The sequence below is a fragment of the Molothrus ater genome, chromosome Z, assembly GCF_012460135.2.
Source record: "Molothrus ater isolate BHLD 08-10-18 breed brown headed cowbird chromosome Z, BPBGC_Mater_1.1, whole genome shotgun sequence".
Lineage (NCBI taxonomy): Eukaryota > Metazoa > Chordata > Aves > Passeriformes > Icteridae > Molothrus > Molothrus ater.
In genome coordinates this window covers 33,372,938-33,517,116 of record NC_050511.2, presented here as the reverse complement: position 1 = coordinate 33,517,116, position 144,179 = coordinate 33,372,938, and the positions used below count along the sequence as shown (strand labels likewise).

The 144,179-nt window shown below is 39.2% G+C and overlaps 4 protein-coding genes across 5 annotated transcripts in view; 2 read left to right on the top strand and 2 right to left on the bottom strand.

Annotated features, from left to right (window-relative positions):
- SLC24A2 (solute carrier family 24 member 2) overlaps window positions 1-12,219 on the top strand; it is a 160,139-nt gene extending 147,920 nt beyond the window's left edge. The window contains exons 10-12 of the mRNA XM_054517895.1: window positions 2,499-2,588; window positions 3,007-3,173; window positions 5,222-12,219. Of these exons, the coding sequence (XP_054373870.1) occupies window positions 2,499-2,588; window positions 3,007-3,173; window positions 5,222-5,471 (507 nt within the window). The 3' untranslated portion in view covers window positions 5,472-12,219. The remainder of the gene's footprint in view (window positions 1-2,498; window positions 2,589-3,006; window positions 3,174-5,221) is intronic.
- A 25,549-nt stretch (window positions 12,220-37,768) lies between these two features.
- On the bottom strand, window positions 37,769-56,909 carry ACER2 (alkaline ceramidase 2). 2 transcript variants are annotated; one of them, XM_036403590.1, is made up of 6 exons: window positions 56,737-56,909; window positions 50,910-51,024; window positions 49,902-50,043; window positions 46,008-46,145; window positions 42,010-42,147; window positions 37,769-41,311 (listed from the first exon to the last, which is right to left on the bottom strand). In XM_036403590.1, the coding sequence occupies exons 1-6, from the start codon at window positions 56,842-56,844 to the stop codon at window positions 41,125-41,127; spliced, it is 828 nt and encodes a 275-aa protein (XP_036259483.1). In that variant the 5' UTR covers window positions 56,845-56,909; the 3' UTR covers window positions 37,769-41,124. The 2 variants fall into 2 exon arrangements, with proteins under 2 accessions (XP_036259483.1, XP_054373922.1); XM_054517947.1 differs by lacking the exon at window positions 56,737-56,909 and adding an exon at window positions 56,454-56,473.
- Window positions 56,910-57,922: 1,013 nt separating this feature from the next.
- RPS6 (ribosomal protein S6) lies at window positions 57,923-62,880 on the top strand (the record flags this gene model as incomplete). Its single annotated transcript, XM_036403755.2, has 6 exons — window positions 57,923-58,186; window positions 58,956-59,087; window positions 59,957-60,167; window positions 60,542-60,688; window positions 61,759-61,916; window positions 62,737-62,880. Coding segments are annotated over 6 exons (1,008 nt in total), but the record flags the coding sequence as incomplete, so codon positions are not given.
- A 4,386-nt stretch (window positions 62,881-67,266) lies between these two features.
- Window positions 67,267-139,843, bottom strand: DENND4C (DENN domain containing 4C). Its single transcript, XM_054517854.1, has 33 exons — window positions 139,763-139,843; window positions 119,637-119,964; window positions 113,654-113,906; window positions 112,606-112,675; window positions 111,644-111,813; window positions 109,920-110,161; window positions 109,003-109,069; window positions 108,316-108,374; window positions 106,793-106,937; window positions 106,278-106,453; window positions 102,532-102,632; window positions 99,253-99,471; window positions 98,110-98,255; window positions 96,963-96,998; window positions 96,601-96,731; window positions 95,637-95,769; window positions 95,005-95,211; window positions 94,222-94,350; window positions 93,358-93,502; window positions 92,878-93,024; window positions 90,539-90,664; window positions 89,444-89,584; window positions 87,007-88,142; window positions 85,957-86,134; window positions 84,217-84,326; window positions 81,396-81,571; window positions 80,204-80,386; window positions 78,514-78,697; window positions 77,283-77,528; window positions 75,830-75,947; window positions 73,942-74,095; window positions 72,773-72,837; window positions 67,267-72,064 (listed from the first exon to the last, which is right to left on the bottom strand). The coding sequence occupies exons 2-33, from the start codon at window positions 119,945-119,947 to the stop codon at window positions 71,928-71,930; spliced, it is 5,841 nt and encodes a 1,946-aa protein (XP_054373829.1). The 5' UTR covers window positions 119,948-119,964; window positions 139,763-139,843; the 3' UTR covers window positions 67,267-71,927.
- Window positions 139,844-144,179: the final 4,336 nt, after the last annotated feature.

The window sequence follows — 144,179 nt, the reverse complement described above, 5'->3', positions numbered from 1 at the left end:
TTATGACAGTAGTGGAATTTATATGAAAAGAATGTTTCCAGGTGCTGTGGTGGTTATTTAAGGGTAATCTATTTAAAACACCTACTGGACCACTTTTACTCCAACAGGTGTTCAGTTATTTATATTATGAGGGAGTTTAGAATCACAGATTCATAAAATGGTTTGGGTTGGATGGGAACCTTAGAGATCATCTAGTTCCAACCCCCATAACATGAGCAGGGACATATTTCACTAGGCCAGGTTGCTCAAAGCCTGGTCCAACCTGGCCTTGAACACTGCCAGGGATGGGGCGTTCGCAACTTCTCTGGGCAGCCTGTTCCAGTGTCTCACCATGCTCATACTAAATGCTTCTTCCTAATGTCCAATCTAAACCTTCTATTTTTCTACTTTTCTAGTCCTCTAGTCCTGTCATTACATGCTCTTTTGAAAAGTCTCTCTCTTTCTCAGAGGCTTTCTTTAGGTACTGGAAGACTGCAATTAGATCACCCCAAAGCCTTCTCTTCTCCAGGCTGTACAGTCCAAGTTCTCTTAGCCTTTCCTCACAGAAGAGGTGTTCTATCCCTTTGGTAGTGTTGTTAAATCTATACAATTTTTAATGTGTATTTCTGTGTATATTCAGTTGTGAAATTGTATAGGTTGTGTTAGTCAACATGCTCAGTTTTCAGGAGGACATTTAGCATTATGCAAAGTACACACAGGGAATGAGTTAGTGCTCTGTAGCACAGCCAGCAGCTGCATCTGCTGCTGGAACAGATATGGACCTTCTATTTGTCCCATGCTGTAGATGAGTGTGCACAATTGTCATTGCTGACTTTACCCTTTTTACATCTGTTAACATCCCAAGCTCGTTCTAGTTCCATCAGCAGAAAGTCTACACAGTCTCACTGAGCTACAGACCAGCCTCATTGTTTCCAGGTTCAGCTGGCAAAACGCAGTGACGTTCCTGCTTGACCAGCTCTAATGGCCAGCCCAATACACTGATCATCTTTTGGTCTACAGCCACCCTCTGATTCTGTGCTAATCAGTTCCAAAATGTGAAACTGTTTCATACAAATGTCTGTTGAGTTTGTTATATAAGGAAAGCTGACTGTGCAGCTCTGTAAACTCCCTAAAAAAAGAAGTGTTTATTATGGCTTGAAGAATCTGAATCAGAATGAATGGTATTTTGGACACACTGAGGGAAAGCCCTGCAATCCCATATACTTCCACAACACCTAGGAATGATCCACAGTCTTAGTGAGCCTCCTGGTGCAGCAGGGGCATGACCTGCATTGAAAGGGGGCACAAAAATTCTGGAGTGGAAGTGGATTTAGTGAGGACTAAATGGGAAGAAGTACTGCAGGACTGAGCAGCAGCTGCAAGAGGCATTCAGAGTGGTATAACTTACTTCCATAGGCAGTCTTACTGGTTATTCATTTAAATTTGTAGGACTCTGCTAGTCGCATGTCAGAAATCATCTAGGGTAAGATCTGCATTCAGAAGGTCAATGACCATAAAGAAAGACTGTTAGAATTCATTCACAGGAAAAATTTGATTTTTAAGTACTAATTTGATTAGATAGTGTTTTCCTGGTGCAGTATTGCAATTTTGTTCCCTTCCTTTAGTAGTTAGCTTCTTTTTGTTACATAGATTCAGTTAGTCAATAGGTAATATGGAAAATGCATAAGATTGAAAAGAACAGAAACCAAAATAAATCATTAATCTGAATATAACCCATTCGTTGGCTGCAAGAACACAAAAATTCTGTGTTCTTCACAAAAATTCTGTCTGTTCAAAATCTGACACAAGTAAGGGAAACAGTGAAAATGAAAATTAAGTTTCTTCGGTCTTAAAGAAAGTTTTTAGTTCATTGAAGGGCCTGGCAGTATGTTTTGCATGCTTTTATAACATCACAACATTAAATTTCTCTACAAAATGAAGCATGGAAAATATGTGTTTAACATATCTTCTATTGAGAAAGTATGTAGTTTTCACAAGCAGAGTAAATGCTGTAATAAATTTTAGGTGTATGTGTTTTTACCTCTGCCATATGGCAGTCTTTTTTATACTGACTGAAATTTGTCGCAAAAAGTTACTAATGTAGGACAGAAAGATATGGGCACCTTTTGAAGCAATTTGAAAACATTCATTCTGAAGAAACACGAAACTATTAATAAATTTAGAAGTCAAACCACTATTGAGCTAAACACATGCATATGCAAACTGCATCATAACAAATAATGATAAAAATGACAACCCAGAACTTGGCAGTCATCACACAAGTTTTTAGGAAATCTTATTTTGTGACTGAAGCAATTGGAAGAATGAGGTAATGTCAGGGCATCTGTTTCTTACTTTTCTTGACAGGTATTTTGATCATCTGATGATGATCAGAACAGTTGCTTAGAACAGGCCATCAGAAAAAATGAAAAGCCACTCTCATATTGAGAAGGAATTAAGAGTATGTCATATCACCCTTCAATATAGGTTTTCACTGTTCCTCCTTCTTTCTGTTTCAGACTTCAAGAAAATTTTTTCCTATCACGTTTTTTGGTTCTATCAGCTGGATTGCCTTCTTTTCTTACTTGATGGTCTGGTGGGCACACCAGGTAAGGAGGTGATACTCTTACAAAATAAAAGCCCCACATTATGTTTTGCACTATAAAAGATCATTTCTAATCAGAGTCCATCTATCTCATGCTGGGTGCTGCTTTATTTCAGGAGCTGTAGCCATGGGTAAAGTAAATCAGTACTCACTAAATGATAAGTAGCTCAGAGAGCTGTGGTTGGCCTGACCACAGGACTTGATCATTCTTGTAACATCAGAACTATCAGCAACTGCCTGTCAATACCTTTTGCTTCTATTTGAAAGCCTTACCTTTCTCCTGATACATGGGAAAATCCATGAAAACTAGAATTTCGGTGATCTTGCCTGGTGTTCTCCAAGCTAGTGGGAAAGTCCAGGACAGTTGAAAACATTTCTTCACTGCAGGAAACTTTTTTCTGGTTTTATTTAAACTCTTCTAGGTTGGAGAGACCATTGGTATTACTGAAGAAATCATGGGACTGACTATTCTAGCTGCTGGCACATCCATACCTGACCTTATTACCAGTGTTATTGTAGCACGCAAAGGTCTGGGGGACATGGCTGTATCCAGTTCTGTTGGAAGCAACATATTTGACATCACAGTGGGGTAAGCTCTACACCAAGAAAATTGTGTCTATTTTAAACAACTCTTTTGTTCTTAGCACATTGCTGTGGTATTGCCCACAAGCAGCAATCTTTAAAAACCAGAGTAATGCAAATATGAAGCGAATGTTACTGTGGCAAGTGCTCTGAAGTTTATAGATGTCTGCATGAAAAAATGTTATAAATTTGTTGCCTAATCCTTGCTTTGATATGTCACAGAGAGGCTTAGGCAAGTGAATTGCACTTTAAAATTGTGCAAGGGCATCGTTCCGAAATGGAATTTCAAAGCTTTTCATACTTTTGTGTGGTTGCTGTTTGCTTTCTGCTACCACTCATTGGGCTTATACTAGAGCTTTCTTTATAAATGATGATCAGGAATAATTCATTGCCTCTGCAGTATTCAACATGTTTTCTGTAATAACAGCAGAAAGTTGTTGTCTTGTGTAACTGATTTAGGCTGCTGTTGCCATGTGATTAATTTTTTTTCTATACCTGACAAGTCCAAAATTACAAACCAACTCTCTGTTAACAAAAAGGACCTTTTTTATAGCTCTGACAATGTGAAGGTACATGAGATTGTGCAAAAGTTTTATATTTACACTTCACTGCTTCATGGCAGCTCTAGGGTAATGATTTGTGGCATAATGTTGTAATTCAAATTCTTTTCTGATCTTTGAAGACCAAGGTAGATCAGATTCAGAAACAGTGTAATCCATGCCTCAGTGTTTCAAAAGTGTGCAGGAAATACACAGATAAATTCTGTCTTTGTTCCCACATTACCATCTTCAACACAGAATGGAGGTACTGAGAATCATGTCCATACTTTCAATTTCTCCATCTTTGGTTGCTTCTTGCTATCACACGCAAACAGAAGAACAGGTCTAGTCATAGTTACAGTGCCAGACAGCCTGGTTGTAGAAGAGATCCTGGTTTTCACAGCTGGAAATATACCAGCATCTGCAAAAAGGTACAAAAAAGGATCCTGAAGTTTGAATGTATAGTAAATATATTTTTTACTTTATCTGTTAGCTAATGGCAGTACTTTATACATAGCAGGAAAACTTAGCCAATTTTGTATTAATGCAGAAGCATTCAGTCTTTGAAATATCTATATGCAGCAAACCTGTAAAATGCATGAAAACCATGTCCTCCAACTTGGAGTACAGAGCATGCATTACAAAATTATTTCTCTTTTGCAGTGCTTTCTTACTTTAAAAAAAAATGTTTAATCTTCCTGCCAAAGGAAATGGTTTTGTCCTGCACCAGTCTGCTACATTTACAACAGAAATGGCACAGCTGAGCTGTAGACTGGTGTAGTTAGTACTGCAGCTGTAATAAATTATTCTCTCCTGAGCTGCTTATTCAAAGTTTTAATGTTGTGAGCTTCTGACAACTCACTTCATGCTTTCTAAGCCTGCTAAGCTCCAGTCAGTTCTTAAATATTTATTTCAGCTTGACATCTTGCAGAGGGATATTGTCTCCTTCTGTGGCGTGAGAGATGAGAAATGCAATGACAGCAAACACAGAAATAGAAGTTAAGCTGAAGTTCAATTGAAGTTCACAGTTTAACAGAGGTTTATGCAGTAAATGTGGACAAAGATATTTAAGGGCGAAATTTTGCAGGCAGTGCCTTGCAGAGTGCTGGTTCTTCATGGCAAGGTCATGTTTCTTTCCAAGCCACCCTCCTGTCAGGCAGGCTCTTGGAAAGAGTGTGCAAATAGCTTCAGCAGATAGTGTGAAATCTAGAAACAAATGAAAGGGCTTTTCCTCTTCACAGACAGGATGCCAGGTGATTTGCCAGCCAAGGGAAATATAATTCACTACTATAATTGGTGGAAGAGTGGGGGGGCAAAAAATCCCGTGTTTTCTCTCCAAGAACCATGAGAAAGCTTACAATTTATATTTATGCAATTATTAGAAGAGTTGAACCTCTTCCTGCCTCACTTTATGCAGGAGGCCTTTGGTTGTGTTTTGATTTGTCACCAGAAACCTTCTAGTGCTCCCTTCTGGACTTCTGCAATGTTTTAAATTAATTTTTCTGTTTCTTAACAGCCTTCCTCTTCCATGGCTCCTGTATGCTGTGGTTAACAGCTTTGCCCCGGTGACAGTCAGCAGCAATGGTCTGTTCTGTGCGATTGTCCTCCTCTTCATCATGCTGCTCTTCGTCATCCTCTCCATTGCTTCCTGCAAGTGGAAGATGAATAAAATCCTGGGTTTCTTCATGTTTGGGCTTTATTTTGTGTTCCTGATTGTCAGTGTCCTTCTGGAGGACAAAGTGATCCAGTGTCCTGTCTCCATCTAGCGGGAAGTGGAGAGTGGAAAGTTATTTTTTTCTCAACAGAAAAAAAAAAAAAAAAAAAAGAAAAACCAAAACAGATCTATTTATTAAAGAAAAGATACATATGTCAAAACAAAACAGCAGAAAAAAAAACACAGTGGAAAATTGCAGCAGGAATAACCCATGGATCTGTAAATTTTCTCTTCCTCGATTTCGAAAGAATTAAAGAAAGAAAAGGACATAAAGGGTCAGTCTCAGAGCTGAAGAATGGCTGCTGCTGGACATTGCAGTAACGCCTGAAGGGCTGAGTCTGGGAGCACCAAGGGTTCCTCTGCTGCAGAACATCCTCGCTGCTCAGCACTGGACACGCACCGTGCCCACGGCAGCAGTGAAAGTTACTGCTTCTCCTCTGCCTACAGTACCTACCTGCAGACTTCTCCTTCTCTGTAGTAGCATACACAGACACACTGTGTGCTCAGTTCTTAAAGCTCTCCTCTTCCATGGGGAATGCTAATATTAACTTTGTGGAGGCACCACCCCCCACACACCCTGGTACAGGATTTTTCCAATAACCTGCTGAAACTCCTCAGTGGAAAGCATACACCAAGCGATGAGTCACAAACAGGGAAGGGCTTGTATGTCTCTTCACGTAAGTGGATTTATGTGATGTGATTTCAGCTAAGCCAGGGAATTCATCAGTGTTTTGATCATCTGCATCACAGGTCCGTAAAGGCAATCAGCAGGATGTTAATGGTGGTTTCTTACATCTTGCAAAACTCTTCAGGTTCCAGAAACTCTGGCACTGAAGCAGTCATGATGCCTGACCATTTTGTAACTGGTGCAGATTTTCATTGCATTCTCATGCAAAGACCAGAATGGGGATAATCTTTCTTCTCTAATAGCAACGCAGCATGCAGTGACATCATACAGCTATGTGAACACACCATTTTTTCTAATGCAGCAATATCAACAGTACCAATGGCTTTCAGATGCTGTTATGAGTTTGCCTTTTCATGCCAGAATAAAAAGGCTAATTTGCTTATGCATAGTATTTCATAAAGAAAATAGAAGTAGTTATAAAGTGGCAGCCTAATTGCTAAGTGAATATATACTTTATAGGCTTTCACTATTACTTGGAGTGTAAGGACCTTCACAGCTACATATAGTTATTTGCTGGAAGAGATCTCCAGCTGTTGTATAAAGCTGGGGAAGTTCACATTTGCTGTTATAAATCTTGAAACTAGGTAGGAGAAACACAATTTAAATACAGTGGAGCTGCAGGAAACTTACATGAAAATTCTTCAGTATTGCTGGAAGTGTACATGTCTAAAGAAAGGAAGGAGTGAATATGCAACAACCTTTTTCTGAGATACTGAGAGAATGAGAAAGTCCAAACCTAGAGCAGAAAAAACCAAGAAGGAAGAAAGCAACTAACTTTCTGTAGTTTGGCTGATTTTTTTAAAAATTAGAGGACTGGAATGAATGTTAAAAAATTGTTTCACACAATCATCATTTGTTTATTCAAGTCTTTTGTGCAATTAAGAGTTCGTGAAGTTTCAGTGCATTTCTGTGACCTGTTTCATCATTGTTTTATATGTGTATTGTGCTCTCAATGGCAATGACATTCTCACATCTGTGTAACAGAAGTCTCAGCACATTTTGTCTTGGCTGTTTTTCTCTGCTCCACACTGTTTGTTTCTCATTCATCCCCTTTGTCCTTTACTGTTTTCCTGTTATATGTGTTTTTATGTAACAGTGTATGATTAGAAAATAAGGACTTGACAGAAAACAATGGTAGAGAAATCATTACAAAATTCATATTAGGAATATTAATATTATGTGATATCATTAAGAAAAAAGTGAGATGTTCATGAAATAAAGGAAGGATACTAGGAGTTGCAATGTCTGCTACTCATATATTGTCCTAAGTTCTAGCTACATGCAGAATCAGTATTTGATCTTAACCATACAACAAGCAACATCTGTTACTTCTTAGTGCTGTTTAGAGTGAGCTTCTCACATTGAGAGCAAAAACTTGTCTTTGTAGTCAAGATCCTTCACTGGTGCAGAATTGTTACCTGTCTTAACGATAGGGCTGCCCATCTTTAACATTTGCTCCTAGGGGTGTACGCCATGGAAAGGTGGGTGGATATACATACCTGTGGTGCCCTCTGCTGACAGAACAGCAGCCTAAAGCGATTTGTAACCCAAATTCTGACCTCAACCAAAACGTGTGTCCCAAAATACAGAGCTGACTCCGCAGTACAATCTATTCCAGAGGAGTCACCAAATGCTTTTGTTTCTGATGACAGTGCTCAAAACTGGTAATCCTTTCCCAAGTAAGCAGAATCATACATAGGAGTGATCCAAAGTAAGGGCTGTGTATGTGGGCACTTACAACATACTGCAATGCCCAGATTTCACTGATCTGACATTTCAAATCGAGAAACCAGACCAGAGTCCAATCTCTATTTAGTACACTACTTTTTTTTTTACTTTTTTTTTTTTTAACTTCATACCATCATGGTGTAACAACTTCCATACTGGAAACAGAAAACTCCTACCTGACCTTCAGAGCTCTAAGAGCTCTTTGGTGCACTCAGGGCATCTGCAGTAGAGACTGCTGGCCCACTGAGGGCAGGTAGGGAGTAGAGAGTAACTGGCATCAACAGCTTATAGGAAGACCTTTATGTACACCATTAAGGACTGATATCCTGTAATGGCATTTCTATACTGTCTTAAAATGTGTCTCATTTCTTTCCCATGTCTGTTTGTCCCTATCACATCTTTATCTAAGGTATTATAAACAACTTCTCCTCCAGAATAAGACACATCATGTCTCCCACTGCCTTGTATCTGTTGGGCAGATAATTTTTCAAATGGTTGAATAACTGTGCCAGTGGTACCTCAGATCCAGAGGTAATAGGACAGATTTCAATTGTGTGGTGCTTTCTGTGAACAATATTTATACTTGCCAAGGCACCTTTCTACTGCTGGGGTAAACTGTTTGTGGATACTTGAATGCTGATGTGCTTTTTGATTACAAGACAACAGCTCTGCTGGCTAGTAAAGAGGAGTAGGATGGAGGGAGAAGCTTAGTCCTTTATCCTGTACAGAAGGAATTAAATCTTAAACTAGAATGCTGAGAAAACAGTCAAAAGCTGCTCCAACCCAGTGACTGGATGTCACTGAGTGTTCCAGACTCAATGCTGCCAGAAACACACACAGTTGTTGCAACATTCCTGTTTTACAATTTCAACAAATTTCCCAGCATAAAGTGTTTCTCATTGTTCATAATTATTTCAGTGTAGGATCACGAACTCTTCTCAACATTGCACACCTAGAAATCAAGCATACCTAAAAATCAAAGTTCTATTTTGTTCAGCCAAAGTTCTGTATAACTTCACTACGGATCCGGTCCTTCACACTGCCCAAATTCTATAGTGAACTAACTGGTGTTGAAGCCTTTTCCCCCTGCCTGTATGCCCGTGCTCACTAACTCAATCACTACTGCTGTCTGCGTAATCCTTATGAAGTATAAATGAATAATTAATAGAAAAATTGGCATTGATAAAGGTCCTGTTCTAGCTTAGCACTTTCAGGACACCAGCTTGGAAACATAGAAGTAAGAAAAGAATGCAACTTCAGATTAAAAAACCAACCCTCTGTGGTACCATCATCTCTGAATAGAATCAGTATTGAACACAATTTTTGGAAGGGATTTCTGGTAGTATTTGAAGAGGATCATGGCTCAGATTGTAGCCAGTTTTAAAGGTCTTCTGCACTAACTTTACTGGAATTAAATATGAGAATGGGCCCCATTGGTACGAAATACCACTTGAATCTTAACAACTATTCTTTTTTCCCTCTGCATAAGCCACCCTGGTCACAACTTGGTAAAAGCTATAGAAGTGTGATTAAAAGTGTGGTGTGAAGATTCTCTCCTTAAGAACTACACGTAGACATGGAAAAATCTTTCAGCAAAGCTCTATGTATTTTAAATTAACTATTTTACTGAAAGCTAGTGCTTTCTTATAGTGCAGACAGGCTCTTGTGTCTGTATGCTTCTGCTTATGTATCCAGTTGATGTGGCTGACTGCATAAACTTCATGAAGCATAAAGCACAGTGGGTGACAAACAACCTTATCTAGGTGTCATTTGTTTGTAATGGCAATGAACCTACCATATAATTTCAACATACACTTCTCTGAAGTAGTTGACATGGTCACTGTCACTCATGGTACTGTTGTGTGTGGATATGAAGGTCCACAAAGTGGTAAGTTAAACATGTAGTTAATCCAAGTACAGTGAAAAAATAGATGCTTATAAATATTATTAATGTTTGGGTGTTTTTTAAGGGATTATTTCTCTGGTTGTCTTTTACTTCATTACATATTTTGCAAAAAAGGGGATATTCAATGTTTTTTAATTATTATTCTTTCAGCAGTAATTCCTTAAAATAGCATCTTGTGGTCCATATAACTTATGTTCTGAGTCAAGTATGAGTCTGTATCAGATGGTTTTCTTTATTTATAACAAGGAAATAATCCCTTCTCTAAGAACTGGCCCAATGAAATACAGAAGAATTCTGCCATTAACCTGGACAAGATACTTTTATCTTAAGTTCCTGTGTTTCATAAATGCTGTTATATAACAAACCTAATTGTCCTGGGAGCTATGTACAAAGAGATAAATTACACTCACTTGTATTCTTGGAAACAATTTTACCTCTTGTAAATAACAATGACACAACTAACTGAGGCATGGTTTGAGCAGGTGATTCTTTTTTTTTTTCTGCTATTCCTGGAAAGTTAAATTGAAGAAAAATACTTGCAGAAAGAGAATTTGAGATTATCAAATGGGATAGTTTGCAACAGTGTGGAGAAGAATCCTGCTCCAATCCTCCAAAAGCCATGGGTTTCATGCCTGGTTGATGGCAACTGATCTTCTGGGTCTGTTGCCATCAGCTACAGGAATATTGGTATTGAGATGCCCATCATTTCCATTGGAACTGTTGAGAGTCACCTCCAAATGGAAGTTCTGCAGTTCAGTGCACCCATCCAATGCAGCAGTCACACGTGGCTCAGAGCCCCGTAGCTCAGACAGGCCATCCTGTAGGTCTGCAGTGTGTTGCTGGGTGTCAGTTCAGCATCCCAGGACTTGTCTGCCTGGATGGGTGCAGGTAGTTTGAGCCTTCCCCTGCCTGTGTTCCTGCTTGACTGGATGCAAGCCGTGTCTGCTCCAGAAGTCATGTTGTCACATTAACATGGCACTGAGCCCGTGCTCCAGCCAGCCAGACACAGGTCAGCCCCAGCCTAGAAGCCATGTAATCCCTTGGAGTGTGGGTAGACCAGGCACATAATTGGCCATATCGTTCCTACACGAGCCATAAGTGAAATAGCCCAGGACAAGAATGAGTAATTCAAGACTGGTAAATGAACTGTACATTCATGTAGATTTATTGTAAATTCTCCACTCGTGAAACACAAAACCAATCCCAACAATGAAACTTGTACACATTTTTAAAGATTGTGCACTTTACTATTTTATTTTTATTTTTATTTTATGTCACATAGTTGTCTTAATGCAAAAAGAAGCCATAAAGAACCCAGAAGACTAGTATGGGGTTTCTAAGTAAGGGGATCATTAATTTTAAAGTAAAGAATCAATTCCATGTCTCTGTTTAAGGTGTAATGTCAAACACTGACAAATAAATGTACAGTAAAGCAGGATCTGGTTTCACCTTAGTGATGCTGTGAGTAAGTCGGGGGAGTTTGCTCCTCATCTTCTTGAGTTTTCCTATGGGGCTGTACAAAATGCTGCACACTACCTTTGCAGTAGGGACTCAATCCTGCTACCCTTGTTCACCCCAGGAGAAGGAATAAAATGCTTGCAGAGTCAGGCCAAATAAAGCAATTAAATCATTCTGCTCCTTTGATGTTTTCTCCCACTGAGATCACAGTAAAGGAAGTTCCTTATGTTTTAGTAAGTTTGTAAGAGATGAGTTGCTTCTGTCAATTTTTCAAAAAGTTTTCAGGGTCAGGTTATCCAATAGAAATAAATCATTTATTTTAATCCCTCATCAAAATTAAGTAATGCCAAAGGATTTCACTTGGTTTTGTGTTCATTTCCATTATCAAGATCTCTGTTGCAGTTTTAGTTTTGCAATCCTGACTCTGGGGAATTGACTTACATGAATTAAAATTATTTCTGTCACTTAAGATGGCAAGATCAGGAGATGGTATTGTGATGTGAAAATAGTGTGTTATAACTGACAATCAGAGGCTATTTTTGTAATAAAGTGTTTCTAGCATGTTTGTTTCACTTTGTAGTTTTCATACTCTTATCATCCATAATTTTCAGCCTATTGTAAGAAAAATCTGAAGTCCCCCATCTTCACTCATTTCAAACTTTAAAAGTAAAAATACATTTCCTTTTGCAAGTCCAGGCAACCTCCTGAAAATTCCAATTTTTCTCATGTGTTTAAGTGTATGGATCATTATTCACTAGATTATACTCTTGTATCTCTGAATCAGTATATGCTCTGTGAATATGTTTGTATATAGTATGAAAGTTACCTTTATTTGTATATAGGCTCTTGGAAATAATCCCTTCTATCAAGGTCCTACTTCACTATCTACAGAATGTTTCACTGTGGCGTGTACACTTTCTCACCTTATCATATTAATACAGAGTTCTTCATATAAATCACTTAATGTAACTGAGTTGTCTAAGTGTGAATAACAATAACAATAAATACTAATAAAAAGAATGAAGAGTGTGTCAATTTGCTCAGTATCTTTTGTCTTGGGTCTTGGGTTTGCTGTTGCTCTGAAAATAGTATTTTAACTCCCTTCTCCAGTTTCAGTGATGAGCTGCAGTGCTGCTCATCATTACTGGTGTTCAAGCCGTGCTGCTTGCCTCTTGCCGTGTCCCAGTGCTACCTTCTGTATATACACAGAGTAAGGAAATTGCCTGTCTTTCAGTGAGCTTAAAATTTTGTTAGACAAGGATTTTTCACTTACTGCTCAATGTAAATCCAAACTACCTGGAGGGGTGTATGTCTGGAGCCCTGTCGTTCTGTTCAGGATCAAGTTCCCTTACATTTCTTTACTGATACATTTGATCACAAGATGTTTTGAGTTCCATTCTTTACTTTAACATTTTGTTTAATCTCCAGGCTGCACAGTCTATTGTCCTTGCCAGCTAGGTGGTGTTTTTTTGGGTTTTTTTTTTTGGTTGGTTGGTTGGTTGGTTGGTTGGTTGGTTGGTTGGGTTTTTTTTTGGTTTTTTGTTTTTTTGGTTTTTTTAGTCTGCCCTTGGGTGAATTATGCATTTAAATAAAAGAATGATCTTCATTAAATTACAGTAAAAGAAAGTCAACAATACTAGCATTTTCTCATAATCAACCAAAATTTCCATCTTCACAAGTTACAAAACATTGCACATGGACATTATTACTTAATATTTCTCCCATAGTAGCCCAGGAAGTTATCCTCCCCAGTGAATTAAGGTGGTTTTTGTGAGGCATCATGCCAATGCTGAAGGTGTGAGCTCAGGAGAGTGGTTTTTCTTTCATCTTTAACTTTACTAGAGCCTTAAAATTTTAGATTGAAAAACAAAGAAATTTGCAGATAGCTTAGGAGCTGAGAATGATGATTGTCCTGAGACATCCATGCCTGCCAAGCAACAAAAAACAAGGTAAAACACATCCTACAAAAACTAAAATTGGCTCCAAGTCATGGAGGCACATGTGGGATGTTTCAAAATTTAGATTGGAGATGGAGAGTTTGTAAAAAGACATTTAGTCTTTCTCTGAGGAGTGAACGTGCATACATACACAGGTGTTCACAGCTTTGCTCTATGGGTGTGTGTTTTCTTACCCTACTGCTTGCTAACATTTGATCCCTTTCTCAACTGCAGTGACTTTTATAAAATGGAGGATTTTAAATCCTTCAGTGCCTTGATGCTATATGACTGGGTTGAGCAGGAAGAAAAGAAAAACAAATTATATATCCACCACAATCCTGCCTGGGGGAATGAAGGCAAGTTGACTTACTATGTGTCCACAAGCAAGTACTTCACTGTCCTACCTGTAGTGCTGAAAAAAACATTTACTATTACTTTTCTCCTTTACAAGTAGTTGCATTTGGAGTGTTAATTGACAAGAAGAAAAGCAATGTGCCTGTTAAAACTGAGTTCAAGCTTTCCTTCCCTGGAAACACTTCAGAATTTCCCTTTAAAACAAAGAATTTCTTTTCTGCCAACACATACCTCAGAGAAATAAACATTTGTGCAGAAACTTGCAAAGAGTACAGATTTTAGCCCTGAAGAGATGTTCATCCCTTCATCTCTTATTTATGCAAATTTTCACATCACGGTTTGAACTACACATCTATTTTATGGACAATGGGGTGTTTTTTGGCAGGATGAAACCTACAGTATTGCTTCTGAGGCATCAAACCCAAACCAAACCATTTCTTTTTAGCTAAATATGAAGATAGTCAGAGAAGTTATCGGCATCCTGTAAGTTTAAAGCACTCCAAATAGGATGTTTGAACAACAGTTTTACAATGAATGAAACTTAAAAGAAGAGGTGTCCCACAAACCCTTGAGTTGCTTGCAATCACTTTTTGCCTGTCCACCAGCAATGATGAGCAAATACTGGTCCTCAGCTACAACCTTCCACTATCTGCTGCTAAAAATGTGAAACTGCATGTGCTAGCTCTGCTGTGTTGGAGGATTTCCTGTAGTGGGGTTGTGTCAGAGCAAAGAGCAGGTCTGGGCTTGCTGAGTGGGGCAGAGGGGGTAGAGGAGGAGGTGGGTGGGAGGGTGGGCACTGTCTGGCATGGGAAAACAGGCCACTTCATTGGACCTTGAATTGACACTGTGATCCAGAGAGCAGGAGGGAAGACTATGAGAAAAACTGACATAAAATTCAGTTTTTATGAGGATTTTCCCTCCTGGCTCCCTTCAGCCCTGTTTAATTTTGCTGTAAAATTAAGGAGTACAACCCTGAGTAACATTCTCTAGGGCACACTGTGTAAGCAGGGAGGTTGGACTCGATGAGCCCAGTGGTGATGCCTTCCAACCAAATTCAGTGATTCTGTGAATGGTTTAGTGAAAAAAATGCTCCCACTGCCCACTCCCCACCCCCACTTATTTCCTATTCTTTGTCACCAACTAGTATGAGGGAAAAGGGAAACTACTCCCAGAATTGTCTAATTCCTTGTGAAGATCTGGACCTGCTCTTGCACTGCTTGCCTGCCTACCTTGATATCATGCCATAATGATGGTCAGAATTTGCCTCTCACAGCAGCGACCAACTCCTGCCAGTTTGGTAGCTGGATTTTCAAGACTAAGAGATAGTAGTCTGATCCTCTGGAACCAGGACGTACTGCTGGCCAAAACTATCTCGGAAGAGTTTCACTGAAGTTCACAAAACACAGGACTGTTGAAGAAAAATCAGTTTGAGTGTTGGAAAAATTAGCTTGTTCCAGCCTAATGTGCTGTAGGATTCAGCATTTGTGCCTCAGTCAAAAGTATTAGTAAACCCATTTTCTGTTATATTATATAATGAATTTTTGAAAAATTATTCCCTAAAATTCACTTTACTTTCCACTCAGAAGAATAACTTTCAGCAAAAATTTTACCAGAAACTGACTGGAAACAGAAATTGCTAAAGATTCATGATTATTAATATACAATTTTTCCAAAAAGACATTTCCTGGACAGCTTTTCCCCACCACCTGTCCTGCTAAAAACCTATTTAAAACATGCCAGGGTGTTGTTCTGAGAAGAGCCAGGACAAGCATGGTGAAGCCAAATCTTCCCTGTCCTAAGGCCTGTTTTTACTGCTCTAGCTCCCTCTACACTCCTATCCTCTCTGTTCCTCACACTACTCAGCATCCAAAAGAATTCCTGTTACAAATGGTGCCCCAGCAAGTGGAGGCAGGTGATGCTCAGAGTGAGAAGGTCTCAGGCCAGGCAAGGCCAGTTTTTCCCAGCTGGCACCACAGCTGACACCACTTCTAGCTGTCTGTGGTGTCACTTGGCAGCTAAACATAGAGTGGCAAGGTCAGCTCTGCAGGCGCCACCAGGCGCTGTGGAAGGCCCAGAGAGCAACTGGCAGAAGCAGGGCGCCCTCAGTTGTTTCACAGAGGGTTTGTGCAAAGTCTGGGTGCCAACAGAAAGGTGATGCCAAGTACGTGCACCCACTGCCTCACCTGCCCTGGTGGGCTCTACCATTCCTGCCCTCCAGAAAGAAGTTTACTGGCATGAAGGTACTTTGGCACCTGTACCAACCTGTCTAGAGCGGCTAAAGTAACAGACCCCAATATGCATTCCTTGTGAGTGGACACTTCTGGAAAAGGCCAAAAAAACCCATCTCTTAGTCACTAAGTCTGCCACAAAATCAGGAATAGGTGAGCACAGTGATCTCCCAGAGAAACATTAATCTTGTAGAATGTCAGGGGAAGTAGATGGACTGAAACACTAACAGGTCATGTCCTCAGTGCATGAAAGGCGGCTTATCTGGATTAATAACTTGTGCTGGCATGGTTGCTGAAGCTTTTATTTTCTTGGAATTACCTTAATAACAAAGTGTCTGGTAGCAGGTGTGCTTGCGGACATTTGCAGGCAATTATCTCTGCTGACAAGGAGATATAATAAAACCCTTAATGCAGGAAGAGAGCAAGGCACAGACAGGCCAAGGACATTAAGCAGGGCAGTACATCTCATCATGTCCTTGTTCCAAATATATATTTAGCATTACAGCAGCTGTTCTCCAGTCAAAACCCCTGCTGGCCTTCATTGCAACAAAAGCATCCTCCTCTGGGCTGATCTCAATACTGAATGTTAAAGCATAAGGGCAGTGATAGAGATCATAAAGAGTGCAGTAAATTGTTATTACATTTGCCAACACAGGGCTGGTACCTAAACAAATCTCTAGGTTTCTCTAGACTCCTGCACTAGCCCAAGATATGATAAAGAGCAGCTGGGCGTGGACGGAACTTTGCTTTTTGTTGTAGGGACCCATGTAGGGAATGTCTTCCCACTTAACTCTCACATGGGGTGAATTTCCTCAGCCCCACCAATTGCCTCTGAAGAGCTGTGGATTGTATTTTCCTTCTAGACTGAGGTTCAACAGATTTCCTTCTGTTCACTATGTGTTCTGGTTGCCATGCCAAGTAATGGAGTGAATCACATCATTTCCTGGGGAAGGGATGGTGAAGGTCTCTGCACCTCCAGGAGGGTTCTGGGTGAAAGCACACATCTGCTCAACATTCCAAGCTACACAAACCCACTGTGCAACATGCAGCCTGCCAGCAGGCTCCAGGGAACAACTTGTCCAGACTGGTTGCATCTGAAGGCCTTACTGATTTTGATCTGTATTCTGAACAATGAGTCAGCAGCAGAGTAAAAAACTGATGTCTTTGAGAAGCTTGTCAAACTACACAGAGCTAGAAACTTCCAATGAAGTAGGTTCAATGAAGCTCTCTCTTTCTTCTACAGCGCTGTCTGGTTTTAATGTAAGTTAATATGCAGCTAATTTGAAAGAAATAAAAACCAGGAAAGTCAAATTCATATAGGAAAATTAATTTTTCTACCCTAAACTATACATCTTCCTCAATTCCTTATTTATTGGGTACAGAGTTAGTCTGAGAAGATAACACCTTTCTTTGGCACCAGAAAAAGCAGTCTAACCACAACCAGGAGAAATCAAGTGAGTGTATTTAAACTGGCCTTTCTGTAGAATTGGGAGAAAATATCTGGTCATGAATTTCTTGCTTGGAAGTTCGGCTTTGCATGCTAATATGGAGATATTGTCACCAAAACTGAAACTCTTCAACAACATATTTTCAGTATTAGAGAATCAAGGTGTTACCTTATTCTGGCCAGGATGTGCGACTGAAATCATTCCATGCTTCTTTACCAGACTTGTCACATACCTATACTGACAAAACCCAAAGAAATTCTCATACATGCATCTTTAATTACACAGTTCTTAGTATTCAGTCTCCTATTGGCTATTGATCCCTTCAACTCCAATGCTGACTTGGTCCTCACTCTTTGGTTCTCTTATCAATCTTTTCCCAGACCAAGCGTCTCTGACCTCTCCAGAGGGTGACGTTTGGGGTAATGTTCATTAATGTTCATTTCTGTCATGTGCATCTTCTGGCTACTCCCTATCCACAGATCTTAAACTCATCAGGCCTCTCCCTGAGAACAGTCTTTTGTAGAGAAACTTCAATTCCCCTGTCCCTGGGCAAAGGGCAACAAACCCTTTACTAAAGTTACAGTAATTTATTTTTTTTAAGTTGTATAATTTCCAACAGTATCTGCCGTGGAATAAGGTAATTTTTTTTTTTAATATGAAATTGCAAACAAAACCATTCCAGGCATACAGCTATTTAGAATATTGGAAAAAGCGCAAATGTATGTTTGTTTCCACCAGTATTACAAAAGAATTATTAAAAATATATCTGGCCTTTATTGTACATAGTGTCCTTCACCTCGAGTAAGACTTGTCCCCATGTAACAATGTTCCTTAATTTACCCCCTCCCCTGTCCCTGTCTCTCATGAACCAGAAGATGGAGTTACAGGATGTCTGACAATTTGTTCCACATGCACTGCTGGAAAATAGCTTATGCTGCAATTTTCAGGCATTCAGTTGATGCCCTGCTTCTAATAGGAAGGATTGGTGCTAATCTCTTTACAAACAATTTGATGGGTGAGGGTCTTCAGGAGAAATGGGTGTTAATGTCTTTGAAATGGATCTTAATGTCTCTATGACCCTCAAGCCCCACAAGTTTGTTACAGAACCTGGTTAGTTTGACTCCTGCACTTAGGTTAATAGACAAATGTGTCGGCACAAAGTCTATTGCAGAGCCCAGGTAGCCTGAATTTTTAAACATTGGAGGAAAATGACATCTTCAAGGGGGAATATGTGGTAGGTGGTTTGGGAAGGCTGTACCTTCCTGTACCTCAGCCAATGTGGAAAGGAAGGGGGCAACATGTGGCTGAGAGTTGAGGACAAAGGGAGGCTGCATCCTCTGAAAGCTCGAGAGAGGGAAATCCCACAGGACTCCTCTGCGCCAGTGGATGGGCGCTCTACCTTTATACAAATAAAGTTGCTGGACTCCTCTGTCTCCTTTATGGACTGGCTCTTCATAGTGTGATTTTCCACACACTTCTTTTGCATTACCTTCATCAGATTGGTGTGGTAAATGTTTTCGAGGTGTAACTAGTCTTGCCTGCCTATTTTTTGACATGTGGACAGTGGCACAGTGAGTTCCTGAGGTTACAGCTCCTCATCTTCCTCCGGCTTATGAAATGGTTAATCTCCTGTTTTTTTCTATTTAAAGTCATCTTCCAGAGATTCTCATCTTTATGTTTGTGAATATTTGCTTTAAATAAAACGCTATTCTGGCATAAGGTATCTGCTGTCTGTGGACTATGACAGGAAGACATACAGAAATCTAGGGGAGAGAAACACTTGGATCCCTTGCATTGACAGGCCCTATTGACATCTTTCTGCCCTTACACTCCAGCAACTAGGATGAAAATCTAGCAGAACAATCATGTTTTTATTAGGCTGATAGTGTTTTTCAACCATAAAAATCAAATGCTGCTGGAAACCACTATATATTTCATTTTTCAGGGCAACATATGGCAAACAGCAAAGCTTCCTCTGCCAAAACAGGTTTGAGGTAGGTGACTTTGTTGGAAATTATATGACTTTTAATATTCTTTAATGTAACTTTAGCAAAGGGTTCTCCTTTGCCCAGGGGCAGGGGAATTGAAGTTTCTCTACAAAAGACTGTTCTCAGGGAGAGGCCTGATGAGTAAGATCTGTGGATAGGGAGTAGCCAGAAGATGCACATGACAGAAATGAACATTAATGAACATTACCCCAAACGTCACCCTCTGGAGAGGTCAGAGACGCTTGGTCTGGGAAAAGATTGATAAGAGAACCAAAGAGTGAGGACCAAGTCAGCATTGGAGTTGAAGGGATCAATAGCCAATAGGAGACTGAATACTAAGAACTGTGTAATTAAAGATGCATGTATGAGAATTTCTTTGGGTTTTGTCAGTATAGGTATGTGACAAGTCTGGTAAAGAAGCATGGAATGATTTCAGTCGCACATCCTGGCCAGAATAAGGTAACACCTTGATTCTCTAACACTGAAAATATGTTGTTGAAGAGTTTCTGGTTTTCCCAGTTTTGGTGACAACTTGACTGATAGCATTTCTGCAACTGACTTTTTTTTAAGCTGATACCACAAGCTCTAACATGCATTTCAGATTGTTGTCCACAGCAGTATGACTGAGAACCCATGAGGAATGATGATCTCTCCTTCCTGAGACACCTATCTGAAGCAATACATAGTACATTTTTGTAATTGACAATGACTGTCTGAAGGAAGGTATTTCTGCTGTGTATAATCAGTGCTCAGTCCTGGAAGCTGAAGAACTGCTGTGAATTCTCCTAACTTTGGGACGTTATTTGGGTCAAGGGCAATACTGGGAATCATAGGATTAACAGAAAGGAGGGGAAAATGCTCCCTGAGCAGCTGCAAAGAACAATCTATTCATTTTACCTACAGTGCCTTTGTCAGAAGAACAACTGGGGAAAGTTCAGGAGGCAGGAGACTTCAATGACAGAGCACTCTAAAGCCCTCAGATCAAAGCCACAGACAGTACAGCTGTGCTGCCTGCGTGATGATCATCTTCTTGCAAATAGGTCAGGGAGAGAATACAAAAGGGAAAGAATTTTCTTCATGACACGGTCCCTTGTCTTGTTTCTGTCAGGTCTATAGTTCTTTGTTCCTTTAAACTGGTCTGCTTTACTCCTACTGGAGTCTACATTCCCTTAATTTTGTAGTGCAGCCTGAGTTAACCAAGCTAGCTTATTTCACAGTCTGAACAGTGTCTACAGGACTGGCCTTGTCATCAGTCATAGCAAAATCCCCATGAACTTCACAGTGGGAGATGAAGTAGATGCATGAAGAGTGAGCCTAAAAGAGTGACTTTGTGTCTTACTTGCTGGACTGTTGCATTCAGAGATTGCATAAGGAGAACTAAAAGCAAGATAAATCCATTAGAGCCAACAAAAGATTAAAACTGCTCTCAGATGAGTATAATTTGTGCAGTACTTCTTCATGAACAAAAGGGCTAGGGAGACAGTACAGAAGTTTAAATTCATTGTGTTGCTGTAGGGAACAAAAAGACAAAATGCATCCTGTGGAATGGTAATTGCTGATTTTAGAGAATTACCTCAGTCTTCCAAAGTATAATGAAGAAATATCCAGAAGGTATGAAGTCTGTTGCAGTCAAAACAAGAGGGGATCAACAGAAACAGATTTCCCGATATCTCAGTTATCTCTCTTTCCTTTAAAAGTCTAATATGATTTCCTTAGAAAATATGACAGGATGCCCGCCTCTTCAGTGACAACACATTCTTGTATTTTACTCATTGGCTAGTTTCACTCAGATTTGACAGAAGGGTGAAGATCCCAAAGGCAATCCAGTTTCCATGAGCTCCATGGAAGCAGATACCTTAGTGCAGAGCAAATAGTTGCTATCAAGTGCCTCTGTTTCAAAAGAGGTCAATGACCTTCTGCATTTTTAAGCATAGAGAATTCATGGGAGGGAGAGACAGAGACATTATAAATTACATGAAGGCTTTCAATTTGTAAGGCAGAGAACTGTTCTAAGTTCAACTTCCTCAGCTTGTGGAGCTCTCTATGTTTGCTTTTCCTGCCTGGCTAGCTGGCTGGCTTTTGCAGTAACTAAAGCCTTTTCTGTAGCAGCAGTCATGCAAGTGTTGGGGTTAGCAAAACCAGGGAGTGTTGGAGGGTATGGTTCTGAAGACAAAGATTGCCTGCTACAAGTTCCTACCCAGAGACCCCAGGCTGGGGCTGAGGTAGGCACGAGTCCAGTGGCAGTGAAAGCCATAGGCAGGCAGCAGGGGGTGGAGGACTGATGTTATCCCAGGTGATTGTTCCCCAGCAGGGCTAACAGTTTAGCAGTGCTGCATATACAGTCTCCTGAGTGGAAGATCTATATGAATTTTTAAACAACAAGAAAAACCCGAGCTGTGTATCATGCTCCATTGCAATGGGGCAAGTAGATGCCCAAGTCTGCAAGACATGCCCAGAGCCTTGAGAGGATACAGAGGTCAGCAGGAGAGCATCTGAAAGGCAGCTTTAAGGAATTCCAGCCGCATCAGACAGAAAGTCTGCCTCATTGGGGGCCCAATTTAAATGTCTCTATGCTAATGCAGACAACAACATGGGGAATAACCAGGAGGAACAAGAAATGTGTGCCCACCTGCAAGGCTATGGCTTTACTGGCATCACACAAACATGGTGAGATGATCCCTATGACTAGAGTGTTGGAATGGAAGGAACAGGCTCTTTAAGAAGGATGGGCAGGGGAGGCAGGGAGGCAGTCTTGCCCTCTATGTCCGTGACCATCTGGAGTGAATGGAGCTCCACCAGGAGCTGGATAAAGAGCTGAGAGCTTATGGGTCAGCAATAAAGGGAAGGCAAGGACAGGTGACTTTATAGTGGAAGTCTGCTACAGGCCACCTGACCAGGAAGACTGAGCCAATGAGGCCCTCTAAGACAGAGAGGAGCAGCCTCACATTCACAAACCCTGGTCCTCATAGGGAACTTCAACACACTGACATCTGTCAGAAGACTTGGTTGCCCAAGACATGGAGAGGGCCAAGGTACTCAACTGCTTTTTTGCCTCTATCTTCACCAGCAAATGCTCCAGTTGCATAAAGGTGAGATCAGAGACTAGGAGAATGAAGAACCGCCTGCTCTAGAAGACTGGGTTTGAGACCATTTAAGGAAAATGAAGGTTCACAAGTCCATGGAACTTGATGAGATACATCTACAGGTTTTGATGGAACTGGCCGAGGAAATAGCTAAGCCACTATCTATCATATTTGAGAAGTCGTGACAGTCTGGTGAAGTTTCCACTGAATGGAAAAGGGGAAAAAGGTGTAGTATATGGTAGAGATAATTCATGCTATTAATGTATAAAATATTGTAGGATCCAAACTATGTCCTTTGACTATCCTGGCCAGGAGCAGTGTCTTATTCATATACATCTAGTTCCCGGACTTCGTTGAGATAACATCAGGGTCTGTTAACGTAAGAATAGAAGCTTCCAGGATGATAATCACCAGCTTCCCTGGGTCACCAGGACCACTCAGGAGTGATGATCGCCTCTACGATTACATCTACCATCATGATGATCAATGGCACCACCCTGATGCATGTGAATGCTGACTTCCCCCAAGTTCTCTGACATCTACACACCTGGACTGAGTTTTTGTCTACCTCTGCACATGTAAAGCCATAGTTATGCATGTGAAGAGACACAAAGAACATTTGGTCATCTCTGCCTCGGGCAGAATAAACTGTATAAGAACTCGCTGCGTGAAGCAGCATTTGTGAACAGGGGGAGACTCCGCCATTCAGGAGGTCAGATCCAGGTTCACCCAGTGCCAGTCCTGGGCTCGACACTGACCCTTGGCTGTGGTGGTTTTGATGACTGAACTTCGGTCTCATGGACAAATTAATAAATCTTTGCTAAATTTTCTTATAAGTTTGGGTCTCGATGTGATCATTTATAACAAAGGGGAAAAAACACCTCCTCTTTTAAAGGATAAATAATCATGTGTGACATCCTTGTTTCTCAGTCGGAAAGACATGGATTTGACATATCGACTATTCAATGGATAAGGAATTTTCTGGAGTTGCAGTCAATGGTTTGATGTCCAAGTGGAGAGCAGGGATGAGTGGGACTCCTCAAGTGTCAGTATTTGTAGCGGCCCAGTTTAATGTCTTTATCAGTGTCATGGACAGTGGTATTGAGTGCACTCCCAGCAAGGCTGCTGACAACACCAAGCTGTGTGGTGCAGTCAACACACTGGATGGAAGGGATGCCATCCAGAGGGACCTTGACAGGCCTGAGACGTGGGCCTGTGTGAACTTCATGAAGTCCAACAAAGCAAAGTGCAAGATTCCACACCTGGGTCAGTGCCCTATCAAGTACAAACACAGGTGGGGTGGAGAAGGACTTGCGGTTGGTGATGGATGAGAAGCTCAGTATGACCTGGCAATACTGCACACTACACTGCTGTATACTACAGTACTTGCAGCCCAGAGACACATCTGCATCCTGGGCTCCATCCAAAGCAGTGTGGCCAGCAGGGAGAGGGAGAGGATTTGCTTAACATGGTAGGATTTTTCATCTGGGTACTAAGCAACTTCAGATATTAAATAGACTGAGAAATGCCTTACATTTTAGAAATTTTTTCCATAGTCTTTATTAAAAAGGCTATCAGGATTATATCAAGAAGGAAATTTGACATCTGTTTTCTCCTATTGAGGACATATGGAAAGAAACATACAGAAAGACAGCTGACCTTTATATTTGAACTGCAGACTTAATACTGATGGAGGGTAACAGTTTTGTAAAGTCTTCCTTCTCCAGTGGTTGCCTATTGGGTTAACTCCTAGTCTTCTGATTAAAGTTCAACTAAGCAAGGGACAAAATATACAAATTTTCTTTCTCTAGTGAGAAACTTCAACAGAAATGTGTGATTATCTGCTACTTTCCATGGTTTTATCATGGATCTCTACTGGCAGAGAATTACACTGAGAAGACATTTCTAGAGGCCTTTCCCCAATGGTGACTGAAAGCAGGAGAATCCTTGCAACCTGTCTTCCTCCTAGTATCCAATTAGCAATGGCCTGATGAATTTGCATCATAAGCCTCACCCACTGAGGTTTTATTCGCTTTTAAAGCCTTCCTTCTTGAAGCAAGGTGTTGTGATTTGACACTGGCCAAAAGCCAGGCACCTACGAAAAATTTATTCACTCATTCTCCTCTGCTATAGTTGAGCAGAGAAGGGGGAAAGAAAACCCAAAGGGTTCATGAGATGAGATAAAAATGAGGAAGAAACACTCTAAGGGCAAAATAGGCTCAAATTTAAATGGTATAGAAAAATTTATTAATAAAATTAAAAGATGACAGTGACAACTAAATTAAACCTTTAGAACACCTTTTTTTCCCAATCCCTCCCTCTTTTTCACCAACACCATAGAGAGACAAAGCATGGGTTTTTAGTCAGTTTATTTCTACAAATCTTCCCTCCGTTCACTTAGGGAAAGGAGGGTTTTTTTATCTGCTGTGCTGTGGGGTCCTTCCCATGGAAGACAGTTCTCTGTGAGCTTCTCCAGAGTGGTTTTAATTTTCACAAGCAGCAGTCCCACCTGACCTGCTGCAATGTGAGTCCCCCCCATGGGGAAACAGTCTTCCCACAACTGTTTTGCATGGGTATTTAGTCCATGGGGTGTAGTCTTTTAAGGATGAGCTGTTCTGCTTTGGAAGCAAGGGTCCTCTTGCTTCCTTAGTTAAGGTATCTTCTCTCTCAGTTTGAGTTTCCCACTAGATTATAGCTTTTCAGCATCGACTCTTTCTAGTGTAAGTGTGGCCACAGCTCTCCACAGAGAGCAGCATGCACAACTTTCCCAGGAAAAATCCTGGGGAAGGCTGTGAGAAAGCGCAGCAAAAGAAGAAAAAACAATTCTTATCTTCACTTGCTTCATCTGTTGTTTGGCACATGTGGAATGTGTTATGGAGATGGTTTACCAAAGAGGAACTTCTTAATTGGACTCTGGTGATGGTTGCTTGGATTGATTGACCAGTTAGGTAAAAGCTGCGTTGTGACTGTCTGTAAGGGGTTTTTCATTAGTATAGTAGTAGTAGAGTAGTAGTACAGTGTAATATAGTATGGCTTAAAAAAGCATTGAACAGCCTTCTGCAATCATGGAGTCAAGGCTCTTCATTCCCTGACAGAGGGTCACTTTGCAACAATAGATGAGGACCTTTACTCATGGGCTGCAGGTGAATTCTGCATCCCTCCCTGCACTTCCTGAATTACCGGGGAACAGTTTGTTGTACTATAGTCCTCACCACAGTTTGCAGAGGAATCTCACTTCCAGTGTTTGGAGCACCTCCTCTCCCTCCTTCCCCTCATTGACCTTAGTGTTGCCATGTTGTTCTCCTCATGTGTTTCCACTTTTTATTTTCTCTGACGCAGCAGAAAATTGTTGTCCGCAAGTTTGTTTGTTCTCAAGGTCCATCAGTTGAAAAGTTCTCACAGGGTTTTCCAGTGTTGAAAGGTAATCTCCTCTGGGCTGCATACCAGGGAATTGCTCACCATGCTCCTTGCTGTTGGCCACGTGGTCCCTGTCAGCGCCAGATGGGCAGTGCCAGACTGTGCTGCAGCAGTGCCTCCCTCCATGCAGGGCGCTGAAAAGGAGAAGCTGCTGGCATTGCTTCTGCCCTTCTGCTGGCAGCACGGCTGGTTAAAAGTGGCTAAGCAGACAAATTATCTGACGAGCCATGGCGGTGGCCACATGACCCGGGTGCGTGGTACTGGCTGTGACGCCTCGGCTGTGTGGGTCCAGCAGCCATGTGGCTGCTTGTGGTGCCAGGAGGGCTCCAGCCACGACACCTCCCCACCCCTCCCAAGGAGAAGAAGGACTGCTGGTTTTTTCCTTCTTAAATATGTCAGCACAGAGACGTTACCAACTTCTCTAATTGGGCCAGCAAATGTCCATTGTCAGAGTCTTCACATATTGGCTCTGCTGGACATAGTAGAAGCTTTGAGGAGCTTTCTCTCTCAGAAGCTGCTCTGTGGCGTCCTCCACCCACACTAAAAGGCAGCACACAAGGAATGAATATCTGCCTCACAGAGAACCAATCCTGCATGCTATCAACAGGACTTCTCTAATAGCTAGCATGAATTTGGTATTCAGGTACTATGGTGTGTACTGTCTTACCCATTTTTCTTAAAGCTTTGGCATTATAAAAGCAAGGTCCAGGACTGTACAATTTTTTACTTGCACATTTATACAGTCATAAATAATGCCATATATGCTTACATTTACCTATGCTTTACATGTACAGTATATGCTTTACATTTACGGTTTTCTATTGTAGGAGCCATCTTTTTCCTAAAATGAACATTTGGGGTCAGAGAAGGGAGGAGCAATAGGAATAGAGAAAAAAATGAGATGACTGCAGAATATTTCAAAATTTTTTCTGCTAGAATATCCACTTTTTCCTGACAGTGTGGTTATTGCTAGGAACAGTTTAAGGGTCAATCATATATTTCAATATGAATGGAAGAGCAAAGAGCTGGTTTCACACAGAGAGAGCCTGACATGAGGTCTCCTGGAGCACCTAAGCTGTCATTCAGCTGCAAAACATGTCAGTGATTTCAAAGCTGTTCCACAGTCATGGCATTTTTTTCTATGCATTTTCTTCACACTATCAAGATGCTATCACCCACATATTCCAGTTAAATGTTATAAAAAAATGACAGCTCATACTGCAGTTCTGCCCTTTCCATTTCTGATTCCAGCTGAGAGACTAAATGGGCTGAAATTCCCTAAGTTGCAGTTACTTCCTAAATGCTGTTTAGGTTCAAGAAATAACATCACTGATACTGCATACAGGGTCTTTTCTAAAATGTAATACTTTTATCTGCCACAAATGCCACCAGGGGAAAAGACTTCTGTGATTTTCCCTGGTCCATCTTTCACTCTATGTTACATTTGCCAATGTCCTGCCTATGCTATAGGTTTGGTTGCTGCAGTAATCAGCGAGATCACAGAGTGACTTGTATTACTAACACCACATCTAACCTTCCCAAAAGGAAATAGCAGTAACAGCAGATTATACTCTTCTCTACCCTAAATATGTAAATAAAATGTGGTTAATTAAGATAGTAAGAATCATTTGCTTATCTAAATGCTCAGCTTTATTAGAAACAGTCATAGAGCCTTATAGGAAAAACTAACACTTGCATTCAATTGCTGACCAGGATAAAACATGCATTTTTAAGTTATCTTTATTATTATTCATATTGCAGATAATTATCAGCTATAAACCAGCATGCTACAGTCTGAGGACTGGCTGATCTTTATTCCTCAGTTTTCCAAGTTGTCTTGGTTTAGAGGAAATTTGGCAGGAAACTTACAAAGGGAAGTTTTCCTCTAGAAAGCAGATTCAAGCAGCCCCCCCCCCCCCCCCCGCCCCCCCGCCTCACTGGTTCAGGAAAAGATTTCACCTCATGAAACAAGTATAAAAACATTGAATCAAAAAACACTTAGCACTTGTAAAAATGAATAAAATCTCACACTTTACAATTAAATTCTGATATTGATAGTTAAAGGTATATTTGATTTGAGTCAGGTATTCATCACCAGTCCTCAGTGGAGGACTAGCGTTTCATATAATTTACAGCAATGTGCAGCATTAAGATAACATAGTCTTTAGAGAGCAGCTGATCTCCCCCTTTGCAAGTGATGCAACACTTTTCACTTTCGGCAGAGCACTGCTTGTGGAAGGGTCTTTATATTATGAATTACATTAAAACGCTCAGGTCCAATGTATATTATGTATTTAGACATTTCTATGCTGCTGAACACTGCAGCCACAAACAACCACCAGTATCAGCAAGTTAGAAGATATCTAAGAGCTCTGCTGCCTGTATTAATTCTTAGTGTAGCAATCACTGGCAGTGGTTGCACAGACAGAGAATTAAAGATTTAAGAACTCAGTCTAGGACAGGTATGAGTTTGAAAGCCAGGACACAGCAGTTTTATTTGCTGTGGTGACTAAGAGAGAGAGGTAAAGAGGAGAACTACAAAGACACTGACTTGTGAAAGCACACATCAGGTTAACTAGCAAAATAGGTAACTAGCAAGGGAAGATTTGATGAAAAAGTACCAAGCAGTAAGGTCAAAGGACAAGGCTGCTTTGCCACACGGTCTGCAATTGCAAAACACCATGAAAATGCTCACCAACATCACTTATGACACTGTGAAGTATTTTCCTTTCCTATGCATTTTATTCCTTGTGTATTTCTCCCTTTCTGCAGTCAAGCTAAAACTGGTATTGTCAATGCATGTTGCAGCTCTTTTCTGCCACACTAGCTTCTTCCCTCCCCAGGTGATTTATTCCTTTCCTTCAGTGGTAAGACATACTGCTATCTATCATAGTTCAGGGAGTGACACAAAATTAACACAGAGCATGAAGTAAGAAACAAGTGTTTGTTAGACAGACAGCAGATGCAACCTTGCCTTTGGTGGATGCCTCATGTCATGCTCTATGAGGTGCTGCAGTGCCATTAACCCTCTCCTCCTCCCTTGTGCTGTGGAGAAGACATGAGCCACTTACCCAGTTTGCTCCTCACAATCTCAACTGAACAGACTTCCTGTGACAGACACCCAATACAAGGATTTTTGTCTTCAAGAGAAGACCATTTATAAAGACACCTTAGTTTGACATGGGTACAGCACTACAGTGTGAAAATAAACATGTGTTAAGCATGAATTGATGCCATGCTACATTCAGAGACCAGGAGAACCCAAGCAAGAGAAGCTCTGGCTTGTTCATTCATTCTCCTGAATGGGTGAAGGATGGGTCACCCTGACTTCTTGATGGTAGGCCTCAGTTCTGCATACGGATTGTGATGTCTGGCTCCACAGAAGCAACATGAACTCTTGACTTTAGGCTCAAAGATATAGCTTTACTTAAAACAAGGAATGGAAACATTGCATGAGTATGTAAGGTAATACCAGAAAAAAAGTCTTAATTGTCTAAGCTTAAAATAGTGTAGTTTTTGACAGAAACTTCATGATCTTGGGGAAAGACTCACAATAACCTATATAGAGCCTGATTGGCTTGACTTCATACCTGGTCCTCAGATGTCTAAGATACAGGATGTGTCACTGACTTGAAAGGGAATTTACCTAATTACCTGCAAGCAGAGTTGGACCGCAGCATATCAGCAAGTCTCTGCAGGTATGGGATATGGTTACAGTAGCATTTAATAGGATTCACACAAACTCATATTTGAATATGCCAGGGTGGTCCTATTGTGGTAGGTTTTTAAAGATATTGGAAACTGATTATGTACTGCCAGAGGAAGGATATACTTTCAAAGATAAGACAGCACTTTAACACAGACAAGAAAATCAATTCAGCAGCTCTTCAAAACACTGCAGCTTCATGACTACCAGGAAAACCACTAGTTAGGGCATCCAGAGATAGAGAATCCTGCTAACAGGTTTAACATTTCATTCTTCCAGCAGCCCTAATAACTGCCAAGAGTTTACAGTAATCAAGATAAAAAATTCCATTAATAAAACTACTGCAGGCTCTGGAATCAGATTGCTTCAATCCAACTTTCAAATTAAACTTTTCTTCACATCACTGCCTCTTTATTTATTTCAAATAACATAATAGTACTACAAAGATAGTCCAAATTATGTACTCCATTTTTCAGGATCAGGGTTTATTCAGATTACAGAAGTGGATTAGTAAAAGTCCTGTTGTGATTACACCTCTCTATTTCTACAGGAAGATATAATAGGCCTCACTAACATACTGAGTGACTTCTGCCATGGCTTTTTTTTGTTTGTTTTTTTGAGGGTTTTGGTGGTGGTTTTTTTTGTTGTTGTTGTTTTGTTCTTTTTTGCTGTTTTTGTTTTCTTTGTGGTATGTATTTTTTCGTTGGTTGGTTTTAGGGTTTCTTTTACAGTTAAATTCAGAAGGCAAGCCTAAGTCAGCATCTTCTCACCCGTAGCCTGATCCATCCCTTTCACTGCAGTTCACAAAGGTGGCAAACTAGCTAGTATGTTACCCAGGGGACTTCTGCACCATTAAAGCCCTGACTCAGCCAGACATGTGAATGCAGGGCAGCAGGAAGCCTTCCCCTACGAAATCCTTCTTCTTCATACCGCATAAATGTGCTGGTAGTAAGTCTTGCACTCTGTTTGCCCACTGTTCCCTTCTGACTGTGTGACTGCAACAAGGGGAAAATGTAGCTATTACAGCACTGGAATTTTTGAACAGGCTAGGCAAAAACCTTCCTGAGGCTTTTTGAAGAAAAAAACCTTTTGAAGGGCTGAACCTACTTTTGAGCTGCTGTTGATTTACGTGACTTCCTGAGATGATTTCTAGCCCTATTTTGCCATCATTTCACGACAGCAGACTTACACATGGGTTTTGCTGTATTGATCAACTTCTCTCCTTTTAGCAAAGTAGTTTAGCAATTGACAAAAGTGGTCCAGATACTGTGGTTGGTGAGACAGACCACACCACTTTGCTGTGGAGATATTATGTGCAGCTATGACAGCACAATATTGAAACACTGAGTTGTCTGTTTGCCTAGGACACTGCAATCCTTGCTTGGTGCATGGCCTGCAGAGAAGCAGACCACAGTTCTGTAGACAGACTTATAAGGAGTGCATCACTCCAAAATGTGTTCATGTGGAGAATCACGTTGCAGTGCTGTATGGGTTTCTACAAAAAACTAGGTCATCTTCCCTCCTCTGCAGTCCTCTTACAACGCCTACATTTTGTTTTAGGTTTTTCCCTTCATAGTCTCTCCCTAGGCAGCTGTCTGCTTGTGACTTTTCCCCTCCTGCCTACCAGTAAGCCCATCATTCACCATTTCCTTCCCACTTCTCTCACAGAGAACTTAGAAACTGACCTCTTGTCAGCAGAAGATCTTCCCTGAACAGTCACCTCCATCACAGACCTCTTTTCCCCACAGATGTCTAGTAAGGCACTTGTTTTGCATCCCAGCTGTTGAGTAATTTCTCCAAGTAGTCATTATTTTCAATAACAGGTATCACTTCTATACAAACACAATATCCAGCCTTGTGCAGATTTTGCCCTCTGGTGCATTGCACTCTTTTCTTATTTCTCTCAGAAAACAGGTTTTTTCAAGATCATGTCACTCATCACACTGTAAACTAGCATCTGCAAGGGCTTGTAACTTCCTTTTTCATGGAGAAAGTGTACCTGACACAACATGGTCACAAATGATACATTACAAGCAGCGTGAAGTCCCACAGCAAATTCCGTAAATATTGAGTGTATGTAGCGTTTTCAAGTAACTTTTATCTTTTTTCGTTAAATATATGGGGTTTTTTTATCCAAGTGATTTTCCTTCTATTTTGTACCTGTGTGGCTGCTTGAATTGTTCATGCTGTGACCATATTGCATCTTTCTTTCTTGATCAAAATATGTTTTACCTTTCATCCAGTCCCATGAAAGTCATCCAGAGAAAACTTCCAGACCTTTTATATTCTTTGAACTCTCCACAGTCCTCATTGATACCAAGGTTATATGAGAATATGAGGAACAAAACAACTCCCTTAGAATTTTGTTCTTATTTTTGTAGGTTGTTGATATTTTCCTTCTTTAGTATTTATTAAGTGGATCACTTTCTAATTCTAAGAATGTTTCCCATGAGCTACATGAAAAACAGAGTTAACTGACTGTGTTGGTTTGGCACAGCCTGGTTTTTGGTAACAGAAGGGCCACTGTGAGGAGCTGCTAGAATCTTCCACCATGTCTGACAGAGCCATTCTCTGATGGCTCTGAAGATGGACATGCTGCTGGCCCAATTAGAAAGGCGGGTAACGCCTCTGTGATAACATATTTAAGAAGAAAATCTAAACAGTGCAGGCGGAGTTTTTTGCCAGGGGTGGTGAAGCACCATCACTGGGAGCCATCCCCGGCATGGTGCATGGCAATGTGCTGCTGCAGCTGCCACCATCTCGGTGCAGCCCGTGGCTTCTCCCTGCCTGGCTGCCCTAGCCAGCTGTGCTGCAGGTGAAAGGGTGGGGTGGCAGTGGCAGCAGCTTCCCCTTCCTGGCACCCTGCAGGAAGAGAGGTGTTAAATAGCACAGCACCGTGGCAGCCACCGCTGCCTTGCAATGGCAGTGGGGTCATCGGGCCGGTAGTAGAAGCATGACAAGTGATTTCCCAACACAGAACCTAGACAAAATCAACTTCTTGGCACTGCAGGATCTTGCAAGAATCTTTGAATTTGTGGGACTTGTTGAGAATGGTGCCTATAAACAGCAGTTTTTCTTCTAGTCAGAGGAGGAAGTGAGGACATGTGAGGGAAAACAACATGGTGACACCAAGGTCAGTGGAAAAGAAAGAGGAGGAGAAGGTGCTTCAAGTGTCAGGGCCAAGATTTTTCTGCAAGCCATGGTGAGGACCACGGTAAAACAAACTGTCCCCTTGTAATGCACAAAGTCCATGGGTGATGCAGAGATCCACCCGCAGCCCATGAGAAAAGTCCTCACGCTGGAACAGGCGATGTTAGAGAAAGCTGTGGTCTAGTGGGAGACCCAAAGAGAGAGAGAGAGAAAGAGAGAATGAGAAGGCCTTTGCTTCCAAAGTAGAGCAGCTTATTTGAGGACTGCATCCCATGGACAAGTGACCCACGCCACAACAGTTTTGAGAAGACTGCCTGTGGGAGGAACCACACAGCATAGCAGAGAAACTACTTGCTTCCGTGAATGAACAAAAAAAATACCTTCAAATTTGAACCTGTTTTGCTCTTAAGAGTGTTTTTTCTTCCAATCCTTATCTCAACCCATGAACCCTTCATTAATCTTTTTCCCTCTCCTCTGCCCAACTATAGCAGAAGAGGGTGAATGACTATCATGGGTACCTAGTGTTTGGCCAAATATCAAACCACAACACTGACTTAACAGAACCTTTGGAACACAATAGAGTGCTATACTTACTTTGGCATTGAGGTAGGAACCCTGGCATAAAAATACTTAAGAAAATGGGAATAGAGACAGAGCCACACTACTTCTCAACATGTTTTGTAAGAATCTTTAGAGAATGGTACATTCATAGAATGCTAGGGTTGAAGGCATCTTAAAAATCTCCTAGTTCCAACCTCCCTGCCCTGGAGAGGGATGCCTTCCACTGGACCAGGCTGTTTAGAGCCCCATCCAGTCTGGTCTTGAATGCTTCCAGAGATGGGGCATCCACAGCTTCTCTGGGAAACCAGTTCCAGTGTCTAACTGCCCTCACAGTAAAGAATTTCTTGCTAACATCTATGGTAAGTCTCCTTTCTCAGTTCATTCCCCCTTGTCCTGTCACTATGTGCTCTTGTAAATAGTCTCTATCTTTCTTTTACGCTCCCTTCAGATAGGCCACAATTAGGTGACCTCAAAGCCTTCTCTTCTTGAGGCCTACTAATCCAAATTCTCTCAGCCTTTCCTCATACAACAGGTGTCCCATCCCTCTAATCAACTTGATCCTTCTCTGGACATGCTCCAACAGGTTCATGTCCCCTCCTGTGCTGGGGACCCAAGAGCTGGACACAGAACTCCAGGTGGGTCCCAGAGACTGAAATGTTATAATTCATGGCTCAAACATTGTTATAAAGATTTTTGCCCATTATGGCAAAATTGTATAACAAAGCTGAGCACCAAAGCCCACCCTGAACGGGTCTCCTGACTGAAACCCTGAACTGTGAGTTAAACTGCCTAAGGCTATTCAAGATAAGAAAAGTGACACTACTGTTCAAAGCATCTCATGCCTAGGAAGTAATGGATAAGGCTAGGAGAGCTTTCACAGAAGCACCAAGCCCAGCAGCTTCAGGATGGAGGTCACAGCTCCAGGCTTATCTGTTGCTAGGTTTGCACAGACACCCCACCAGGAGAGAAGAAGGGTTTTGGCTGCATGTGAAAACCTCCGGTCAGAGGCAGTGAGCATCCATCCTCTGCTGTGCACATCTACATGACATTCATGTGAGGGGTAACTGAGGGTCTGTCATGGCCCATCAAATGCCCTCCTAAAGGGTTCCCTAGACCTGCACCAGAGCATTGCATGTGATGCAAAATAATACAACTGATCCAAAGTCAAACCTGGCCATGGCTCTTCTTGAGAGACAACTGTCCATACTGGATTGACTTACTGATGCAGAGGGAAATTCCTCCACCACTCCTTCCTCCACTGTACATTCTGAACAGCCTGTAGCCATCCACAGCTGTACTACAGAAAGTTATTTCATGGGATTCATCCCACCAACTTTCAGTAATGGCAACAAGGTCGTAACTTTCTAGAAGCACAGTGGCTTCCAATAAGCTCCAGCTTATTGCCCATGCTGTGAGGATTGGTATAAAGGCACCTCAGCTGGAATGTCAGCAGTGCCACCTTCCTAGAGCTGCACCCCTTAATTCTTTTCAGATACTTCCCTGGTGTTTCTCTGTTGGCTCCTCTTACCTCAGGAGTCTCTGGCTCATCTCTGTAAGACGGCAGGTGCACTCCAGCACAGTTCAGACTCTGAGGGCCCTTGCCAGCACCCTGTCCCTCTAACCTTTGCCTCTCATCCTACAGCTTGCCAGGGACAAGACTGATATTGTCCCCCTCTCCCATCAAGTCTAGTTTAAAGCTCTGCCAGTGAGCCCCGCTAGTTCCCAAGCAGTCTCTCCTCCTTTGCTGAGGAAAGTGAGTCCCATCTCATGTCAGCACATCCAGTGCTGTGTGGGCCTTTCCATTTTTAAAAATTAGCTCAGTTGGTTAGAGCATAGTGCTGATAACACTATGGTCAAGGGTTTGATCCCCATACAGGCCATTTGCCTAAGAGCTGGACTTAATGATACTTTTGAGTACCTTTCTAGTCAGAATATTCTGTGTGATTTTGTGTATTCTGTGCTCTCCAAACAGACTGGGCTTTGTAAACTGTCAGTGTCACAGCAGATTTCCCATAAGCATGATCATGGCTTGATCTTTGTGCTCCTGGGGTCTTCCTAACCTAAGAATCTACACAAATTTCAATGGCAATTACTTTCCAGTAATGCCCACAATTATGCTGTTATGTACAGGTGGCATTGCTCTGCCAGTGCAATCAGGCCAAGTACCCATCTTTACCTCTGCCCACAATCCATTCTGTCCAGCCCATGGGCACAGCAACAAGAGGAAAAAAAATATCAGTGTCTGAGTCTCCAAACTGCCACCTACCGTAGAATCCTTTTAACCCCTCAGGGAAATCCTGAGGGCCTTGCTCTGGAAGAATATACCACAGTCTCCACCTTGGCTGAAAGAAAAGGCTTCCCCATGGAGCCCTGCAACACTGATCCACCCCAGTTTGCCTTCTCCATATGTTCCAAATTCTCGTAGTTTCTCCTTTCTCTGTTTCCTCATTGGTTGTGGTATCCCTAGTGGCCAGCCCTGTCTTCCCTGTAGGCCAATGCCCTTTGCCCTGGCCCTTGTGCTGCCCTGTGCCCTCAGACCACTGACCCCTGCTTAACCTTGTGCACACATGGCCTAGTCTTTTGTGGCTGATTTCTCCTTTGGGATGCTGGAATAAACCTTAGCTGGAATTTATCATACAAAGGCCCTTCTGCCTCTCTTCACTGAGCTAGCCATGGTGAGTGGGGTGTGTGGACTTGACTGCCTTGCCTGAATGTCTACCCAGGCGGCTTTTCCACAGGAGATGCTTATTGGGAAATAGGTAGCAGCATCCACCATCTAAACCCCCACACAGCTACAACCAACTACTCCACATCTCTCTCCCAAGGCCGGATCAGCATTGTCCATGTCCTACACAAATGCCTACAGCTTCTCCAATTGCTCCTTAAATATCTGTCTTCATGAAGAGATAGAGATACTGACCCTCCACAGTCTACTCCTGTTTCCTGCACCTACCCTCTCCTAATGCCCTGACTCTTTGCACACTTCCTTCTACATACTTGCATCACATTCATATCTATTTCACACTGGTTTTTAAGGCTAAGTCTCTTTCTCCATACATGCCTTTTGCTTTTTCCAATTGCTGGTAATCCTCATCGGTACACTCTGAAGGAAAGGGTTTCTTCCTGTCTTAAAGGATTTTTTCAGAATGATTTTGGGTTTTTTCTTTTTAATGAGGTGATGTCTTATTGTATTATATTTGGCTCCTGATCCACACTAGTCCTTCTCTTCTTGTACTAAGAACTCCTTTCCCAGTTATTCTGCATTTGGCACTGTCAATAATAACTATACAGATTCAATACATTCTTCTTGGTTTTGGTTCTTGGACTTTTTTCACAATTCAGCCAACCACCTTTGAATTTCAGACTTCTTTCTCAAGGTATCCACAAATATTCCAAGACTTTATCAGTAACTTTTATGTGTGCACTGCTGAGCAATTAACAGAAGGTGACCCAAGAAGGACTCTGCTGAAGTGCATTTTATACCTTTTTCTTATTTTATAATGGAACATCTAGGACAGCTCAGGAATAGCTATTCAAACAATTTTACACAAATCCACAGACAGAACTTCTATCAAAAACAGATTTTCTAGCATTTTTATAATAATGTCCTGTCAAACCATGCTAAAATGCTTATGTGTCAAAATCTAACAGTTCCGTTTCTTCTATAGCCACATGGACAGAAAATACCCCGTTGTAGAAGAAAACTAAATTAGGTAGACACAACTTGTTTTTAACCAACACCTACTCATCTCCTCACTACATGCTGGAAGTTTACAAACAGGTTTTTATGGTTCCTGAGTTTGTGACATGGAAGTCACCTCCTTCAAACTGCAGTCTTTCTCAGCTTGCACTGTGTTTAACTGACAGCCTGGAGCACAGCAATACAAGCCATTGCCAACCAACCTCATGGGGGAGTTTCTCCCTAATAAGTTTGGAGGAAAATGTTGATCTCTGTGTGTTACACAAGAAAGTAATTCCTCTATCTCTGGAACAGAAGCATGTGAAATTCCTTCCATATATAAGGAGCTCCAGATGCTGTAGCTGGTACAAACCACAGGAAAAGCAAATCCAGAACCTGAGCACTGCTTAGATTTCCTTACTGAGTAAACTGTCTATTATTTTAACAATAGCTTGTCTCAGAGGCCTGGCTTTTTTACCTGACGATCTTTTGCACAGTTAGTAGAAAATTACCTGCAAGGCTCTTGCCTTTGTCAGATTTGGACAAAATAAGCACGGAGCTCTGAAGCTATCAAGGAAGTGTAGTGGTATGATGATGTTCCTCTTGTCTCCATGGGAAACCATGTCCATAAATTCCACATAAGAGCAGACTGAGTGACACAACAATGTATGAACCAACCCACCAGCTGTTTTTGAATTTTTAGCAGCCACAGACATTAATTCTGAGTGAGTAACATTCTTGAATTACAGCTATGCTTTCACACAACAGTTATTTCTATCTTGATTATAATTGCTTATGAGGACCATGAATGTCTCAAAAATGGTCTTTTAAATGATGTGAGAGGAACCATGGTAAAAGGGAAGCAGGAGGGGAAGGGAGGTGCAAGGCTACTATGTAGCCACAATCTCACTCCCTTAAATTCAAAGTGCAATCTTAGGTTACACTAAAGAGCCCCCTTTGTTCTCCCAGATGTACACACTCTGACCCAGTTTTGTCTATTTGTGGAAATACAGGCCACTCAGTTTTAACCATTTATTGCTACTTGTCTTCATTGATTCACAGGCTTGCAGTTTTCAAATATTTGTACTAGCTGCAAAAAACAGTTTGATACACAAACTAATCACTATCTCACTAATTAATGATCTTCAATCTAATGTCGTCTCCCCCTTCCTCACTGAGTCAGAATTGCTGATAACTGTAAGGAAACAATTATCCTTATAGTTCAAGGCATTATACTGGCAGCTGCATTCTTCTCCACAAACATGATGCCTGAAAAAGCAAATAATATTTGCTCCAAATACAGTTTAATGTTGCAAAGTATTACATGTTTTCCACAAACATTTAGTATACAGACTTAAATGGAGACGGGAGAAACCCCCAATCCTACACCAGTCCTTACACAGTACTTCTTGAGTTGTTAATGACTGCGAATTGGGTGTTTGCTACCACTGAAAACTAACATCCTTTTGTAAAAAAACTTAAGTTCAACATTAAAGGAATGATGGATATCACATGTCAATATTTACAATACACTCAACACAGCATTACATCCCACTAAATAGACTAAAATACCAACTGAAGCTAAACACCAGGAACTAACTCACTTCCTGCTGGCATGGAAAGAAAACATTCTGGGCCTTTAAAACCTGCAGGTGCATATAAATCACTTTATACTGCAATGTAATACAGCTCCTTGTGCATTCTCTATCAATCTGTACAATCCAGTGCACAAACCCTTCTGTATGTCAATCATATACTTCTTTGAGTACTAATATTATTGTGTAGGTGCAATCTGTAAAATTGTGAATCTTGTAAAAATTGCATGCTTTTTATTTTTTAAAATAAGTGTAGTTATATAGTTTCAGTTATATATGCTAATACTAATTAAATGTAAAGTGTGATAGCTAAATCTAAAAGTGGTGAGCTGCTGCTACAGAAAAATACTCCAACCAGTTCTACAGTGAAACTTTGAACAACACATAGTGACCTTTGTTCACAAAATCTCCCATAAAGGGTAAAATAACTAGATAATAAAAATACGGACGATTATTCTTGGCCTGTTATCTGCATTTATTTACTTCTTCAATAGCTGAATGCTCTACTGAGATTTTTTTACATTACAAAATTACTTCTTTGTGAGTAGTCAGACTCTGCAGAGTAGAAGACAGCAACTCATAGCAGATTAACTAGAGCCCTTTGAGTCAGAGGTTGCTTTCAAGCAAAATATTAAGTAGAAAGGCTCCAATTTTTTGAATTGTACACTATGTCTGCAGTTATTAGGTACCCAAGCAATACTGAAAATAACTCACTTACCATAACATAATAATTTAGCAAACACTATCAAAAAGCCTTACTCAAAGTAGGACCATGTTAGGCATCAGAAAACTTAGCTGGGTTCCAGCCAGCATCCTACCTGTATAAGGATCTAATAATAGAACTTTTGATACCTGAGAAGTGTTTGAAGCTGAGCATTTCTTAAATGGGGGAGAGGAAGGAAAAGGAAAAAATAGCTGTGTTTCAAAGAGTAACAAACATCACTACATACATTTTTATAAACAGGTTTCATACAAAAATTGTATCACCATATGTCAAAAAAAAGATGTTTCAAATCTACTACCAAGTGGTATAAATATAAACTGTTCCATTAGAAAAATTTTATGCTGCTTTTATGATTTTGCAGTCATCTGACAGTAGTCTACTCATCTATTTTGAAGGTCTCATGAAAAAGTCTTATCTCCCACTAACAATTTGCTTCAAGAGTATCAGCATACACCTTACTTCTATGCTTTCTAAGCATAAATTTTAATACAAAAGTTTTAAAAGTTTCAAAATGCTTGAAAATTAATTCAGCCCAAAGTTCTTGCTAAAAGCAACTTTCATAACGATGACACAGTATAGAGTACATTTTTGCATTGATAAAAAACAAGTACAACGTAAGACGTGTAAACAAAAGAGAAAATCATATTTCATGGTCTAATACTAAAAAAGGAAATAACACATTAATGAAAGTGTACATTCAAAGCCTTAACCCACTTAAGAGTTTTGATATCAGAGTTCTGAGGAATGTGAGTAGACCCTTTTTTCCCCAAAACTGCAGCTATTAGCAGCTACAATTGCTCATACTTGAAAAACATGCCTAACTTTGCACCATTTTTTAAACAGGCCTTGTATTAATTGCTTGCAAGACCTACAGTCTTTCCTACAGTCATTCCTGAACCTCAACACTTAAGATTATTTTAAGTTAATAATCTTAAAACTAAATGGACCTAGACACCCCCTATCTTTACAAAATGGACTGAAAAAACCTGGAAAATCTGGATCTTTTGCAAGAATGCAAGATTCAATATTACATCTCACTGCTCACTGAAATCTAGGTCTTCAGCTTGGTTTTTAAGCAGTTATCTACTTTTTTCCCAAGTATAACTAGCAGAGCTCTGGACTATTTTTGACATCACTTGCAATGCATTGGTGAGAAGTCAGCTCTTAAATTAGATGTGCATCTAGCAATCTAGGAGTTTTTATAGTTTAATCACACTGTCAGTCAATGCTGACCTGAGATCATACTGAAGGTAATGTTCACACTTCTGTGAGCACTTCAATGCCAAATTCAAGACCAAACATGTCTCAAGAGGTAGAGAGGGATTCTGTGACATTTCTGCAAGAAGGAAATATGCAGCATACAAGTATTCACAGGACAGTGGAAAATACAATAAAATCCTCAAACTTCTACATAGTTTTAGGGACTTCTGTTAGCTCCCTCTGCATTTACACTGCCTAATTGCACTTACACAGTAATCCAGCTGCAAACACTCATATCCTGCTGTACTTGAGGAAGCAACCATGTATTCTGTGATCCAAAGTGATGCACAGCCTGGTTTCCACACAGCCTGGGGTACACCAGGCTGGGAATAGCATGGGTTTCGAGCACACTCTTGTGGCCAAGTGTAAGCGCAGCAAAATCAGATCTAAGAAGGACACAGGATGGCATGTAGGCATCTTGGACTGCCTTCTTTCGCAAAGGAAGTTACAAAAGAAGTGGATCAAGCACCAGAGGTGACCTACTACAAAAAGATCATTCTTTGACCCTGGTATTTGAAAATAGCTTTTATCAAGAGAAATGCTACATCAAAAACACAGTGCAAAAAACAAAGAAGCCATTTTGTTACTTTAGTGTTCAAGTGCCCCCGTGCTCCTGGCTTCCTCTCTCTTCTTCAGAGAGGAATGAACACACTTCCCTCCTCTTCCTATGACACTTGCAGTGCTGCCTATCTCAGGAAGAAAAGAAAATACAACACTAGTCATTTATCATTATATAAATATTGTCTGTGCTGGAATATAAGCTGAAAATCCATCTCCATTCCGTGGCCTCCAAGTTCATGTAATCTTCACAGATGTTCTTTTGTGTGCGCAGAGGAGGGTGACGTAGGGAACTCCAATGAATGCCCACCTTTCACTGGGCCAGAACTTTATGACAGGGCCCTGCTCAGGGATCTCAGAGGCAGCATCAAAGTAAGCAAAGCAGACACATCCTAGATATGCCGCAAGGCAAATCAAAATGTGCCTGAGAATAGCCACCCACACACCAAGATAGGACAAAGAAAAGGAAAGAAAAAAAAAATCAGTAACATAAATTCAGTAAAGTAATCAACTGTATCACCATACTTTAAAATCAGTCAGTCCTTCAGCATCTTCTCACAAGCCCCCCATAGGATTGTTGTCTGTCCTTTGCATGGAGGCAAAGAATATTTGGAAAAGAAAACCAAAAAACTGTAGTTTACCCCTGGTCTAAACAGGCTCCAGTTTTTTGGCTTCTCTGCACCTGTCATATTTGTGCAGAAATGCTGAGATATGGCACCTCAAGTAAGTAACCATGATTTGCTGGGTGGTAAAAGAGAAAAAGGATCAAAGCCCTTTACCTCTTCTCCACTTCACCATCATTAATCAATCACTAATCCTCATTCATCATGAGGATTACCATCATTATCAATGGCAGTTTAAGTTTTCATAGTCACAGCTATGGTTTTTAGTAACCAGTATGGCAAGGAATTCAGTTACAATTAACGAACGTAGTGGCTTAAAAATACGACCAGGCCTAAATCTGCCACCCTGAATAGCACAAGACTTGTTCTGGGCTTATAAAATCTTACTATGTATTCTGTCTAGAGCTAACCAGAAATAGCCACAAGCAGCACAAAAGGGTAATGTGGTGAGAATGGATCACATTTGAATCAAATTCTGAACTTTATACACACCACTTACCATACACAGTGCAAATAGGGAAAGTTAAATGAGGACCAGATCTCACAAAACGCTTTGTCACTGATCCAGCAGAAAAGAGCTAGCATCCACCAAAGACCTGAAAAGAGACCCAGTTTGTATACACGCAGGTTTTCACACCTAAGGAGAAAAACATATATAAACATTTATAAAACAATGTCAGACATGCATCATTAAAATGATTCCACCATAAATGTACTTAAAAGATTATCTTCATTTACAGTCTGGCTCTGATGCAAGGTAGAGATGATGTAACAAAACAAACCTTTTTATCAGTAGCTGTGTTTTAAGACACATTATTGTCTTAAATACCAGTGTATCAGTGGTCAGCAAACATCAAACTATTCCTATACCTAAGAAGGGGTGTAACTAGTGATTAGCTACATATGCTGTTCATTAACCACCAGCCATGCAGCAAATGCTCAGATTTGCCCATATTTGTTACTGTATAAAGACTTCTGTTAATGCTAAGGCATTTATATTCTTCAGTGAGAGGTACTACTGTTCCTAACAGCATTAAACCATGAACCTAAGCAGATAGGCACATGAATCAATTTTGTTTATCTGATGGATAAAACTAGACTACTGAGGTGGAGTACTTGTGTGTTCTGACAAAGGAAAGGGTGTGTGTATTGAGAATGAGGGTTTCCTGGACATATCTGAAGGAGATAAACACATGCAACTGCATGTCTTTTAAGAGGGTTTGAGGGTTAAGAGGGATAAGAGGTTTGGCCTCAACCTTAAGGTCTTTTAGTCAGGACCTGACTACCTGAATTCCAAGAGGAAAAGGCAATTAACCTGCGTGGTTCAAAGAATTCAAGGCCACAAAGGAAAACTGGAGACTTACTTACCCAGTACAAGATCAGCCATAGCAAAAGTACAGACTGTAAAGACAGGTTTGCTCAGTACCACCATCACATACTGCAAATTACTTTTATAAACTTAAGACAATATTGTAGAGTGTTCTGCAAAGGACTACCTTAAGGTGGAAAGATCACAATGAGAAGAGCACAGCCTGCTGATCTCTGTAATACTCCTGGGTTTTCTGAGATCACCCATCATGGAGTTTTCAGTTTCTGCAGTAACTGTGCTTCAGATGGGTGAGGACATGCTTGCTGAGGAAGCAGGAGACTGCTTCTACTACAATGAAGAGATGTAATGCAAAGAGCACCTGGACATGTAGCCTTTCTTTTATTTCTCAACAGACATGGACACTGATAAGAACTAAAATAGAACTTGTTAGCTGAGGGTCTAAAAGACACATTCATGCTGCCCTGATCCTATCCTACTCTATTCTGAAAGATAATGGATCCCACAAATCTTCCGCTTCCATTTCCCTTTCATCTACACTGCACAATGTTCTCTGCTTAACAAAACAGTTATTCAAATTTCAATATTTCTGCAAACACTTGTGAGATCCAGTCATTTGCTATTTAAGGGACACCTAAATACACACTTTCAGCAGCATTATCTTCTGATATCTTGAAACCTGCAAAAAAACATTCCAGCTTTTCTTCAAAACAGTGCAATGTTGTTTAATTGAATTTTACACAGATATCTCCCTTTCTATCCTAAGGAATATTTAAACTTTTAACTAGCTTAACCTTTTAGTCAAGGGAATAAAGAAACCAGCAATAATGAAGCAAGGCTCCCCCCAGTGAAAATTTCTAGTAGAAGAATCAAATAATAATGGTCAGACCAGAAACTACAGTAAATTTTCACTACTCAAGGCTCAGAAGTCAGCTGAGCAACAATATTCTAGCCACCATCTGCACATGGAAGACATTATCTCCCTGAATAGTTACTAATTTGATGACATTATAATCTCAATGGCTCGGAGTAGGCAAATCAAAGGATACACAACCACCTTTCCACTGATATCATCTTCTAGTACAGTTTTTTCTTTTTAGATACACAGGAACGAACTTGTTGTGACAGAAATGAGAATAAAGTTTAACAATTTCTTTGTCTTTCAAGGACACTTGACTACCTTTCAGTCTCTTGATCATCTCCTACCCACAATACTTCCCAGCCACACACTCGACCTTACCAGGCCCACATCTAAGAACTTAATGCTCTTTTGCGACAATATTATCTTCTCATCAAAGACAAACATAAAGCAAAAAATTTTCATTTGAAAACTCAGTAGTTTTGATTCCCCAGAATTCTGTAGAAAACTGACACAGCCTAGAAAAAACAACAAGGAGTTTTGGCCTAAAATACCAAAAACTTCAGCATGGAACAGAAGCAACTTTTCTTCCCCAAATACCTATTTCACAGAAAAATTTCCACTGCAGTCCACCAGACTTGGATGTGAAGTCCCCTCCTGGCTATGGTAGCACAGAATGGAAAAATAGCAAATCTTTTAAATAATGGTTAGATTCATTTTCCTCCTGCAGAAGGGGATGAGATGACTCCTTACCTCCCAGTTTGCAAGAATGTAACCCTTTAAATTTCAAAAGGATCAGCATAGCTTAAAAGAAAAGCTTTTTATTTGTCTTTTGCACTTACAAATACATCCACAAATATCAGTGGTATTAAACCATTCCAATGCACAGCCAGAGAAGGCCCTATGTCACTTCTCGTCCCTTTTTATTCACCAATTGGAAAAGAAGGTCTATCTCTGTCCTTAATTTTCTCCCTAAAAAAAACATGACCAGGAAACTCCAGACATTTTAGTAATATATGACTGTCCTGGGGTGGCTTTGTGATGCTGGATTTCCTCCCAAACCAGGACAATGACCCTGCAGAAAGAGTTTAAAAAAACAAATACCTATAGGCATACCAATTCCTAGATGTGAAACAACAGTACTCAAACTTAGGAGACACTAACTTGTCCTTTCAAGTTTCTCAGGAGTTCATGCCTGGAAAACTGATACGGAACTGACAGAGAATTCACAGATTATCCCGTGCCACAACCAGATGTCCCTTTGCCCTGTCAGTAGTTCTTTGTGCCATCATCAAAATGAGACATCACCAATATTGTTCCACTACTGACCTTGTCCACAACTAACCTGTGTGCTGTTTCCAAGTGTCTTTGACCACAGAAATACACAGAAGGATGCCTAAAGAGAAACGACTCATGAACACCTTTACAAAACATTGTTTGGAGAGGCTTCCATCGTATAGCAGTGGCAGATCATAACAGGGTAATGTAGCAAACAGGAAAGTCTCTATTCTAACAGACACAATTAGAATGAAGACATTTTGTTCTAACTCGTTTTGATGGACATATGCAACTGTAAGTTGTAAAATTTTTCTCAGACAGTGGAGAAGAGGTGAAAAAAAACAAGTTCAAATGCTAGTACTCTGGTCCTTTTCACAGTGGAAAAAAATGTCTCTGGACAGCTGCTGGTATCACTGTAACAGAACAACTCTCTAAAATGTGGAAATCAGTCTCAGGTTCTTCTCTATTTGCATTCTGGTTTTATGATTTCTACAGCCTTGACTGACACCTATCCTCCAAAATGCAGTGCTTAACCTTCTCTTTGTAACTCTGACTCCATCACATTATTGATATCAGATGACAAAGTCATGCAAGTCTTACAGTACAACTTTGGGAGTTGAAATATCTTCCACATGTGCTTGGGCCTTGCTCCCACTAGCATCCAGACTGCAACCATGCCATCATCTCACCCTTATGCAGAATACATAGTAAAAATGCTGTTGATAAAACAAAACCCAGGCCCTAATTTCCCAATGAATAAACCAATTTGAGTTAAATTAGGTTATGGCAAGAGGTATGTTGCAAGAACACACAGAAAATATCTGACCTACTATAAAGTCCTAGGGAAAAGAAATCCTTGTCAAAAAAATGTCTAAACTGCCAAGAATATTTATACTAGATTTGCTCTTGCTTGTGGTAGAAGCATTTCTGATCTGCTGTGACATGCACTGAAGCCATATATAGTATATCATCTCACAGTGTCCTAAGGATCTGAGAAGGCAATGCTGCCTGCATTCTGGAGAGTTGCACTTACCTCTTCAACTCAGCAATGAGCAAAGCTGTGCAGGGAACTCCCAGTGTCATTAGCGAGATGTTGTTAATGGCAGGCTTAATGAAGGCCAGGCAGGTGGTAACTCCAGACAGGACACCCACAGCAGCTTTAAATCGGCTCCTGAGTAGAGTTTATATGAGCAGAAAAACTTCTTTTAATTCAAAACTTTAAATTACTAAACTCAGAAATTTCAACATTATTAAAATAAGGTAACAAAACTGAGGTCTACCTCAGTGCATAGCACTGTACTTCTTTGAAAATGTTCTGTCTCATCATTCTTCAGGCTCTTAACATGGATTTTTAGGGTATTTTCTTATTGTTAATGCCTCAACTTCTACAGCTATGTCACAGTACAGTTAACTTTCCTTTATCTCTTTAGAGCCTTCAAAGATACTGAAACTTACATGCTAAATTGGAACATTTCCTTAATCAAATTCAAGAGTAGGTGAGAAACTCCCAGACTTTTTTACAAAACCAAGATTTGGTATATTCTTAGCAAATATGAAATCACTATTGCACCCTACATAGACAGCCTGACAACTTTTAAATTAAATATATGTTAACTGTTGTTTAAACTCCAGGTCTGCACTTCAAACAACCCACTTCCAGTCTATGGCTGAGAAAGAGGATCACCACCCTGCCTTTTAACTATTGGCTCACAGCTCTTTAAAACTGCTGTCCAAGGATGGCCTTCTATGTTTGAAGTAGGGTCTCAATCTGTTTGTACAGTACCATTCCATGGCCACAAGTGCTAGGCTCATTTCATTTGCCTTTTGCTTTAAAGTTTTTCATTCTGCTGGAAAGCAACAAGTTATTTAAGTAGGAAGTTCTGATTTGACATAAATGTCTCAATGAATAAATACATCACAAATTGATCATCATAGATAACATTTTCAGCAGTGAAAATTCAAAGTGTGATGAGGATGATCAAAGTGAACAGTACAGCTGTGAGCACACGATACACATAATACTAGAGGATTAGTCAGGCAAAGCAAAAAACTTGAAAGTATTAACCAAACCTGTTCTAGGTTAGGGCTTTGTCTTGGGTTATAATGTAAAGTATGCATTCTATCACCACCAATAGCACCTTCTGATGAGCTGTTAATGGTTAGTTGTTTCCAACAGCTGCCCAATGCACACTCAGCCTAAAGCAGAGTCATCTCCACTCATGGACCATCAAGGACTCCCCAGAATGAGCCACAGAATTACATCATCCCATTGTAAGATATTCACTCTGGGGGGAGGAACTTAACATTCCTACCTGTATATAATCTGGGACCTGGGACACCACAATACCACCACAGGATTCCCAGTGGACAAGAGCTCTCAATGACCACCACTGGACCTCCAAAGAAGAACCAGACCTTTCTACAGGATCACTGCTTTGACAAGATCACATCCCTCACTCCAATGGGACAGCTATCACCACCCTGACCAACAGGGTCATATTCTGACTTTGTCAGTTTAAGCCAGTGTTTCTGTACTATTGCCTTTATTGCAAATTTTTCCTATTAAATTGTAATTCTTACTTGGAATCCCTCACAACATGTTTGTGTGGAGTTAATTCCTTTGGCTGGTTTGCCTTCAAACTAGCACAGGTTTGTTGCCCAGTGTCTGCATACTTCAGAAAGGAATCAAGACCTTCCCTAAAAAGTAACTGTTTTGACACATTCTCTGAGAAGTGAAAGGATATGATAGGATCTTTCATATCAGTATTTACAATTTTAACACAAAGTTAAACAGAAACAGTATTTTACCCCAAAAGTGTTGTTATTCCTTTACAAACCAATAGTTTACCGTCCTTGTCCATACTGTGAACCCACCCTGCAATATCAGAAGACACTAATTGGCAAAATGTAACCTCTAGGCATCTGAGAGCTCATTTACAGAGTTTACATAAATTACACATAAATTTAGGACTCTGAATTCTTCACTTGGACTGAACATCTAAGAGTCACACCATAAACAAAGATACCACTAAAGCTTGTTAAGTTGATGATGTTCTGTAATAATATTATACTGTAATATGCAGAAGGACTAAATTTACACCAATGCAAAAAAGCCACATAGAATCATAGAAGATGCTGAGTTGGAAGGCACCCAGCAGAATAACACCTCCAGTTCCTAGCCCTGCACAGCACCATCCCCAAGAGTCCCACCATATACCTGAGAGCACTGTCCAAACGCTTCTTGAACTGTCAGGCTGGTGCTGTGACCACTTCCCTCGGGAGCTGTTCCAGTGCCCAACCACCCTCTGGGGTGAAAAACCTTTTCCTGATATTCCACCTAAACCTCCCCTGACTCAGCTTCAGGCCATTCCCTCAGGTCCTGTCACGGGTCACCACAGAAGGCGGACTGGCTCCTGACCCTTCTCTTCCCCTCACTAGGGTGTTGAAGACTACAGTGAAGTCTCCCCTCAATCTTGTCTTCACCAAACTGAACGAACCAAGTGACTTCAGCCACTTCTCACACAGCTTCCCCTCAAGGCCCTTCACCATCCTTGTTACCTTCCTTTGGATGCTCTCTAATATTTTAATGTTTTTCTTATATTGCAGTGCCCAAACCAGCCCCCAGCACTGGAGGTGAGGCTGCCCCAGCTCAGAGCAGAGCAGGACAATCCCCTCCCTTGCCCAGCTGGCCATGCTGTGCCTGATGCACCCCAGGACAGGGTTGGCCCTCCTGGCTGCCAGGGCACTGCTGACCCATGTTCAACTTGCCAGGAACCAGGACCTCCAGGTCCCTTTCCATGGCACTGCTTACAGCATTTCATTCCCAGTCTGTCCATACATCCAGGATTGCCCCATCTCAGAATCCAGCAATTTCTCTTGCTGAACTTCACCTGGTTGGTGATTGCTGTCATTTGTTGAGGCCTCTCTGCCCTCAAGGTATTTAACAGCTCCTCCCAATTTAGTGTGGTCATGAAACTTACTTAGTCTTGTGTCAAAGTCCAAGTCATTTATGATGATGCTGAAGAGAAGTGGGCCATGCACATAGGCTGTATACAGTAATCATAGGTACACTGTACCCAGTGCAAACTATTTTGAGGTATGGTCAGTCTAGGCACCAAACTTCTCTCCATGCATTAGCAACTTCTAATCTGGCATATTGTCAAGAATAAACCAACCAACCAAAACCCCCAACAATCAAACAAACAAATAAAAAATTCGGGCAGAGAGTAACACTGTAAGAAGGCAAAAGGCAACAGTCTTAGCAATCTTCAGAGAGAACAACACTGATGCTGCAATTCAAGCCTCTCCATTACCTCAACTTCTTTGCTGCATAAAAGAGCAACACAATGGTTTTATTGTGGGGGAGGGGCAAACCACAACCAAATAGTTTAAACTGGCTATAAAGTATTTTTTTATACCTGCAAGAAAAAGAAAACAATCCCTTTACAACAATAGGTTTCTAAAGAAACACTCAGCCTTTGAATACCGAAACACCATTCTTAATCACCATTTTAAAAATTCAGATGAACATTCAGCTGACTTCCATAGGTTCACTTGTATATATCCTTCAGGATATACAAAAGGAAGAAGTAAACGATGACTTCTCCTACGTTAGCTGTAAGTTATATAAACTACTCATCATAAAAGTCTCCCTAGAATCAACAAGAACAGACATTTCTAGAGGCATGTTATCTCATCTAATCACCTGAAGTTACAGGAAACAAATCCCACTACCAGCAACTGCTGACTCAGGAATTTTTAACAAAATAGGCTGAATGAGATACAAGCAACTGGAAGACAATGGAGAGAGAAAAAATAGCAGTGACAGTGGTAAGACTGATAACTTGGTGCAATTATGTGCAGATTTAAGTGTTAGCACAGGAAATTCAAAAAACATGAAAGTGCACATGTATCATTGTATGATTACCTGTCATTGCGAAAAACTCTGGGCAGGTATCTCCTAGGGAACCACATGGCAAGAGCACACATCAGAACCCAGAGAATAGCCAGCTCATCCAGCATCTGGCCCAAGAAACTGAGGGTAGCATGAAAATAAACAGATCCAATTCCTGGACGAATGAATCAAGAGACAGTATTATGAACAGTTGCAGTACTGGAAATAGACTGAAACACCCTGCTCATGCTCAGAACTTCACAGGAAATGGTAGCTACAGGAAATGGTCTACAAAAGGTTACAAAAAACACCAACTTTATTAAGAGGCAATCCAAGCTATCATACTCTTGCTAATCACGAACAAAAGTACATTACAAAAGTAGATTACAAAAGTAGCAGCTAAAAATCTCAGCTCTACTAGGAAAGATGTGCCTGAATAAACACCACATGGAAAAGTATAAAGCAAAACCAATTAAGAAATAAATGCCAAATGCTGCTTTGAGATTTCCTCAAGAGCACAAGAATGGGTAAGAAAAGAGAAAAAGCAGCAGTATCATGATTACTCTCTACCCATGATACTGATTTACAGGTGGAAAGTGTCACACTACCCCAGAGGGCTCAGATTATCCCCTTGAAGTGCCTCCAGGAATGAACAAACTTCAGAATCTCACATCTACATCTCTGGGCCTTCTCAGCACAAACCCTATTCCTCTCCTAAGTTGCACTGGCATTTCAGCTCTTATATAAGCAATGAGGGTCAGCACTGCTGCAGAGTAAACCCAAACACAAGGAAAAAAAAAAGTATGCAAGGAAGGATTGGAAGGGAACAGAACTATGGTCAAATTTCCCATCAACCTCAGTTTGCAAAAGGCATTTTCCCTCCAGAAATTATGGCCGCTTTGGCTTTAAGCAAATACAAGCAAATTCTTCCATAGATGTCAGGACTGCTTTGTTTTAAAAAACAGTCAAGTACAAGCAGGAAAAACTGATGTCCTCTCTCAGTTCACACATGAGTTGGCAAATACAGAGTAATCAACTTACCAACCACGACTAGCAGAATCCATATTAAATATATTCCACTGTTGAAGCAGATTGCGTATTGACGGAACAAGCACATACATATGGGTGGTAAAATGAAAAACAAGATGTTGCTTATCTAGGAAAAAAAAACCAAACAGTCTCACAAAGACAGAAAATAAACAAATCTTAAATATCTTTAGGCTTTCTATAATAACATTTTGTCATTCAGTGAAGCCCCAGTTCAACAAATTATGACCCTCTATTTCTGCCTATGCTGAGCTGTTTTTGCAAAAGCATTGATTTGTTTAACATCATTAAATTAGTAACAGTATAAAAACTTTCAGCAAGATAAGATGTGGCTATTCAAGTCACAACTGAAGTCAGTTCCCAAAGGAGTTTCATTGAGAACCTACATTCAAGACTGTGGCAATTCAGAAAGCATACAAGATCAAGCTATTGAGGACCAGTGACCTGTCCTCTCACTGGCTATCAAGCCTAGAATGGAAAAAGCACTAGAAGTACTGACACAAGACAGAGCTAGACAAGCTTTGTGGAAGTCAATTTATTGAGCAATAGTTATTGTCTGGAAGGTCTGAAATACAACACTAGGCTAAAAGTTAGAACCCTTTTTGTACAGGGTAAAGAGAGCCTGGAGCTTTAAGTCATTTTATACTTCAATTTTTTTCCCTTGGTTCTCCACTACAGAACATGACTGAAAACTAGTTATAGAAAGGTGGAAAGGCTATAATTAGGACCACTGCTAGGTGGTCTAATTTTTAAATTTAATACGCTTGATTTGAATAGAGACATGTTTTCTGGTTTTTCTTGCTTACAAACAATCTAAAGCATGATTCTGTAAATACTGGAAACAGTTTACTATCAATTAGCAGGAACTGTCATTGTAATAGTGATCACTTGGTTCTTCCCAGGAGCTGCCAGTGCTGAGAGCCAGCCATGGCACAGTAATTGAGCAGTTATGAAAAGACTCTATTGCTGCTTCACAATGGGCCAAAGGACAGGAGGAGTCTCCAGCCTCAGGTTTCTCATGTTTGCCTGCTGAGCCCAAGGACAAGAGAATATCACCCATGACAAAACTGCTTTGAAGCTGATGTAGAAAATAATACTGGGTCAACAACATTCCTTTGGGACAGATTGCCTCTTCACAGGTTACAAACTTGTGCCAACAATAATGAAAATTTATTGGAGAACTAGTTAAAGAATAACATAGGAATTTTTTCATTCAGCTACTGTTGTCAACCTCTTAACACAGTCTGAGAAAAGATTTTAAGAGGCAGATCAAGTTGTTTAAACTCATGTAAAGCAACCTACACATTCAACAAAACAGGTTCACCTGAGAAACTTTCATTCACAAAACACCCCACCCAGTCTCCATGCAGCAGAGACTGTCAGCAAAGTTGGGAATACAGTCATGGACCAGGATCCCAGTGCATGATGTCCTGGCACATACACAGAACAGGAAGACTTCCCTCACTCCAAAGCAGGTAGGAAGCATTTACAGTGACAGCAGGGATGATGGAATATGAGTGAGTCCTCTGGGGGCCTGGGAGTGCCCTATGCATTTTAGGCTTTTACACACAGTTAGGCTGAAGGGAGGTGTCAAGGAGCGAAAATAGGTGATTATAAACCAAGTGGTTTGGAAGTAAACTTTTCCATCTCTACAGCTGAAACAGACCAGCAAACAAAATCAGAACAAGCAATCACAGCCTATCAAAATTTGGCTAGAAAGTCCTTATTCCACCTAGGAACAAGATGATGAAGGACACACTAGATCTACTTACCACAGCTGTAGCAATGTAGATTTATGCAAGTGATTAGCCAACAAGGGAGCAGTTCTGTGCTATGGTAGTACTCCTCTGGGAATAAACTCCCACTCATGCTAAGGTCCTGCCTGCAAACGCAAGAAATCCCTTGCAGACTGGAGCCTGAGCATGACTTGTACTCTTTGCAGTGGTCATCAGGAGGATTTCCTAACATCTCAGAAGCTGTTATAATTGTAGTACTAAAAAATATTAAAGTATGGCTTCAGAAAGTACACTGCATGTGCATTTTTTAATATTAATACATAACTGGCCTCCATGACTTGGTAATGTACAATTCAAATACTTTGATAATTACAGTAAGTGCAAAAATTTACATCAGTAGTCCAGAAGATTTCCTTTGGCATCTGCAAAAGGCAATGATTAGATGTTACAGTTATGAAAAATAGGCAAGCAGTCCTGCAGTAACCGTCCATTCTTTTGGCTTCATACAATTCTGGACCTTTAGTTTTAATTTTCAGCTAATTAATTATATAATAGAAATTCAGGACATAAGCCTATAGGACAGCAAGAATAGGCTTGCTTAGATCATGATCATACAACTTCAGTCACATCTGGCCACTGTCTTGACACAGATGTTTCCTGCAGTCCTCGTGTATTTGTCACTACTGATTACATCTCCCAGAAAGCAGCTGCAGAATTCAACTACCACAGAAAAACCTACTGCACCATGTCCTTCTGAGCAGAAAGCAAAACTGGACTAAAGCAGCTGCCAGTAGCATCAGAGGGTGTGTATCCTCCACATCCTGGTACCTAAACATGACATTCACATACACTAAAACTCTTCTGTGGTAAAAAAAAGATGCTGTGGGGAGAGTACAAATACTCTCACACTCTTAAGACTACCTCATAACTTTTTACAACTTTTATTTCCATGCCACCAGGGAGCAAAAGAAGAAGAATAAAACCCTTGCAATTCCCTCAGTAAATGGAAATTACAAGCATAATTAAATGCAACATATTGAATTGCTAGATACTGACTCTCCCAGGAAAAAATACTGTTTTCAGGTATTTAAAACATAAGCAATATCTTTTATTTTGTAAATACCTCTTCACAGAGAAAATTGTTTTGATCATTTGGAGACTTTTGTTATGGTGTGGAGTAGGGTTACACTGCATCAGAACACATTACTTTATTCATTTCAGAAGGAAAAAAAATTAAAAAAATTTACTGTTTTTATAACTATTCCTTCAATTTGAGCTACAGAGCGTTCTGTGGCCTCACTTCAGCTAGACAAAAATCATGTTAAGTCTAGCTTGTGTATGTTTTAAAAAATTAGTTTGATCAATTTATACAAAACTTCCAAACAGTTTTCTCCTACAGATTTAATTCTGTTGAATGCTTTTTGTTTTCTGTTTAAGCCCCACCAGAATACATAATTAATTTTTTAAAAAATACATAAGCAGCAGATAAGCTGTTCCAGTTTGTGCTTACATGAATATTGCATGAGACCTCAACCACAACTCTGACCTCAGCCATGGCATTTTAAAATGCGGATTAGCAAGGTTTTAATCTAAAGCTTAATGACCCAGATGCCAGATTCAGGTCTGCTGAAGAGAGCTTCCTGGAACTTCGAGGGAGTTTGAATCACTCAGAACAAACCCACCCTAGAAAGAATATAATTTAGGCGCCACCTAAGGTACTTTTTAGAGTAGGGCCATAACTGTCCTGTAAGCATCTGGTTTTTTGAGGACACAGTTGCACAATCCCATCAATCCACTGCAACTCGCTGTTTTAATTTTCAGAAGTTGCCAACAGAGAAATCAAGCCATAACAATAACTTGGTATTGCTGAAGAGAGCCTAAACATGACTACTCTCAACACTGCCTCTTGTTCTCCTCCTCTTTCAGCGTACAGCTTACTGATTTGTACACAGCTGCCACAACACAGCAAGCTCCAGGGCAAACTTTCTTCTGTGTCTGTCGACCTGTCTGAAGCCTCAGTTATTCATCTGGACACAAAAGTGCAACTTCTAGCACTTTGGTAAGCTTCTATACTACTGCTAATCAGCTCAGTACAGTGTTGTGATTTAATCCCACCCAGCAACTATGGACTGCCCAGCTGCTTGTTCACTCCCTTCAGAGCAGGATGGTGGAGAAAATCAGAAAAGTAAATGTGAAAAAACTTGTGGGGATTGAGATAAGAACAGTCCAATAGAGAAAATATAAACTCTTCACACAAACAAAGCGAAATAAGGAATTCATGCAGCACTCCCCATGGATAGGCAGGTGTTCTCCATCACCAGCAAAGTAGGGCTCCTATCACACATAACAGTGATTTGCAAAGACAAATGGCCTAAAGGCCCCAACTGCTTCCTTCTCCTTCTTCCAGCTCTACATGCTGATCATGATGCCATATGGCCTGAGAAATCCAACGAGTCAGCTGGAATCAGCTGTCCCAGCTGTGTCCCCTCCAAATGCTTTCTGCACCCCCAGCCCCCTTGCTAGTTGGGTGAGGTGAGGAGCAGAAAAGGCCTGAGTAAGCCCTGCTCAGAAGTAATGAAAACATGCCTGAGTCACCAACCCTGTTTCCAGCACAAAACATACCCCCATACCAGGGCCTATAAGGAAAATTCACTCTACCCCAGACTGAACCAGCGCATACAGTAGAAGGATACCCATCTCCCTGCATAGCTGGCTACAAAACACATTTGCTGTATTCAATATCTTGTTTATCCTGACCTTTTCCTCCCTTTGTTTTTGGTTCTTGCACGGTGACATCAGACACACAAAAAAAGCCGACAGTTTCCCTCACACACCCTCAAAATTCTTCAGTGGCATGGACCAGCCACCATCTTTAGGACTTTAGCAGCTAAGTACAAGAAGAAAACAAGCTAGCAATGTACACACTGCACCATGGAATTACTTGCTCTGCATGTCCAGAACCTCCTGGGATACACACTCCATCCAGGGAAGCCAGACACCTACTTCTTTCATTACGTGTTGGCAGTCAAAGAGACATGGCTTGAAAGGGAAACAGAGTTCAAACAAGGATGGAATTTGGGGGGGAAAAAAACACTGCCCACTTTAAAGTATAAAAGAGACAAAGCAGAAGCTCCAGCTCCTCATTTGTGCACACACTACCTCCTATAGAACAGAAAACAGACAGCATTTGCAGGTTTGCCCCTGTGATTCTCATGGAAGGGCAAACCACGCAAAAGCCCAATGGATTATCTTATTCTAGTGGATCTGTCACTGCCATTCTTTACATCAACAGGATGTCAGGAGCACTTCTCCCTTTCCAAGGCATGTGGTAAAGGGCAATCTGGCTCTGCTGCTCTGGCTGTTTTTGTGAGTTCTCTCCAGCAGCTGAGAGGTATTGGGAAGGTGTGAGAGGACTCAGGGGGAAGCTATGACTAACTGGAAAGAAGCAACAATGACATTATTCCTCTTTCCTCTCTTCCATACTTCAGTTGCTCTCTGAAACAGGTATCTCCGCCGCTTCCAAAAATCCACTCCTGACTTCATCCTGCAACCTAAAGGCAAACTCTCCATGAAACCTTTGCCTTCTTGGAGTCAAACACGTCTGGGAGAAACCCAGTTTTGCCTCCAAACACCAAGGTACTTTTTAATCTTGACCCATCACTGCTATGCATGCCCATCAAGGCGCTGACACCTGTTTGCGTAAATGGGTGATAGACCAGGGCAATCTAGCACCAAAAACTTGGTGCTTGGCCACCACAAGTCTCGACAAAGACAAGGACAGGGCCTGCTACACACTACTTACCGGTAGTAGCATGACTAGAAAATCTCCCCGTATACCTGAAAAACTAGGAAAAATTTCCTTAATTTTAGGCATGCCAGCGACCGGAGAAGAAAAAGAAGTCGAAAGCCATAGAAGGGCATGCTACAATCCCACGAAAACTCCACAGGAGACGGAGCTGGCAGGCAGCAGGAGCGCCCCGGGCTGCAGCGGGTCCTGCCTGGCGCCGCACGCTCGCCCACCCGCAGCCCCCGGCGCCCAGGCAGCCGCCGCTCCCGCTCCGCCGGGCACCGCCACCGCCACCCACCGTGTTGTAGAACTCGGCGATGGCAGGCACGATGGTGTAGTTGTCCTCACACCAGTCCACCTCCGAGCTGCCGGCCCGCAGCGGGTCCCACCACAGCAACGCGCCCATCGCGCCCACCCGGCCGCCGCTCCGGCCCTGCCCTGCCCTGCCGTGCCGTGCCCGGCGGCGCCGCGGGGCGGTGACCGCGCTGCCGCCCGCGCCTCTCCGCCGCCCGCGCAAGGGGCGGGGCGGGGCGGGGCGGGGCCGGTCCTCCGCGGGCAGAGGTAGCGGGGCCCCGTTCCGCTTGGCTTTCCCGAGCCTGTCCTGAAGGTGCCGGGCGGTGCGAGCGCCTGTTCCCCGCTCCCTGGCGGCTTGAGCAGCCAACTGCTCCACAGGCGTGGGCAGCATGCCCGCCGCCCTTGTACGCTTAGAGATATCTCACACAGAATCACAGAATTGTTATGTGTGGAATGGATCTCTGGAGAGGATCCAGTCCAACCTCTCGGCCAAGGCAGGATCACCTGAAGCAGGTGACACAGGAACACGTCCCGGTGGGTTTTGAGTGTCTCCACAGAGGGAGACTCCACAACCTCCCCAGGCAGCCGTTCCAGTGCTCTGCCACCCTCAGTGTAAAGAAATTCTTCATGTTAAGGTGAAACTTCCCGTGTTTTAGTTTAGGGACATTATGCTGTGCCACCAGGCACTACTGAAATTTGTCTGGCGCCATCTTCTTGGCACCCACATTTGAGATTTTCCTATGTATTGATGAGATCCTCTCTGTCTTCTCCAGACCAAACAGTCCCACCTCCCAGAGTCTCTCCACCTAAGAGAGATGCTCCAGACCCCTGACCATCCTCCGCAGTAGCTCCTTGTCTCTTTCGTGCTGCGGAGGCCAGAACTGGACAAAGGACACAGGGTCAGTTCCAGCCGTGTGATGGAGAGGAGCGGCCCCTCCCCGCACGCTCATGCTCCCGTGCGCAGGAAGTGCGGGACACGGCCGGCAGGGAACCGGGAAGCCCATCTGGGCGGGAGGCGCTCATACCGCGCAAACAACGCGCCTTCCCCGAAAGCCAGTGAGTCGCGTATTGATGGCGCTTCTTTTTACAGGTGCCAGTGCTCCCAGCCCCGGAGCGCCTGCCTGCTGTCCCCCTGGCCGCTCCTGAGGAACGCTTTCTCGCTGGCGAGCGGCGCCTCAAGGAGCCAATGACAGACCCGGGCCTGGCCCAAGCAGGAGCCAATTGCCCGGAATCGGGCGCGCGGCAGCGCCGGGGCCTGGCCACGCACCAAGGCCGCGCCCCCGACCGCTCCTCCTGGCCCCGCCCCTGTCGTAAAGGCCTCGCTCGGCATTGGTCAGATCCAGTCACGTGGGGTGCGGGCAGTACTGCTCTCGCGAGAGTTTCTGGGTGTATGTAAGAAGTGCGGGCGGAAGTGCGGCCTTTTCCCGCGGCGTCGAGACGTGAGCAGGATGAAGGTGAGGCCGCACTGGGCCGGGGTCGCGCTCGGGTAGGGGCGCTTAGGCTTCCCCGCCGTAAATGGTGGCGTCGCTGCCCGCAGAGCCGCTCTTGGTGGCCGATGGTCTTTGGCGATGGGGCTGGAGCGCAGCTGCGGGGCGGATGGGAGTGGATTGCTTGCAGGCCCCATTTCCTTGGCCGGGGCTGTGCTGCCGCGGGGTTGCGGAGCGCCGGGCTTCCGAAGCAGCCGCTTGGTTCGGAGGGAGTTTTGCGGGTGAGAGGCCTGTGCAGTCGGTTGTAGGGCTTGGTAGGGAGGTGCTGTGCGTGCTGTGCCCGAGGCAGTGGCGGCAGGCGGCCGTGCAGAGCTGCGCTCTGCAGCGGCCCTTGGGAGGTACGAGTGGTCCCCCACAGCAGGTGCTGGTCCTTTGCAGTGACTTGCGCCTCTTAATGCGGCGTGTGCTGTGGGGGGTTTGTAGGAAGAAGGGAGCACAGGTTTCTGCTGCTCGCATTCTCTGATCGACCTCTAGCTAAAATAAAATCTGTTGCGACTGAAGGAGTTGTATAGCCCAGTGCGGCCGAACGTGGACCTCCTCGCCTTGGCTCTCCCAAGTGTGGTGGTGACTCCCAGGTTTTTCTGGTGAGCATTTGTGTAAGCAGCTGGGGAATCTCAACCTTGAAATGCCAAGCTCTAACCATCAGGTGGATTCTAATTTTTGTTGAAATCTTTCTCAGAAGTTTCAACCGGATTTTTTTGTTTTTTGGTTGTTTTTTTTTTTTTTTATTTGTTAGCTCAACATCTCTTTTCCGGCTACTGGCTGCCAGAAGCTCATTGAAGTAGATGATGAGCGTAAGCTCAGGACATTTTATGAAAAACGAATGGCCACGGAAGTGCTGGCTGATTCCCTTGGTGAGGAGTGGAAGGTAAGTAGTGCAGAAGAATGTGTAAGAGTTGTATTTGAGGAGCTTAAAATACAAAATTTCTCCAGTATGCACTTGTCAGCTATAGTATGTGTATGATGTGCATTTGGTGGTCAAGTTAAGAGGTTCTCTTGCTGTGTTTGTACTGAACTTGCTGGTTAGGCTAGCCTCTCCCAGTAGTTTACCTGAGTAGTGGGGGTTTGTTTTTAAAACCTTGTGGTTAGCGTTTCTTCTCTCTCACAGCTCCCCTTCACAGTAGCTTATTGATCTTCATTTGAGTGCTGTCTCTTGATATTCAGGACAAGTTAAACTTGCAGTATAAAACTGCTGGTTGTTCAGAATTGAGTTTGTTTAAACTGCTGCTAATGTATGAGAAAAAACATGTTTGGCCTGGTGGACGGGCTTGGAATAATTAGTGCTAATATGGACCGTGCAGCTGAACTTTAGGGATGTGATCTTTTCTGCTGCCATCTTAACAAGGAAAGTGATCCAACTTTTTTCCTGTATATCACTACTCTAGACACTCCTGTGTTTTCAGTTTGTGAAGACAACTGTCTTTATTTAAGCCCACAGTTCCAGAAAAGCTAGACAATAATGGTGAGAGGTTTTGTGCTATTACTTTCCAACAAAACTTCAAAGTAAAACGGATCACACTAACTGCAAGTTCTGGTATACAGAGGTATTTTTTTACATTTTTTGAGTAAAATTGCTGAACTATTCCAGAGGTGTTGGTTGAAGTTGTGTGCACTACCAGTAGCAGTGACTCTAGCTGAATCATGGACATGCTGCTCCGTTGTTCCGTGCAGTCTGCTCTGGTATCTGCTGCTTGAGGGAATAAGGATGTGAGTAACTCAGAAGTGTTCCTGTCACAGGGATATGTTGTCCGGATAAGCGGTGGCAATGACAAGCAAGGCTTCCCCATGAAGCAGGGTGTCCTGACCCATGGACGTGTCCGCCTTCTGCTCAGCAAGGGCCATTCCTGCTACCGCCCCAGGAGAACTGGCGAGAGAAAGCGCAAGTCTGTCCGTGGCTGCATCGTTGATGCGAACCTGAGTGTCCTGAACTTGGTCATAGTGAAAAAGGGTAAGAGTCTGAGTGGAACAGCCAGTACATAGGTAGACATAGACACCTGGAAGGAGCCTGCTTGATAGTGGTTGGTAAGCTGTGTGGAATTGACATGGCAGTCCCAGTTTCAGAGCATGAATGCATCTTAGCAGTCCTCAGAGCACTGCATTCTTGTAATGCTAAAACTGGTTACTGAAGCACTTCTTGTTGCTGTAGAAATCTGATCATGTCAAAGGAGCTAAGGGTGGCTGGGATGGTGCTACTGGCAGCCGAACCCCAAAGATTACCTAGCATTACCTTGAATTCTTGCGTCTTTTAAATGTAGGGTTTTGCTTCTGAACCTGGTGCTCAGTAGTGTAGTAATTGGCATTTTTAAACTTATATTCCCAAAGGTGAAAAGGACATTCCTGGGCTGACTGACACAACTGTGCCCCGTCGTCTCGGTCCCAAGAGGGCCAGCAGGATCCGCAAGCTGTTCAACCTCTCTAAGGAAGATGATGTTCGCCAGTATGTTGTGAGGAAGCCTCTGAACAAAGAGGGTAAGAGCTCCCCCTAGAACAGCTCTCTGGGTTTCTGTGATTACTGCCAAGCTGTCCAGCCCACTGCACTGGACAAAGCACAGGTAGTAGTGCATCTGGGAAGTTGACACTCACCATATTTAAACTTTGTCAGCCATAACTTGTGGAAAAAAAGTAGTTTCTTGGTTGCCTCATTTCCTTCACCCTTCTGCCATGTTTTGTCATGGTTCTTAAAAGTTTCATAGACTCCGGAGTAATTTTTGCTAGCGTTTCTAATTATAACCCAAAAGTAGTTGCTAATGAAAGAAAGTTAAATACAAGGAGAGAAAATGCTAAGATTTTTTTTTCCCCCCTCTGCTCATGTCAGGCAGTCTAAAATGAGGTCTTACTGGCAGGGCACTGCTTTCCTTACTGCCTCTGTATTGCAGTGTAAGATTTTAATTTTGGGGTTTTTGCTTTTGATTGGGGGGAAAAAAGTGGATTTTTAGAAGACTATGATTAGACTTGAGTACTGTGAAAGTTTGTGGGGGAAAGGAAAACATCATAGGAAATGGTTTTATCAATTATAGAATGTGATCCTGGTGGGCATCAGACTGGTGTATGACTGTTAAAGTCTGTCAGGATGGCTTAGTGAAATTTTATTTTACGGATGTGTGTGGTAGTGTGTTTGCCCATTGTGCGCAGTTGATCTGTTTTCTGGGATAAACAATGTCAAACTCCTAAGTAAAATTGTAGATGTCTTTCTAATGCCGGAAAAAAGGCTTGTTCTGAAAGCTATGTAATTGAGTCCTTTATTATTAAAAAATCTAGGTCTAGGGGGGAGTTAAAGGAGACAGGTCTGCTGAGAAGCTAGGAATTCTCACTTCATTTCTAATAACAAATCACAAGCATTAAGACAGTATGTTGTTAATGCTGTGTCTGGTGATAATTGATAATTTTTCCTGTAAAATTTGTGAAAGTGCTAAACTTTGTATAGTCGCTGTCATATGTAGTACTCTAAATCATGTTACTGTAATAGTAAATCAGACTTACTCTAAAGTTGGCTAGATGAGGCCTGTGGCCCACTTTGGCTGATCCCTAATGGTTTTTAGGCAAGAAGCCCCGAACGAAGGCTCCCAAGATCCAGCGTCTGGTGACTCCTCGAGTGCTGCAGCACAAGCGCCGGCGTATTGCCCTGAAGAAGCAGCGCACTCAGAAGAACAAGGAGGAAGCTGCCGAGTACGCGAAGCTGTTGGCCAAGAGGATGAAGGTAGGTTTGCCATTCTAGCTCAGGTGTGTGGAATATAGCTCCAGAATCGAGGGATTTGGTAAACTGGACTGTATGGCAAACTAGCCCTATGCCTACGGCTGCTCTGCACCTGCTCAATTTGAATATAAGTGCCCAAATATGAGTATAAACATAGCTAGTCAGTTGGGGTTTTGGAATATTTCTTATGTTTCTGTCATAGAGAATAGAAATTAACCAGGCTCACTAATTTGAGAGCCTTTTATGAAGGAAATAAACAGTTATGGCTTCCGAGGATATTTTTTTCCATAGCTATTTTAGTTCAAATGAATTCTGGTTTAACCTCAAGATGCCCAAGCATTTGAGTGATAGTGTGGAGAAATGAGATTCAGTGCTTGATCTTGATGGAGGATAAGTTGGCAAGAAGGTGTTTGTTAGCGTGTGTTTGCCCTTGCTCCTAAAACTGCAGTGACTGCTGAAGCAGTACTGAAAGCAGTACAGTAGTGCTTCCTGAATTTCATTACTTCCAGATAGAAACAGAGAGCTGCACCTTTGATGTGTTGAAAACTCTACATCAGTTTCTTAACTAAAATTTTGGGTGTGCACAGTGATATATTTTGGTGTGCAGTGTAACATAGTTTTGGGTGTTTGCATATGGTGCAAAGACACAGGTCTGTGCTGGTTTGGATACTTGGCAGAAATCTGAGCTGTAGTAGGGAAATTATTTAGCATTATTGAGTTACAGAATTCATTCCTTCAAACTGCATTTTCCCTGGTTTTTTCCTTGGTATGTGTTTTGAAGTGCTTGATGATGTGTAACATCTCCATACTTCATGCCTTTCAGGAAGCCAAGGAGAAACGCCAGGAGCAGATTGCCAAGAGGCGCCGGCTTTCTTCTTTGAGAGCTTCTACGTCCAAGTCTGAATCAAGTCAGAAGTAAAGATGTTGTGCACAATACTAAATAAACTGCTTTGGTGGTGAACTTTCAGTATGAGACTTTGTAGTACATGTTGTTACTGGCAATTTCTTAAACAGGAGTTCAGACTACTGCATCATGCACACCAAACTAGAACCACAAACCATGATCTTGATGCAGTTCTCTTATGAAAAGATTGTGTCACTCACTTTGGTACTGAGTATAACATTGGTAAAACTCAACACCTTCAGCTGATTCTTGGCAGAATTAAGTGCAGTTCAGATGCTCACTGGAACTGCTTCCCCAGGAAATGGCCATAAACCTGCCAGAGTTCTGGGCATCTGGATGATGCTTAGTCAAAAGCTTTAGTGGTGGGTAGTCCTTTGAGGAGCCCTGGTGTTCCTCTCTGATCCTTTTGGGATACTGCAAATGTGAGATGCTTGTGATTCTGTAGGAATTGGAGCATTACTCTTGAAATTGGTACTGAGCATGAGAAGGCACTTTTTTTAAAGTTTTGACTTGAAAATTTGACTTGGGGATTAGAAACTCCAGTAGCCTTTATATACTGGGTGAGGATAATGGGAATTTGACTCAAAAATACGTGTGTTGGATGCTACAATGGTCTGCAGCTAAATCAGTTTTGTCTTAGTTCTTAAAATAGTAATATGGATCCAGTTCTATTTTTGTTGAGATGCTGCTTCTGTTTATAGTAAATCAGGCTTCATTACAACCTAAGAAGTTGGGACGGTTCTTATTCCTGTGTGTGTGGCAAGGCTCTTCTGAGTTAGGGCCTCACCAGGCTAGAAGCAGATTTTAATGCATCAGATGAAAAATGTGGACTAACTAACTCAAAAGTTGCAGAAGACAAGATCTGCTGCCCATACATGAGGGGCATGGAAGGATCAAACCTGCGGTCCTTGAAATTTAATTTAGGATACTGGGATACCCATCTCTGACAAGGGCAGAATTTGCCATGAAGCACTTACGTACAGTGGAACCTGTACCTTGGTCCAAACCTCTTGGACCAAGAGACTTCGCTAAAGCAGTTACCAAGCTTAAAGCCATCTTTTCACAGCTGAACTGAGACTTACTGAAGGACAACTAATCAGAAAAGGTTAAGAGGCATGGTAATTGTGGTTATGCATGAGTTAAATAATGCTGGCTAGGTCAATAAAATTTTAAAAGGTACCATTTTACAATGTATTTTTTTTATGGAGACCATGTTCATTGCCCACAGTTTAATAGTGAAGATCCATAGGCCCTGTTAAACCTGAGCTTCACTAAATAAAAAGTGAAGCTTTTACTCCACATTAGTCACTCAGCTGCAAAAATTAATACTGAGAAAATGTAGGGAAGAGAGTAACACTCACTAAATTCACAATGCTAAGAATTTTACGATCTGCAGAAGGGAAAAACACTGCCTAGCTTCTTAATCCTAGTAAAATATACTTGCACACAGTTAAGAGGTACTCTGGTCAGGGTGTACAAGCACTGAGGCATGTCCTGGACAAGAACAGGAATGTTCTGAACAGGCTACTACTAAGTAGAGTTCTATAGGCTATTCTGTATGACCGTCCTGCTATATAGGCTGTGATTGCGTCTTCCTCTGAAGCACTGCAAACATACCCAGTTGTATGATTGTGTGAAAAAGGTCAGTGGAGTCCTGGCTATTTTTATCAAGCTTTGAAGATGTGTGGCCTTGTCACACACACATACATGGCCTTATCACTAGTAGCAAAAAAATCCTTTCTGCACTCTTCTCCCTCACTCATTTCCTGGAACTGCCTTAGTACATCATCTGTTGCTTCCTTCTGCAGTTTTAGGCTTTCAGGTCCAAATTAGGCATGACTTGACTAATCCTGGCTTGAAGGGACCTTGAAAGATCATCTGGTCTGGCCTGTTCAGGTCTGTGAAAGGTGGTTCTCCTTGCCCCTGTGTCCTCCTCAACTGACATCAGTTAGTGACACAGCAAACGTGGTGAGGGTGCTTTTGGTCCCACCATCCAGATCATTCATGGAGATGTTACAACACAGAGCCCAGTACTGATCCTTAGGGGGCCCCACTTGGGACAGGCTGCCAACCTCAGTAAAACAAGCTGATCACCTATGAGATGAGTCCTGCCCATCTCACAGATCACCCCCATCCAGTCTATGCTTGACATTTATATAGGAGGCAGCTATGGGAAACAGCGTCAAATGCTTTGCCAAGGTCCAGCTGAACAATACTGCTCTCTCTTGACATGCTACTTTTCTGTAGCACTTACCAATTTAGCCTGGCATGATTTGCCTTTGATAAACTCACACTGAGTTTTGCCAGTCACCTTCTTTGACCATGGCTTTAGGTCATGGATGACTCAAATGGTCAATCCAAAAGAGGCTAATGAAGAAGGAGCATGTTTTCTCTGCCCCCGTGCAGTAGGAACTGCAATAAAACCACAAGGCCAGCAGCTGCAATAGTCCCTTAACTGCTTAACAGCAGTTCAAAACCTGTGATACTAAATACAATGCCAAGTGCTATCTGGGAACTGCAGCTTTTCCTTGCATGTCTTAGCAGTTTCAACAGGATTTCTGCTCTTTAATGGCAGACTTTCTGCATGTCTGAAGCTTGGCTGTAAACTCAGACACACCTTAAGTTTCAGGGCAAGTAATGCACCCTGGTCAGAACCTGACCAGTCGCCATTTCACCTCTTTGCAACCAAAGGAACGGAATACAAACACCATTGATGTACATAATTACTTTTAACCAGCAAGGTCTGAATTTAGACAGCGTGACACAGAAAACAAATGAGGAAAAAATGGCAAAGGAAAGCATCTTGAAGAAACCTAAACAAAGTGTTGGAACATCCTTCTGAGCTACTCTCGTAACTAGGTGAAGTGAGCCCCTGTTCTTCCCCAGACTTCTTCTGTCTGCCACCCAACTCCATGGAACCACTGAGTCTCCTCCAGGCAACTCTGGAAAACAGTAATGTGCAAACACCTGCTGAAGCAGGACAGGGATTGGTCAAGTCTGAGCATTTTTTAGGGCTGTCTCAGGGTCAGTTGATGCCCACCAGGAACACAAGGCCTTTCCTGCTCAGCTGCTCTGGCACATGTGACTATTCCTACACAGAGGCAAAACCTCTTAGATTACTTGTGGACTCTATCAGTTTTCCAGCCTGTCAAGTTAATTGGCTCTTCCTTTTCTTTGCAGACAATAGAAGTTTGTCTTTACAGAGATGGAAGTAACTATCATTATTAGCAGGGAACTCGCACTCAAGGTTGTTCTGAACACATGAAGCATCAGAGCTTCCTTAAGCAAGCACCTTCTGCTATTTTACCATCACATTCCCTCAAATTTCCCACCAGATTCTGACAGAGGAAGTAGCAGTTCCTTTCTCTCTACAGCTTCAAACCCTGTGTTCATGCTTCTTTGGGGATTCCTCAAATAGAAGCATTTGTTCCTGCACAGCATTCTTCCTCTTTTCTGTCTCCTCCCTCAACAGGTCACATGAAGGGTAAGAAATGCTAAGACAGGGTAACATTCTTAGCAAGTAGCAATATTGAAAAGTCAGCAGTGACAAAAGCAGAGGAAGACAAGGAAAATCAGTGTGATGCTTGCAAGATACACAAATCCAAAAGACTAACTGTTCCTCAGCTCTCTATCTAAAAATAAGTCTGGAAATATGGGCTTATTATGAATCTGCTCCACAAGCTATCAATATGTGCTATGCACATCAGTCTCATCAGCCAAGAAAGGCTTTTAGGGTCTTGTATTATTGTTTCTGTCAGAATGAACTCACTGCCATACATGAGGGGGTTTGAAAGTTGTGAAGGTGAAGGCCTGAGGCACTGGCAATTTCTACTACTTAAATTTCATCTCAGCCTCACTCCTATCCCTGCCCCATAAAAAACCAAAACAAAACAAACTCAAAAAAAACCCCCTGGAAACTACATGTAACCCGCAACTATGTTATGAGTCAAGAGGTCCACCAATGTTTTGACAAGCTAGGATGCATCAGGTGAAAGCATCACTCTATGATCCCATTACAGAGCCGCTAAGAAACCAGAACTCCTGGGAAGTGTTCTCCCAAGTAAAGCCACAAATATGCTGCAGAGAGCACCAGCTATCCTCAGGAAGCCAGAGGCCATGCTTTTCCTACAAACAAGAGCTTAACAGATTGTCTGAGCCTGTTTTTCACGTGTTCTTACCTCTACTGCTGCACAGTGCTTGCTGAAGGTGCCACAGGGCCATCCATACTCTCTAGAAGACACATCTCCACAGGTGAGTCCCATTTTTTATTTCCCTCTCCCATGCCTCTGCTCTTTCCCATCATTCAGAAGCCACTGATGTACTGTGAAATAATTACCCAAAAAGACAGTCAAAAGTCTTTTGCTGAATGATAGGCTGAATTTACACTTAAAGATTAAATTCTGTCAGTCATTTGAATTCCAGAGGTGAAAAAAGCTGAACAATGGCACATTTTTACACAGGATGCATATATATTTTATTTTGGGAACAACATTAAAAATTGTTTCTTAGTCTAGAATATCTATACAGAATTTAGGATATAGAGTGCCCTTTAAAACTCATTTTTTGTCAAATGTACAAAAATATAACAGAGAAACAATTGTTAATCAAAGCACAGTAAATGGATGCCATTTTTCAACAGTTCAAAACAGTCTCTAAACCAGTGCAAATTTTATTGCATTAAGCTTCCCAGCTCACTTAAGAGATTCATAATTTATTCACACTACATCATTTCATCCTTGTTACAATATAGTTTATTTTAAGCTCCTAATAGGAGTTTAATGTGCTTCTAAACAACAGCAAACTATCCCTTTTATTTGCACCATTGGTTGATGCAGACTGAAAGAACAAATAAAAACGCCATCCGATCCTCTCATGTATGCACCACAATATACAGCACAGGAGACTACAGAACTGGAATCCAATTCAACCATTCAGTTTCAACTCTTACAAGTTAAAAGGGTGTTTGTTTTTAAAATGATACATTGTGAAAAGTGGATATAGAGTATGCATTTTAAGATTTTTATTAGTTGAAAGAAAAAAAGAACCCTTTTGTTGAAAATATACAATTATGTGAATAAGATTACCTACTTACTGTAAATAAAATAGGAGTTATCTGCATTGAAATAATTGCTGAATTAAGAAGAAAAAACAACTGAGTGGATTCTTCAGTTCCTTACATTTTAACAATTTGTTTTAAAAATATAATTTTTATTATCTAATTTAATATACATTTTGAAAATATCCCCTATGTTGCAGTTATTCAAGGAAAGCAGTAAACTCAATGAAAGGTATATTCTTTTAGCTGCAGCAATACAAAAAGCCATTAATTCACAGTTAAAATAGAATATTACTCATTCACAAGTGCAATGTAGCTTGAGCTTAACCAATGTGAAAGTCCACCAGGAACAAGACTAAGTTACTTGCAAAATTGATTTAGTTTGAAACACATATAGTAAATAAAGTATTTTCCATTACAATTGTATTATCTAAACTTGTATTGTCTAAATTTACATTACATAAAATTTGAAGACAGGATATGATTATAAGTAACATACAGATGCTTCTAGTAACACGTAAAAGCTGATGCCAATTACTGCACCAACACTGCAGCCACATCAGCCTCCTAGGCCTAAAAGGTTTTCAAAGTTGTCAGGTTTTGGTGATGTGCCAGAATGTAATTGATAAAAAAAATCTTTTTAACTTAAGAATCTTGATTTTAAACATTTAAGACCTCATTTGTTGTTTTAATTCCACAAAAAACCCAGCTCTTTGCCTGTGAGCTCACAAGCTGTATATGTAACTGATTTAAAGCTGGGTGAAAGGTGCAAGATAGTATTTTAGCACAACTGGCTGCAGTTCAACATCCTTATGGAAACAATTCAAGGAAGCTTCTCTAATAATTGTTCTTCCAGTACAAACTTTCTAATTTCTTGGGCATACCTGAAATTCATTGTTTGCATCCACTTCTGTTACCAAGTTGCTCTACACCCTCATTTTGTCCACACATTGCATGTTTTGACGTTCTTGCTGACTGATCTGCAAATGTTTTCCTCAGCCTGTAGGTGGGAATTACAAAATATATAGACAGAAGAATCATCTCCTGAACACTGGCTGTTGAGGTACTAGAAAGAGTATGTGGCAGCAAGCATTTCACAAGTGAGCAAAATGCTACTTCTTCTGTTTATATTGACAGAAAAACAGAACCAAAATCTAGCTTATCCTCATCCGTCCTTCACAACACTTTGCTCAGATCAGTAATGTATAATGATGGATTCAGATAAATTTCAATTCCTAGGAATTGGGTGTCAAACAAGTTAGAAGCATTTGTATGTTACTAAGTCATCCCCATGTAGTCCAAGAAGTTCATCCTGTCAACTAAATTGCAGAAGTGTGTCTTTAGTGCCTAATTTTCAGAAGAACAAAAGTGTTTGCAATGCACTCACAAAAAACTTTTGAAATTTTTCCCTGGTTGTTTTTGGCCAGATTTTGTGAAACTTACTTCTCCCCTCAAAAAAAAGCATCCTAGATGAAAACAAATTGTTTTCAGATATCTCCCTTTTCATCTGAGCTATGGATTATATTAAAAAACCAACTGATTAGTTAGCTACTCTAGAACCTAAGCATTAAGAACTCCCCTTAGAAAGGAGAAGATTTATCTTTTTTTATTCTATATTAAAGAATCAATTCCAATATGCAGATTCAAGATTTCAAGTAGCTACATGCAGGACTTCTACCACTCTGAAATCCAGGTGCCTACACCAAGAATAGCACTTAATTTGTAGTGTACAAAAATGCCAATATGCAAGAGCAAATCAAAGCAAGTCGAATTCTGTAGCTGATTTTTTCTCCTCTGGCTTTACTTTTGTTGGATTTTTTTGTTTGTTTAGTGTATATAGCTGGGAAAGGTTTAACAATCAACACTAGACGTTGTGACACAATCTGCTTTGCTGTCTTTACAACACTACTCCTTTATTAGTCTATATTTTCAGCAACAGATGAGAAAGTTGTTTGGAAATGAAGATGATGTGTTTCCAGAAACTAGTTCATAATAATATTATTTACTATGTTTTAAAACTGTTTGGAGGTCACGTATCTAAAACAGCCCTCACTAGACAGATTTTCCTTGTCATTTAATGAGTTGGGAGAATTTAAAAGTGACTAAAGTGACTAAAACTTGATTGCTTGCAAGTTGCATCACATAATCACATGGTTTGTCTATTTAATACTCAAAAATAATGGTCTTTGTGTAGCTGTTGAAAAATAATGCATAGAGTTACACAGAAAAAATTGCTGGCTTTGATTTGTAGAAATATTAAGTTGTTTGGATCAATGCTTTAGATAGACTTGTATTTTAGAAGGATGGAACCATGTCAATTATGTAACTGGAGAAGAGAGGAAAAGATGAAGAATCAAGGGCTGTTCTTTAATTGTGATGTAGGTCAGACATCAGCAAGCAACTGTGCATCAACCCAAAGAATAAAAAAAAAATCATTGTGTGCTTTCTTGCTTTTAGTTGTTGAGAAAGCACAACAGTTTTATCAGGAGAGAATCTGTCCAGGTAATATCCCCATATTAACTTAGGATCAGCACTTGTAGACAAAATATAAGGCATCAGTCTATGATGTAAATATATTTTGTCATAGATAGTGCAACTCCCTTGTTTTCACCTTATGAAAAAACCGTTGGTTTTATTGTTTCATATAAAAAATTGTTCCAGACAGATCTTCATCCCTCATCATTCTGAAGAATGAAAAGTTTTAAAAGTAGTATCAAGTAAATACATTCATACTCAGATGCAATTAGTATTTTAAGCTATGCTCCTTTTACATGCTACAAACATATTTTTTTCTCTATGAATTATTCCATTGTAAAAGCCATACCACTAACTTTCAGCAAAAACCTGGAATAAATCTTATCATATTCTTCAAGTAACAGAAACACTTACACTGTTGACCAGTATCCAGGCTCTCCTTGCCAAGACTACTACTACTGTAGTCAATTAAATATGTGAGCTGAGGAAGTGTCTTATCTACTAGAAGCAACACAAAACATGGGTACATCTTTTCAGATCATACACATAAGCACTTCATTTCTGCTAATATACACCTTGAAGACCACATTTATAAATACATCTTAATTGAAATATTGAATCTGGATTATCAGTGCAAAACAATTAACCCACAGGCTAGTATAAAACCAAGGGAGAGGGTGATAAAGAATTTGAGGAGGACACCTCTTAAACACACATGCAAATAGTATAAAGCATAATTTTTTTTTTTCAGGCAGTATCTGTTGACAACTCTTGTGTGTATTCTAATACCATTTGAGCTTCCTACATAATTTTTAGAATGCCATCCATTTCTGAGCTGCTTTGTGTAGAAGCTTATCCTTCTTTGGAGAGAGCAGCCAGTACATTTACACAACCTTATAGTTTATCAGATAGAGAATACAGGAAAGTTGAGTGTAAGTCTCTGTTTTCTCACAGCTGTAGATACACACTTTGAAAAGCTCAGCAAAAGTAATTCAGAATACTGACTGAGACAAGAGTCAGGAGAATGGTAGCAATTTAATGTACTGTCTGATGAAATGTAACGTACTATCGGATGAAAGCAACTGCATTGCAGCTTCCAATCCAAGCTTTCAAATATTTACATTCATACAACCATACCACACATTAATAAAAGTACTCTTCTCTAGGTAAAGGTCATTTTAAAGAAGCATTGAGGAATCTGAGCCCTGGAAAATACTTCATTCAAATATACCAATATTGGTGGCCCTTAAGAAAGTCACCAACTATAGACTGCTGTTTCATCATCAGCTTTTTGAACAACTTGATATCATGGAGGAAAACTTTGAGGAAATTAAAGAATATATATAGGAGAAAAGTAGATCAATCACTGAAATAAACTCATAATTTTAAAACATTTTGACAAATTTTACAATGTGCCCATGAGATGAATGAGAAGAATATATGTTGCAGTTCAATGAAACTGATTTGACAAATTGCTTAATTAACACCTTTTGAGACTCAAAATGTATATGTCACCATGCTCTTGGGTTTGTTCAGCTCTGCTTTTGTCTCTCTGAAGTATGGTGTGTCTTCCTTGTTTTTATATTAAAGGTGCTCCAAACCACTTCCTGCAACACTCAACCCTGCTGCTTGGTGCAACATCTATTCTCTGCAGCTTTTCAAGAATTTCCTCTGGTAGTTTTTTAAGTGCAAGTCTGTATTCACTATCAAAGACCTCTGAAATAGAAAAAGCACAATTGAAATTATTTAAGAAACACTGTACAATTCACACGACTATTCCTATAAAATGCTTTTGGCGATTTTTATATAGTAACAAAGTTATCTTCATTAAGTAGATGCTGATTTTCTTTTTTTTTTTTTTCAAAATGCACCTTCTCAGAGGACCTGAAAAGCATCCCCATAAGATGATGTGGCACCACAACACACCACTGTGGATGCCCATTGCTTCTTTCCTGAAGTTCCATTTGCCTGTTCCCAGTGTAGTTCCCCTATTACATTCCATAAGGGAGTCACTGATTGTGTAGTAGCAAATAGAAGAGAGGATAGAAGAGATCAGTAGAGGTTGGGAAATCAGGTGTTTAGGTAACAGGTGTCAGGTCTGATATCAGGTGTTAGGTCTGATATCAGACCTGTCTGATAGGGTCAGAGAAAGATGGACAAGACTGGAACAAGCTTTCAGACATGAAGAATTACAATTTCAAGCTCTTCAAATACTCTTTGTTTAAAGTAACTCATTACTGGTTTTAAACAAAGTCAAAATTAATGGTTCCATCTGAATTATATTTACATAAAAGCAACACCAAAACACTGACAGTGCAGTAATTTTCACTAAAACACAACTGAATACTAAAAAAGATTTTATACACTAGCTTTCATGTAAAATATCCACAGGGACTATGCATTTCACAGTATTTTTTTACTTACCAATGTCAATGTTTTCTCTTCCAAGAGACACCAGAGACAGGAAAAGAATTTCCCTGTAAAAACTCCTAGGGGAACATTTTGAAGGCTGAGTTAATGAAAGCATCAACTATCCTGTTTCCAAAGTCAATATTGAAGACTTCCATTATGTAGCTTCTACAACTGTTCTGTTAACCTTGCTTGTGAAAAAAGTGACCAATCTACATGACTACTAGCTTAAGGTTTTTTACTGCCTGAATACTTTTACTTGATGCAGAAAGCCACATTACTCCCAAACCCTAGTAGTTACAATTTCTACAAAAAAATCCTCTATTTGTGGCCCTATTAGGCCACAGAAATGCCTAATAAACAAGAAATATTAAATTAACTACCACTTTTTTTTATTATTAATTAATTTCTGCCTGACCATGAAGCAATGTATGGGTATGGATTTCTTTCAGATCATCCATACTTTTGTTTTTTGTTTCAGAATGTCATGGTCAATCTCAGACATAGGTATCATTAAATAATCAGATATTATTTTTTCCCCTTGTGGAAGTCATAAAGATGCTTCTCTGAGCAGAGCATTTTCTGTTTCTTTTTAGTAACTACAAAACACAGAAACAAAGATGACTTAGTATGACAAACTTCAAACACATCTTGTATTGACTGTAATTTACTTCAGAGTCTCTGCTTTTGTATAAAGCCTTCCTTGAAATGCAGTGCAGGTTACAAAATACAAGAATTATTTACACATCTTCCTCTCTTTGAGACTCACGCTGCATCCACTTTTCATAGCCAGTATTCCAGATTGCTAGAATTTCAGAAGATATAACTAGGAAGAATATTCCACACACTGCAACAGGACACTTGCATTTATCAATTTGCTATATCTGGAGCAACATCAAAATCTATGTAATTCATACCTGCATTTTTCTCACTCATTGCAAAATGTCCATTTTTATTAAAGTATCGCATTCATCCATTTGATCTGGATGAACTTTGCATCTGCATATAGAGTGCATCTGTTCATAAAACACAGGTGTAAAAAAAAATACACATAGTTTTTGGTGGACACAAACGAAACGGAATCTTCCCCAGAGGTCTTTATAAAATCATCACTATGAAATGTACACAGTCTGATCTTAATTAAATTTTAGTGGGGAGAAACTAAGAAGAGATTATGCCCTCACCTCTGTCGTTTCACATCTGGCTTAACTTTCTCTAGGAGGAGGTTGATTGGCTTCATAACATCATTGTGTTGAATACTTAGTTTGATGCTCTCTAACAATGTGTTTGTTGCCTGCTGATCTTCTGCCAGTGTGGAGGGTTTCTTTTCAGAAGAATCTGGGAAGTGGAAACGTACAGACTATTACAGCAGTAAAGATTTTTTTTCACTTGAATAAGCAGAAGTATTTCCAAAGGTGAGATACACATAGAGAACCTCTACTCAATCTAGAGAAATTTGTTATAATGGAAGGACCTTGTCTGCCTATAGTCTTCACTCAGAAGTAACTTTATCCAGAAGTTACAGGATGCATCAAGTATCCATGTGCAAGAGGTCCAACATGACAGAGAATACTCGAGACTGAAGAGTACCCAGCATCAGATGTTGCCTGTGATGGTTGATTAGCTCAGTTTTATTTCTGTACTTAAAAATCAGGTTCACTGCAAGAAGATTATTTTTACACAAGGAAAAGAAATAGAAGTGTCACTTTTCTTAGCAAGGAAACTTTTCTTATCAAAGCCCTTCTTAAAAGTCACCTACAATTAACTGATAACTTTGGGATATATATTGAAATAGAAAATGCACAGTCAAATCAAACAGGAAAGAAAATGACCAAGACATTTACCATCATGATTTGTCACTTAAAATGCCACACTCAGAATAACACTGAACTATTATTTTCTAGAAGACAGTGACTCATGAAGGAATAGTAAGTCCATGTACTGGCAAAGAAGTAAATTTACAGATTAGGCAGTGAGTACATGGTGTGTAAATGAATTGCAGACCAAGTCTAGTAATCTTCACCACATCGACATGATGTTTGCATCAAATTGACATATACAATACTTACAAATGTAATTTTGTGTTTTCAGAATATTTTCTGATACTGCTATATGGCCTGTCTATTTTTCTTCCACATCTCAAAGAGGCCCTTTGCTCCTTTGTTTACATACATATACACATACATATACATACATACATACATATATATATATATAAACTATATATATACATATTTATATATGTAAACAATATATATACATATTTATATTTGTAAACTATATATGTATATATATTTATGCATTTCATTCATGGCTAGATTATTTGGGGGTGCTTTTCATCTACTGTGGTTACATCAATATGCTTTGTAGAATCTGTGGGAAATAACACATGTTCTGTGCTCTTGACTGTAATTTTCTGATCAGTCTCTTTATTTTAAGGACATTTTTCAATAAACACCTTTTAATTCCTTAGAACCAAAATTAGCACATGACATAGTTTTTAACATAGTTTTTAAAAGTTAAAAAATGGAATTAGAAAGTTTTCTGATGATCGGAAGTAAGGAAGTCCTTAAGTTCTTATAAACAGTCTGCCTGTTTTTAACACTAGATGAGGCTTTCTTCTGTCTTACTTTGTGACAGTCAGAAGGGGTGCCAAATGTACCTTTAAAGGGAATGGTAATGTTTCATTCATTTAAAGCAGTAAAAGATGATACTTTTTTGTAACACAGCCTTCTTGTACATGCCTGCATAGCTATTACCAGATAATGCAGTGGAACTGAAGTGGAACTTAAGGCATTCAAATCAAGTGAGAGTTATTTAGCACCATGTCTAGAGCAATCAGCAATTCCTCTCCTCTTGTAAGTGTATGACGGGTGATGAGCAGATCAAACTTATTTTCACAACTAATTTGATACCCAGACTACGTGAAGTACCTAAGGGATTGCATATGTTTCAGATACTAAAAAAGATACTGCAAATTGACAGGCTGTGTACACTTCAGCCACTATAAACCAATGGTTTCTTTCCATAGTCTCTTCTTCCTCTGTTTTCTGTAGCATTTGTTTTACTTACTGAGATTTCTCCAAGATATATATAGGGGCTCCCCCGGCTCTTGGTGGAGGTTGATATTGTCCCATAGAAGATGGATGTATACTAGCTTGCTATCTTGAGCAAGAGATGTCAAAGGAAGCTAAAAACACATGAGGAAAGGCAATACATTTTAAAAACACCAGTACAGTGTTATGGTATTTAAAACTCCTGCCCTTTTACTATTGTTGTGAACAAAGAAGGTTAACTTTATTTAACTTGAATCTAACAAACAGGAGCAGATGTTATCCCCTACAGTAAACTGCACTCAACCAGAGCAGTCATAAGTACTTCGGCATTTAATTATCTTTTATAGTTTATCCTAATGTATGAAGAGCATTTAGTTTTCTACAGGCATCTGAAGAAAATATTTTTGAGTATGTATCTGGAAATATCTACTGCACCAGACACAGTACTTGATCTGTACTACTAATCATACCATATTGCAATATTTTCTGACCTGATGAACATTTTGGTATGCATGTCTACATATTGGCCTTCCCAAAAAGCAGAAAGAATCTTCATATGTATACAAATATGAACTATTTATTTCCATTAAAAATATATGGTGGTCAAAACAACAGTTATGTAATTATTTTATAAAATTAAGTGCCTCTGGAATTACTAATACAATAAGAATTACCAGGCAAGAAAAACTTATCACTTAGTGTGTCTATTTACATAATAATTACATGAAATTATGTCCCATCTTGCTGTTTTCCCTGTTAATGCATTGCAGTTTTCCAGGATGCTTTAGATTTCCTTAGTATTGTCTTCAACTTCATTTCCTGGAAAGTTTTTCTCAGTTCTAGGTGGGTGTTTTTTTGAAAATAGAGGGAAAGAATTTAAAGTTGAAATGTGTACAAGTATATAGGAAAATACTACTTTTTTGGCACGCACCAGATACAAATACATATTTAATTTCAATTTGTACCTACTCATAAAAATGATATAGGTTTCAATCTACTCCTTTAAATTAGAAAGGCAAAATACTCAAAAGATAGATCTGTTCTACATTCTTTTGTTCTAGTCACGTAGTAATGAAACTCGGAGTTTGAATAGCAAAACCTATTCTTGGAAGAGAACAAAAAATATTATCCAGTGACTTTAAAGATTATAAACTCAAGTGTGTAACTCACTCTGTGTACTGCAATATATTACAGTTTTTGAGGTCTTTGCAGACACATCTTGTTTCCTATTCTTCAATGAATCTTACTCTCTGGCTTTTCAGTAGAGACCATCTTGACTAGAATTTGAAGGCTGTTTCACACATCTCCCTTCAGGAATCCTTGTGGGAAACAAACCTATCTACTTGTATGATAAAAACCCAAGAACTTGTATTCAGCTGTTCAGGAATTATTTAGGCAGTTGTTTTGAACCCAGCCCCCAGCGTTGCTCACTGTAATACCTGCCGATCTAACGCAAGGATGCCGTTTACCTGCACTCCCTCGTTGCAGTGCTCGGATGTCAGAATGAGTCCAGGTAAGTTGCTGGGCAGATCCAACCGTTGGAAATACCAGACTAGGTTCCAGAAGATTATGGGGTGTTGATTGATGAATTTGGATGTATGAATTACTTGCTCTCCCTCATTCTCCAGGAGTGATTCAAGCTCCTTACGCAGTACCAAAGGGCTCAAGTAGGGTACAGATACAGGGGCAGGGTTCTGTTGTTTTATTAAAGGATCCTAAAAACAGAACATGCACAAAAAAATTGTTTTGTTTTTTTGGTTTCATTTGTTTTGGGATGGATTTTTGTTTGTTTGTTTGTTTGGGGGGGGAGGGGGGTTTGTTTTTGCTTTTGATTTTTACAAAACCAAGGAAGATTTTTCTTCCAGAAATACTTTTCAGGACTACTTGCCCTGAAAACCTCCATTGCAGAGTTTCTTTTGACACTTGGCAGAAGCTCTGGAGCTACTGAATGCACAATAACTCTAACAGCATCACCAGTTTTTACTGCTGGAGAGTTCTTAATTTTAAAGAACAATCACCTATGTTCACTATCCTTTTCCTATTATGTGAGCAAGAAAAAAAATGCTAATTTGTTAGAACTTGTTCCCAATTGTGCAGCTTTAAGCTATCTAAGCTGGTAGCCAGTACCAAGCCTGCAGCAGTGGAAAGTGAAGAGAAATGTCAGTAATTACATGAGCTGTGGAACTGAATCGTGACTTCACATGTTAAGGCAGCCTCTGGAAAATAACAAGTATCAAGAGAGAGGAGAAACACTTTTTTCACAAGAAAGGTAGGAGTCTCAATACTGCCTCTCACCTTCTCCCATCCACTCCACAGGTAAGCCTAACAGAATATACAGTAGGAGTGTAAGTAAATGCACAGAAATGGAACTAACTTTCCATCTTGCCATGTGTTGCACTACTGTGTTTAGTCAGCTGTTGGCATTGCTTTACTGCTGAACTTCCAGTTTCAGAAAGACAAAGACTAGCTTCATTCTGTTAGAGAGAACATTTCAAATCAAGTAGAACTGTTTGTTTGACAAAGTATTGGAAAAGCAATTTTAGATTAACTGAAATAAGACTTTTTTCAGTTGTAAGAAGGTGAAAATATGCTTGGTCATTCCCAGTCTGCAAATGGACAGGAATGCTACTGGTAGAATATTATTACATTCATTGTCTTCAATATTTTTCTCTCAACTGCATATGCAGCTTCTAGACTTACCACAGCCTCCTGCAAACTATTGGGAAGACTAACTGTTGAAATGCCATGAGACGGTCTCTGGGAGAGATCAATGTTTTGCAGTGGACCTCCCACACTGTGGCTCCGAGTCAAGGACACGCCCCTTTTTGGTGGATTACTGGTGGTCATGGTGGTGGGATCTGTAGTCTGTTCTTCTGCCAAATCGCTGTATGAATTTTAGAAGAAAATATGCTAATAGTTCAGCATTTCTATGGCAACAGGAAGGAAGCAGAGGAAGGCTGCCAGGATCCCAAACCAATTTTCTCTATAAATATGAAATTGTATTTTCCCAGTTAGTTCCATTGTTTAGGGAACACAGAACAAAATGCGCCTCAGACCAATATAAACATCCCTCCAGAAAAGCAGCTAGGTATAACTTAAGATATGAATCTGAAAGCACTGCAGTTCTGTACAGAAACCATTGCTCTTGTATAACTTTACCTTGCTTTAAAAAAAAAAGCAGTCCACAGTTTTGCCAATCTATGAAGATTATCTCCTTTTGACTATGCTCACCTTTACTTCCTCTTCCCTTTATGTCCTGACATAAACAGAACAACAGTATAGCAGAAAGTAATTTTAAAATTGCATGCCAAAGTAATAATAAAAAAATTGTGTCAAACTCATTGAGCAAGCTAATTTAAGTAAAGTCAGACTTTTCAGATTTAATCAGGCAATCAAGACATTTGCAGATCTGGGAATATTCGTTCTGTGCTCCTTTTAATTATAATGGATAAAATTACAGCTTCAACTACAGTACAGAAGAAAAAAAACAAAGTGAAACAGGAAGTGTCTGCTTCCAGATAGGTAGGGAGCAAAGAGATTATTTAGCAGTGACTTTTGGTTCTAAATTTTACTTTAGTTAAAAATACATTGTCACAATATAAAGATGTTAACATAAGCAGTACCACCTTTAATGTTTAGTGTATTAAGACTAACTACTATCGCATTGATTAAAGTTTTAGTTGTCTGACACAGGCATTAGCTCATTACTCTGAGGCACTAATACTCCAGAATTTCAAATTTGATGATTTAAAAAAACTCCAAACAATTACAACAAAAGGTAACCATCCCAGTAAAAAGGTCGCAATTCATCGCGGAATTATTTTAGTTCTTCCCTCATCCAACATGACACCTTCCCCTTAATGCTTTTTTTCATCAAACTGTTTCAAAAGTGATATTGTTTTTCAGAGTTTCAGTTTTACATAGGTTTTGTTTGACATAGAATACTCAGCACAAGTCTTGAGTGGTCCCTGAACTTTCTCTCAAGCAAAGTATTCCAGCAAATGGACTTATTTTTTCCCATAATGCGGTGTCCTTATTGTTAAATCGTACATACAAGGAAAGGAGAAGCAATGCTTGAATTTCTGTGTGAGTTTACAGGGTGATTGGGTTTTAACCACACTGAGTAGAGGTTTTACCTATTGATCAATAGCACGTGGACATGAAGATTCATTTCTATAGCTGTATCTCTAGAAGCTACTCACTTGGTGGAATGAGTTTACTTCAAACTGATAAAAGCATGCTTAAAACATGCAGAAAGTGAGAAAGGAAAGAGATGATCATCAAGTTAAAACTATACTTCACCACATTTGGTATAAAAGCCAACCTTACCCCTACGAGTGTGGAAGTACTGATGCATTTCTAACAGAACTAACAATCTAGTTTTACCTACCCCTGCTCAGCTGCAGAGCTGGATTCTTCAGCTATGGTGTGGCTGGACTGCAGGTGATCTGAAAAACTGATCAAGTCAGCAACAGCTGGACTGGTCAACAGTTTCTGCTCCAGAGGATCTGTGGTTAATGGAAGGGTGCCACTCTGTAAACTATCTCCTGAGGTACTTTGCTTCAGGAAAAAGCTGAAGTTACAACATGAATGGGAGGGAGAAAAATACAAAGGTAAAGATATAAGCATAAAATCATAAACTTATTATTTTCTACATTCACTTTTCAGAAGTAGCAAAAGAAGGAAACACAACATTAAAAAGCTTGACAACACACGATAAATTTCATCCTGTTCCTACCCCTGCAACTTATACAGGCAGAGTAAATTAACACATAGAGAGATTTGATCTGCAAAAGAAGACATCCTACACTGGACATAAAGCATTACAAGTGAACTTAGTTTGTCATGGCTTCAAATCAGCAATAGTGTATTAATAGGTGACACATCACTGAAAATGGTTGCTTACTGTAATGTGACATTACAGACTACACGATCATACACCATTCTAAGCACATGACAACACAAATATGTCTTGCTTTGCTAAGTCTCTGAAGTACATACTCTATAGTTAAGAACAGGTGTTCAATTTCTTCATTAGAGAACAGTGGAACTTCTGTTTCATAGCAATAACCACTACAGTAAGAACTGGAACTTTAAGTTTCATTTTTCATAGTGCAACTAAAAGAGGTTAAAAACAGCAAGCAGAGAAGCTTGAACTGCAGAAACAATAAGGTAGAGCATCGGGAACTGAATGCTCCTAACAAATTTGGTCTGGGAAAAATTCTTTGCTGACAGATTTAAAAACCTCTTCCTATGCTTTTATAAAGTCCATAGGCTTTGTTTTAACATCAAAACAAAATGAAAACTGACTTAAAGCTTCCATGAGGTTACACTTAAAAAGAAAATATGAAACAAAAAAGTGATAAAAAGGCAACCAGTTCTTTGGGTTTTGGCTGTTTAACAATGCAGCTCAATAGTTTACACAACTTATAATTTCCTTCAGTGCAATCACGACCATCGAATAGGCAGTGACATTCTTGCTAACATCTAGATGGGGAAAGATATCAAAGATCCTCTTGTGAAAAAATATAATCATGCACAGGTACAAAGGCAGAAATTGAGTATTGGTAAAATGCACTGACCTTGCAGAGCCACGAAGGTCTTTAAATTCAACATTAAGCAAAGGTAGGAAGGTACTTTTACAAAAAGGGCAGGTAGTGTTCAGGTTTGAGTCATCTGCTGTCCACCCAGCCATGATTTCTTCATCATAAACCAAAGCATCACAAGCTCTACATTGAGAGCAGCTTGACATCAAGACCTGGAACAGCAAAGAATTAATATTATTAGGGCTCTTTTACAATTTCTATAGGCTTAGTAGCCCTAGAAGTTTAACAGGTACCAGAAGGCCAGTGGGGAGAAATGAGTTCATCACTTCTTTCCCACCATACTCAGAATTATCTCATCCACATTAACTTCTACCTATGAAATAAAGATATAAGTAATTTATTTCTGACATGGAAAAAGCATTACCCCAAAAGGCCACTAATTTAGCATTTGCAATTGCTTGCTTCTATGAAGACTTCAGCATATACAAATTGTTTTGAATTGTATAAGTAAATGCATGTCTACTTATTCAAAAGAGCAAAGAAATCCCACAAAACCAATCAAACACAGAAGAAACCTTTATAATAGTGTGGTGTGTCTGCCCTGGCTGGATGCCAGGCGCTCACCAAAGCCACTCTAGCAATCTCCCTATTCAAGTGGACAGGGGAAGAAAAATATGACAAAAGGCTTGTAAGTCATAATGGAGACAAGGAGATCACTCAGCAATTACTGTCACAATAAGGGAAACTAGGGGAAATTAATTTAATTTTCTACCAATTAAAAGTTCAAGTAGGTTAATGAGAAATTATCTCAAATTTTAAAACACATTCCTGCTACCCCTCCCTTCTTCCCAGGCTTCACTTTAATTTCTGACTTCTCCACCTTCTTCTTTGAAATGGCACATGGAAATGGGGAAAAGGGATTGTGGTCAGTTCATCCCATGTTTTTCTGACACTCCTTCCTCCTCACACTCTTCCCCTGCTCCAGCATGGGGTCCCTCCCACAGGACATAGTCCTAACACAAACTTCTCTAGGGTAAGCCCTTCCCAGGGGCTTCAGCTCTTTACTAGTTGCTCCAGCAAGGATCTCCTGCAGGGTCACAAGTCCTGCCAGCAAACACGCTCCAGCCCGGGCTCCTCTCCCCATGAGGTCAAGGTGCTGCCCGGGGCACTGGCTCCTGTCTATAGGGTTAGCTTCCTTTGGGCACCCACCCACTCCAGCACGGCGCACATGGCTGCAGGGGCACAGCTGTCTCGCTGTGGTCTGCACCACAGGCTGCAGGGAATCTCTGCCCTGGTGCCTGGAGCACATCCTATCCCTCCTTCTGCACTGACCTGGGTATCTGCAGAGGGATTTCCTGTCACGTGTTTTCACTCCTCTCCTGCAGCTGCTGTTGCACAGCATTCTTTTCCCCTTCTCAAACACACTATCCCAGCATTGCTGCCACTGTCACTGCCTTGGCCAGTGGGGAGTCCAATCTGGAGCTGGCTGGCATTGGCTCTGTCAGACATGGGGGAAAGTTCTGGCAGCTCTTCTGCTACCCAATCCTTGCCATGCAAACCCAGTACAAGTGGAAAATCAGAATGTTGTGTCTTTACCTAATAGAAGTCTCACCACTAAGCTAGATGGAGAACTGGAGAAAAATGGTAAAATTAATCCTGTACTAACTGGAGAATGGACTATATACCTTACTCTATCCTCTTACTTCATTGTTTCAGTCAGATGGGTGAAAAAAACCCCAAAAACCAGCCTCAAACACAGCTTCTAATAAATTTTAGAGCTAATAAATATTCATTATAATGAAATTTTTTAGTTTGCTATACCCTTGATATAATGCAGTGCAGAAGCTTGACAAGCCTAGATGTCCAGAACACCAAACATAAATGAAAATGACACAGGATCTAGCAAAATAACACTGCAGCTGAGAGAAAAGCAACCAAGGCAAATACAGTGATCATTGCCTATGTATCTGAAATCTGAAAGTATCTGCGGGTAATAAATGAAACAGAGACCCATACTAAAACATAATATAATTTGGCTGGGATAGAGTTAATTTTCTTGTTAGTATCCTCTGTAGTCCTGTGTTTCAGTCTGGTAACCAGCTCCATGTTAACTTATAACACTCCAATATTTTAGTTATTGCTGCATAGGGCTTTGTACATCATCATGGACATTTTTCATTATGTGCACAACTCAGCCAGCAGGCTGTGACAGGACACAGACAGGACAGCTGGCCTCAGCTGACCAAATGACACTGTGTAACATCAAGTTCAGAGATAAAACTCTGTGTTTTCCAAGGTAGCTCTTCCTTGAGGTGTCAGGCTGCTGACTGATCTCTGCATTACTATTTTCTTTTGATTGTGTCTCCCTCTTTTTTATTTTTTCCCCCAGAATTCATGTATTAAATTGTCTTTATCTCAACTCTCAAGCTTTTTTTCTTTTGCCCTTTCAATTCTGTCCCCCCTTTAAAGGGGATTAAGCAAATACCTGTGTGAGGGCCTTGGTGCTGGCTGCTGTCAACTCATCACAATGATTTAGTAACACAATTTCCATAACGAAAATAAAATCTAAAACCCCACAAAAGCTCCTGTTTCACCTGTAATTTTCCTTCATTTCAAGTTTTTACCTTTCCCTCAACAATTTTTCTCTATAGATATGATGGATGCATAAAATATTTAAGACACTCTTCTTTTTTAAAGCTGCTGTCACACTCCAAGTTACAAGTATTAAGCATCTCTGCAGTAGAAACAAGGAAAAAATGTTTTGAAAAAACCAACCACAATGCAACTAAACAGGTAATCAATGCATACAGTACTATTAACTAATTATAGCTTTCATCTATAAGTTTATTAATCTTACCTCCATTGCATAGTTCTGGAAAATGCTGGATAAACTAGTATTATGTGAAGAGCTGTGCTCTGATTTCTCAGAATCTAGAAGTTTCATACTTTTTGGGAATGAAACTTCACCTGTACAGAAAGAGTCATTTGAGTTTTGTTTTCAAGCAAAGAATAATTAATCCATTCCCAAAGAAAATAACTTCTGTTAAACCAAGGCAAGAAAATTGTTCCAAAAGATCTCCAAAGATATGAGTATCTCACTGACATTACAATCACAATATAGATAATGTTCACGATTAACATTTCTACATTATTTTTCTAACACAATATATCACAGATTAGTAAAAGAAAAACACAAAGAAAAAAGAGACTGGTAAAGAGCAGTAAGATTGCTCAATGTATATTGAACAACTCTAAAAAGTTGACTAGCCATGATTTCTTGAATAATACATCCATATGTAAACAGCAAATGTAAGGACAGCACCAGGTGAGGCGTATGAAACCAAAAATGCCATTACTGCACTGAGATTTTCCACTTTTAACACTGCACTAAACCAAATATTTTTGTATTGGTAATGCTAGATTTTATTATTATGAACCTTGTCCACAAGGGGAAAAGGAGTTGGAATACATTCACCAGAAGGAAATGGATGGGATCACTCCTAAAAGGCAAAATTATCAGAATTATTTTTTTACAAGCCCAAATTTTTCTAAAGAAAAGAAATCACCACCAGTATCCTCTCATCATAAAGAAGTCTCCTGTGTTTTTTCAGCTCAAGATTATGTTTGTGAACAAATTTTGCATATCCTGTTAGCTGCCACTCCTTATAGTTAGCTCTAATAAACCTCCTAACTAACTGGAACTAGAAGACATCTTGTCAAGATTTTGTGATATGGGGGCACTTTATCTCCACTATGCAAGACAGTTCTTCCTCTCTTGATATTTCTCTCTCTCTGTAAAGCAGACAGCTTTACCATATTTGCATCACTGAAGTATTGTATTACAAAGAGACCTAAAGCAACCCCACAGCAGGTTCAGAAACACATCTTTTTTCTCAAAATAAGAATCAAATCTACCTGAATTAAATCTGAACTGAAAATTACTAGATTTATTTATTCCAGTTTTACATCTGGCAGGGAGGAGGGAAGGAAGGTTTGCAACAGGCTCACAGTCGTCAACGATTTACCTACTTAAGTTCAGATCAAGTATGTCTCCAACAGTTCCTATTCCATGGTAAAGATGGATAACTTTTAGAGTGTATTGCTTTAGGTTTTTTGTGCGCATGAACTACAGGGTTGTTCTGTTGATTTGGTTTTAGTTGGCTTGCTTCTTTCCTCCCTCAAATGATCTGTCTCTGTTAGTTATGAAACTATTTGCAGTTGCCAAACTGCTCAGCTTTTCTGTACTAATATTTCACAATTAATACTTTCATGAGTTTACATGAATGAGCAGGTGTTTCTTGCTATAATTAGTTAGCAATCTTCCTATCACATACACAGGAAGTATTTTATGGTTAAACTCCTGCATATTTTATCAGCTTTTTATACATTCAACAAAGAGAGAAGCATTAGCTACTTGCTACTGCAAGAGAACAGTATAGAATGGAAGTAAAAACTTGCTTGTAATACTCTTAAGGGCTTGAAATAGTTCACATTATCATAGCTTCCATTGTTTTGAGTGATTTCATACACAACAGTTTTCCCTGTTTGCTGTATTATAATCAAATTATCAGAGGAAAATAAAACCAAATCATCTCACCTGCACTGTAATGCTGTCTTCCTACATCTCCACCACTGCTGCTACTACCAAGACTAGTAGTGCTTTGTGCAAGCTCATTTGTAAGTAGGCCTGAGACTCCAGTTCTTGACAGATTATCTCCCAAAATACTATCATCAAAGCCCACAGGGAAGTTATAGTCTGGTCGATGGCTTTCTTCCTTTAATGCAAGAAGAAAAAGTAGCATTTTTGAGTACCTCCACTTCCATTTTTATCCTAAAGAATAAATAATTAAACTAGCAGATTAAGATAAATCTCGTTGTAACAAAAATTATCAGATGTAAGATTAATCTATGTAGCCTCAAGAAGTGCAGACACTGGACAAAGCAAGAGGGTATTGAAAAACTGACAAACCGAGTAACAAAACAATAGTGATATAAATTTATTCATTACAGAGAAACAGGAAAAATGATGCAGACACATCATTTGAAGGCACAATAATAAGACATCACAAAAAAAAGAGGAAGTTACAATATTAATCTCTCTATATCTTCCTTCATTCTTGTCATTAGTATGTGAAATGTTTTACTCTGAAAAACACTGTTAGTCACAGAACTTCCAAATTCCTGATAAGTAAATTTACTAGATCTCAGGCTGTACCTTATTACTTTCAACTTTGACCCTCACCAATCTGACTTCCTGGGTTTGTAAATTATTTTCACAACGTAGTTTTCTAAAGTAAGACAGGGCAGTATGGCATCATTTAAGGTGACATAAATTTGTACTTACCAGGGTTTCTTGGTTCGGTTTCTTTACACATAAATAAAAAGATTAATAAAGAAATGGGAGATTTTTGTTGAGAACAAAAAGCTAAAACTTACTGTATTGAGACCATCTAATTTCCTTTTGTCTGAAAAGTGAAGGTTTTTTAATGGCAAGGAAAAACACCATCGATGAAGTGTAGTTTTTATTAACTAATAAAAGTCAATACTTAATTAAAAAGTAAAACCACCTAGAGAAGCAATCTTCTGGACACAGAAGTTAGCCCTCTAACTTTGTGTCCCCGAATTTTTCATACTGAAAAACACTTACCTCATCATCTGAGTAACTATATGCTGATGTTACCACTCCCCACATCTTACTGGCCACATTGGCAGCCTGCTTCATGCCTGATTTCAAAACATCAATTTTTGGTCCAGACAGTATATTGTCTAACTTCAGACTGGATAAAGTTGTTACAACAGTTCCCAATGAGCCATGAGGGGAAGAACGAGCCAGTCCTGTCAAAGATGACGACCGCTCCTTTTGAACTTGTGGGTGAGTTTGCTGCTTTGATCGTACAGTGAATGTTTTGGATCTGCAGACAGAAGGACTTCTTCGACTTTCATAACACTTGGAGGATGGCAGGATGGGATCCAAGGGCAGGCTTGACCTTCGTTCTTGGGAGTGACCAAGTGTACCAGAAGCTTCTGCTTCCTTATCTGGCTTGTGCAGTTCCATGCTGGGAAACTTACTACCCAAGGGGTTCTTCAAATTCATATAGCTCTCTATTTCATCTGCCAAATTACGTGCTGCAACTGGTGACATCAACTTTTCCCCAGGTTCTGGATAACCTGGTTGTGTGCTGTCAGTAGCTAGCAAAGACAGAGGGTCCAAGCCTACTTCAACATCTTCCCTTTCAATAGGCTTAACCACTCCATAAAAGCTATTTCTTTTAGCAGTTGCATCTTTGGATTCAGGTTTCTGGTTTTTAGACTCAGCTGACTGCTCAAGATTTATGTCTTCCACAGCAGTCATGTTTGCATCTCTTCCATTCTCAAGATCTTCCTGTCCTTCCCCAGGTTCTTCCAGCACTGGTGAAGACCTATGATCTAGATCCCAATCACTCTGAGTCACACCACTCCAAGTGCCACTTATGCCAGAAAACTGCTGGTCAGTGATATTTTCAAAGCTGTGAGATTTAGGTGAAGTTTTGGTCCCAGATAAAGCTGCTGTTAAGATCTTGGCATCTGCTCCCATCATTATTGCTATTTCTTTAGAATGCAAGTCCAAGCTGCCTTTTTTCAGCAGCATTCCAGCTCTGCTTTCACTACTGAAACTGCAGCTTCTTTCTGAAAACAGTTTTTGTCTCTTCTGTCTTTTTTCACTTGTCTTCTTAGGAGAAACACTACCAAAGACTGTATCTTCGACTGAATCCTGAGTTATGAACAGTGGGCTAGAAACTGTTTCTGAAAGAGAAAATGCATTAATAATATGGTGTCCATAGCCACCAAAAATGCTTATTTCCTGAAACCATGTGAAATCTCCTTAATCTCCTTACATAGAGAACACTGGGAGTACTACAGTTCCAATATATCCATTAAGAAGTTACACTAGCATGAATATGTTATTTCACTGCAAAGACGTCCTGCATATCAAAAGCCACTTACTCTTTGGAATCAAAGCTATTTATGGCTTCTGCGTCCTTTCCCTGTGCCAACACACAGGGAGTAAGTACTACATCCATGAACTAAAGAAAACTACAATTTTAAGTAAAAGTTACTCTGGTTGGTTTTGGTTTTTTTCCCCCCCAAGAGCTACATTCAAGATTTAAACACTAAACACCATAGTTCATTCTGGTTCTGAAAAAAAGTATAAAGTGTGTCTGGCCAATACAGATGCATTATTTAATTTATGACACAGATGTGTATTTAGAAAATACTAATTAAGTTTAGCATGTGGAAGCCATAAACTAATCTTATAAATGTTCCTATTTCCTATGGGTAATTGGGAATATTTACAACCTAGATATCTGTGTTAGCAAAGTTAAAATCTTCCTAAGTATGGAAATTCTACTATATTAGGACCTCAAGAGAAGACCTGTTGTACCACATCCACCTCCTGGAGAATGTTTGAGTCTCACATCAATACTGCTTCTTCACTAGCCATCAGTTCTCATAATTGCCAATATGTTCCAAGAAACTTCTTACCTGCGACTCCATTCTGTGCTATCAAGCTACACTGAAGCTGGACTACCTTGTCTTAGTTAAAAACAGACACAAAGGCAGAAAAAAAATAATTGATCCCCAAGATTTGGCTTTTATATATCCATAAATCTTCTTCATCACAAATCTTGAGATAAGTAAATAAATTTTGTATTGCACAAAGACAACACACATTGTTCCTGCATTATAGAACAGCAATGCAAGCTGCAGGAATAGAGACAGACTTGTCCAAGAACAGCAAGGTTTAGAAACCAAAATCAAGACTGGACACACTATTTCTCTTTGTTTCCTACTATCTTACTGAAACACTCTCAGTGCAGGGCAGGGAAAATCTTGATTTCAGTCTACAGAACAGTGATTTTCAACCTTAGAATCTAGAGGTTCCTTCTATGTTACCTGCACAGGATAACGGTGGAAAGCAAACATTGTGCAAGACATCTGCACCTTGAAAGTTTTATTTCTTTTAAAATACAAAATGGATTGCAAAACACTACAGCACAAGAAGATCAGGACTTTAGCAAGCTCTGTTTCACCCAGTGACTCACCATCACTGCTCTTCCTTCCACTGCTATCAAAAATGCCTGATGGAACTTTCACAATACTGTTACCCCAAGCAGGTGGATCAGCTGGACTCGGAGTTTCTATATTCAGCTGTTGCTTTTCATAAGATTCTTCTGTAGAAATCTCTGCAAGAAAGAGAATGTGAACATTAGGAGATAGATAGATAGATAGATAGATAGATAGATAGATAGATAAGATAGATAGATAAGATAGATAGATAAGATAGATAGATAGATAGATAGATAGATAGATAGATAGATAGATAGATAGATAGATAGATAGATAGGGATATATAAAGTTAAGATTTAACTTAGTAATTATTTGCACTGGTACATAAAATATAAACTCCAACTGTCACCTTATGTAATAACAAACCAAAGGATCAGTCCTACTAGGTACTGAGCATTTCCTGGAACCAATACCCAGAAAGGTTACAGCTGCCAGCATTATGCAGAGAGTGCTTAGCTGTTCACAGGGTTATAGCATTTGCCGATTTCTCCCCATGGTATTTTTTCAACTAACCAAAGCAGAATAAGAACAGTAGTTCACAGATTTTCATGCAGGGCAATTTGTTTAATGAGAGCTTTTAAAAGCCCTAACTCACATAACGGATCTCATAACTCAGATAGGAAACAAATTCAGTAAGGGAAACAACAAAATACAGAAAAACTAAGGGCAAAATTTGAACAGAAGACAGGAGATGACCCTAAGGCTGTCTATAACTGGGAAGAGTTTGTAAGAAAAAGTAGCACCTTTTATTAGGTCAACAGGTACAGCTAAAAAAATTATCAAGATTTCAAACAGATAAATGAGGGAAATGGAATGTAAATTACTGCATACCCCAACATTTGTCATTTTTTCCCATCTATATTAAGTTAATCTAATAAAAGGCTATTTCTACCTACACATGTTCCACTCCTATAATTTAGGACAAAGAAGTAAAATAACTATATGAAATCTACCGTATTCTGAGCATTGGAATATTATTAATTCAATACACTGGGTATTTGTGGCATTCTAATGCATGAAACACATTTATTACCAAAAACCTTCACCAACATGAAACACGCATACTTAACCTCCTATTAAGTCCTCAAGGTTAGAAGAAATATCTTTCTCTACTTGAGTTTCAGTTGCAGGAAGACTATTCTCACCATCTCTCAAGAGTTCATCCTTGGATCTGTAACCCTGGTCTGATTGACCACCTGTTACAAGAAATGCAAACACATGCTTCAAGCTCATTCTCCCTTCCTAAATTTGTTTTCAATAAGAAAATAAAGGATCTGAAATTTATTTGTTTCATATGTTGTCTCTCCAGAAAAGTTCATATTAAGATCTCCAAAATGTCTCATTTCTGGAAAGACCTTCTCAACTCAGTGATGATAACACCAGAGATAATTCGGCTATACTAATCCAAATTTACTTTTCTAATTATACTAAATATGAGTGATTCGCCGAGAAGCACTATGGTGACTAATTATTTTTAATGCACTGTATCTGCTCTCATTCCTTTCCTATAACATTAGCATGAAATATTTATCTGCTGGGTAAGCTCAATTCTCAAATGCATTAACAAAAGAAATTTAGACAAGCACAGCCATAATTGAGCAAGCTTCTAACAGTGAATACAGCCCTGGAAAAAACATGTACTATAAACTGTGCTATATCTTTGCACTGTATGCCAAATTATAAATTGTAATAGGAAAAAAAAGTAAAACTACAAACATTCTTTAAAAAGTCTGTTCCTCTGCTATACCAGTTAAACTTGCCAGCTGTAACTCACTAAAAACCCAAAAGTTTACAGTAATCAAAGAAGTCTGTCACATGAAAAAAAATACAGAAAGTCTCTTTTCTCTGTTATTATTTATCTGAAGTGCTGCTGCATGTGCAAAAAGACAAAAATACTACATGGACACATTTCACAGCAACATGTTAAACTGGATTGTTCATATACTTCCGAGTACCTATTAGCACTCATTACTGCAACAAAGATCAAAGTAAGTTATTGAATGTGAAAGGTGTTAGGAAGCTCCATAAAACTTGGGTGACAGATACCATTCATCTACCATACATATCACTGCTATTTATTTTACCAACAAATAACAACTATGTTAAAAAGAATTAAAAATTTGAGCAGCCATCAATTAATACATTTGGCTACTATATTAAAAACTTTTTATATAGAAAACTAAATTCTGACATTCTCAGGTGCTTATTTTTTCTCTGTCAGATTTTCAGTAATGTTAGTATCCCTGCCTTGAGCAGAAGTGTCAATACCCCTTCAATAAATGGGTGAATTACCTGCAGGAGTAACATTCAAGGGTAGAAATAATGCACACGTGCATCCAAGGCTTCACACCATAAGTCTGCACCCCACACCGTGATAGCCAAGGACAAATGCGGCACCCAAGAGACAGCAAAGAGCAAAAAGCAGAGCAACAAAGAGCAGAGAGAAGGGAAGTTCAGTAATCTAGGCAGACATATCAGATGAAGCACAGAGATCAGACTCAAAGTTCTCTTTACAGAAGGGCTCTCAAGATATTAAAAACACGAAGAGTGTGCAAGAATAATTTTGTGCATTAAGTTTTGAAGTACACACAGAAAGGGAGTTTAGTTGAAACTGCACAGGTAGGATGTGATCAGTACTAGAGCAGATAAGAAGAACCATGCATTTTGTCTGGCCATCCCAAATGATTAACTTCCTGTGCACTCTTTTTACTTCAGTTTGTCAGGAGGAGTGCACACTATGTTTAACGTGGAGTTTTCCTCCAGCTTATCACCTGCCTTTCCATTCCCATGGTGTCTCCTAAAACCTGTATGCCAAAGTTCTGACAATTTCTGTATTTATTTCAAAGTTTAGCCACTACTATTAAGACACTTGAATACGGTGTTTAAAAGCATAGTTTTACCATAACCTAACATAACATACTAATTCCATGAATGCTAATTAAACCTTTCTGAGATATTATCAAGGAAAAACATTTTCAAGTGTTTCATTCTAATCACCTCACCAAACATCACTCTTTTCACAGAAAGATTTTACTGACATGGACTACCACTTCTGTGAATAAATGACAGCATGCAAAAATTAAACAGCCTCATTATATCAGAGGCTTCATACCTTTTCTGAAGGTTAGCACAAAAAGCAGGGTACGTGAGACCACAGCAAAACATTTCTTTTCATATAACAGTATTTCTGCTATGGTACATTCTGAATTAAAGCATGATGTGCAGTAAAGGAGAAATGTTCAACAATAGTGTGCAACAAAAGTGTACTTTTTTTATGCAAGTTAACTCCACACTTCTCTACAGCCTCAAGAAGGGAAAGCAGTAGTTGTAAATCAACAGGAGACTAGAAAATTTAGCCTTTTGGGGAACTGTTAGTAGTAAACCCAGCAGAATCTAGTAAATCTAGTACCTGTGCTAGAGTGATTATCAACGGAATCAAGCCTGACTAAGTCACTGACGAAGAGGGTGTGCTCCCCACTGTTAGCATCATTAGAACTATCCACGCTACCATGGCTCACCATGTCCCCATCAGTTCCACCCGTGGGACTCCGCAGAGCTAAAGACATGAACAAGAGCTGGTTAGTAAGAGAGGACTTAATTGTTCAGATTTTTAAATAAATCTAACTTCTTCAGAGAACAGTAAACACTTCTGCTCACACATAGCAAATAAGAGTATGAAATTCTGGCAACAGAAATCAAGATAATTAATTCTTCAGTATGCAAAAGACATTCTAATGCTGTTATAAGCATCAAGTTGGCAAATATCAATTTTTATACATTGAAGGACAGATTTTCCACTTTCAAAAGCCACAATGTTAGCTGCAATCCCTCTGAAAATATGTTATGCCCTTGTTCATCAGAAATAAATCTATTTCAACTAACTTATTACCTGGTATCACAGGCACTTGTGGGATCTTCATTGATTTCTTCAGGCACTGCCTAAACTGCACTGTGCCATGAACTACATTTCGTACCTTTGTCCACAGGAATATGCCACTGCGGTTACCACTAGGCCAAGAAGACTCTAAAACCGCCTGTAGAAAGAGACATTTTTGCAATAACAAAAAACAGTAAGGAAGTTACATTAAAAAAACACAGTATGGTGAGAAGCTTCACCCCTGCCACCAATAAAAAAAAGCATTTTGCTACCAACCATGTGAAGTAGGACAAATACCTGAATTTTTATGAGCTCTTCCCTTTTATTCCACAGGTCAGTACAAAATAGTTGAGTATAACAGACAATGGATCAAAATTACTTTAATTAAACAAGGTGGGTTTTGTTCTTATCTACATATTTTGATAGCAACAGAAGACCATAGTAACATCTCCTTTCTTTTTCCATTATATAGTTTACCATGAAGTGTCATCAGGAACTTGGAAGCAAGGAAAGAGAGGGAGGCTACTTCAACTAGCCTAATTCCAGCCTTCATCCATTTTGGATCTTGCTATCTTAAAGAATACACCTTAGAATAGATTTATTGGACATGGAAGCACTAGATGGTTCCAAAATTTGCAAATGGAAACAGTGTAAATCTGTATTTCAATAGAATTTTTGGTTAGCCAAATAGCACAGGAATGTAAATTTAACACTGTAGAACCATTTAGTGTAGATTCAGTCATTCTGTAAGCATGTCCAAAAGGATGGCTTGCCTAACAGAATCAGCAAATCCAAGTGAAGAGCTGCAAGAAACAACCTTAAAAACATGCTACCGGACATTGGGACTGACAACTGCAAAAGGCACTGGACCCTTACCTTATTGTAATAACCATAGGTGATGGCATTTGGCTGTATTCCAGCATTTTTCATTTCAAAAAGAACTCTCACAGCCTGAACAGGCTGACCCCACAGTCCACAGAGTTGCATTACTACTCTGTAACAGACCTGACAAGATACAGAAATGTGTAAATGGACTAAAGACAAGAATTTTGAAGTGTCTTAGGCTCTTTCGTGATTTCCAACTTTTACACATGTAAAAGGAAAAACTAAGAACAACTAGTTAGTCCATAACATGCTACAGCCAGAAGAGGGAGCAAAAATTAAAGAGCAAGTCACAAAACTGAAATAACATCAACAGTCACACTGTTGACCATGTCAATTTTTTTTTTTCCTAGTCAGGTCTGCTATTTGAGAAATAAAGGAGATAACGTGCCCACATGAAAAGCATGACAACTTGCTGCTGTGTGCCTGGGGCTACTACTGAAAGAATTGTATGCTGCACACAAACCCATCATCCCTTCAGTGCAGTAAGGCTGCAAAGCACTAATTAAAGTGCAATAAAAACCAGGGATATTCAGTAACTTCCTTCTGGAAGTCATCTGTGAGAAGACTAGCAACACTGAGTTGGAGTAGTTGACCCAGCATACACTATACTGGGGATAAAAAAAAGGGACTTCATTTCCAGTTGCTGTAGTTAAGCTGACTTGAGACGATTTTAAGGTGGCTTTAAACACAGGTCTGGTGGTGTCAGCAAAACACACTGTAGCTGCACCTTGTCTTCTATTTCACAATCATAGTAACTTTTTGATTTGCACTTGCCTCATCTAGTAGTTCCACTTCGGTTTTCCTCATTTTAATCAGAACATCATATGCCTGTTGCAGTGCTTTGACCTTGGGATGTGCAACTCTGACATAGGCTGGCAGGCAAATAAACCATAGGCTGTAACTATGACTGAAGAGACACTTAGCCCACTGGGAGGGGTTTACATAATATTTCTTGGCTAATTTATGGGCTGTTTTTATCTCCTGTAAAGGTGAAACAAAACACAGAATCAGATAAAAGACATAAGATCTTGAATCTAGAAATCTAACTCAGATGCTGGCTTCTCAGCATTTAATAATAATAGACACACATTCAGCTGAAGATCCCTTTTTACCATTCTCTTATTAAGATGCTCTGCAAAAAAAAAACTAGCATCAGGATGAATCTTTTTTTCCCACACTAAGCATTAATTTCAATTTAATTTTATATTACAGTCTAAAGCTTAAAAATGCATTTGACAATAAACTGTAATCTCAGATGGTAATTTTTTAATCTCTTCTGTTTCTTTTACTTGTAAGTTACAGAGACCAAACCTCTAACTTATAGTATAAACAGGCAGTGGCAGTTTTACCAAGAAAATTTGTATCTTTCAGTGATCACACAGTGATTACAGTGAGACTCATCTGACCTGTTTTGTCCTCTTTGCCATGAGTGCTGGACTATTTGAAATGCTGCTTCCAGCTGGGTGTCTGCTAAAGGAGAGCTTGAGCTCCTGTGGCCTGTCAAAGAGCTTGAAATCCAGCCGTGGGAAGTTTTTATAGCTACATGGATGATTTAAAAAAAAAAAGAAAATAAAAGTTGTTCACATACCTGCTCATAGCAGGAAAGCCATACAAAGACAACTGATACGGGAAAAAATGACAAACAGGAGAATAAAGAACAAGGAGAAAAATAAAACAGCAAGATACTTTTAGCCTTATTCACAAATATACTACAAGAAGATGCCTTGGATGTTAAGCCTCCAAAGACAATGGAAATAAGAAGCAGACTGCTAACCATGTCATGAAGGTCAGGGGAGCACAGACAGTGATTAACAAGGACAACAACAAAAACCAGAACACTCATGATCCCATGATCAAGAGAGAAAGGAAGAAATAAATTGTACCCAGTGTGTCTGAAACTCCACACTTCTTGCACAGGGCTGAAAAAGACTGAATGCAAGAAATCTGAAAAGCGGAGCATATGTTTTGCTCTTTTTGTTCATCATCCGCAGATCAATAGTACTTGGTAGAATCATAACCCACCCTTCATCATTCCCAACATGGAACAAAGAGCACTGCACTTGCTACAAAATACACACAAATGGCTCAAACAGGAAGAAGGACACTGAATACATGCAGAAAAGTATTACTATAAAGGTGGCAAGAAGTTATTGAAAAATTAATACCATATTCCACATGCCCTCACATATACACACCCAAAACACTGACTTCTAGAGGATCAGAAACTTACCAGATTCTGGGCAGTTCATATCTTTTAAAGAGTTCTTCTGAATACTGTCTTAAGGCAAGTCTTGCCCCAGCACAGAACATCTGCCCTGCTAACCATCATAGACACCCTAGTTTCACTCTATGTGACTGTCTAACTTGTACCTGTATTTTGGTACTCGGTCCTGTCCATCATCAGCAGGTGGTTCTGGTGGCATTATGAATACTGTGTGTTCACTTTTTTGTGACTCATCAAGCTCAATCAAGCGTGTATCTTCAACAGAATCTACATCAACCTGAAAACAGAGTTTGTACATTAAGTACAGAGTTTGTCTTTGTAACAAAATGTCCTTTACAATGTCAATTATGTTGGAATATGTAAAAAATATATTTAATATACACTGTATGTGACTGGATATATATAAATTATACTTGTTCTAATTACTCAAATATCAAGTCCACAGCCTTGTATTTCCATTTTTATTTCATGATCAGATATTCCTAAACATTTTCAAGGGCAAAAGTACCTTCTCTCCTTTTTCCGTTCCTTTATCTGGAAAGAGCTGGGAAAAGAAAAAAAAGATTAAGAGTTTCTTCTCAACTCAAAATCAAAATCCTAAATAATTATATTAAACTTGTGCCACTTGCTGAAATATTGAAGAAGAAATTGCAATTTTCCATATTACTATAGAAGCAATTAACCTCTTTTTCAAATACTTCAGTGAAGAATCAGCAGTAATCAGTAATTCAGTAATCAGCATACTTTCAATCTGCTGACATTATCTACTGAATACAAAACCCTCAATCTATCAAAGGAAAAGTGCTTTCATTTTATTTAGTTGAGAGAAATTCCTGTTTTGCAGCTATTTCCAATATGACAACCTGCAGTAATAAATTATTAACAAAGTATTCTCTAGATGCATACCCCACATTTAGCAGAGAAAATAAAAGGCAAATAAACTCTTTTGTCCATTCACAAATATTAACCTAATTAGAATCAATACTGAATCAAAGACTCACAGTCTATAAAAACTTGTTATTAATATGAAGGTCCTCCCAAAAAGAACCATATACATATGCCTTAAAAAAAATACAATTCCATAGCTCGTAACTTTAATATTGTGAACTTGGAATTTCAAAGATGAAGCTATAAACTGCATTTCATATCTCGACCAAAACTATACTGATGTAACTACATTAAAAAAATAAAAAGAAAAAAAAAGGAGCAATCTTTCTCCTAAAACATGCATGTAATGAAAAAACTACATAAACCAGCCCTGACCACATCTGAAACACTAGGCATGTTTAAAGTTGAAATTGTGGGAAAAACTACAATGATGTTTTTGGTCATGGCCACTGGTAGCAATTCTACATTAGAGGGAGGAAATTAACATTTAATGGGAAGACATGGATGGTATTTTCCTGAAGTGTCAGCTACTGGTAATACTCGCATTATCTTATACATTGAAATCCTACAGGCTTTTAATTAAAATTTTCTCCAACAACACAGGAATTATGACCACACAAGAAGATAAAGAAAGGAAAAAGCAATAACCACCAAGAATTTCAATCCTTTTGAATACTCCCTGCAGAAGTTATGTACCTTCCCAACTAAAGGACAGGACAGTAACACAAAGTGAACAGAAGAATATTATGTAGTAGTATATTTTTCACCTTTTCTATGCAGTCATCAAAAAATGCCAAGCCAGTATCCTTGTCACTCACAAAACTGCACTCTTCAATAAAGCGGCTGAATATCTGCGTCTTGGTGAGATGTGTGTAAAACTTTGTATAGGCCCGGTCTCTGCTTTTTAAAAATCCTGGTAATAAAAGGGAACACAAAACTAAATACCAGTTAAAGTTCCATAAGAAATTAATACATGAAATGAGTTAATAAACATTAATCACATAAATCAATAATCAATATAAATTTCTGAAGATGCTAATACATAAGTATTTGCTTTATCATTAACAACTACTTATATCTATTTGCACTTGGAAGATTAAAATTAACAGCATTTTTAATAGCTATTTTTTTTCATCCTTGGCAACCAGTCACACCCATGTAATCCCTTCTCACTTTGTTTGTTGATTCATTGTGCAAGAAAAAGATGACCTTGTACAAAAGCATCCAACAGCTAAAACAATACTAAAATAAAAATTACGTTATTCTAAAAGGGGATGGGCTTGATAAAATTGAAAACTCTACAAATGATTACCTAAAAATCTCTTCTCAAATATCTTATCCAGTAATTTTAAAAAAATCAACAACCCCAAAAGAAGAAACAAGACCCAAAACACCACCACTGACAAAACCCCTGTGACATTTTTGTAGTGTCTGACTCATTAACAGATCTGAATAGTTAACAGTGATAAAGGAAGTGACATTTGCCAACTATCATTTATTGCTTGCCATATTTCTGATTTTTACCCCATTTTCTACTATTTTTCCATTTCTATCAAGATCATTACTTCACTCCTCATTACTGGGCTTTTAGCATTTTTGCATCATATAAGTTGAGAAATATTTTTTAATTCCCAAGAGATGCCCTTGCAGAATATGCCATGACGAGAGGGCATCATGCTATTAAAAAAAAGCTTTTTCTAATACTGGAGCTAGTGCAAACCTGCAGTCCTATATGTATGTATCTGTGTTCCAATCAACTCTGAATAGCTTAACTTTAGACAACTGCAATTTTAAATATTGCCAAGAACTGTACAACCAAAGGGAACTTTGACCTTTTAAAGTTATGCAGCTCTTCAGCTCTGAAGTAGTAACTGCCACTGCTATCAGCAGCTTGTTTGCCTCACCCTCACCTTGATGATCAAACAATGAATCAGCAGCAGTTGCTTTATTTGAAGGTGCCTGTGTGATTGGCTTGAGGAATGTTCTGTAACCCTTCAAAATAGATGCCATGAAACGGAGAAATGCTTCCTGGATCAACATCTCAAGTTCTATCATCTTCTTCTGCCAGGAGAAATCTGCCTCTATAGGAGTCATTTCCACTGCAGAGCCTTCTTGAGTCTTCCTGTGAACTAGCAATGAGCAACACATACAAGCCTTTAATAAAAATTCAGTGCATTCAAAAATTTGTTTCTATTTGCCCATGTTCATAAGTGATAAGCACTAAAAATCCCGTGATTATTTTCCAGTTGAATGGATTGACATTAAAAGTTACCTCAAAAGTGTATTTTCCTAACTCATGTAGCAGTCTGTGACACAAAACAAGGATGTCAGATCAGTTAATGTTACTTCATACTCAACTGAATATAGTCTTTAAATATAAACACAAAGCACCATGTGTGGTAGTTTTTTACACTCCCTACCCCAGCCAAGCTCCTTTTGGGCTGCTTTATAACCTCCAGTTTCCTCAGGCATTCTCTCTAGGTCTTGGGCTTGATTAATGGCTTCTGAGCAGTTAAGGTCCCCTTCAGCTCACTGGAAACATTGGCTGTTCTCAGGAACTGCTGCTGCCTAAAGAACAGTTCTTGCCTAATGGAAAGTCTTGGAACACTATTTGACTGAATCATAGCTTAAACAGAATGTTGTTGTTGTTGTTGTTGTTGTTATTATTATTATTATTATTATTACTACTGGACTTTTGAGGAAAATTCCAGTAGTTTTCAGTCCACAGGATGAAGACTGACAGATGACTGAAGACTAATTTTGTGACACTATGAAGATTAGTCCTAAGCCAGGCCTGCTTAGCTCTCCTGGGCAGCTATGACTGCACCAGCACCTAATTCTCAGTGGGACCTCTCTGAGCCCACCAGCTCTCTAGTTTGCCATGCCATACTCTGAGGACCATTGCTGAAACCTGCTGACAGGGTCAGAGCTACCCCCTCCAGTACTGGGTATCACCAAATCCTCAAAGCTCAACCTGTCATCCCTTGAGTGTTATCAAGGGATGGGATTATCTCACTGAACTCAAAGTGAATTTTCAACAAGTACATACACATTTGCATACAATTCTTTGGGTCTGTGTGCATGTGCGTGTCAAGGAATTTAAACACACAATGGCAAGTACAGTATCAATATTTCCATCTCAGATCTGTAATGAAGTTACTGTGGTGCTTACAGTACATCTTCTTAAATCACTTTGTAAACGTTTTATCAGTCAACGACTAAGTGCTGCTAAATCCTTTAGACAAACCTGGGGCTTAGTTTGGATTTGGCCCCTTGGTCTAAATCTGACTTTGGATTCAGTTGCACCTAGGCTTCATCAGGAATTTAGAAAGCAAGTGGGTCCTCTCTGACTCTTGAGGACCTCTTTACTCTACAGAAGTGTCTCCCCTAGCTTTTTATACCCTTGCCCCTTTGCATTTCCAGACTTTGTTAAAATCATTCTACCTTGATTCTAATCTGATTTTTATTTTGCTCGTCATCAGTGATAGAGTGAATCTTGCTACTGAACTTTGTTGTGCTTTTGCAAATTCATATCAAACCTGCTTTTGCCAATAGCTTTGCCACTGATTCTTTAAGTGACCTAAACCGCTCATTTGTTACACCGTGTTTTTCCTATCCTGAAGAATACACATCTAAAACTACTTTTCTAACATCAATACTAACATTTTAGTGCACCAAATGGTGGAAAAAAGTAAGTGACATCTAGAGTTTACACTTGCATTCTTAAAAAACCAGCAGCAGGTATTGCTGAAAATAACATTTCCACACTTATAACAAAAATATCAGTTATAATAATAAAATACCTCAACATAAATATAAATAAATATTACAACACAGCTATTATAATATTGCCAAAATAGAAAAAATATTTAACAGAGACCACTGGTTATGCTCAAGACAGAATTAGGAAGTAGTTCCTAATGAATGATATGCACTGCTGATAAATGTAAAAGTTAAGATTTTCTAACAGATGAAATAAAGGATATTTGAAAAAAAAATCATAGAAAACTAAGGCAGGAACACCTATCTCTTAATTATTATAATTTTTTGCTTTTGTCATTTATGAATTTTCTGTATCTTAGGTACACCTATGAGGTCATCATAGTTTCCTTCCCCATAACAATATAACTTTACATGCCCTGAACCATCTTACCTGAAAGAATCTATTTTCAGTTAGAAAGAAACAATACCTGAAAACTGTTATCAGTTAGAACTTTGCTCTTATCTGTCAAAGACATTAGACTGAATACAGCCAGTCGTTATTTTTCTTTTGACAAAACCATTTGCCAAAAATTAGCTACTCTGTTATTGTGGTAGAAAAGTCATTATCTAAGATATTCACAAGCACTGGACCCAGGCAACTACCACACCATCAGCCTCCCTTCTGTGACTGGGAAGATCATGGAATAGATCATCCTAGAAGCTGTGCTAAGGCACAGGGAGAGCAGGGAGGTGACTTGAGACAATAGCACAGCTTCACCAAGATCAAGTCCAGCCTGCCCAACCCAGTGACCCTCTGTGATGGAGTGACTACATCAGTGGGCCAGGGAAGGGCTAGAGATCTCTAGAACTTGTAAAGCCTTTGACACAGACCCCCACAACATCTTCTCCCTAAACTGGAGACAGATGGATTTGACAGGTGGACTGCAAGATAGATAAGAAAATGGTTAGTCCCATCCAGAGGTTAGCAGTGAATGGTTTAGAGCCCTGATGGATATCAGTGGCGTCCCTCAGGGGTCCATATCAGGGCCTGTGTTATTTATTATCAATAACACAGACAAAGGGATCGAGTGCACCCTCAGCAAATTTGAAGATGACATCAAGCTGAATGATGCTGTTGACATGCCTGAGGAATGGGATGCCATCCAGAGGGACTTGGACAAACTCATGAACTGAGCCCATGGAAATCTCCTAAGTTTTAACAAGACCAAGTGCAAGATGATTCACCCTGAGGCAGGGAAACCCCCAGTATCAGCACAGGCTGGGGGATGAACAGATCTCTGCCAAGGACCTGAGGGTGCTGCTGGATGAGAGGCTGGACATGAACATGGCTAAAGGAAAAAAAAGAGATTCAATTCTAAGAATTCACATTTAAAGAGTCTAACAAAAAAAAAAACCACACTGCATGTGATAGGAGGAAATAATTACATTTATATACTAATTAGAAGTTCTTATTGTATCTATTTCACCTGCTGCAAGCTGTGGGTGAAGTTTCTTTAAGGTGCTGAGAAGACTTTTACATGGCTTTTTAGGAAACTGCTTCCAGTTGGTGTTCTTCTTATCATCTGATCTAAAACACAGGAAAGACAAAAAAGGACATATAAAATAGAGACAATATAAAAAAGAATACTGTGAACAGCTTTAAGTCGCTTCATTTACAGAAGACAGTACCTTAAAATTATTTTGAAATCTTGTCACTGTACCTATTTGTTAAAAATAAAAAAATGGGACTGACATAACTCAGAATTTTATTTATTCAGATACACAACAGTATAAAGTGAGTAATGAGTAGAGTTTCCTCCAGTCTGCAAGGAGATCTGCCTTCAGACTTAATTTAGGCTTTATAGATGATTTCTCTTTCAGATTTTTTATCAGCCTTGCCAATATTATTGAAGCACACTCTTCTGTATGTGAGTATTATACAAAGTCTATTTCTAGACTACAGCAGTGCATAAACCTGCCATACTACTGCTCCTTCAAATAAAGGCAGTTCTGAGTACAACATGATACTGAAAGAAGCCAGATCAGTCTGAAAACTTGATGATCATACGGTACTTTGCTATATGTCTATGGCAACCCAGTCCCATCTTCATAGTCTAACAGGTACTAGAAAGACTGGGAATTCAGTTCACAGCTGGGAATTCAGTTCACAGCTGGAAAATTATGTGGTTGATTAAGCAGTGGGGTAAATTGCTTAAAGGGATGCTCATCTCCTTTAACGACAGCAACAGATATAATAGACCTCCTTTAGCAGTTGGATATAAATAAAGAGAAGGAAATAAATCCCAAGAACTCCTATGCCTCTTTCTGGAAGGCAGAAGATGGGAGAGAATTGCTGTTAGAGAGAATATAACAAACCTCTTTGCCCTGAAACCTAACCACTTATTAGTACCCAAGCTGATACTGGGACTAGTTGTTTTTGCACTTTGCATCTGTGAAATACTTGTTCCATTACTATTTGCTTTATTGGCATGAACACAGAAATATCTTAGAAAGGAAGAGTGAGTTCATGGAGTTGAAGAAAAAATTTCATCCTTCTGGATGCCTTTGGCCATTTTTCCCCCACAATAATGGCATGCCTATAAACAATATAAGTAGTAACATTCCAAAAGGTGACAGGAAAAAAATCCTCCTTAGAAAATAAAACAAACTTTCAAATCTTTGCCCTAAAAAGACTAGCCAACATTGAAGGCTCATTAAGTATCACAGAGAGAGTTAAAAAAATTAAAAATTAAAAATAATAAGGAAGATGCTGAATGAATAAAAGATATTTTTACTTATTTTTAAATTATTTTATTTTATTTTAGATATTTAGGTATTTTATTTATTATTTATTTTGAATAAAAAGTGTTTAGTATTTTTTGGTATAGCTTAAGAAAGCAGCATACTTGGTCTAGAAATTGATTTTTCTATTAAGCAGTCTTAAGCAGGAACAGTGCTATTAAATGCTTTTACACCTAAACAAGCAAACAAATAAATCCAGCACTACTGCATTGCCATAGAACTAAAAAGGGCCAGAAACTGATGTGGATAAAATTAAATTAAAAAAAAATCTTTATTCACTAATAACACAGTATTTTCATAATTTTATATTATTTTCAACACAAAGTGCTTTATGGAGATTTGGGCTTACCTACACACCTCCAAAACTGAAAGATACACTCATTGCCAGGTTAAAAATGCTTTGTAACACAGCTACCAATACCTCACATTTACCAAAGTCAAAACTTACAGATGCCAAACTCCTCTGAAAGTCTATCCTATCTATAGATAGGATAAATGAAAAATGGGCAGCAAAACCAGAAGAGATCAATTCACTATTGAAAGAGAAATGGGCTTATAAGACAGTAAAAGAAAGGGTGGGAAAGCCTTTCCAGCTGACTGCCTCATAAGAGGTCAGCCACTAGTAGATTTTTAGTTCAACAACCAATCCAAGTAATGTTGGTACTTGGTCTTTCTAACAGTCCTAAAGCATCTTGATATCCCTATCTCCCTGCAAATTCTCCTGGTTTCATCTCTATTTTTCTGCAACACAATCCTCAACTTCCATCCTACTTATGAACAAAAATACTGAGGTATTTTTCCCTGCAAGTATCTTCAAATTATTAAGTTACCTGTCATGACTTTATTCAATACATTCTTCTTTCACAATACCGACAATTATTCTCTTGGTGGCATAATACTTTGTTATAAACTGATGAAAATTATTTTTGAAGTGTTTTTCATGGAGACTTAGGGGAAGGAGAAAAAAACACCACATAGAAAAAACAAACACAATTTGTTTCATTGTTTATCATTTCCTGTGATGCTACTAACAAAAAAATGTATGTCAGTAATGTAAAGGAAACATTGGCATCAGTAGAGGAAGGGTCCTTCTGAGACAGTAAAAATCCTGTAAGCATTTCACTGATCCACAGGTCAAATTACTAACTCTAACTCAAGTGAGTAAAAAAAAAAAGTCGAGAGTTAAAAAATTACATGGTAAGTAAAACAAAATTTGCACAAAGATGTGCACTTGAATTAGTGATGATCACCCTCATCTTGAACTAGCTTAGATCCATCTTTCTATTTATGTTCTAGTTAAAAATGGAAAAGTAGTTATTAAATACTGAAAAAAAAATTTTTTCCTTTCTGTTATTTGTGCTCACATTATAGAAACACAGAAGAATTATTCTGAATTAGCCTCTCCTCAAGAAGGTGCAAAGAAACTGTTCAAGGAATACTTCAATTTAAGAAAAGTACTATATTACAATACAACAATTAAGTTAAAATATTTTCAAATTAATGTAGTGAGACAGCAAATTTTGCTTGATTGGTCTCACAAAAAACATGGTCCTTGTAATTTCAGAAAAATTTCTTTATGAACGCTAATATAAAGTAGCCCAAGTTCAAGATAGTGTCAAGAGTTATTATGAAAGATCCTGAAGCATTCATGTTTATGTAGGTTGCTTTAAAATGATCAAGTCCAACCATTTAAATAACACTGTCATGACTACCACAAAACCATGTCCACCACTAAAACAAGCAATGCATCTATATGTCTTTTAAACACCCTCTAGGGCTAGTGATTCAGCCACTTCTCTGAGCAGTCAATTCCAAAGCCTGAACACGAGTGAATAAAGTTTTCCTACTATCTAATCTAAAGCTCCCATGGTGCAATTTGAGGCCATTTCCTTTAGTCTTGCTGCTTGTTACCTGGACAAGAGACTGACCTCCACCTGGCTACAGCCTCCCTTCAGGCAGTTGTAGGGAGTGATAAGGTTTTCCTCAGGATCCTTTTCTACACACTACATAACCCCAGATCCTTCATCTGCTCCTCACACTCCTTGTGCTTCAGACCCTTCACCACCTTCTCTGGACATGCTCCAACACTTCAGCGTCTTTCTTGTGAAGTGCTCAGAACTGAGCACAGCATTTGGGAACACAGCATATGGCCTCAGCAGCACCCAGTACAGGGGGAAAATCCTTTCCCTAGTACTTATCATTGTTACTACATTTATAGCAAGATCACACTTCCTATAATAATGTGATGCAGAAGTGTTGATCCTTGACTTACAAAGTTTTAATTTACTTATAGCTTTAGAAATGAGAGAAAAAAAAAGGGACAGTAAGAAACAAACCATATTGGATCAAACAGTATTTAACAATCTTTTCTCCTGAGCACTTCAGCAATCTCTTCATCTACAGAAAAATGTAAAATCTCCATAGAACTTACATGTAGACCATGTTTGTGTCTAAGTCAATGCACACAATATCCTGTGGTGGATCGTACAGATCAAAGTATCGTGAATCAACTCCAACAATAAATGGAAGAGGTGCACTGAGTACGGTGGCCAGAGACAAAGGACAGAGGGGGATATATGGACATTGCCACTGAAATGGAAATATCATCTGAAGGAAAAATTAAATTAAATAAATGCATTAAAAAAAGACAACAGATACTGTACAAGAAAAAACAAGAAGTTACTTGCAGCACATTGAAATGAAATTACTAAAAGCTTTGTAACACTATCAGAAAAAGGTCCCTAAGTTTGTTACTTTAATACAGTGTAACTCTCAGTTAGCTATGCAAAAATCATGGTCTTTCTAAGAGTTACTAGATAGAGCAATTTAACTAAATGCTATTACTATGACCATTTAATACATCAGTAATTTTAACTTAAAGCCTTTGTACAACTGTGATGTTTAAATCAATTTCTCTTACTGCAGTACAGAACACTTTGTACTTACAGCTACTACAGCTTCAGCAACTCCTGTCAACACAGCCGGTCTAAGGGAATGGAGGAGGATCTTGCCTTCTAGTAATACAAAGAGTAACAGAGTGGCACAGTTTTCCGGTCCAAGATTCATGAGTAGAGTGCTAAAGTTTGCTCCACTAAGGAGTGGATGGGAAAGGAGAAGAAAAGAAAAATGTTAGAGTTTAAAAAAAAATACACTACTATCAAATTTTCTGACAACTGTCAGTATTTGGGATCAACTAGCTGAATGGTGCTAATACACATCAAACACCTACCTATCTAACTAATAGCTATGACATAATTTTAAGGCTTGTACTACCCCAAAGAAACCTAAATTTAAATTCTATTGCTAAAGAAACATACACTAAACCATGCTAGTGCTAAATTTGCATTGTTTACAGCACTCTCTTCTCAGACATGCACTGGCATCTTGTCGTCACACCAACAAAGCAAAGCTAATTGCTAATTCAAACAAAAATAACACCAGCAGTTTCATATGATCAGTTATCTCACACAAGAATCATGGACTAGAGTATCCATTTGATCTTAGAACCACAGCATCAAATTCCTGTGTGAGTCAAAATTAATCCCTCATTCTGTTGGAGACATACATTTATTTTCTGCGGTTTAGCCTCCAATCAGTTTGTTGAGACTGTATGCATTTAGGAATTGTACTGACATCTATGAGTACATGGGTGTAAAATCTGTCCCTAAAAAGATTCTTACATGTTGTTTGGCAATTTAGTGCCTGGCTGCAATTTTTTATCCAAATGCTTGTGTAACAAATCTGATTAAAGATGGGATTCTGCATAAAGAATATTATATGATAATGTTATCATCATATAATCATATGATTGTATGATAATGTTAGAATATTATATGATAATGGGTGGAGAGAATAAAAAGGGAGAAGATTTTGGTTTTTAACTTGAAAACAAAGATGAACAGAAGTGTTAAAATAAAACCATGTGTCACAATCATAGGGAGGTCTAACCCTGAAGATGCAGGAAGCATCCACAGACACTGCATCAACCTTCAAGCACAAATACTAATTTGGAGGTATACCCTTGAATTCCCGAAATGTTTGCACACTTGTGCAAACATGGATTTCACCTAGCTGCTTGATGTTATTGTCTCTCTTGGATGCAAAAAGGAGAAAAAAGCAAGATAGCAGTCTCTATGCTATTAAATTTTGCTTACTACACTGGTTCTGAAAATACACAGGATCTTTAAATATGGGTATTTTTTTCTCCTTCCAAATGCCTTATTATTCCTTTAAAGTTCCTGCAATGATCTGGCAATTCATCTTTCTTTCAGGGTAATAAGTGATCTTATACCTCCACAAGGGGCACATGTATGTCAAGACAAGACTGCGTAACATTATAAACATATATTGAGCTTCCTGTTTATAATACCTCATGATATTGCACTAATATTTGACTGTCTTCTATGACTGACTCCTGTTTGTCTCTGATTTTTTCAAGTAGCATACATTTAAAGCATTAATAACGATACCTTAATGGCAATGGTGTAGAAACTGGTTGTGACAATATTAATGCATCATGGGCAGAAAGCTGAAACACATAAAGTAATATGTGATAGACAAGAACAACCCCAAAATTAATACAGTTTAACATTCCAATATAAATATATATCCATTGTCTCATAAACTGCCTGGCATACAGACACAGTGACTTTGGGACTCGGGTTCACTAAGTGAACAGAGCTTGTATTAGTCACTGAAACAATTCTGAGAATTACAGGAAATCGTCTGTGACTCATGTTGAGAATGTAACTGCTGCTGGGTGACTAAACAGAGAAGCACAAGAGACAGCACCCCAGGGGACTAACCTCTGCCCCACAGCAGTGGGTGGACAAATGAGGGGAAGACAGAAAACAACCCTACCACTGAGGTAATGCAAATGGTGCCTATAAAATGAAAGCATAATACATGGCAGATATTTCAAAAGTGCAAGTAGGACACTTCTGCCATCCACACCACCTGAAGTATGAGTTTGTTTCCTTTGCTAAGTTGTCCCAGGATTGTATCAATGTGAGAGAAGGCCAGCCCATCCACCTCCTTCCCTCTCTCTTCCAGGAGGTATGTATTCAAACCCAAGTAAAAAAAATAAAGAAAGAAACCAAAGGAAAGAGGCAGTTTGCTGTTACTGCAGCTTAAAATGAATGAAAATTGTTGCTTACCTGCACAAGAATCCTTGGCCTTTGTGGTGAAGGGAAAGGTATATTGTGCATAAAATGGGATATATGCCTGCAAAGAAGACAAGATACTAGCAAAACAGTACCAGGGTGTAATGAAGGGCTGAAAACAATGTTAACTACATTTTAGAAGTAATATGGTAGCATTTTTTAGAAAGACTTTTAAGATTTCTTTACTCTTTTAAAAAGTCCAAGAGCCTGTTTATGCAAGCCAAAATGAAGAAGCTTCATTCACTCAATTGCATGCCTGAAAATTAATACTAGCAGCTTCAGATATGTAAGCAAAAGATAAGAACATACTGGCATTTAGGCCAGTATGAAGCCACTTCAAATCCCAGGCAGCCTAACCCTGTTCTCCAGTTTCTAAAGAGATTCTGCTAAGAGAAAGTATTTTGTTGGATTTCTTAACATCTATCCTACTTGAATGTAACATCATTTTCCAGCAAACTTTCAGGACCATGACAAACATCCTCTGCAGAGTTTGCACACATAATCATAGACATGAATTAGCAGCAATGCTTGGAAACAAACATAGATATTCACCACTGATGTACAGCATTACTGAGCTTACAATTACTAAGCTAAAACACAGGACTGGAAATGTAGCATGTATCACAGCACAGCCTGTTCTGGGCTCAATGTAGCTAAAAGAAAGGTAAACAGGCTTGACATATTCTAAAAAAGACCCAGACTAAAATCCAGTTAGCTTTGCTGGCACTGCAAGAGCCAGTACTATTAAACAGAAGCAGCAATAATTTCTACCAGTACAACATAAGCTAAAGAGTGCAAACACAATGGTGGATCAACTATAGCAACTATAGCAACTGTGACATGCACAAATCACATGATTTCTTGAGCTACTGACTACATTCCCACAGCAACTTCAAAAATGTTTTACATACTTTTCAATGGGAAGAGGATGAGGTCCAGAGACAGAGAGCTTGTAGATGAACATGAGAAATTTTCGAAATGCTTCAAAGAAAGGCCAGTGTGAGAGAAGACAGATGCATTTGTTTGAATTGATGGACTTGGAAGTAATCACTTTTCTCTCTACAGTTGTCAGAAGACCCAGCTGTGATTGCTGTTTTTCTGTTAGCATCTCCCGGGGATAAGGCTCATAAAACTGGATAGCAGCACCATAAACCTACAAGAAGAAGAAAAACAGCTAAGCAGGCCCAGTATTTAACAGGAATATGGGTTAGAACTTTTGATGCACCTTTAAGTCTTTGGAGTTTGCACACACTACAGTGCTTTTGGTGGTACCTTATGAAATGACTTCATTTGTGTAACATGCACAAAGCAACCCTATAAACAAAATGCCTTGAACTTTCTTCCTCATTTTTGTTGCACCTTCCTCAACCAGTGAGAATTCATACTCACTTGAAAGGGAAGGAACAAATCTTCATTTTGTGACAAAACCTTATCCATGAATCATCCAGGTCAAAAACATCCCCAAAATCTCAAACCCAAACCCTCATGAAATGTTTCTGTTCTGTAAATTCCCCTATCATTACCAAACTAAACAATAAAACTACTTTAGCTTTGACTTCCCTCATTTTATTTAAAAAGATATTTTCTCATACTCCTTATCTATTTGTGTTTCATAACTGAGTTATTCTGGCAAGCTTATCAAAAATGAATAAGGAAAGAAAACCAGTAGCAGCTACTGCATTCCTCCTAGCAAAAGAAGTATTAATATTTTGAAGCAATGTGGTTTTGTTCTGTTTGGAAATGGAGAAGTATGTAAATTTTTTTATTAGGGGAGTGAGACAGAGTGGAAGTTGAGCTGTTACCACAACAGAGCCAAACTGCTGTTTATTTGAGAACTAATCAATCACACACTGATACAGAGAGCCACTAACATATTACAGTCACTTACTCCCTTATACAGTTCACACACATTCACAATTGGCAAGCTGAAACAACAGCTGGGAGAACAACCCTAAGCAAAGGCTCCCTTGCTTCATCAGGAGTACCTCTACTACATTCCTGCCTGTAACCTAAGTCACACAATACATTTTTGGTGCCTTTGTATGCTGATGGCCTTATACAGATTCAGCAGACAAATCTGAATGTTAGAATACAGAATTCAGATGTTCTGAATCTATTCCTTCATGCAAATTAGAGTCTTTCACATACTACCTCTCAATGCACACTTTTCTTCTCCCTGCCTTCCCGCTTTCTGGTAACTAGTTTTCAATTCACACGCAGAGATATGTACAGAGCCCTATTACAGAAAGTCACAAACCCTCTTATATAAAGCCACATCGAAGTGTCTTTTAAGATAATCAATTGAAAATTGGCTACATCGTTAATTCCTGTGTTAAATTATCTTTAATATATAGACTACACTTCCATTCCCATCACGTGAAAGAACAGAGAAAGCCATGTGCTGTGAGCTTTGGTTTTGTTAAGTGTATAGTTCAACCTACATAGCAGTAAACAGCACGTACTCTTCAGCTGCTTCCTGATTTGGTCCAGTTTCATCTTACATGAAGGTTTAAGAAATATAACTTTATAAGGGAAGTATTAGACAATGTATTTCTCAAACACAGAAGAAATAATCCCTATCTAGCTCCATAACAGCCATCTGAAATAAAAGCAAGAACACCTTGTGGAGCCATACCTTTTCCGCTGAAGAGCAGGTTAGTACAAATGTTGAGAACACTGGTAGCGGATATTTGGTTTGAGGGTCCCAGCATTCAATAGTAGCTCCCATAGGAAGGCAGAAGAGAGGTACAGAGTCTGACAGTGGAAAAGACTCATAGTTCTCTTGAGGATATCTGAAAAGTAAGCCTCAAAGAAAAAAGAAAAGTAAGCACATTTGCTCTGTAGGCCCTAAATATTACAAGCAATATATTTTCCACAAAATATAGCTACATCTACACAACCCTGGGTTTACTATTGCTGCTCATCTTGCTTGTTCTGGGAAACAGCAACTTCATTATCTATTCTTTCAACTTCTATTTGATAATTTACTCCTTTCAAAGGAATTTGGTGTACTTCTACTCAGCAGCAATGCTTCTGTAAGTTTTTCTGGGCTTCTTCATAAACAAAAAATAATCACTAGCAATGCATTAAAATTTTTTTAAAAGCCAGACTTGCCATTTATCTTTCAGAATATTTTTCACTCTCTTCAAATAAAGAACAAGAAAATAGTCGCAGAATTGAAGGAAAGGAACACATTAAATTTTCAAATTAAACAGAAGATGTTTAGGCATAGAATGAAATACAAGTAAACCTGAACAGGTTTTTAATTACTCCTTCTCCATTATCACCAACATAAAAAATATGAAGTCTTTTCTTACATGCGTAATGTTTGCAAAGACAAAAGTTTGCTAAAGCTCCTCAGTTAGCAAGCCTGTCATGATAAGAACTAAAATAATAAAGAGAAATGTTATTCCTTTTTTTACCCTGGGAAAAAATAAGGTGAGCAAAGGAGGCATTAGAGAAGCTGATTTCAACCAACATCCTCCAAGACCAGTATTCTGACAGACAGCACTTAAATTTTTCAAATTATTATTTTATTTTAACAAGGCATTTGAATGCTTTTGTTAACATGTTAAGACAGCTTCTAAAATTACTTACCAGCTTTATATGCTAAAGAGTTAGAAGCTGGCACAGACTTCTTGTAACAAAGGTATACACTGGAACCCCACTGAAAGACACAAGTTTCATCTCAGAACCAGCAAAGATGACAACAAGCAAGAGAAATCAAGCATTTGAATAAACTCCCTTTACAAACAAATCAGGTATTTTAACAAAAAACATTACAGAATAAAATGACCAGCTGGCTGCTGAGTGCATGTAAGTGACAAAAATGAGAACTCACCCTTCTCCCATTTTTCAGACATTACAGGATTTACATAAAATAACCACACCACACACAACCACATTACTCTCTGACCTATTTCAACAAAAGAACGGGCAGAAGTGAAGCAGAGTAATTTCCACCTTCATGTTTCCTTGGTTATTTAAAAGTAGAGTCTTATGGGAACGCATTACAGGAAGTCAAGTTCTAATCATCATAAGTCATAATTTGAAGCTTTTATTGTACTTCTATAAACTGGTTATTGACATAGTGTTTTTGCAGTTTGGCTACCTATACTCTACTATTAAAAAAAACTCACTTATTCCACCGCAAGTAAACTAAATGCAAACAAACTACAAAAAAGAGAACCAATTAAAGCAAAGCACACTGAGAAACTCTAAGCAGCAATTATCATCTTTACAATGCATTAGTAACACAGGCATTAACGAATAACTAAGAAAAAAACATTTCTGCTTCATCCCAAGTGCCAGCATCCCCAAAGGGTGTGGGAGAGATACTTAAAAAAAAAAAAATTAAAACTTCATCGCACTACTCCTAAATAACACCTAGACATGAATATGCAAACTGAAGTAGCAAGTAATCAATATGAAACAGTAATTTTCAACATGAAATGAAATCAAAGCAACAAAACCTACAAAACTGACATCTCACACATGGTATAAAGAATGAAGGAATTCTGACGTAGTGATAGAACACAATTACAATAGTACTAAGAAGAGTTTAAGGAGCTCCTCCTTTAAATATATGTGTTGGGCTAAAAAAGAAAAATGAAAGAAGAAGAAATTCAATCTTACAGATACTCACCATACCACAATTTAAATTCTTATCCACTTTACAGAATGTGTGAGGAGGGGTTTCCCCTTTGCTGGTAACAATAACACAGATATCTGTCACTGCCAGTGAATTCTGGGGTCGCACTGGGGGGGCCCTTCGGTAGGTGATGAAGATGCGTTGCGAAGAAGCTGAGCTGTTGTTAACGTTAGCGCAGCGACCATACGGAGTAGCCTGAATCACCTCACAGCCCGAAATTATGCGGTCCTTCCCCTCGTAGAGAACTCTGCACAGGAAGGAAACACTATCATGAGCATTCAAACAGTTACTCACGTGAATTTGGAGAAACTGTCCATCCATTAGCAACCTATGCCATCCTTGCAACATTTTATCATGAATGTCATATATTCTCTTTCATCATGCAGTACCTGAGGTTGAAGAAATTGCTCAGAAATATTTAAAACTATACTGAACTCTCTGTGGGAACAAACCAGAGTTTCAGAAAAATAAAATCAAGCTACACTGAAAAGGATTTAGTCATAGAACTAGCTGGAATGCTGCACTATCAATGAAAAATAAATACAAATTCCACTTTAAATTGCTGGCACACAACACAGTGAATAACTTAATCACTAAAATTACTGCTAAGTCTTTTAAAACTTGTTTTTTTCTGGGTTTTTTGTTAAGTATTTTTTGCGTTTGGGTGGGGTTTTTTGTTTGTTTGGTTGCTTTTTTAAAATAAATATTTTTGGAAAAGCACAACAGAGGACAGAAGTCTGCTTCCCAGATGAATTTTTACAGAAAAAAACAATCCAAGCCCAGTAATAATTGACATTCACACTTTGAATAACAGTGCTTAAGAAAATGAGGCAGGAAGACAAACTAATACTTTGTTCCACAGTAAAGGAAGAAACAGTAAGTACAATTGACTGTACACCTAGAAAGCAGAATATGTCTTACATATCTTGTATATCTTATATGTGGCTGTACAACAACATTCCTGTGGTGCATGACTTTTCTTTTTGCAAGATCACTAACTTAGATCATCATATTTTTAGCAAAAAACAAAAGATCCTTAACAGCTTCACAGCAGCTAAATAAGCTATAATGTTTCTTTACCTAACATAAAGCTATTAGAAAGTCACTGTGAGAAAAAAATGTGGAAGTTAAAACATACACCTAAACATTTCTAATGCACAGATGCTATTACAGGGCAAGCTTTATCTCCCATTCCACACCCAAAGATGCAATGGCTCCATTTGCTTGGATCTCTGCAGTATGTGCAGAGTATTTGTCACCTTCAAATCAGTTTTTATCATAACAAGACATAGGATAAAGGTAACACATTAAACCTTTGTACTTTGTGATCTCCAGCTTCTCACTCATAGTCCCTCACAACGTTAAAATAAGAAATAACCAGGCAATACATATTTACTGTCCCAAATACCTTTGGTTAAATGTTTGACAGACTAGTACTAAGTACATATTTGAAAACTTCAGAAAGTCATGTGTCTAAGCTAAAATAAGAGTCTTTTTTCACATCCAACTATCCTCAGAACTTTTAAAAAAACTACTAAACTTCCAAAATTACTTAAAGACTACTTCCACAATTAAATTGGAATATGCAAAAATTACTGTTTATTATGATTTAACAAAAAAAAATCTTGTCATAGTATTGATAAGAGACATAAATTACAGACATAGAATACTTTAAAAAAGCAAAGAAATCACATGAGTTGGGACTATATTGATATAGCTACCAGGCTGCCAATTTATTCAACTAGTTCATGGAGGACAGCAATATTCAACAATGGTTTCAGTTGTAAAGACTCTGACCATCAGACTTCATACATTTTAAACAATATGTACTCTCAGAACCAGCCCAGTACCAGCATTTCCAAGTCACAAAATTAGTGTTAATATACTACGTACTGGTTCAAGATATTTATAGAAAAAGTAGGCGTACCTGAACTACTCCTAAGCTAAGTAAAATTCTGGAAAAGCACTTATTTTGCTCCTCCATAAAGTTAAAGAGCCTCAAACAAAACAGAACCCAAACAACTACAATGGTGGCAGCTCTCAGGCCACATCCATTGTGCATAAGGAGTTTACATGAATCCTTCACATCACTTTCTACATCAATGAGAAGAAAATACTAACAGAGCAGTCCCCAGGAAAAGTTTCAGTTCAGTTTTATTTCAGTTTCATGTATTTTAAATAAAATAAAAATTATAAATTTATTCCAGAAACATTTGTCAGCTGTCAGCTTATGAGAAGGAGCACAACATTAATCAGACTATTTCAGCAGTCCAATTTAATAAGTTTACAAGTATTGTAAGAAAATTACTTTAAGTGTTCAAGACTTTATCAGTGGGGTCACCTCTCACCAAAAGAAAAAAGAAAATGAAAGCAACGTGCACCTCTACATGTACACTAGAGAAGTATTATTAAACCCAAACCATTTCCTAACCTCATGCATAGTTCGCAAATTAGAGTATGATGCTGTATCTGCAAGCAAACAGAAGAAAGCCACCACCCATGAACCACTCAAATTAAACAATAGTTTTAATGATTCAGAGAAAACATTCAGAAGTGATGCATGAAATAGTGCACATGACACCCTGCGTATACAATGTCCTCCCTGACAGGGTAAGTTTACTTCTACTTGTTTCAACTTCCAAGTGTCTGCCTTTGATTAATTATTACTGATCACAGTTAGACTTGTTTCCTGCCTTTTTACATTTATAGTTTAGTCTCAATCCTAAGTACACATTATTTGCCACATTATTCTATCAATGTCAATACAGTTTCACTTCAAGCAAAATGTAAACCAGTTTCCTCTAGACGTTAGGTCCTTTGCAAGAAAAAACAAAAGGATCTTATCATCTTATTGTAAGACTGTTTGACATTGTACATGAAGTTCTCTCACACCCAGTTTTACTGATTTCAAAGTGTACTTCAATGCATCAGGTAATAGAATTTACAAAGAGGAAATATGACTTTGTGGCTGTTGAGCTAAAAATCATAAACCATAAAAAACTTTGCTTCTGGAAAACCATTTCAAAACAGTCAGACTTCTGTAAATTGCATTTGTCTAAGACTGCTGTCGAGTTTGACTCCTTCTCTAGGTCCAAACACAATCCTGTCTCTCACAGTTCTTAGGCAAAATACACCTTTATAACTCCTCTTCCTCTCTCATTTTTCAAGTATTGAAAATAAAGGAATTTATATAAATATTGTAAGGTCAGAAAAGTGGTGGATAAAGAAAAGGGAAAAGACTGAAAGACTTTTTTAAAAGACTTTTACTTCTACTGCCATCTCTAGTATTATTTGTCTGAACAAACAAGTTACTAGTTTCATCATTATTACCCTACACTGTTCTAAACACCCAGCTGCAGTTGTCACAGTGGTGGGATTAAGGAACAATTGAAGACGCTGGCTGCTAAGAACATCTTCCAGTTTCTATTACCCTTCTTGAAATTTGCATTCATTTTCTTTTTTGAAATACCTCTCTAATAAAGAGCATCATCATCAGTTGATATGCCTCCAAACATTTTCAGAAATCAGGCATATAGAATCACAAGAGTCCTTAGCACAGAAACTCTAAGCAAATGAAAGCCTCCAGCACCACTTAAAATTTTTTTAAAAGTTTAAAAATCAGAATTTCTTTACTTACATAATGCAAGTTAGCTAACTTTTGCGTTACTTGGTATTACAAGAACCTCTGCTTCAGGCAAGAAGTCTGGTATTCTTTCTTTTCTATACTAAGTGTTATGAATTGCAAAACCACTTCTACTTTAAAACAAACATTTTTCTGTCCAGTTTTTCTTCCATGTAGGAAACTGGAGTGCTAACAGATTCCTAACTGAAGTGTAAAACATAGAAGTGAGATTTTCTTTGAAAGTCTCACTCCACCTAAACTGAAACAGATCTCAAATCTCAGTTCTTGTCTTTTTCTGGAACACCAGCAAAAAGCTGGTGAAGAAAAGAACAGAATGACAGTAACTGAATTATTTAATAGACACACAAGCCTAAGATACTAAATTTTACAGCTACATTTACAAAGAGGATCTTAGAGATCATTTATCCTAGGAATGAACCTTTATTTTTCCAACTAATATTTTTTCTAACTAATTAATCTGATTAATTCTGGAAAATGTAACATCCAAAGGCATGACACATGGCCTAACTGTGTGCAAGTAATTGCAGCAGGAATTCACTCTAGCAACTTACAGACACTTTGATTCAACAAGCAGTGGACAAATGGAAAGGAATGAGGATGGAGGGCACAGAAATACCAAACACAAGGACAGTGACAGACAAACAGTAGAGCATATCCCTATCTCCCTCTTCACCAAACGGCATTTGTTTAACTACTTTCCCTAAAAATAACACTGAAAGAAATACAAAGAGAGACAAAAACATTAATCAAGAATCACTTGAATGCTCCGACTATGACATAACTCAATTTTATACATACACTAACGTAAAAGTACACATTTCACCCTTTCAAGGGATGTACTCTCCCTGTACTCAGCATGTCAGACTGGCTCAAAGGTAAAACATTATTTCACACTGGTTCTTTAATAAAGTAATAGAAAACAGCATAAATTAGCCTTCAGACTGTACATGCATCTCTTGCCTGAACTCTGCTTTTATCTGAACACAATGGAATTCAGAGAAAAAAAAAAAAGAATAAAAAAAGATTGCTCTACCCATCTCTTGAACATAGTTGCAAAGCAGGAGGAACAGCAGGGGGAGAATATGCATCATTGCTCAGAGAGAAAAGACTGCCATGATGTGTTAGGTGCAACACCCTAACTTGATCTGTCTACAACAAAATACTGAATAAATACTATTTGCCAAATGCCATCATCTTAGCCAACTACTTGCCTACATTGTTTACAAAATCACCCCAAGCATTCAAGCTCCCAAGGTCATGGGAGACACCAAATACACATATGCTAGCCAAGTTGCTTCCTTAAAGGCACATGCTGAAGACTAATTTTTCATTTGAGGAAACACTCCCTGTAGAAATTCTTCCTTCTATAGGAACTTAATGATGTTTAAAAAATCAGTCAAAATGTAACTTCACACTGTAGTGTCTCTTCTTACAGTGCCAGTCACATACATGGGAAAAGATTAGGTTAAAAATCACCCACTGGAATGCAGGTTAGATGATCAAGATGAACACAAGTTAGAACGTACCGGCTTAACAACTCGAGCTATAATCCTAGTGATTATAGTGTGAACTATCTTGCCATGAAGCTGCTTTCATTATTCAGATTTCACTATCAGTCTCCCCCTGACTGAATACTGTTTGTCAGTAAGCACATAAATTGTAGGTCAAAACCAGAGTATGCAGGCTTCAAGCCAAAGCATTTAAGCTTATAAATGAAAATAACTAAATGTATTATAGCATATATATAGAGAGAGCATGACTTTTGCTCCCCACTATTTATTTAATAACTAAGTAGGGAGAAAAATCACATTCTTTATTTTGCCATAATTGTAAAAGCACCCCACAACCAGGCTCCACTTTCTTTCTCATTATACCCTCAGTAGCTCTACAATGTCCTTACACATTTTTAAGCTGTATCTTTCACCATAAGCATTAAAGTGAATTCCAAAGTGATAATTTTTGACTTCTGAAGTCATAATTTTCAGATAAAGCATGTTAATATTTCTGGATTTACAATACATATTTTCTATAAATTAATTCTATGTTATTCAATTATCTTTCATAAAACTGCAGCAGAGAACTTAATTTCTCATTTTTATCAGCTTCATCTCTCCCATCTTTTAGATTAAAACATCATCATTAATTTTAAAAAGAGAAATTCACCAGATGACTGACACTTTGTTCAATGTATTCGATACAGAAACACACAGTAAGCAATACAGATTCAAACAGGACTTTTTAAGATGTTTTCTCACATCTGTTTTCACCATCATCTATGAAGAATAAGATTTTATCATTATTTAAGGAGGAACTGAACTGCAATAGAAATCTCACCCGATGTCAGTAAGAGGTGGTTTGTCCCGGCCTCTCTTGTAGCACAGAAAAAGTTCAGGACTCTTTAGACTTCCATAGTTTAAGTTGGCTTGGAGGGCTGTAGGGGTGGCCTCAACACAGGTATATCCCTCTGGGACAGTTTCGCCAGCTGATTTAATTATCACAGCAATGTCAGTAATTGGAGCCTTGGGACCAGTTGACTTCGTTTCATGTCGGCTGATTTCTTGGTCCAGGAGGGTTGCCGTGTCTGTATCAGTGAGCCCTGCCACTACGAAATAGTCAGCCACTCGTGGACCTTTGTCTTCTATCATGGTTATGTCAATACTTCCTGGGTAAAGGAAAAAGAGAAATCAAACACTCTGCTTTCAAACTCAAACCCTTCTCTCAACAACTATGAGGATTTAGAACTTTTGAAAAAAAATTTTGCCACTAGAAAAGTACAGAGTTATATAGAGAGTTCATGAAAATTCTATGGAAACTGCAAAACAAACTTTGACTTTTGCTGCACAAAAACGATACTGAAAGATATTGCAGGTAATCAGATTTCAGTTCTAGCACCACAACAGTAATGTTTTAGCACAAGGAAGTTTGAGTGAGATATAGGATAACTCAAAGCTCTTAACACAGTAGCTACACAGAAAATTCATTTGTGTTATCTATTAGACCAAGCTCTTCATGGGCTATACGTTGATGTATGTATCCTGGTCTGAAAGCATTCATATTTTTCTGCCATTGCTTGTGAGCAATATGACCGCAAAATCAGGTTACTTTTTTTTTTTTTTCTGACGCAGAGAGAACAATTCCAAGTACAGGCTCACCACTTTATCTTCTGCATAATTCATCCATTTTATCTTAATAGCGCAGTCTTGAGACACTCAGCTGGCAACTGTAACATCTGGAAGTCATTTACAAAAATCACACATCCAAACCCACATTTCATCAGCTGATCAGAAAGTACACATCACTGCTCAGCTGCACATTCCAGATCTGGAAAGAGCTGTTCTCTCAACAGCGCTGATATTCACTAAGCATTTGAAGTTAAAGCAGTGAAACATAAGTTTCTATTAGGAACATAAGTTTCTATTAGGAACCTGGCTGACAGCTTATGGTCAACTACCTCAAGTACAACTTCAAGTACCCAAACACCATTACATCTTTGATTTTCATAAGATGAGTAAAACATATTTAAACAGTAGCAGTCAAGAAATGAGCCTGAATACTGTTATACCTCTTCAGAAAGCTAAGTATGACATTCTTCTAGATCTCCTTATTTCCATCACCAGATTTTTGGGAATCCCATATAAAAAGCAAATGAGTAATGGAAGTCTGGTTCCCATCTCTGAAAACAAGACAGCCATAACTGCCAAGGTCCTACCTACCAAGGAGTGGTGGTTCATGGATATTACCACCAAAATAATTAGTGCACAAATATTGTGAAGTTTCTTGTATTCAGAATGCCCAAGGTTGGTAACTGCAGAAACATTGGCCTCTGCTGAAAGAAAGGTGGTTTGGTGAAGGCAATATAATATTGTTCCCTGCAACCTGATTTATGCTGCTGTTCTTACCCTGCTCTTTCTTACTAACATTATATTCAAAAGGTATTTTCAATCTTCACAGCACACAAGGCGTCTAAGACTTTTGATAATAAGGGTACTAAATACTTATCGGAGGTAAAAATCAGTTATCCATCCTGCATATTTATTAAGAAATTTTAGCATAAGATTATGCAACTTGTGCCCAGTGCTATATTGCAAGCTACTGTAGCAAGAGACAAAAGTAGGGAGAGGAAGAGAAATAACTTCATGTAAATTTGTTGCACCTCTATATTACAACTACAGTTTTTCTTTTCTTACACTGAAATAACAACTTTTCAAATCCCTTCAAACTTGAAAGGAGATGTACCTACACCCTTTAAAATATTTTTCAATACTACTTCTCACACTATGACTACAATGTTCTCTAAACACTTTGGCTAACAGCTTTGTAGGGCAATCCATACAGAGACAGAGAAGAGTTTGGCTCCCCTGCAAAGGAGAAGGCCAAGGGACGCTTATTTACACAACTGGACTTATGCCTAAAACATGTAAATGCCATATCAACAGAACAATGAAAGGTTTATCCAATTTGTCAGGTCGTCATTTCCTTGTTCTTCAAGTGCCTACATCTCCTGAACAACAAGGAATTATCACAGAGCCATAGCTACCTGTGAAGCTCCAATAACCTTTATGTACAAAACTTGCCTCAGTTTACTTTTACTTTCATAAAAAGCATGAAATCAGCAACAAAGTGCCTTACAGCTAAGCAAGTCAGCAAGAAATGCAGGGGGAGTGGCCTCAACTTCATCTCTATAAACTGGTCTTCAGTTAAAAGGTCCCTTCTCACACTGCCACTGCTCGTTTCCACCTTCACTTCTGTCCGGAACTATAGTTTGTGCAACCACATAATGAACTGGAACAAGAAATTGCTCTGACTGAATGCTAACCTGGCAGAGACTTAGTGTTCAACCAGAGCAGTTCTCCAGCAATTGCCGGTGTCAGCACAAAAGCAGTAGCAGCATGACCCTTTCGGCAGCAGCACTGACTCACACTGGATTAATCATAAAACTGTGAAGTCTAAAATGTTTCAGTTTGCCTCTCAAATGCTTGGAATTGTTTGCAGAGTCATAAAAATAAAGAAAGAAAAAAGAAATAAAGAACTAAACTATCCACTCTCTTCTCCTCTTAAAAGAAAGTCTTAAACTAGACTATCTTGCAATCTGTAAAATACCAAATTACTGGGAAAAGCTGATAAAAACAGCAGAACAGTTGGCATCCTATCATTTGTTTGGTTTTTTTACCCAAAACCTCTTTGAAATGTTCCAGCCTTTTATTAACTGGGTTACATTCACACAGCTCAGTATCATGTTCTCTCAATGCGACACTAAAATCATGGCCTACATTTACTTTTAGCACACAGAGCAGGAAAAAACCCAAACAGTAACAATAACAGCATACATCAAAAACCTTATAAGAGTTTATATCTTTAATCACAGCTCAAGTTCCTGGAGTTGCACTGTTATCCTCAAATATGTTTTAAAAGGAGAACTTAGTTTTCCTGGGAAAATGGAGGAAAATGTAAAAGCACCTGAAAAAGTAAATACTAAGATTTGGAAAGTTAGAATGCAAATTAAGAAAATCCATTGCTAAATTTTCATCAGTGGGGATCAATAAAACTGTAGAAATCAGTTGCTAAGGAGCATACGCTTGTATCTCCTTGTGTACATTACACTTTTCTCTTAGCCATGGCTATGTTTTACCTCATAGAAACTTTGTGTAATATGTGGCAGGCAAAAGTCAGAGTCACCAGACAATTCAGCTGAGATACTTGGCACAAAAGCTTTGTATGTCAGCACAACATTTAGTGAGTTTTTCAAAATGTTCCGAGTCTCTCAAAACAGTTCCTTTTCCACAAGGATAAGTAAGGTTTCAAATAAGCACTACAACTCAGCTCTTCAGGAATCTGTTCTCCAGTTTCAAAAAGACTTAAAGAAACAGGATCACTCAAAAGAGACCTGAAAGTAATAGCTCTTAATTAAGCCATAGTGATCTTCACTAATGCAACAGCTTTAGAAACAATAAATAGATAAAGAATTAGCAAACAACCACCAATACAAATAGAAACAGCAGAATTCACCAAGTCCAAGAATACTCTGCCTTATGAACTGCAGGGAAAAAACCCCACAGGATTTGTGGGGAACAAAATGAATCCACTATTATTTTCCATTATTTTTGTGATGACTCACATAAGAACAAGTATGAACACTGCTCTTCTTAATAGACAGGGAAACAAACATTCTTCTAAGAGCCCATCTATTCTAAGTTTTATCAAAGCAACTTTTCCCAAGAAGAACATCAAAAGCTACTGTCCTCCATCCATATTCTATGAGCACAGCTCTGTACATCACAAGACTAAGAGAAAACCTCAACATTTAGAAAATACTGGGATTTCTATTGTAACACACAATAGAGTGTTTCCTTGCAGGAAAAAACTAAATGCAAAAACAATTCTAAAATTAAAAACTGCTTATCTTCAGGTTGGACAATGACAATGCAGGACGTATTGGAAAAACAGTCTGCATACAAGTCCCATGAAATAACTTATTTTTAAAGTCTACAAAGATACCTAATTTTAAGCTAAATAAACTGAAAACAAAAATTGGGAATTCCATCTTAAGAACATGAGCAATAGTGCTCGAGGATTTGCAAACTCCAAGGTCCATAGGTTATGAAAAAAACTATTTAAGTGAAGTTTGTTTTCCAATTCATTCATAGTCCACAATAGGAAAGTTTGCTGTGAGCAGTTTAGGAACAAAATTATTTATTTATTTTTTAAATAAAGGAAGGGGGAAAAAAAGAAAAATGTATTCAGAATAAAAGATGCACTTTTAACACACTAACCCCTGCCCCGCCATGTTCTTCTAAAAGGAATTCCCATGGGCAATAATTAGTTTCGTAAATGGAAAACAAAACCAGTCAGCACACACCACACTTTAAGGCACTTAGTGCATCTAGCCTAAGACAAGATTTGTTTAGCAAAAATATGCAGCACTGAAGAAAACAACATATTTTCAGTGCTAAATGCCAGAAACATGACAAAGTGTTCTCTCCCACAGTTCACTTAAGGTTAGCTGCTTTAAGAACATAATCTTTTTCACAATCAAAATGCAATTTTATAATTCTTCATAAGGTTCTACCAAAAATACAGTTAAGTTGCTATTTTCTTCACAAAGGTCACTGACCTTTCTTAAGGAGAGGTTTCATAGGGAAATTGCCTTGGTGAAAAGGATTCCATTTTTATAAAAATAATTTTTATAATTTTTGAAAAAAATTACTACATTAGAATTTGCTTCAGTTCTTTACTAGTCTCTAAAGCTTCAGTTAAATTCTAAAAAGGTATTTAGTGTCAAGTTATCCTCTAAAATTAGGCTAGAAATGTCAGCATAAGTCTACAAAAAAATGGTACTGTTAAATGTAGTTTTTGACAAGTGTCCTAAAGAAAAGGGAGCATAAGCTTTGCTAGACTGTGTACAGAAGCAACCAAGGGAAAAGGTTTGTTACAAACCCAATCTGATAATTCGCACACAAATAATAACACCTTCAACTAACAAGAAGGCGGCATTCTTGGAAAACTATATATATACTCACTCCAGAGTAAGAATGAGACCTGGATTCAGAAATAGCTGGTTTTAAGGCTTATGTGCAGGCAAATCCTTGAGTACTGCTTATTTCTTTCAGCTCTTGGAAAGTAGTGCTGCAAATGCTGTTATCTCATGCACAAAGCCAACAAAATAAACTTACATCTAGAGTGCGTGTGGATATCAAGGGGTACTTTTTCAGTTCATTTCTAACTGGAGTGCTAACCTTATGTGCTCTCAAGAAAACCAGCACAGGGCTTAGGAGGCTAACTAGCATAGCTTTACTCAAAATCAAGTCGGTCTTTAAAATCGTGTATTTCCACTTCAGTAAGCACTCTACTACCTGAAAAGGTAGTAATGTCTGTAAGTGATTAATGGCTAACATATGGCATTGCAATTTATTAAACTTGCATCTTCGTTCACATACTGACATCACCCACAAACAACTATGTGTGTGGAAACTACTACTTACAAAGTACTTGCTGTGTGGAAGCTTCAAACATGCATACACAGATGATGGAAGAACTTAGATGAGTTCTTTCCTTCATAACTAGAAATATTTTTGTAACCCAACTGCACAGGAAATAGGTTTTATTCCAGACCGAAGAATAACTTCAGCACTTTTTATTCACTGGAGTTGAAACATCTATTTTGTCAACAGCATCCACAGTTAAAATTTTAAGCAAGGTAGATGTGAAAATTAACTCAGTACTTCTGTGCAATTCTTTAACCTAGCAAGCGAATTATACTTGGCTATAGGCAGTAAGGAAGTTAAAAAATGTACATGCACTCTGCTCTGACATTTACTTCTAAAATGAACTGACCTAAATTCACTGAAAACACTGAATTTACTACACTAATTTGAGAGAGAAAGACATTACTGGATAGATAGAAGACAGTGCATTATGAGGTCATCTGCAAGACTTGGAAAACTTATTGGCTACCATCTGAGTAAGAGAGCAGCATTACTGTATTTCACAACCACTGCCCTAGGCAAAGCTTTGTAGACAACACAATGATTACCACAGGCATCTCACTCCTCAATACAGAAATACAGTTATGTGACCAAGTCTTCTCTATTATTTCCAATGAATTAATCAGAAGAGCAAAAGGGTATACAGATTCTGAAAATACAGAAACTTTCCCTGGAGTGCTAAAGAAGGGAGATACCTCATTCTTTATTCACAAAGAATGTTTATCTTGTACTGAGATTAAATAGCACTATTTATGAAGGAATGGGAAGAACAATGTGTTTTCCCTTTGTATAAAAGAATCTTCATCTATGCCAGCTAAACCTTTATTTTATAACAAAACAACCAGTGCAGAATTTATTTTAATCAGTGAATTTGGAAGTGTGCCTTAAAACACACAAAAAGTATTACATAGTATGCACATACACCTCAGACAGGCACATTAAGAAACAAGAAATTCTTGAGATAAACAGTATCAGCTTTCTGTTCAAGTTGAAAGGAGAAAACAAATTTAACAAGATTTGTAATTGCCTTTAAATACATGCTTGAAGAAGTTAAATCACTATCATACCCAGCAAAGAGATACTGCAGCTGAGCTGCACTAAGCCTTAATGCACACATTTGAAATACCAGAATCACAAAATTATTTGGGTTGGGAGCACAGTAACCTGATATATCATCTAGTTCCAACCTCCCTTGCCATGAGCAGGAGCACCTTCCATTACACCAGGCTGCTCACAGCCCCATCCAAAGTGCCCTTTAACACCTCCAGGGATGTGGCATCCACAGTTCTGGATACCCTGATTCTCTGGGCAAGCTGCACCTCACCAGCCCCACTGCGTCCTATATACAATCTAAACTCCTCTTCTTTGAGTTTAAAACTGTTGCCCCTTATTAAGAAGGCCTACAGGCCTTCTTAAAAAAATCTCCATGTAGCATTTCATAGCAGTGGTAAAGATAACAGCATGACAAAACTGGTGGCAGGAAACAGATGATCAAAAAAGACCAATTTTTGTAGAAGCAGATGATCCTAAATCAGAACAATTAAGTTTAATCACCTGGGGCAAGAGAAAGTAGAATCTGAAGGCCTGAACATAGCAAGTTTGATCAGCATTGAGGATTTAGACACTAAAAAGTTTTGTCTCAAAGACTGCTCATAAAAATCAAATCTAAATACAAGTGCTGAAGGGCTGTATTACTGGATATAGTGCTTAGCATTAATATTATGAATTTGGTTTTTTAAAACTTCACATTAGTGAAATACATCAAATACATCAACAATAGTGTTTCCTTTGGCCTTTTTTTTTTACTCTTTCCTAGCTGTATTCCACAGCAACACATAGAACACAGTGAAGGTGGTTCTCAATGTTAACTGTATTCAATAAATCTGCATGGTTGTTCTTATTCTAGTTGCCTCAATTTTTGTCTCTGTTTGACTAGATTTCAAGACCAGGAATTTGATAGTTGAGTTCACTCTGAAAAGCAGTAAGGAATGCAACTATACACTATACCTGGCAATCAAAACTTTATATACTGTTTTGCTTGGTGGGGTTTTTTTCTAGACACAAAATCCAGTTATGATTTGAACACACTCATGTAGCCACACAGGCTTAAATGTGCACAGCAAGTGCAAACAGTCACCAGAACATACTGCAGCTGGCACTCCAGTTGCTTGTCTGTTCCAGCATACCTTTCATTGCTACTGCTCACATCACTGTGCTTGTCCATATCACACTCACTTCTAAGCAAACTCATTTCTACTTATCTAAGTGTGCAATTCCAGATTATGCATCTCATTTTCACAGCAGACCTTGCATGCACATTACAGACAACTTAATATTATGACAGAATGGAATATTATAAACTAGACTATCCCAAAAAGTTAAGTGAGTTCAGGAGGAATTATTGAGCAAGGAAGTTATCAAACACTTAAAATGGCACTTGCAGCACACAGGGAAGTCACAGGGACATATCTATAGGTAAGTTCTCTGAAGCATATTTTACAATGTGTAAGAACATAAAGTGCATCCATATACACACACACACATATATACACAACTTAACAAAAGGCAAGGTAAGGCAACATTACTTCCAGCATACCATTAGGACCGAACAGGATAAAAAAGTAAAATAGAAAAAAAAGTAGTCCACAAATTATTAGCCAGTCAGTCAATAGCAAGAGAAAAAATTATTAGAAATGTTTTTAAAGACCTTCTTTTTTAGATTGCATTATCAGATTATTATGAAAATTATTAAAGTAACAGTTACAGTCACTTGACTAAATTACATGAGAATTAGAAAAATCAGAATTGCAAAAATAACTTCAGAGATGAACTGCCTTCTGTTATTATAGGACACGAAACAACACGAGTGCACACACTCTTTTTTTAGGGTGAAGAAAGGGAAGTTTATTTTTTGACTTTAACATTTATAGATTTTTAAAAGTGATAGTGGATTGGAGGGTGAAAGTGCTACTTTTCTAATGACACTGGACAAACTAACAGTTTATCAAATTACTTTCTTTTTATAAAAGAATGCAAAACAATAAGTTATTTACAGAAAGTGTGTGAGAAAGTTTGGAATGTAAACATCAGAAAGCTTAAAAATTTTTTAAAAAAATCAGAGCAACAGCTCTCCTTCTGCCTGTCTTAACACAACAAGCTGTGGAACAGGAATGGCTGGATGTCACCTGGATTTTGGTCTGAACATGCAAATATGCAAATACAGGACCATTCCTTCCTAGCAGTTCTAAAGTAAACATTGCAGAATATCATAATTGCACAACTGAAATATATTACAACCTACATGGTGATTACCTTACAGAGGCCTCTAACACTGGAAAAATAAACTAAAGGACAAGGTGAAAGATAAAAAACTTGCCAATTACATTTTAATGAAGTATTCCTACAGGATGACTTAGGATTGAGTTAATTGAACTTCATCCAGAAAATAACCTGTATCAAGGTCTGGTACTGAAAATAATCTAGACTAGCTTTTTGCATCAGATAGCTAAATTGTTGCAAATTTGAACATATGCGAAGAAAAAATAGTTGACTCTGCAGTTGCTTTTTGTGTACCAGATTGTTTTCTGACTGCATATGAACACAAAAACCAGGCATAAAAAACATGTAACCAGGCTTGATGGTAAAGTTTTCAAAAGCAGTCCAAACTGATCAGGCCACTACAGTAGGAAGTATCACAGCAAATCACCTCAGGTAAGCAACTCCCATGGAAGCAAAGCAACCAAGCCTGGAAAAAATCTGATGACACAGCAGAGTTTTTTTCCCTCCACCTGTACAGAAAACAGTTCTCAGAGCAGCAGAGTTCTGCAGACTGTGAATGTTTGAGAACCAAATCACTTCTGCATTAAGCTTTTGATATGTCAAACATATTTAATACAGTTAATACTGAAAAAACCTGTATGATATAAACTGATTAAATAAATAAATCTTAACATCAAATTACCATGGTTAGAACTCAAACACCAAAGCCTAGAACACCACAGGTGAGAAATACAAATATGTTTTTCACGCTTTAACTGTTACTCCTGCAATGACCAGAGAAAACAATTTTTTTTAAAAACCTGGACAGGTATTTGATGTCTCTTTTTGGCAATTTGTTACTAACATTTTCATGAGAGCCGCCAAAAAATACACCATTCATATAATGGGAAACAGGTGTCTGTGTTCTTCTAATGTAGACTTCCTTTCCAATTTGCTTGGAGATGATGCAAAAGTGTACATCACAGGAAGAAGAGGTGGAGATGAAATAAACTGACTCTGCAAATTCAGTATTGTAAGAAGTACTAATGACATAGCAATAAATATCTAGTTTTCTCAATCATATACAGTTTGCCATTTATGCATCAATTTTGTTACTGAGAAGTCTTACAGCTTTTCAGACATGTTTTACAAAAAGTGGAGAGCCCTTTGGCCTTAAACAAAACATATTATTGTTCCCCATTACCTTGAAATTTCTTTTCATTTGTTTCTTGTCCTGTATGCAAAGATTATCAAAGGAAGTGAGGAAACTAGCCACAATTTTTCAGGTTTATATTTAAAAAATTAAAATTAGTTAGAAAAGCAATCTACTAACAATTTAAGGTTCTGTCTTAAGAAGTAGAACTGTGCTTTTAGTCTGATTTTTTCCTGATTGCCAGCAAAACCAGTTCCCACTCCCACAAAATAGTGGGGCAATGATGTGATGATATAAATGCCTGTATCAAACATAACAAAGCTTTCAGAAGCAGAGTTTTGTGATAGCAAGTTGAATAACTACTCATGAATTAAAAATGGCTGAAAATATCATGAAATATCATGAAGTTGATGGACACTGTAATCCAGTACACTCAGAGGTCTGAAAATTTGCACCTCAGAAAAATTTTAAGTTTTTTAAGGAAAAAAACAAAACCAAACCAAACAAAAAACCCCACAAACTCCCCCACTACCACAAAAACAAACCAAACCAACCAACCAACCAAACAAAAAAGGCCACCAAGAAAACAAAACCAAATCAAAAAAATCCCCTACATCTAAGAAATACCCAACCTACTCCAGACCATCCAGACCGTTCTACCACATTAATATTCAACAATTTAATTTTTCCTACTGAACAGTAATTTAAAGTTGTCCAATGGTATAAAAATTGGAGCACTTATAGATATGTGAAGTCAAAACTCAAATGCTGAACTGACCTTCAGAGTCTTGAGAAGCAGCTGGAACCAATGAAGGCAAGTTTGGTACCAGCAAACTAAGTTCTATTGCCAAGGACAGAAAACAGAAATGGAATATATGTGAGACAGAAAGAATGATAATCAGCAAGCAGTCCAGCTACACTCATTTAACAAACCACTTTAATCTTGTTTCATGAGTGTTGTACCCAAAGTGCTCTTTCACATTACAGAAGATGGCAACTACTCCAAAGACTGCAAAGAAAATACCTCAAAAGAGAAAATTTAACAACAAAAATAATAACAACAACATAGTTCTCAGAGCAAGAAAAGTACTTTATAAAATGCACTTACTGCCCCAGTGGAAAGCTTTAACGGTTAGCCATGCTCAGTATTATGTAATGAGTGAAACATCTGCTGCCCTGGAAACATTCTTTGTTAGAGAACTCTTTCTGTAATTGGAAACTCCTTTGGAAAAAAGCCAAATATAGTAGCCTGAAACAAAAACAAAACAGCAAAGAAAAAGTCAAGAGACAAAAAGTCCAGTGGTTAAATTTCTTCTGGGAGCCCAAATCTCCAAGATTGCTTTTTGTAGTTATTTTGGTGCCTTTTTTGGGTTGGGTGACTGGAGACTAGGACTTGGTTTTCAGAGGACAAAGGAGAGAAGAAAGAATGTTGCTTCAAATTCACCTGAGAGGTTACTTCAAGTAAGTGGTAAGAATCAGAGATATTCTCTTATTGCTCTCTTTACTAAGCATTGAAATAGTTAAGTATTAATATTGAAATTGCTTTGCCAGAATGTCAACAAAAAGAGATTTGCCAGATTAAAGAATCATGGTTTGACTAGATTTCTGCTAGCCATCTACAATACAATCATTCATTTGTCACTTGAAATCATCATCTAAGGGCTCTAAAAAACCTCGGTGAAAAACCCACTCACTGGTTTTAAAGAACACAATTTTCCTCATTTTTATCTTTTGGTAAAAAAGACCACATCACTGTGCAGGATGCAGGAAGGCATCTTTCTTCTTTGTAGGTCTCTTCATTGACAGCTTCACCACAGCAAACCCAGGCTGTGCCATCGATAAGGTCAGAGCCCCACAGCCTATCCCCACTCCACTGAACTCTTCTTGTGCCTATCAAAAGCTATGATTCCCATTTCTGGTTGGCCTATGATAACCAGCCTCAAACCACTTGGCTTCAGCATTTTCTTACTGAAAAATTTTCTTCCTCAGCTGCTTTTCAAGCTTGGTGGGAGCTTATTAACACTTCAGAAGTCTGTCTTTTAATCCTCTTGCCAACTCCTCATTAAGAAACTCTTGTTTGCCAAGATGTCTTAAAATTAAGTCCAAAGCAGTTAGAATATTCTTTTGAATATGCTTTTGGTCTTAAGCTGCAGCACTATACTACTTACAGACATATGTCCAATAAATATTTTCCTCAAACATAAAGAAAAGCTATCAAGGGTAGCAAGCTTGAGATTCTCTGTCATGAAGTCCCAGCACATACCAGACATGATAAATGTGAAGTCTGACATTACACCTATTTTGAGCCTTCTTTTAATATCATCATATGATACTCAAAATACCAATACTGTATTACTCAACAGACTGCAGAATTCTCAGACAAAATAGTTACAGGGAACTTGATTTTCTAGGATAAACTATACAGATTTTAGGCAGTAGAAGAAGTCAAATCATTGTCAAGAGCATGCCATTCATTTCTGTCATAATTTAACACATGCCCTTATCTTTATATTTAAAATATTCTTCACACTTGTTTTTATGTTTTTGTAGTTTTTTTACCATTTTGGCACACAATATATTCCTGGATTTAGTAACTGATTTAGTCGTATGTTTAAAATAAAAACCCTGTTTTCCTAAAGTGGGCTATGACTATCGTGAATACAATTTGCAATTGCTAACATTTCTATTTCCAATTTCACCATTTAGAAATTAATTAATTTGATTTACTTAGAGAACTGATCTCAGACTTTTCCAAATTTTTTTGAAATTCCATTATTTGATCCCATACAACCTACAGAACAGCACAGTCCCAATGTTCATTTGCTGTAGCATGCACAAAAAGTTTGAGACACTGTACATTCATTTCTCTGCACAGGGTGGAGTGGGATTCACAATTTCGTCCTTTGCAAAAAAACCAAAACAAAAAAACCCAAACCAACCAATAAAACCCCAAGCCCCAAAACAACAAAACCACCAAAACAAACTCCTCAAACCCTGCCCCACCAAACCAAAACCCAAACAAAAACCAACCAACCAAAACCACCAAAAAACCAGACACCTATCCCAGCCTTCAAAATGCTCTCTCAAGTATTCAGCAGTAGGATGTCCTCATTTTCCTGCAGTGATACTGCTCCACTGTACGCTTTACCATACTGCTGGCTCTTGGAAGGGACAGGTGGGATGACAGCTGCGAAGTCAGAAGATTTATCCTAGAGATGGGCTACCATCATTTTAGTCCTTGCTCAAAAGAGAGAGCATAAGCCTGTTTCTTTGTGATAGCTTTAATTTTTTACACTCTTTTTTTTAACCTCTGCCAGGCCTAGAGCAGTATCAATGCTCCACATAGACAAGAGGAGTAGGAATATAAATGGAGTGACATTACTTTTACACTTAACAACCTGGAGACCTGAAATGCAAAGTAGTTCAACTCAGACATTCAAACCAGAAAGCATGCTAGTTAATGGTGAGAATTTTAAAAAGGAACAACAGACAATTAGACACTTGAGGATCAAAGCAGTTTCCCTCCTCAGATCTGTGAATCATCTGGCTACTAATATAAGTAGAAAAACAGTTTAAGATTAGAGGAGTGACTGTGACTAAATAAGATCTTTTATTCCTAGCAGAATCAGCTGGATCACAAAGCCTAAGAAGAGGAGGTTTTGAGATGTATAGTGCATACACTGTACCTCTAAATCTCACAGAAGAAAAAAGAAAATCTGTAAATGTCTTTGAACAGGAATTGTTCTGCTTTCTTTAAAATAAACTGAAATGTCACATTAGCCACTACATTCACAGTGAATGAGTCATCATAGTCCAAAAGAACTTCAGGCATTTACATATAATTATCTTACGAGTAGATTTCTACAAACAAAGTTCAAAGCAAAAATGCAGCAAAGTATATGTATCAGAGTTTGAAATGCCTTTTAAGAAAGCATGGGTTTCTTTTAAGAAAGTGTGTGCACCGTGCCTTTTTTCAAAGGTGAACTTGCTATTTTGTCTACCCAATGCTGAATGGCATACTTCTCCCTTTATTGTGTGTTAGGTACATCTGGTTTATTCCTAGAATTGTACTAGCATAGCCAGAAGTCCACAAAAGAATCCTGTTCAGAGTCACACAAGTATTCCAATATAAGTCCCTGTGAAAGTACGCCACCATTAGCGAAACAAATTTTTGGTTTGCAAAGTCTGTTTTACTTATGGCTTGAGATCTTCTTATATCAGTACAGCTCCACGTTTGCATACATTGTTGATTAGTACTGGAAAACTTTAGTGGTACGTCTATACTTTATTCACAAACAAAATAAACAGTCCTGTATAGGGAGAATTACTACTTACTTATTCACTACTAAAACATAACAAAAAGTGAAAAGAAAGCTAAGGAAGCATGTACCCCCAAGGTTAAGCAAGAATTTAAGGCCAGAAAACTTTAAGTCTTTCACTGATGATTCTAACTGCAAGAATTCACTTTGAATCAAATAAACATTATAGAAGAGACACATACACTTGCTTTTTCTGGTTTCAGCAAAACCTTGAGAAAATAGTAACACATTTATGCAGTTACAAAGTTTTATCTTTTATGTCCTACTGACCTTTGAATATTCAGAACTGAAAACAAACCTGGATGTGACCTGTAAGTGGCAGACTGCTCCCAGGCACTAGCAGGCCACATCACAGTGGTTTCATTACTTTGAAACCTTATAATAAAAGCACTTGTACTCTTCCTCCTCCTGCCAAATCCAAATTTTACTCTTAAATGGATGTGGTACCTGCTCAGAAAACTGAACTTCATAAGGTTAGCCTTCCTATATTCCTTCTGCAAGAACTGGAGGAGGAGCTTCAGCTAGTAATTGAGGGCACCTAAAGTTAGGCTTTCATTGTGAATTACCCCCTAAAAAGAAGGTGGTGGATAACAGGGGAAGAAGAAAGCCTAGAAACTTGAGTCTCCCTGGGCTAAAATTAACTTCTGTCAATATTACTCTTCAGTCACATCTTTGGCAGCTTTAGCAACTTAACAGGTAAAAGACATTAAATATTTCTCAAGTTATCCATCTCCTTGAAAGCATTTACTCTGGCAAGGACACAGCTTATTTTTTAGGATATGTTTCAAGGAACCCTGCAAAATGTATTATCTATGTTGTGAAAAAATACACCTCAGCATACTTAAGCTTATATTACCTGCAAATAGACAATTTTCTGCCACTTCCAGCTAGATACCCAGAATTTTACATTCTCATTAGAATCATTAATTACTTAAAATGTTATTATGAAATTTCATGCTCAGCTAGCACAGGTACATATGACTCTGTAGTGTAGGCAAGCTGCTGCTGCTGCTATTTCCAAGGATGGCTGACTGATCAGCTGTTGAGAACTGGCCACACCAGTTTCCATATTTTGAAATAGTCCCTTTTGATGATTAGAGTAACTAAATGAATTGCTGTGACTCAGCATTTTACTTTTTATTTCCTTTCTATAACCTTCTCTTAGACCCAGATGGATATCCTGCAGAAGCTTCAGGACTTAACTATACAACCAAAGGTGTCTTGAATTCTTGAATTTCCTGAAACATTACTTAAGTCCTTGAACTTCTTTTTCTTCATATGCTGCCCATAGGTAGCTGTTCTCTTTCTCCCAACTTCAACCACGCTTTAATGCCTTCTTGAAATAGAAAAATATACACATTATGTAGACAAAGCAGGAGGATATTTTAATCACAAGACTTCTATCTATGTCAGATTTCTTATCTGGTTGAGAGTATAGCCTCTTCCCCAGAGAATGGACAGAGGGCTGGAGCCATGTTATTTGACACCAGGAACAGCAGCACCGGGTTGCTCAACAGGGAAAAAAAAAATGTCTTGCTTTCAGCAGTCAAGTCCTCTACATTACAAAGATGTGCAAAAGAGAAGAGCAGCACTGAAGAATGCATCAGGAGACAGACTTCAGCTTATGCATTACTGATCAAAGGCTGAAATTAATTATAAAGACAAAAACTATCACCAAAATGAGCTGGTTCAGAGAAAAATCAAGAACATCAGGGGTTTTGCCTCTTTGGTAAAAAATGGTTAGATTATGTGCTATACCTTCCCTTTGTTCCCAGCTGGAAAACACTTCCATTTCAAGATGATGAAAGCTTCTATGCCTTTGGACACTCGTAATTGTAAACTCAGCTTTTGCTGCTAGAAGTGAATAACTTAATTTGCACATCAATCCTTGATTTACACTATTTTTAATATCTTTTAGGCAGAGGAACACTGGCTCTTGGTTTTTGCTTGAAAAGCATCAAGCCTCTTTAGAGACTTTTTGAGAATAAAGGAAAGGAACTGAAGTGTCACTAAATGCAAAGATGAAAGCAAAGTAAGGCAAAACTGGCCCACTGCATTTAACTGAAACAAAGCAAATGGAATGTTTAATGACATGCAAGCCAACATTCAAAAAGAAACTGTGGGTACATTTTTACTGTTCTTTCGATCAACAACTCTGAGATGCTGTTAAAAAAAGAAGAAAACATCGAAAATAGTTGCATGATTAAACAGAGACCATAATCATAATCTTAGTCATTCTGAAAACTTCTCAATTTTCCTGCCTGCCAAAGCAAACAGTAAACATCAGGACTACATTCATACCCTCAAAAAGCCTGTAAGCAGAAAGAAAGGGCTAAAGTGAGATACTAACCAAGACAAAACTTTCTGCTCAAACAGAGCTTGGAATGCAGAGCACAGCGAACTTGTACTCCTGAAACTTTAGAATAAAGTTTCTACACGCTCACATTTTGTGACAGATGCACAACAATTAACTGAACATGAAACAGTAACACTGCACCAGAAACTATGTTTCACTCCAGAAACTGTCTTGAACTAAGTCACTTTGCTTCTAAGACCAGAGAACTGTGAAGCTTTATCTACACAAATTTGCAGAATGAAACACTCTCATTATCATTACAGGGGTGTAGCATTTCCAACAACACTACCTTTTTATCAGATGGGAAAGAAGCAGCCTCACGTTTCTGTACAGCCATGGGCAACAACTTTAACAGAGGGATTATTTTTGTAGCAAACCAGAAATTCCAAAGCCGATAAAAAACCCTAAAACATTCAGTTTACTGTATGAAGCAATACAGGAGGAAAACACGTCTTATGATGCAAGTGCAGCAAACTGATTTTCATTTTACAGATCTGAATAAGCAGTATGGACAACTATCAGGCAAGTCACATGGGAAACAACTTAGTAGCTGTGACTACGACCCCCAAGCACTATTTTACAGGTCACCTATGCCAAGATCTCCAGTACTGTGAATATCTTCCAAGAAAGCAGCATGCTGAAGGTGGGCAATCCTTGCCTTGGGATGACTAGCATGCAGAGGAAGAAAAAGATAGCCTTTGACAGTGCAAGCAACCCTTAGACAAATAGACCTGATTTAGAGGTTACAGGCACTTTTTGTTGTTATTTCAGTCAGAAGGCCATGAAACAAGTAAGAAGGCCACCAAACTAGCCTTTATGCACACTGCTCTATACCTACAGGGGCCATTTACCTACAGGGGAAATTTATCTGAAAGCTTAACAGTAAGACATAACAGTCAAGAGACTATCTTCCCTTCTTCTTACAACTTTTTCAATATACCTTTTCCACCAAATTCTACTGAGACTTTCCTCCTACTGTATTTTTAAGCAAACCCAGATGGCATGTCAAGATGAACACTTGAACACACTTTTCCTTAAAGCATATCAAGGCTGAATTCCAAAATCAATTCTCCACTGGTCAAATGCAGACCTAAAGAAGAACTAAGCTTAAAAAGATACCACTTCTAGAACTGTATTTCAACAATATGTAGCACTATCACTCCAAATGAGAATTAAATATATGTTGAGCCAGAGGGATGCTATACATACCAACATTTAATATTCCAATTTTGCTCCAGTTGCTTGTTGTTTTGTTTTTTTTTTTAATGAAAGCCATGTAACGGTTGATCAGAAAGAAATCACACACACAGAGTCATCAAATAAGAAAACAAATATGTAAGACATGGTCCAAAAAGATGTCATTACTTTACTTTGGACTATGGAGAGACCAATCTTAACCGAGGAATAAACAGTCAGATGTAACATTATACTTATCCATAAGTATTTATGAAAATGCCCATCTTAACTTGTAAGATTTCTTTTTTTTAAAGATTCAAACATTGAAACTTTAGCAGCAATTGGTGTCAAGTTGCACTAGTAACTGTTTTAACACAGAAGTCAGAACTCATGTAGGCAAGCTAATATTTATATTTCTGGTTTCTACTGAACTTCATTGCACTGCTCAAGACAGACATGCACTATTAGCATTTCATATCCACTGGAATGGTAAAAAGCAGTGTATCAGCTAATTCTTAAAAAGAAATGGAAAAATCTTAAAAACCACTTGCAATCACATCTATAATATAAACATTCACAAACTACCTATCAGTTACGGATTTTTAGTTGGTGTCCTTTGTGCAAAGAATTTGAAATATATATGCTAGTATGGCTGGTTAGTAGTCTGGTTAATCACTTAAGTCTGGTCATGACTGCTTTTCAAAAAAAAATACAAATAAAAAATCTTTCATTTCCCAAACAGACATGAAGTAGTTTGCATTCCACCATTATTTTTTCCCACAGGAACAAAACATTTACTCCCTAACTCCTAACATGCCAGCTTAAAAAGAGTGATGTAAAAACTTTTACTAACTTTGTGTTTGGTCCACATGAAGAAACAGCCAACAAAACTAACAGCATATCTCTTTTTATTAACATAAAAAATTGTGCAGGCTCAAATTTACCTAAACTTCTAAACTTTACCTAAACTCCTATCAAGTTTAAAAACTTCATAGGAAGCCAAGAAAATATTAGAGAAGTTGCACTAACACAACTTAGAGGGGAAAAAAAAGAGTCAAATGAAATGTCCTGTTTGTTGTTTGTCCTTCCCTCATGCAGGTATAAAAGGTTAGCCAGAGGCATTGTTTGACAGCAGCACAACAGTCCATGTCTGCAACGAGGTTGATCTTAAGAAGACAAGAGGACTTAAGAGCGTTAAAAAGATTGGTACAGAATTGACATTAAGCTTAGAATTAATATAATGTTGTTCAGTTTTTGCATCCCTTCTGAGACTGCAGAACCAACAATTTCCAGGACTGTGTTTGGCATTATCAGCACAGTTAATCAGCTTACATCATATTTAAACCGTCTGTGAATATTTTTTCACTGTTTATCATACGAAAGCCCTAGCATATCACCAGATCTTTCCGCTCCATAGGCTATCTGGCTGTGCAGCAATGACACACGAGATATCCTCAGATGATAATACAGACTGATTAAAAGTTATGCATTTAGCTTTTCCTTGTTCTCACATCTTCAGTATTTTACGATTCTCCCTCATACGACCAACTTCCAAAATACCAGTGTGACTCAGTCAGGACGATCCCTGTTATCCTAACAGCCTTCCAACAGCCGGTGACGATCCCCAGTTCGGCACAGAACACCGCAAGGGTTAAACTCGCTGACGCAGGAGCTTAGGGGAGGAGCCAGGGCATGGAAAGAGAGAGGAAAATGGAGAAATATAGGAGGGAGCTGCCCCGGGACTCACCTGCAGCGCCTGCCACCTGCGCCGCTGGAGAGCCCCGCGCTCCCGTGGGGCGGCCGCGCCCGACGGGAGCAGGGAAAGTAACAATTATCACGGTAATAATTATAGTGAAAAAATCCAGAAAGCGCCTCCGCCCCCCGGCCGCACAGAGCGGGTTAAGGACGAGCCCCGGCGCAGAAGCTCTGCCGGGGCAGGTCAGAGCAGGAGCCCTTCCCAGGGACCGAGTAGGCGCGGGGGAACACCCCGAGCCTCCCTGCCTGTCCGGCCAGGATGGGAGTTTCTCCGCACAGATTAGAGGGGAAGGAAGGGGCCGTGTAGCCGGCGGTAGGAGAGGGGCTCCCCCGCCGAGCGCTGCGCCCCGAGGCGGGAGCGGGCGCCGGACCCGGCGGCTCGCCCGCCTCCCCCCGCTCCCGCCTGTCAGGCCGCCTCCTCCCCTCCCCTCCCTCCCTCCCTGCCTGCCGCGGCCGCTCACCTGCCGCCGGCCCCTGCCCCTCGAGCGCGCCGCCGGCCGCGCCGCCCCCGCCCCGCCGCTTCGCCCCGTGCCCGCCGCCGCCTCAGGAGCCGCCGCACCCGTCACCGCTCCCGTTTGGGGAGGAAGCGGCCACCATGTTACTTTCTCCCCCTCCAACGCCTACAGGCGGGTCCTGGGCCCGCCCAGAAAGGAGGCGGTGGCGGCGGGGCCGGGAGCGACGGGGCAGGGGAGCGGCACGGCAGGGGAGCGGCGCTGCGGCGGCCAGGGGGCGCCGGCGGGAGCGGCCGGAGGCCGGGGCTCGCCCCGCGGCAGCGCGGGCACCTGCAGCAGCCACCCGGAGGAGCCGGCCCCGTGTGCCCGGACACCCCGAGCAGCCGGCCCGCCCGTGTGCCCTCAGGCGGGCGGCCGGGCAGGGGTACGGGGGTGCTACTCTCCCCGCTGCGGCTTCCGTGAGGTGTTGGGTTGTTGCAGGAAAAAAGAAGTAAGAAAGGAAACTTGGCGAATCACAGAATATTCTGTGTTGGAAGAGACCCATCGAGGTTCAGTTCTTAGTCATATACAGGACAGCCCCAAGAATCAAACTGAGAGCATTGTCCAAATGCTTCTTAAACACTGTCAAGCTTGGTGCAGGATTGGGGAGCCTGTTCCTGTGCCCAGCTACACTCGGGGTGAGAAACCTTTTCCTAATATCCAACCTAAACATCCTTTGACACAGTATCATATAATTCCTTCGGGTCCTGTCACTGTTCACCAGAGAGGAGATCAGCCTGCCTCAGCACTTCCTTTCATGAGGAACCTGTAGACTCTGATGAGAACTGTTCTCAGCCTCCTCCAAGCTGAACAGAACAAATGACCTCATCTTATCCTTGTATGGTTATGATCATTTCAGCTACCTACCCTGATGAGGCTATGCACTTCATAGGTGGCTCTCATTTAACCAAATAGTGCTTGTAACATTTTCTGAAAGATATAGAAGTGTAGTGCTATAGCCAAGGTCAAATCATCATTTGCTGATGATTAATATAGTATATTGAATTGGGGGCTGCTATTGACTCTCTTGAGAGACTCTTTGGATGCAGAGCAATCTGGATATATCAGAGCATTGGAAATAATAGTGTCATGATGTCTAACAAGAATAAATACCAGATTCAGCACCTGGGCTGGAGGAACACTGGACACAAGTACAGACTGGGAGAGGAGTGTGTGTAGAGCAGCCCTGCAAAAGGGATCTGGGGGTGCTGGTGGGCAGCAGCTCAGGGTGAGCCAGCAGTGTGTGCCTGGGCAGCCAGGAGGGCAAACCCCATCCTGGGGTGCAGCAGACACAGCATCACCAGCTGGGATTGGGATCATCCTGCTGGATTCAGCCCTGCTGCGCCTCACCCTGAGTCCTGTGTGCAGTGCTGGGCCCCAGCACCCCTCTGAGAAGGGTGGGAAGGTCCCTGAATGTGTCCAGAGGAGGGGAAAGAAAGCTGGTGAAAGGGCTGGAAGGAATGTCCTGTGAGGAGCATCTGAGGACTCTGGGTTTGTCTAGCTTGGAGGAGAGGAGGCTGAGGGGTGACCTTACTGCCCTGAACAGCTGCCTGAGGAGGGGATGTGGAGAGGGCGGTGCTGATCTCTTCTACTTGGGACCCAGCAACAGGATGTGTGGGAATGACTCAAAGCAGCACTAGGGAAGGTTTAGACTGAACTCTGCAAAGCATTTCTTTACAAAGAGGGTGGTCAAACACTGGAACTGACTTCTTAAAGAAGTGGTCAATGCCCTAAGCCTGTCACTGTTTGAGAGGGTTTAGGATATTGGCATCAATAAAGGACTTTAGCTTTTAGTCAACCTGGGAGTGGTCAGGCAGTTCGACTAAATGATTGTTGTAGGTCTCTTCCAAGAGGAACTATGCTATAGTACTCTGTTTGCTTCTACCCTAAGGTGTCTTCCTTTCTACCACCCCTCAGCAATTCTGACATCAGGTGTTCCACTATTCTGGTTTTATTCAATAACTGACTAGGAAGCTCAAGTGGTGTTTTAATGTATTCATTTTTTTCTGAATTCTTGATTGAAAAACGTATCCTAAAAAGTCACTGAATAGCAGATCTGCCATAAAAAATGAGATGACCATTCTTTTGGTAGTGCTTAGTCATGGTATTGCTCATGCCATCCTTAAATTCCACATACCCAAAGGAAAAATGAGGTTAAGAGAAAGGCAGCTAATTTATGTGGTTTCGAACCTATTTCACCCAGAGAGGTTAGCTCTGATCCTTGGATCTGAAGAAGTAATGGGTTGGTTTTCTTTCCTGGAAAACCATGAGTTTCTGGATCCATTCTATCTATTTTTGTCTTTTAACCAAAGCAGATAATCTAAGCATCAATGTTATTTTTTTCATAACCCTCTAAATCATGCATGTGTCAGGCAGCTTGTTACTGACCCTGAAAACCAATAATTTAAGAATTTTATGTTATTTATTCTGTTTAAATCTGCTATCTGAGTAGCAAAAAAGTCTCCCTCTGTTCAATGTAGTTTTGGATATTTTCAAAAATTGCCTTAACTTTGATTAATCACCAATTGCCAAATTTATACTCCAGGTAGGCCTGATCCTTCAAACTCATTGAAGCAAATAATTTGTCTATTTTGAGTCCTTGGGAATAAAAATACTTTCCCTTTTCAGATTTCTGACAGAACAACTGAAAATTTCTTTGTAACTGCTGGAAGATTTAATTCTTTAATCCTGTGGTTGCCTGCACTTATATGAATTATGGAAATTACATCAGAGACCACTTCATCTTCTCTGGCTTTTGGAACTGGCAGATGGAGTAGGAGTTGGGTCTATAAAGGGGGTAGTGAAAATTAATAAAGGGATGGTTGCCTGCTGCCCCGGGGAGTTCTGCTGATCGCAATCTGTTAAAGATTTTGTGAGGTAATGCCATCACTGTAATACGTGGAAGATCTGATCACTGTTTACTTTTGAACAGTTATAGCTGTGTTCTGCAATTCCATATAAGACAGAAAGCTCTGAATATGAGTGTTTTTTCTTATTGTGCAGCTGGTTATGGTTTCACTTTTATTTGCTCAGACTGTATGATATGTGTGGGAGTTGAAGATTCACAGGCTCTCTCTGGCTTTAGTAATTTAATCAGTGACATACAGAGATGGGATAAACATAAAATCTTTGTCATATATAGCTTCAGCTTAAAACATGTATCCTGTAATTGGCAATTGTATTTCAGCAAACCTGTCTGTTGGAAAAACCACATATTGTCTGGAAGTGTCAGTATTTCAATCCAGTATTATAAATTTTTGCTAGTTGTCACTGTGTTATGAGCTCAAAACCTAAGATAAGCTATTCTTGCTGGAAAGGTCTTCATGAATACCAGCAGGGGGGAGTAAGGATACCTTTCTTTAAATAAATTATTTTAAAATGAATAATATATGCTGCTTAAAATACTGGCCTAAATTTGAGAATACTTTGAAATTAATAATTTTAAAAAATCTGGTTATCTTGATCTATCTGCATGAAATGTGGCAGGATTTTTTGAGATACTTATCTTCCAAAGGCTTTCTCAGTATATTTTTCTGAAAACTATCATGTTCCCTTTCCTTGTAAAAGCTTTTGGTTAGAGTCTCTCTGTGTCCAGCTTAGAAGGCAACAGGTCTTAGAATTGTTTTCAAAATGCTTATGATTCCCTCAAGTATTATTTCTTACATATGTCCTTAGTGGTTGGAAAAAGGAGGTTATTCCAGCTAAAAAGTATTGAGCATGATAGTTCTTGGTTTTGGCTGCACATAGAAAAGGGGGGTTCCAGAAAGCAAACTTGTTGCAATGCCCGTTTTTCCTAGGACTTGTTTCTGTCTGTTGTTTGCTGTTAGACTTGGTTCTGGATTTTTTCAGCAGGTTCCTGGGTTAGCTGTCATACAACAGCCACTTCTCTATACTCACAGAAGGGTCTCTATGCTGTTGCATGTTGAACCTGACTGATCAGCCCATATGAGCAAAAAGGCAAAGACAGTAATTTTTTAAGTACACTCAGATTTGTGTTTTGTGTAATTTTTGATCCCCCTTTAATTGCTGAGATAATTGGTCCTGTCCTAATGGGAACGTCTCTGAACACAAATTCTGTTTTAAAATTCAGGTCAGTTTATGCTGACTCACTTTGTCCCTCACTTACCTAACCTGACTTCTTAACTGTTGGCATTTACTTAGGTCTTAATGGCTGGTTTTAATAACATAACTTCATTTTTTATTCATTTTTCAAGAAAATTCACTTCTTGGACTCTTTTTCTTGAGCAAAAAACTTGCTCAGTTTATCAAAAGATCTGGGTTGACTTGATTGAAATGAGTAGGTACCTTCACAAAGGTACAAGAGCATTTAGTGACAGGACAACGGGGGGAACGACTTCAAAGTGAGAGCAGATTTAGATTAGATATT

Excerpts from the sequence above, each read along its gene's own strand:
- ACER2 (XM_036403590.1), bottom strand. The coding sequence starts at position 56,844 with ATGGGCGCGTTGCTGTGGTGGGACCCGCTGCGGGCCGGCAGCTCGGAG. Across the intron at positions 51,025-56,736 it reads TCGCCGAGTTCTACAACACG|ATAAGCAACATCTTGTTTTT; the intron begins GTGGGTGGCGGT and ends TTTTTTTCCTAG. Across the intron at positions 46,146-49,901 it reads AGAGTTTTTCGCAATGACAG|GAGCCGATTTAAAGCTGCTG; the intron begins GTAATCATACAA and ends AACTCTACTCAG.
- DENND4C (XM_054517854.1), bottom strand. The coding sequence starts at position 119,947 with ATGATAGAAGACAAAGGTCCACGAGTGGCTGACTATTTCGTAGTGGCA. Across the intron at positions 111,814-112,605 it reads CTCTTTAGCATATAAAGCTG|GCTTACTTTTCAGATATCCT; the intron begins GTAAGTAATTTT and ends TTTTTCTTTGAG. Across the intron at positions 90,665-92,877 it reads TGATAATCACTCTAGCACAG|GTGGTCAATCAGACCAGGGT; the intron begins GTACTAGATTTA and ends TTCTTGTAACAG.